Source organism: Sorex araneus, chromosome 3 (assembly GCF_027595985.1).
Source record: "Sorex araneus isolate mSorAra2 chromosome 3, mSorAra2.pri, whole genome shotgun sequence".
In the NCBI taxonomy this organism is placed as follows: domain Eukaryota; kingdom Metazoa; phylum Chordata; class Mammalia; order Eulipotyphla; family Soricidae; genus Sorex; species Sorex araneus.
In genome coordinates, this window is record NC_073304.1 from 44,990,697 (window position 1) to 45,134,875 (window position 144,179).

The 144,179-nt window shown below is 44.2% G+C and overlaps 2 protein-coding genes and 2 non-coding genes across 8 annotated transcripts in view; 1 reads left to right on the top strand and 3 right to left on the bottom strand.

The window, feature by feature from the left end:
* Window positions 1-20,962: 20,962 nt before the first annotated feature.
* LOC129403811 (U6 spliceosomal RNA) lies at window positions 20,963-21,069 on the bottom strand. Its single transcript, XR_008629471.1, has one exon. It is a non-coding gene; the product is annotated as a U6 spliceosomal RNA (small nuclear RNA).
* A 6,040-nt stretch (window positions 21,070-27,109) lies between these two features.
* GCH1 (GTP cyclohydrolase 1) lies at window positions 27,110-71,773 on the top strand. Its single transcript, XM_012934903.2, has 6 exons — window positions 27,110-27,564; window positions 55,595-55,704; window positions 59,666-59,721; window positions 66,995-67,026; window positions 68,426-68,510; window positions 69,637-71,773. The coding sequence occupies exons 1-6, from the start codon at window positions 27,225-27,227 to the stop codon at window positions 69,761-69,763; spliced, it is 750 nt and encodes a 249-aa protein (XP_012790357.2). The 5' UTR covers window positions 27,110-27,224; the 3' UTR covers window positions 69,764-71,773.
* LOC129404008 (small nucleolar RNA SNORA44) lies at window positions 50,640-50,825 on the bottom strand. Its single transcript, XR_008629619.1, has one exon. It is a non-coding gene; the product is annotated as a small nucleolar RNA SNORA44 (small nucleolar RNA).
* Window positions 71,774-125,243: 53,470 nt separating the features above from the next.
* SAMD4A (sterile alpha motif domain containing 4A) overlaps window positions 125,244-144,179 on the bottom strand; it is a 234,160-nt gene continuing 215,224 nt past the window's right edge. For all 5 annotated transcript variants that reach the window (XM_055133759.1, XM_004601757.2, XM_055133760.1 and 2 more), the window contains 4 exons: window positions 141,769-141,970; window positions 140,488-140,614; window positions 133,628-133,711; window positions 125,244-129,503 (listed from right to left, as the gene is read on the bottom strand). In XM_055133759.1, the coding sequence (XP_054989734.1) occupies window positions 129,475-129,503; window positions 133,628-133,711; window positions 140,488-140,614; window positions 141,769-141,970 (442 nt within the window). In that variant the 3' untranslated portion in view covers window positions 125,244-129,474. The remainder of the gene's footprint in view (window positions 129,504-133,627; window positions 133,712-140,487; window positions 140,615-141,768; window positions 141,971-144,179) is intronic.

The following is a 144,179-nucleotide window of genomic DNA, read 5'->3' on the forward strand; positions in this document are numbered from 1 at the left end:
AAATTTAAATTCAAAATAAACTAAAGCAAGAAACTTCTTGGTGGACCCAGAAAATGGTTGCCCCTGACTTTAGATACTGTTCATGTCTAAAGCCCACAGTGTAGTGTATAAAAGAACGTTCCATAAAACTCTGAGTCACTGTTCAAGAGAATAGTAAGATAATACCACCTGGGATAGCAGATTTGCAAAAGTCTTGAAGAGCTCTCTGGGTGTTTGAGACTTGAGAATCATTTCCCTCAGCAGAGCACTGTCCAACAGAAATAGTGTGTGTCATGCATGCAAGCCACCTACACAACCTCAAATTTTCCAGTCATCACATTGACAAAGAAATGGGTGACATTAGGTATCTATAATGTGTTTTCAGCCCAATATATTCAAATATGATTGATACCGCATGAACTTAATATAAGATTATTAATGAAATGTATTGTTTTAAGTTTCTTTTATAAGAGCTCCCCCTAATAGAGCTGGGGGGAGGAGGACTGGAACAACACCCTGTCATGGTTGGGAGTCACCAGGGTGATACCCAACAGTGCTGGGGGTCCCAGATGATGCCAGAGATCAAACTCAGGACCCCTCGTACGCCAGCTATAGGGCTCTAGCATTTGATTCATCATCCTGGCCCCTATGTTATGAATTTTTAATAGGAAGGTTTTGAAACTTGTTCTGCATTTTGTACTTTGAGCATTTACATCTTTTCAGATTAACCCTGTTTTAGTGCTTTAGGCTCTCATGCAGCCATATATATAGTGGTGGTCACCACTATACTGTGCAGGCCTGAGGGCAGTGGGGGATTCTTCCACTTGAGCTTCCAGATGCCACAATGGTTGTTGCCCAAAACTTTTTCCTCAAGTACCTGAAAAAGATTTCAGGGATTGGGGGACTGGAGCAATAGCACAGCAGGTAGAGTGTTTGCCTTGCAGGCGGCCGACCCGAATTCAATTCCCAACATCCCATATGGTCCCCTGAACACTGTTGGGAGTAATTCCCGAGTGCAGAGTCAGGAGTAACCCCTGTGTATTGCTGGGGGTGACCCAAATAGAAAAAAAAAAAGATTTCAGGGATGTGGAGGTGGTTCAAAGCACAAACTTATTATGCCAGAACTGTGGGTTCGATTCCCCAAGACTGCACAGTAACCTGACCACCTCCAAGCACCAAGCAAGGAGTGGGCCCTAGAATTGGAAGGTGTGGCCAAACAATACAAAATTTTTTTAAAAGTCTGTGCATCACTTTTCTTTCCCTTGCATCAGACATACATTGGTAATTTGATAACTACATGTTTCACTCGATTGTAAAAATGCAAAGGACATATTTGCAGTATAGTTTGAACATTAACTTTAAAACAAAAAAGTAGCAACAGCATTCTTAGTCCATGAAATGTAAATATATAGCTCTTTATTACCTATTGCCTCAGTTGGATAAATGATGGAATAAACTCTTCCTTTTCTTCACTTTTCTTCAATTTATATTTGCATTTCTCTTTCCTCTACAGAATTTTATCCAACATTCTCATCTGAAAGCCAACTATTGATCATTTGTGTGCAAATTTTAAAATATTTTCTGTGGATTCGGGAGCTAGCTCAAAGGGATGGAGTGTGTGCCTTGCATGTGAAAGTCCCGAGTTCAGTCCCAGAATTATTGAGTTCCCTAATCTCTCACGGTTATAGCCCTGGTGGCCTCCAGCTCAGATGTGTCTGAGCAGCACTGCTTTGCTGGACCTGGGCTTTGAACCATCTGGCCTGCACAGCAGGGTCTCATATCGCCGGAAGTGTTTCCAGGGTCCACTGAACCCTGCATAGGAGGCCCCCAAATTTTCAAAAATAAAAGAATAGTAAAAAAATTATTTCCTGTGACCATAAAATCTGAACTTAGTCTGGATCCAATTATCTTTTTAATATTAGTAATATCTAATGCTTCACAACAAAAAAATTATGGAATCTGATGCGTTATAACAGCAATTTTATTGGATCTCCATTTCTTTATTGGAGAGGGTTGGGTCACACCTAAAGGTGGTCAGGGGATTCTCCTGTCTTTATGCTCAGAGGTTAACGCTGGTGACGCTGGGCTTGAGGGGGACCATATGGGCTTCCAGGGATCCCTAGTCCCTAGTTTTCAATCCCACTGTTTCTTTTTTATTTATTTATGTCTTTAGGTTTGGGGGCCACATTTAGGAGTGTTCAGGGTTTACTCTAATCTCTGCATTCATGGTCACTCTGGTTTGTTTGGGAGTGGGGGGGCATACAAAGTGCTAGGGACCAAATCCAGGTTGTTGGCTGCATGCAAGGGAAGTGCCCTGCCTGCTGTACTATCTCTCCAGCCCCCTTCTTATTTCTTAAATGAAAGAATGTCTGTACTCTCTTTGTTAGTTCCTGCAACCGTAGAACTGATCTGCATTGTATTTTGATATAACATATAATCAAATAATTTCACAAATTTTCTTACAGGGGTTATTAGCTGACAAGTGATTAGGCCCACCTTCATTTTTTATGAAAGCAAATGAGTCTTTTGACTTGGGAAAGTCACTAGAATTACTCACTTTCCCACTCCCCATTCCCCATCAACACACACACACACACACACACACACACACACACACACTAACAGATGTCCCTTTTATAGTCATTCTGAACTGTCCCTTACAGGGGCCCTGGAACAGTATTAAAGAGATTCAAGACTCCCAAGGCAGTTCTGTGCCTTAGGGAAATACGAACAGGGCAGCTGTGAAGGTTGGTGTGGCGTGGGGAGTGGTAGGGGGTGGGCAGTGGGAGACAGGGCTCAGATGATTTGTGACAAAAATTCTAAAGGACATTGATGAGAAGGAATTCAGGACACATTCCACTAGAATGTTGCTTGATGTGGGCAACAGGATGGAGACATATGAGTGGAGTGTCAAGGTGGAAAGCTGAATGGTAGTTGTTAACCCCATTCTCCTGAGGTCAGAAGGGCGCTCCTCTGACCCTTTCTCCTGTACCTGGAAGGAGACTATCTTCATCATTCTTTTACATGGAGGGACTGGTATGCAAGGTTCATCCACTTGATGCTCCAGGCAAAAAACTGACCATCTGCCAGTAAGAACCAACTTCTTCATCTGTAAAATGGGAACAACCATTCTTACCTCTCCAGAGTCCCTTACCTATGAATCACCTGTAGTTGTGCATCTAAACGACAGTTAATGTTGATCTGTTTGTTCCTGCTTATAGCAGAGATCAGATCCTGTCTTTTCCCTTGGGTCTGGGCTAAGCCCAGTGAATCATATTTGGAAAAAAATTTTTTTGCAGTAAGGCACAGTTTTGTCCTTTATAGTCACTTTTTAAATAGTCAATGTTGTCATTTAATTTTGACACACCGGAGGGATTCAATTTGGGAAACTTGGATTTGGGGTATGTGTAAAAGGTTGGCTGTGAGTCAACGGTGCATATTTCAGGTCTTTCCTACCTTATATAATTGACTCCTCCAATTGCTCCACCTGGGAAGATGTGTTGTCAATCAATAACAATTCCACACCTAAACCAAGGGAAAGTGGGGACAATGAATGAAAATGAAACGTTCTTTTTAAATATCCTTCCCTGTGGGTTGCAAGGAACTGGGCCACTAAGCAGGATTTAATTTAATGAACAGGACTTTGCTTGTCCCAGCTTTCCAATGGAAAATTTTGATTTTTTGTTAGTGGAAACTCAATTTTCATTTAAAATGGACTGATGCAGACCAAAATGATGGCTGTATCAAAGATTAGAAAGAAAGATTGCAGGCCTCTTTAATAGGTTATAGTCCCATATAGTTCCCCTACAGGGGACAAACATATATGAGAACCAAAATAGCTGATATACATATACGTACACAGATACAATCGGACATGGTCTTTCACACCTTCCAGTTACTCCCCTTTCTGAGCTTAATAATAAGCATTTCTCATTTTTGCATGTGAGCTGTATTGCCACAATTGGGCATATTGAAGAAGCACAAATTATTGAAACTTTTATTTTATTGGAGGGGTGATGGTGGTTAGGGGTCACACCTGGTAGTGCTCAGGGCTTATTCTTGGGAGGCTCAGGGGACCATATGGGGTGCTAGGAATTGCCCCTGGGTCGATCATGTGCAAGGCAAGTGCCCTACATGCTATATTATCACTCTAGTTCCCAAATTACTGGAACCTTTAGAAGTGAGTTTTGTTCTTACTGATTTCTCAGTTATACATCTCTCAACAAGATCTAGCATCTAGAATGAGCAGCACATAACGTATATCATGCATATAGCACCTAAAAATCTCCTAGACAGAGAGATGCCCTTAAATGTTTTCTTTCATTTGCATCATATCAAAATATCCATATACATAGAAAAGTACCTGACACATATGTGTAATCACCAAATGACTAGGACTAGCTCTCTCACCACCTGCATTCAGTGGTCTCAGGTCACTTACCCACCCAGGACGGCCGATGCCAAGGGTGGACAAAGGAGGAAACAAGGGCCAAGCTGGTTAGTGATCAGTTACCATTTATTCCGTTCTCCCCACGCAGTCTCACTAAACTCCCCATTCCAGTCTCCTCCTATCTCCCTTGCTCTGACTCGCCACCTTGGTCTCTCCCTAATCCCTCCCAACCTCCCAGCATTGGGGGTATCAACTACACCTCTGTCCTGTAGCACAACCAACATATCAAAGCTCTTCCTGATCACCTGCAGCCAGGAGATCAGCTCAAGGACAAAATATCACCTAGGGGTTTTTCTCCTTTCCTTAATCCAATAACTATTTAAACACTCATCTTAATTTTACTTCTTAGTAATATTAGTCATTTTGTATGGACACAGTAAGAGGTACAATAAACTTATAGCATGGCTCTCCTGGGGGCATCTTACTATAGATCTCAGACTACAGTGCTCAGGCCAGATTAATCTTTCCTAACCCTAGCAGGGTCCTAATCTAGTTGTTACTTTTCGGATCATGACAGAATTTGTCCATGACCATGCACTTAACTTATAGTTAAGTATTATGGCTCTTTGGTCTGGCCCATTTCGATGTCAGGGTAGCTCACAGTTTGCCCTGGGTCCATCCAGTTCCAGGCAACAGAGGCTTGTTTCAAGAAAATGGATGCCTAGGAATGAATATTATTTAGAGTCAATTGACTTCTCAAGTTACAAAAGCATAGCATTAACTGTCTTCCTGTGTATATACAAAAAGGACATTGCTCTGAATTAACTATGTAAAGGACACAAAGAGAAGACAGAAGCAATATTTACAGGTTTTACAGAGTCTGTTTAGGAAATAAAGGTGATTGGGGAAGCAGAGTACAAAGAAAAAGTTTACAAATAATCACAGAGGAATGGGAGTGCCTCGGGAGTACTGTGAATGAGTGTAACCCAGTAAACTTAAGCTCCCTGTGGCAAAGCAGAAAGGACAGACCAATGTTATCCCACACACATAAACTCAAAGTTAATGGGTTCTTATCTCAAAGTGCACCCCGTTTGATCCTCTCCACATGCCAGAAGCCTGCACTGTGCCCTCTAGTCAAGACCCTTCGTGAACCCCATGATAGCTAGTGTTCCAGTCTTTAAATTGCAGAGGGGCCCTCCCTAATCCTGAAACTTATGACAATGCTATGATACAAACTATGCTTTTAAAAAGTCACTTTTGCAACTCTGCAGGGCAGATATTGTTAGCCCCTTTGCTAGAGGATGGAAATGAGGTGTAGAGAGGTTATTTTACATGCAGAACTTTTCTTTTTCTCTTGAGTTTTGGGACCACACATGGCAATGCTCAGGACTTAACCTCTGGCTCTACTCTCAGGGATCACTCCTGACAGTGCTTGGGGGACCATATGGATTGAGCCTGGGTAGCTAGTGTGCAAGGCAGGTGCCTTAATTGTTGCACTATCATTCAGAGCCCTAGATGCAGAGCTGCTGCTTCTTTTTTTAAATTTAATTTGTATAAAGTTGTTCACAATAATTGATTGCATTCAATATTCCAACAACAATCCTACCACCGTTATACCTTCCCACCACCATATTTTGAATTATTCCACACTGATTCCCCAAGCCTGCCCCCAAACAGAACATAATCATATGTTTGTATTGCTTGTTATACAAATATACAATCCACTAAGAATGATCCAAAAAAGTTTCCTTAGAGGAAAGTGTTTGAAGATTCTTGTATCACCCTGGAGCCATTAAGCCCTTGTATAGAGTACGATTTAAATTTTTTTTGGGGGGGGGTCAGACCTGGCGATGCACAGGGGTTACTACTGGCTCTGCACTCAGGAATTATTCCTGGAGGTGCTCAGGGGACCATATGGGATCCTGGGATTCGAACCCGGGTTGGCCGCGTGGAAGGTAAATGCCCTACCCACTGTGCTATCACTCCCTATGGTTTAAAATTTAAGCTAGAATTAAATTTTTAACTGGATAGTGACTTTGGGATCTGGAGGCATCTCTGGTGTGTTACTCTCTTCCTTTTCTGAGTTTACTTGTGAATCTGTGGATCATGGTCATTAATGAGCTTAAATGGTTCCAGAGGCAGTTTGTGGGCATGACTGCCAGGCACAGGGAGATGGGGGGAGGTCATCCATTCCTGACTCCATGCAAGCTTGGAGATTTCGGTTACAAGTCCCCTATACCTGTGTTTTTCAGCAGATTCCTTCATGGATGAGGCTTGTCTCAGCCTGTGGAGATAGCCGGGAGACTTGCAGTGATTGAGTTCGGAAGGTTTTGGCTGTCGAGGCTCTTTTGGTGTGGGTGGTGGGATTCACCCGCCTGTCTCTGGGGTGCCCTTGATGAGACAGCCTAACATGGGGTCCAGTGGCGTCTCTGCAATGTGTTGCTCTCTTCCTCTTCTGAGGTTTATTTGCGAGTCTGTGCAGACTTCTAATGAGTGATTAGGCAGGGTTCCATGCAGGCCTGTGAAAATGACGAGGACAATGGCAAGCATGCAGAAGCCCCCTCCTTGAGCCTTGGCTCCAGATGGGTAACCCAGCATTGCTGGAAGCAAACCCTACAATAACAATAACAGTAACAGACATCAAAAACTCTGTGTAGATGTCAATAAGACCTCCCCCCTCTCCCAGGTAATGCTCATTCAGGTGAGCTGGGCTGAGGCCTGGAAGGAGAGAGAAACTAAGTCTCATAAAACATGGACAGGACATAAAACATAAAACAGGACTAGCTCAGAGAGAACTCCTTCCTTGCAGTTTTGTGACCTCAAGTTTGAGCCCCTGCATTGCCCCCATGTCCCACATGGGAGCAAGGTGACTCTGCCACTGTGCGATACCCAGAACCACAACTGACTCTGGCCCCTGGGGAGCATCACAACCAAGTATGTGTGACCCCCAGTCATGACTACTCCCCAACAACCACCATTACCAATTGGAAGGGAAGAGGGGACAGGAATACAGGTGCTGAGGAAGTGAGCAAATAGAACAAACCTTGAAAGAAAGAAGAAAAGGTTAGAGGGGCCAGAGCAATAGTACTGCAGGTAAGGCACTTGCATTGCATGTGGCTGATATGTTCAATCCACAGCTTCCCATATGGTCCCCTAGGTCTACCAGTAGTGACTCCTGAGTGAAGAGACAGGAGTAACCCCTGAGCATCACCAGGTGTGGCTCTGCCCCCCTCAACACACACACACAATAAAAGGTAAGAGAGGAACAAATATCAGGGGACATGGGGAGCCCTCTTAGGGGTAAAGTAGAATATGGCCAAAGATTGTGGTAGTATTTAACTTTCAGTTATCTATAATGATATCTATTTTTGGAGGGGGCATACCTGGAGATGCTCAGCGGTTACCCTTGATTCTGCACTCAGGAATTACTACTGGTGGTGCGTGGGGGACCAAATGGAATGCTGGAAATTGAACCTGGGTCAGCCTTGTACAAGGCAAGTGCCCTATCCGCTGTATTCTCTCTCTAGCCTCTGTAGGTATATTTTGTTCTATGTCTGAATCCTTACTCTGCCAGGTGAAGGGTGTATGGTTGCTGATTCAATAATTTCTATCACTGTGATTTTGACTCATTACATCATCTGTTGTATTAGGTTTAACTTCATTTAACTCAAACCCCTAAATAGCAATGATATAAAACATAAAAGATTTATTTCCTCTCTTGAAAAAGTATGGAGGTAGTTAAGTTTTTTTTATTTGCTCCATAATTTCCAGGAGCCAGACTCCTGCTGTCTTTCTGAGCTGCCATCATTAGTGTCCATATTCTCAGAGTTGCATAATGGTTTAGAATGGCTGCAGGTGTGCCCGTCTCTACTCTGAATTCCCCAGGACACACCCAGCCAGTGTTGAGGGATCGAACCTGGGACCCCAACATGGAAAGCATGCACTCCAGCTTTGAGCCATCTCCCTGGATCTGGTTCAGTTTCTTTAGCCAGGACTATTCCAGTGTGCTCCTGGGTGGGAGAGAAATTTAGATGAAAAAATTTCACAAAAAGATAGTAAATCATAAATAATGCTGGTAGTCCTAGTTTGTTTTCTTTGAAAAATTTATTGTTTTTTTTAAATTTAGGGCCTACCCCCAATGGTGTTCAAGGCTTATTCCTGGCTCTGCACTCAGGGATCACTCCTGTTGGACTTGGGTGAGCCCAGGGGATGCCACAGATAGAACCTGGGCCAGCCACATGCAAGGCAAGCGCCCTACCCACAGTACTATTGCTCTGGTTTCATGAAAGACATTTTAAAAGTCTACCTGGGGTTGGGACCGAGGTGTTCTTTGTGATTCTGAGCTTTCATTGCTAAAACTTGGAAAATTCCAGGTGAACCAGGTTCATGTGTATAGGATAACTGTTAGGGTTCATGGTCAATCCTTTAGGCAATTGTAAAAGGAGGACTGAGCCTAAAGCAAGGTGAAGCATATTGAATAAAGGATAGGCAACAGGTAGGACCTCATGCTAGGCGAGAAGTGGGCAGTTGTCCCTGTTGGGGTGTTGGGTGAGGGTTCTGGTAGTGTTAGTTATTCTAGGGAACACAGGGATTGGCTCCGTTTCGCTAGTGGCCCTTGCATGGGCAGCCATGCTGTGCTGTCTTCTGGCACAGGAAATTGATGGCAGAGTGAAAAGTTCTTCTGCCCCACCCCACCCTTGCACTTTGTTTATTTTGAGCAGCCACTTCCTCATCTGTCCCTGCCCTTTCCCTACTTTCACCTGGATGGTTGTCACCTTAGCACTGTAGCACTGTCATCCTGTCTTGTCCCATTGTTCATTAATTTGCTAGAGTGGGCACCAGTAACATCTCCATTGTGAGACTTGTTACTGTTTTTGGCATATCGAATATGCCACGGGTAGCTTGCCAGGCTCTGCCATGTGGGCAGGATACTCTCTGTAGCTTGCCAGGCTCTCCGAGAGGGACGAAGGAATTGAACACCCTACCCACTGTGCTATTGCGCCAGTCCAAGCTGAAAAAAGCAACATCCAGGTAGCTTCTCTAATAGCGGTAATAGAACCCTTGTTGGCTTCAGAAGGAATCTGGAGGCTTTGAGACCAGAAAGCAGAAGGAAGGGATATGATTCTAGGGAGTGTCCGAGTCACTTCAATTCAAATATGGCTATCCTTCTCCCCTTTCGTTCTGAATTAGGAAGGATGTAAGTCAGGTATATCAGTCAGGGAGCGATACATGATACAACCGACATTTTCATTTGTGTGTGGGGAGGGAAGGCGGCAGGGGTCGGGTGGGGGGGGGGAGATTGGCCCATACTCGGTGGTGCTCAGAGTCTACTCTTGGATGGGCTTGGGGGGATTTGTGCTGCTGGGGTCAAACCAGAGTTGTCTGCATGCAAGGAAAGTAACTCCATGCTACTCCTCTTGCCTCAATTTCCATTTCTTGTTTAGCGGTCATACCCAGCAGTGCTCAGGACTTACTCTTGGCTTTGCACTCAGAGATAACTCCTGGTGGGCTCAGGGTACTATATGGGATGCCGGGGGTTGGATCAATCTGGGTTGGTTGCATACAAGGCAAGTACTTTTTCTCTCTGAGATCCCGCCCTGCCCCCTTGCCCTGCCCCATCCTGTCTCCCCTCACTGTTTTCATTTCCTTAGGTCTGGCTCTGAGTATAAACTATATGCCCCAGTTGTATTCATCAGAATGTAGTCTCTGCTATCAGTAACGAAGGTGTAAAATACTAGCAACTCTAAAAACTGAGATGATTTTTCTCTCAGTGGAAGACCAGACTGACACGGTGACTCTACCCAGGTCCATGGGGCCAGATAAATAGTCCAGGGGTTAATAAGGCACTTGCCTTGGTGTGATTATGGCTGACCCTGGTGTGATTCCCCAGCATCACAGATGTTCTCCCAGCACTGCCAAGAGTGATCTCTGATCACAGAGCCAGGAATAAGCCCTGAGCACTTCTGGGCATGGTCCCCAAGTGAAACCAAACCAAACAAAAAAACATAATCCAGATGTAATACCATCTCTGTTCCCGTGATCATTGGGCAGTCTGTTCCCACGCCAGGTTCAGGGATGTGAGATGCAGCTGGAAAGTTGCACACAGCTTGCATGCATATATCCCTAATCAGGACTCAGTGACCTCGTCACTGTGAGGGTGGCTGGAAGGTGTCATTATTCAAGGTGGCCAAATGTCCAGCTAAATATTAGGACTCTAATTGCTTTAGAAGAAAGGGAGAATGGGAATAGGAGAATTTGGAATTCTCTGCAGCAATAGTCAATTTAGTAACCAGCAAATGTCACTTACAGAAGACATAAATCACATGACCAGTGTATTACATATTACATGCAATATATAACACATGTAATTTTGAATGCCTATTATATATGTAGTACCTTTCATTATACATTATATAATTTTACTATTAAAGTTATAATTTTATTTTTTAAAAAGCATCAAACATAAACTTTTTCATTCCCATAATGAGCTGACCTCCATGATACTATGAGCCATGAATCCAGAAATTATGTCCTTACAGGTTAAGAGCGATAGCACAGCGGGCAGGGCATTTGCCTTGCATGCAGCTGACCCAGGTTTGATTCCTCTGCCCCTCTCGGAGAGCCCGGCAAGCTACCAAGAGTATCTTGCCCGCATGGCAGAGCCTGGCAAGCTATTCATGGCATATTCGAGATGCCCAAAACAATAACAAGTCTTACAATGGAGACATTACTGGTGCCTGTTCGAGCAAATCAATTAGCAAGGAGATGACAGTGATACAGTGATACAGGTTAAGAAGAAATATATGGGGGCTGGAGAAATAGTACAGGGGTAAAGGCCTTGCTTTACATATATCTGACTCAGGTTCAATCTCCAGCACTGTACATAGTCTCATGAGCCTCTCCATAAGTGATCCCTGAATGCAGAGTCAGAAGCAAACTCTGAGCATTGCCAGGTGTGGCCTAAGAACTAAAAAAAGAAGGAGGAGAAGGAGGAGATAAATATATATACCCAGCACAATAAAAAAATATTTTGAAACCTATCTAGTACTATAAATTAAATATATATGGCAGTAGCTGTCACAGAAGTCCAAAGGTCCTGGTAAGCATGATGATGATGATGATGATGATGATGATGATGAATGAATAAACATTTGCTAAAGCAACAGTACAGCGTGGGAGTGAAGAGTTAGAGACATTTGGATTAGTTGGTTTAGTCATTCGCTGATTCTGTTTCTGTGATTTTGGACAAGTCACCTAATCTATATGTGCTTTCTTTACTTACAGTTATTACAATAGTAGCTTGCCACCTAATTAAAATTATAATTCTAAATTATAGCATTGTGACCAGGGTTAAATCAGCTAGGTCAGTTCCCTTTCAGTTGTGTCTAGTGTGTGGAGTACATTAAAAAGGGTTAGCTATCACTTGCTCTTACAGTTTTGTTTAGGGCTTTCAGAAATTATTTAATCAATCTAGAAATTGTTTACTTTCCTTGATAATACATTGGCAAATAGCTATTAATAAAATTGACAAAGAAGAATTCCGAGAATTACGTGAAAAGAAATGTCAGTAGGTAAAAAAAAAAAAATATGGGATGATTTGGCTGATGTGTGCAACACAATACATGGTGCTGATAAGTAGAGCAAAACAAAAAGACTCAGCAGGGCACATTGGTAATAGAACACTAAGGGTACCTGAGGAAAAGAGGGTTGTGATGGGAAATAAGGTTCAGAGGAGGAATTAATTTTTTAAGAATAAAAACAAAATGAATATTAAAAGCATGGTGCTGGGTACCAGGGAGACAGCTTCCTGGAGTCAAGGTACATGCCACACATAGCCCTGGTGGGCCCCAGCACTGGAGGGCCCAAGCATTGAGCCATCTGTCTGGGTTGACTGAGTATTTCTAAGCCTGGGCCCCAGCCCTCCCCCCAAACCCTAGCCAGAACTGTTTTGAAAGCATTGCCCCTCCCCCCCCAAAAAACAGGGTGCTTTTGACATACATTCTGAAATAAGACATAAAGGGGATAATAAAATTTTTCCATTTAGTTATTCAACAAAGCTCTTACTAAAGTTCCCATATTTCAGCATATTCAAGCATTTGGAACTATTATTCTCCTGAGCATTAAATCAAATTAATTCTATAATGTAAAAGACAAAGGAAACAAAAAATATAAAGGATTTCTTTCTCCTTCCCCTTTCTTTCTTGTTCTCTTCCTCCTTTTTTTTTTCTTGTTTATTTTTTATGGGTGCTGGGATCCAGAGCAGGACCTTCCTTATGCACGAGAAACTTGTGGCCTATCATTGAACTGCATCCTGGTCAAGAATTCTTTGGCTTATGTTTTGGGACATATCTGGCTGTGTTCAGGACTTAATTTTGGCTCTGTGCTCAGGGGCTCAGGGGACCATACGAGGTGCTAGGAATTGAATCAAGATCTGCCATGCCAGGCAAGTGCCTTACCTTTGTACCCAAGAAACTCAGGACCAAGAGTCCTTTACTAGAGCTGGTCAAATATGACTCAGTGATACTCTCAGAGGACTTCAGTGTCTTCCAATCTTTCTGTTCTGTCATTGCCAGTACGTGTCTGAGGCTTCCTGAGCACAACATGGGCCCCAGCCCTCCCCGCTTATAGATGACTCATCTGATCATAGACTGCCCTCTGTGCTCTTGGTAAGAGAAGGAATGTAAGTATGTCTTAATTGATAAATGATAAAAATCAAACCAAGTACATTTAAAGATCTGGTTGGCTTTATTAAATGATTCATAGGTCAGGGAACATTTCACGTAACAAGTAAAAAGTTGCTCCAAGGAGCTATACAAAATAGAAGGTTTTTATTAGGCAGGAAGAAGGCAAATTAAGGGCAAGGGAATTATTTTAGCCTTATCTCCATGCTGTTTATAGGAAATGAAAAAAAACTGTGATATTGTTTCATTTTCTTCTATGCAAGAGAACAGTCTGGTGTTGACCAGAAGATTCCACAGTGACCAATTAAGACTATTTCTGGGGAGGATTGAAACCAAAGTCAGGCTGGGATTTTCTTTTTTTTTCTTCTTTTTATATAAGATAATAATAATTAGTACCATGAATATTGTGGACCAGGAATGGTAATATTTGGCACATGTTATAACCCAAGAATTAAAAAAATATTGGTATGCATGCTATGCAATTATTACATTTTTAAATTAAAATAAATTTTATATCTCCTATGTCTTATCAATGTCCACTGGCTTTGCTTATTATGTTTTGCCTATTCATCAATTTTATAGCATTATACTACACACATAGTCAAATCATATGATACTTCTATATTTCCCCTCTGACCTACTTTACTTTGTATAATTCCTTGAGTTCCTTCTATTTTACCATGAATGGCAAAATTTGATCTTTGAAAAAAACTTTTTGTAGGGACTGGAGTGATAGCACAGCGAGTAGGGCGTTTGCCTTGCACAATGCCAACCAGAGTTTGATTCCCAGCATCCCATATGGTCTCCCGAGCAATTACCAGGGATAATTCCTGAGTGCAGAGCCAGGAGTGACCCCTGTGCATCGCTGGGTGTGACCCAACAAGCAAAATAATAATAAATAATAAATATTTTTTGTAGCTTAGTAGTATTTTATTATGTAAAAATGAACCAGATTTTTATTATCAAGCATCTCTCTATCAGTAGGCAGTGTGGTTGCTTACATTATTTATTTAGGATTTTTTTTCCTTTTTGCCTTTTTTTCTCCATGCTCAGCAGTACTCAGGGCTTACTCCTAGTTCTGTCCTCAGGGATCACTCTTGGTGGAGTTCGTGGACTATCATTGGTGCTGGTCAGTTATGGGCAAGGCAAGAACCTTACCTGCTCTCTGGCCTCTGCCTGCATTTTTGAACTGTTATAAGTACCACTAAAATAAATACTGGAATGGACATCTCTTTTTGTGTTGATATTTTAGTATTAACACAAAAAAAAATTATCTTTAGATTGACCTCAAAAAATGGGATTGCTGAATTCTATGATAACTCTATTATTCACTTCTTAAAGAAATGACAGTGTTTTCCAAAATGGTTGCACAATTCACATTCCTGTAGGTTAGGTATTAAGTGATAGACTTAGTTCAAATAACTCCATTTTGACCTGTTGATTCTTTTTTTTTTAATTAATTTATTTTTTAATTAGTGAGTCACAGTGAGGGTACAGATACAGATTCACACATTTTCATGCTTGTTTTTCCCTCATGCAATGTTTAAGAGCCCATCCCTCCACCAGTGTCCATTCTCCGCCACCCATGAACCCAATATCCCTCCCACACTCCCCAGTCCCATCCCCCCACCCCATCCCGCCTCTGTAGCGGGGCATTCCAATTTGGTATCTCTCTTTCCTTTTGGGTGTTGTGATTCCAAATAAGGGCATTGAGTGGTCATCCTGTTCAGTTTCTAGTCTACTTTCAGCATGCATCTCCCTTCCCGCGCAGGATCTCCAATCACATATTACTTGGTGTTCCCCTCTCTATCTGGGATGACTTTCCCCCAGCGTGTGAGGCCAGCTTTCAAGCTATGGAGCCAGACCTGTTGATTCTTTTTAACACAGTTGAGTACCTATGAGGCCTTTTTCAGAAGGGTCACTTAGCAACTTATGGCACAGTGGGCAGAACTGTTTTGTGGCTGAAGGCTACTTGCGGAATATGTTGTTAGCTAGGTCAAGGCACATTGATCTCTGAACTAAATTGGAGATTATTTTTTTGGACTTGTTTTGTTTTGTGTTTTTGGTTTGGGGGTCACATTTGGCAGTGCTCAGGATTTGGTCCTGCCAGTACGCTCAGGGCTCATTTCTGGTGGGGCTTGGTGGACCACATGGGATACTGGTAATTGAACCTGGGTAGGCTGCATTCAAGGCAAGCACCCTACTTGTAGTACTATTACAATAAAAAATATGAGGGAGAGATCAAATATTGTGTGGGTATCTAACAGTGAGTGTTAGAAACCATCCAAATTATGGTTTCATCTTGCCATATGGCACCTCGCTGATGAGAAATCATGTCTGGCCTCTGAGATACTAGCCTGAAAAGGACTGGTCACAGTCATTAAAATATCAGGTCATTACAGATTTAAAAGTATCTTCTGACACGTCTTCCAGTAGTAAAGATATTTTCAATTTATAGGATTCTTCCTCCGGTTATTTAACGTTAGTGGGATTTTAAAATGTATTAAAATTGCTTCAGATCCATCCCTGCCATGAATGATGCTAGGAATATTTGCCAGAAGCCAAACATTTGAACAGCTTTAACCAGGGCATCAGAAAACTACAATTACATTCAGGAAAGAACTGCTCGATGTGTGACATTAAGATGCAGTTCCCCGGGCAACTGAGCAACTGAGAGGGAGATACTTTCAGGAACAACAGAGCTTCAATGAATTGCTAAGATCTCACACAATTTACAACACCTTTTATTTATTTCTCATTGACAGCTAAATTATCACTTGAAAGCATCTGCTGACTAGAAAACAAATTCTCCACTGTGAATAGACCAGACATCTTCCAGAAATAGCTAACACAGTAATAGATAGAGGTGGTTGGGAAGAAAGCTTGAACAATGGGAAAATGTGTGGCTGGAGTGGACAGTCTCTCCATTAGACATGGCCTTATCGGAGATGGGCTCAGTGAGGGTTTGTGTTGCTCACTGTCCAGATCATCTTTCTCTTAGATGACACGGGTAACCTCCATGTGCTCCTTATCTACGAGCCTGACGACCTTTCTGGTTGAATCATACTATTTCAGAATGCCTCATTGGGAACTCAGTGTTTCTTTATTTTTCATGTTTTTGTTTTGTTTTGTTTTGTTTCAGGGCCACACCTGGTGGTGCTCAGGACTTACTCCTGGCTCTGTGCTCAAGGATCACTCCTAGTGGGCCTCAGGGGGTGGAGGGGAGACCATTTGGTGTGCTGGGGATTTAACCCAGGTGGGCTGCAGGGAAAGTAAGTTCCCTACAGCCTGCATATGGACATTTAATTGTTAACACCACTTAGTAAAATTATCTGAACTCTTAATTCTGTCCTTCCACACTCAGGGTTGGCACTAAATAGATTTTTTTTAATTCCAAATTCAGTATTTCCAATATAACTTTACATTGAATAATACAATCTCTTGCTCAAAACTTTAAATAGGGTTCTAGAAAAGTAGTACAGGGATTAAGACATGCAAGGAAACCTGGTTTTTTCCTTGGTACCACATATGATCTCCCCAGCACTGCCAGGAGTGACCCCTGAGCATGTGCCAGGGATAAGGCCTGAGCACTACCTGGTGTGGCCCCAAAAGCAAAGACCAAAAACTTAAAATAAATTGTATTCTTATGAACTCACATTTCAGAGGTATTTTGTTACTTATACTTCTAATTAATTTTTAGTTATGATAAGAGATGATATTTTAACTTTCTCTGGTCTATACTTAGACTCCCTTAAATAAACCAACATTTATATATTCATTTTCTAGGAGAATTTTTATTATTCAATTTTTTTGGTATTACAATCATATTTTCTATTAAAACAGCAACATTTATTGCTTATTTATAATGATTCTAGTCTATGCTAAACTCTCTACATATACTATCATAACTTCACAGCAAACTTAGGAGGAAGGTCCTATTAATATAGGACAATGGCTAATGTAAATGTAATACACTACTGAGTTAGGGAAGTAATCATAATTGAAATGTTTACCAATACCATTCTGGTACTCCCTTAAACAAATCTCTTTGTGCTTATACAAGTATTAGTAACTATTCGTTGTTGCCGTTGGATCATACCTAGTTGTGTTCAGGGCTTAATCCTGGCTCTGTGCTCAAGAATCACTCCTAGTGGACCTCAGAGTAACATATTTGGTGTCAGGGATTGAATCTGGGTGGGCCAAGTACAAGGCAAGTGCCTTATTCCCTGTCTTATTATCTTACTAGCCCAGAACTAGTAACCATTGTACCTTGTACTTTAACATGTAGACATTGGTCATGGTCCCCACTCTTTCTGTCTTGGATCAGGTATTTCTTGTAAGCCCAAATACAATGTCTGGAAACTTAATATGTTCTGCCAAAGGAGTTAATGTGTTACAGATGCTGGACACCTCAGAAGGTGAGAACAACAGGGCCCAAGACCAGCTGGAGCCAAGTTAACTCAAGATGGACACCAAATGAAAGATGGATGACTTCCAACTTCATTCTATGCTCATTGTAATACATCTACAAGATAAAATCATACCTACCAGTGCCATGAGTTTACAATTGTGATGGTAACACCAGCAAATGGCCAAATATGATTAGAGTTGGATGACACCTTGACTTCAGGAAATCAATAGTCCCCAAACCTACCTCTTTTCTGAAACCCCAAGCATATTCTATCTCTTAACTTACTCCTTTTCTATATCTGCAGAAACTAAAAATCTATATAGAAATAGCAGAGTTTTTTTTTTTTCAAAGTATGCCTGCACTCTGACTTTCTGAGTGCATCTTCTCACTTTTAGGAAATTGCTTGTCTTATTTAGAAATGATGCTATATTTATGTAATTTTTTTTTTTTGCTTTTTGGGTCACACCTGGCGATGCACAAGGGTTACTCCTGGCTCTGCACTCAGGAATCATCCCTGGCAGTGCTCAGAGGACCATATGGGATGCTGGGAATTGAACCCGGGTCGGCCACGTGCAAGGCAAACGCCCTACCTGCTGTACTATTGCTCCAGGCCCTATGCAATTATTTTTCTTCTTTTTCTTTCTTTCTTTCTTTTTTTTTTTCTTTTTGGGTAACACCTGGCTATGCATATGTGTTACTCCTGGCTGTGCACTCAGGAATTACTCCTGGCAATGCTCAGGGGACCATATGGGATGCTGGGAATCGAACCTGCGTTGGCCACGTGCAAGACAAACACCCTACCCGCTGTACTATTGCTCCAGCCCCAGTAATTATTTTTCTTTGGGGATGGTGAGATGGTGGTGGTGGTGGGGTATATCTGTATCTGTACTTTAATTAAAGACTTTCCTAATTTTATTTCTCTGACTTGTTCTTAAATTCTTCTTGGAAATCAGGAGCTCGTTTCTATAGCAAGGCTCACTGCTTTAGCCCTGACTATATATTTCCTACAACACTATTATAAAAGTAGAAACCTGTTTAGAGTCAAATGGACTCCATCTTGCTTCTAAGCGGCTGTGTTAGACTTCCAGGTAAAAATTAAATAGCTTAAATCAGAAACAGACTTCACTACATAGCCTGCTGTCAGTGGGTAATGGACAAACGTGCTGAACCAATCTCTGTGTTTCACCACAAATGGCCTAACCGCAGACTTTCTCCTTGTCTGATTCTTTAAAACATACCTATGTTTTAACCCTGATGGACCATCTCAGCATTACCCTGGTCACAAAACTAAAATCACTATTTCTCCTGAATAAGCATCTTTTGTATTGTTAGAACTTGATTATTTCTGGGTCATAGTGTATATTTTACAGATATAAAAACTAAAGCTTAAAGAAGTTAGGACACTTGGATCCAGGAAATAGTGCAAATAGATTAGAGTACTAGAGGAGGTCTGCCAGTGAGGTATTTATCTGGCAGGGTGAGGTATCTGGGTTTGATCCTACATCTACTACCTCCACTACCCAGCCACTGCCAAGCTCCAGGCCGCATTCCGAATACTCAGGCCAAACCTCACGCATGAGTGAAGCCCCACAGAACCAGGTAAAGCAGAACTTTGCAACCTTGGACTCCAGGCTCCTCTGTCTGCCTCCTCCAATCTCCAGCGCTCCAGGGATCAGACCCAGACGCCTCACCCTACCGGAACCAGATAAATACCTCACTGGCAGACCTCCACTACCTCCACTACCCAGCCATCTCCACGCTCCAGGCTGTTTTCCAGACCACGCGGACACTTAATACCCATTTTCCATAATTTTCGCATCATATTTGATGGGGTTCAAATATTGTGTGAACCATGGGAACACTTGTAAGGGCTATTGAAGGCTGCCGTAAAAGCCTCCATCCCTCTTGGAGAGCCTGGCAAGCTACCGAGAGTATTCTGACTGCATGGCAGAGCCTGGCAAGCTACCCGTGGTGTATTCGATATGCCAAAAACAGTAACAATAAGGGTCCTCATCCGCCTGACACCAAGGCATCAAAAATCAGATGGGCCGGACACGTAATTTGATTCAGAGATGACTGCTGGACTAGAGCTGTTATCCACTGGATTCCACAGGATGTCAAAAGACCTCGTGACCGAGCAGATATCATTGGGCTACACTAGCACGTGACAGGGACGAATGGAGACGTTACTGATGCCCGCTCGAGCAAATTGAAGATCAACAGGATGACAAGTGATACAAGGGATACAAAATTAGAGTGCTTGTTTTGCTTTTAGGAGCACTGGGTTTGATTTTGGCACTGTATGATTTTCCCAAACAATGTTGGAAATGACCCCAGAGCATTGAACTAAGCCAGGAGTAGAACATCCAGGTATGGACAAAACACCAAAAGGAAAAATGAGGGGGGAAATAATGGAAAACCTTTGCAATTTTTTGTGCCTGAGTTTTTTACCTCTAAATTCACATGTGATTAAAGATCTAGTACAGAATGTGGGAAATAACCTCCAGGGGTTAGTGACATGGATGAAGTTAGAGGGAACGAATGAAATGGTGCTCATTGCCACTTACAGTGGGCAAGCTAATGGTCCTGCACAGGACAGTATCCTAAGGAAGAGGGGAGCAAAGGCCTCACTCCTGCCCTCCATCGTCAAGCAGGTTGAAGAAGGCTTCACATTTATGTGCTTTATAGACTTTGCACACCTTAGGGGAAACCAACTTGCTTGGCTTTTTAAATAGTTAATCAAGAAACATTTGTTCTTCTGACCATTTGTTCTTCTGACCATACTTATTGTGTTTGAAAGATCTTGTAGCATATTCAAAGAAACATGGCTAAAATAACTTTCCCAGAATTCAGGCATTTGTCTTATTTTCAACTCTAGGCACTAGGACCAGCTTTCAGTTGGAGCTGCACATGATGTATTCTGGACTTCACTGGGATTTATCATGGAGCCTGTCCTATATAAATAGAATGGAGAATGAGACCTACCTAGAGTTGACTTGGAATGATAACTTTAGTACCATGAAGGAGCATTCAAATATGAATTCCTAGGTTTTTACTAAGCTGGTTTAAAACTTGGTCAAGTGGAAGCTTACCAGAAGTACTATTTGTAATAGAAACTTATTTATTTTATTTGAATTTAATAGAAGTTAAAGCATATGATGCAAATATGAAGGACATTGTTTTGAAAAATATGTATTGGGGCCAGAGTGAAACTACAGTGGGTAGGACACTTTGTCTTTCACAAGGCCAACTGTGTTCCATCCTTTGAATTCCATATAATTCCCTGAGCAGTGCCAAGAGTGCCCAAAAACAAAATAAAACAAAATAAAAGATAAGAAATAAAGAAAGAAATATCTGTATTATGATTCTTCAGAGAAATAGGAAATACATATATGTATATATACACATATATATTTTTTATTTTTTTATTTTATTGAATCACTGTGAGATAGTTACAAGCTTTCATGTTTGGGTTACATTCTCACAATGATCAAACACCCAAAAAATATGGAACGCTTCACGAATTTGCATGTCATCCTTGCTCAGGGGCCATGCTAATCTTCTCTGTATCATTCCAATTTTAGTATATGTGCTGCTATAGTGAGCACACACATACTTATATATTAACTAGTAGAAAACACACAGAGATATATATGAGAAATTTATAGGAATTGGACCACATGATTATGAAGGCCAAGAAGAACCCCAATCCATTATCTTTAGCTGGAAGAGCATATGAGCAAATGGTAGAATTCATTGTGTGCCCATAAAGAGCAAATGGTAGAATTCATTGTGTGTCCAGAGGCTTGAGAGCAAGGGTGGAGGCTGGAACAGTGAGTACCACTCCTGACTGAACTGGAAGGGCAGTAGGACCAGGAACACTGATGTTTGATGTTGGGGGCAGAGGATGGATGTCTCCACTCAAGCAAAGGGAGGGAATTGACTGTTCTTCACTTCCTTTGTTCTACTCAAGCTGTCAACAGACTGGATGACTCCTATGCAGATTGGGGAGAGAAATCTTCTGTACCCAGTTTGCCAATTCAAACGCCAGTCTAATTGTTTCCCTCAGAAACAGCGTCACTAATTATTTGCATCTTTTAGTCCAGTCATGTTGACACATAAAATTAACCAGCACAATAAGTAGTTGTTTCTTCCACCATCAGCAATAGTTCTTTAACAATTCTTCTAACATTAAAAAGAAAAATCTTAAAGTCCATGAAGAGGGCTTGTTTTCTTTAATACCCAGTTTTACTTTAAGAAATAATATTAGGGACATAGAGATAGTACAGAGATAAGGCATTTACCTTGAATAAAGCAGACTCTGGTCCCTCCCCAGTATCACATATGATCCCTTAAGTAACACCAGGCGTGATCCCTGAGCACCAGCAGGTGTGGCCCAAAATAACAACAATAATATTGTCTCACTTTGTGAAGACTCAAGATTGTGTCCATCTTTCTCCAATGCACATTTTATATTGCCCATCTTTTTATTATTGAGTTATTTTATATATTTTTCTTATATCTATTCTTTATATGTTCTTGATACTTGCCGGGCTTTCTGAGAGGGGCAGAGGAATCGAACTTGGGTCAGCCTCGTGAAGGCAAATGCCCTACCCTCTGTGCCCCTTTCTCCAACCCCTTTCTCCCATTCTTTATGTTGAATTTTATCTTTTTTCATTGTGACTTTTGAGTAAAAGCCATTTTTAATTTTGTTTAACTCTAGGTTATCTTTATTTTCCTTTTTGTTATCTCTCCTTTTGCTATTATTAGAAGTCTAATTGGACTGAAGAGAAAGTGCAGCAGGTAAAGCTCTTGTCTTATATACAATAATCCTAGTTTGAATCCCTACCACTGGATATGGTTCAAGGAAGATCCAGGAAGAGAAAATTAATTGCAAAATACAATGTCAAAAAGATTTATGCCTATGTTTTCTAAAGTTTTATAATTTGTTTTTATATTTAAGTTTTTGCTTTTTTGAGTTACTACTTGTGTATGGTGTGAGATGTGTGAGATAGATGTTCTACATAGCTATATAATTGTCCTGGTGGCATTTGTTAAAGAGACTTCTTAAAACTACTTAATTATTTTGGTATACTTGTAGAAAAGGATTTGGACATAAATATAAGTATTTATTTTTTGTAAAGATATATGATTGTATCAAATCTTCGATGTATTCTCTTTCATATGTTGAGTTCTCTTCCTCAGGAACTACAGTGATCATGCTATGCTACATCATAGTATCACTGTCACTGTCATCCCACTGCTCATTGATTTGCTCAAGCAGGCACCAGTAACGTCTCCATTGTGAGACTTGTTTTGTTACTGTTTTTGGAATATCGAATACACCATGGGTAGCTTGCCAGGCTCCGCTGTGTGGGTGAGATACTCTCAGTAGCTTGCCAGGCTCTCCGAAAGAAATGGAGGAATTGAACCCAGGTCGGCAGCATGCAAGGCAAATGCCCTATCCACTGTGCTATCACTCCAGCCCATGCTACATCATCCCTGTCTTTTATTCTGTATTCATTTTCTTTCTTCTTATCAGTGCTTTAATTTTTCAACCTGGAATTTAAGACATTCTGACCTGCTCCATGAGCTTTTCTTTCTGGTTGGAATCTTTGTCTTCCACATGCTCTGTTATTATTATTATTATTTTCCCACTGTTTAATTTTCTCTTGGCTGTTGTATGTTTGCACAGTTGCCATGCTGTTTACCCATCTTCTGTGAATGTCTAGTTTGACTGAGCATGACCCTTGTCTTTATCATTACAGCAAAAGCCCACAGATTTTGCTATGTTGGCTACAGTTTACAGTGTAAGTGGTCTGTGCTATAGTCCTTCCTCTGTGAGATTATCTGAAGGCTGGGACAGTGTTTACCTCGGCTCCGTCTATTCTCCACTAATGTTCTCCTTTTAAGCGCCTACCAGTTCATTTGAGATGGTATTAAAGATCTTCAATGAGACAGGTGACATATACTCTTTACTTGTCATAAGGTTTGGAAAAATCTCAACTTAGTGTGGTACCAGGCGTGTTGTTCTTTTCTATCCAGAGTTTTCCAACTCTGTGCTGAAAGTCTTCTATTTTTCTCTCTGAATCATTACCTTTCTTTTTAGTCAGAAGAGATTCAGTTTGCTTTTCCCTACCTTGGAGGAATTTGGAGACACCTCAGGATTTCTTTGACTCTATGTACCTAGTTCTGGAAGTTAGCAGTGAAATAAACACGCCACTCCTTATAGACCTTTCCATTTTGAAGTTGGAATTTCAAATATGGAGTCTTCCTCAAGTGCACTTTTAAATTTTGCTTTGTTTTGGGGTCACATTGGAGGTTCTGGAGGTCCTGGGACAGGGGAAGCTCTTCCTTGCAAGGTGCTTCTGTGCCATGGGAGAGTGGGGAATCCAGCCAGGGCTCTCATATGTACCACATGCTCTCTAGCCCTTAGAGCAATCTCTCTGGCCCAGAAACTTGTTTGTGTTTTTTTTTTTCATTAAGCATTGCTAAATGCTTATTATAAGTTTACCTGTTAGCATTGACAAGTACTATGCAATGTGCAATGTACATTTTTGTAGCCCTGGGGTAATCAATCTTTGATTCTGTATATCTTACTCTACTGTCTATGTTCTGCTACTGGTCAAGCAATGAGTTAAAAAAAAATTCATGGGTTTCTTTGCTATAAAGCAACTCTCAGGTTGAGTTCAAGGTGAAAATTGAATGGATCTCTTCATGGATTAAAGATAAAGATGTCATTGAAATTTCTGGCTATTAGGGCCCATAATTTTACTGTTGAGCCATTTTATGCTAATAAATAATGTGGATAATATTCTTCTTTGAATTTCTTTCTTTCTTTCTATGTCAGTTTCTGCTTAAAACCACCCCTGCCAAACTGCCTTTATTTCACTGTTAAACTGTTTCTAGATTTTGGCCATTTAAATATCTCCCCCCTCCCTGGCCTTGTGTTGGTCATTTTACCACTTCTTTGTATTACCTTTAGACGGTTCCCTTAAAAATATAGAATAAAACAGACGCCTTGACAGGCAATTGGCAATAATAGTGCTGATGCCCCATTGGTAGAGAATGTTGCTTTTTAGGGTAAAATTTCATGACAAATTGTCCTTGTAGATAGAATATAGTCAATAGCTAATTAGTGAAATCAAGTAATAGTTGATTAGTTAATATTTGCAAATGTTTTTAAAAGAAAGTAAAGGATTGCCACACACAATCTTTTTTAAAATTAAAAAAAATCTTTTTGAAGAGTCACGATTTACAAAGTTACACAATCTTATTGAAATCCCTCCATTAAAAATGTCTTTTGGGGGACCACACTCAGTCATGCTCAGGGGCTACTGCTGGTTCTGCCCTTAGGTATTACTCCTGGAGGGCTTGGGAGACTGTATGTGGTGTCTGGATGGGTCACATGCATGAGAAGCACTCTACTCATTATATTATATCTCCATTCCCTTATTTATCTGGCTTTTGGGTCACACCTGGTGGTGCTCAGGGATCATTCATAGCAGTTCTCAGGGGACTATGTGCAGTGCCTCGGATGGAAGCAGAGTTCACCATACCACAAGTTAAATACTGAAACCCCTTCGGTCCTCGCTCTCCTGCCCCTCCTGAGACTTTTAATACCAATTTCATATATCAGAAAATCAACACCAGTAACTCAGGAGGTGCAAATCACAAGATGCTAATTTGTATGTGTTTTAAAACTTACCTTTGGCATTATGAAACAATTTCTCAAGCGAGGATAACGTTCACTTTAAAAAAAATTTATTAGTAAATCATGGTGAGGTACAGTTCATAAGTACAAACTTATGAACTTTCATGTTTGTATTTGGTTTACATCCCTCCACCAGTGCCCATTCTCCTCCACCGATGTTCCCAGTGTCCCTCCCACTACCCCAACCCCCACCATCCCACCCTGCCTCTGTGGCAGGGCATTCCCTTTTGTTCTCTCTCCCTTTGGGTGTTGTAGTTTGCAGTAGAGGTATTGAATGGCCATAGTGTTTGGTCTATAGTCTATTTTTGGTACTCGGTTTTTAACCCGAGTGGGTTCCAACATCCTCTACTAGGTGTTCCCTTCTCTGTCTCTGCTGCCTTTTCCCCTAACATGTGAGGCCAATTTCCAAGCTGTGGGGCAGACCTCCTTGTTCTTATCTCTACTACTCTTGGGTGTTAGTGTCCCATTCTGCTACTTTATATTCCACATATGAGTACGATCTTTCTATGTCTGTCTCTTTCTTTCTTTCTGACTCATTGAAAACATTCACATTTTAAATTCAAAAGACAACAGACAAAACAGAGGTCATTTTTTAAGAATCCATTGAATAACATTTCACAATTTGTACACACAACTGAGAAAAGGAGTTTACTTAGCGCGTCACTCCAAAACCTGGAGCTCCAAATCTCCAGGGTTGTGTTGCCACAAAAACGCAAATGCAAATGAGACTCAAATGAAACTCTCAGTCTTTTTTTTTAAATTTGCAAATCAATTTCTCCTGGGTCAAAGGTCTGGTCATCACAAAACATTGCCCTCCTACACCAGGGGGCCTCATTATAGTCACTCCCTCTGGGGGCAGCCAGAAGATTCTGGCAAGTGGCATATATATATATGCATATATGTGTGTATATATGTGTATATATAACATATATGTATACACACATATAACACACACACACACACCTTTCAGAGAAACCGGCAAGCTACCCAAAGTATCTCTTCCTGCACGGCAGAGCCTGGCAAGCTACCTGAGGCGCATTCTATATGCCAAAAACAGGAACGATAGGTCTCATTCCCCCGACCCTGAAAGAGCCTCCAATCACTGGGAAAGATGAGTAAGGAGAAGCTGCTAAAATCTCAGGGCTGGGAGGAATATAGACATTACTGGTGCCCGCTCGAGTAAATTGAGGAATAACGGGATGACAGTGATACCGTGACAGTGATGTGTCTATGTGTCTATTATATGTAAAGGTAGATTTATTTATTATTTATGATTTTCGGCCACATTTCGAGGTGCTCAGAAGCTACTCCTGGCTCTGTATTCATTGGACATTCCTGACGGTGCTTGGGGACCATTGCCAGGGCCCGATTGAACAAGGTGGGTCGCATGCAAGTCAAGCACCTTAACTTCCGTACATCTCTTCGACCTCGTTGCACATATTTTTAACCAACGAACCTCAAGAATTTCAGCTCCTACGATTCTCTACCTTCTAAAGCATAAAACTGGTTTCTTTGTCTACAGTTTTAGGCCGGTCGGGCCCCCGAACCCCGCCCCACGTGTCTGCGAGAACACCCAGAAAATCTCCTGGGACGAGTGGTCCCCGCCTTGCTCTAAGAGACGGTACCGCCCAGGTGCCCAAACTGTGCCTCGCAGCCCCGAGTTTCCAGCCCCTTTCAGATTCGATTCTCCGGGCCACGGTCTAGCTACCTCTGCAAGTCTGGGAGCTTCTTCTCACCAGAGGTCCCTGCCGAGCCCGGCCGCGCCCCCCTCCCGGGCACCGCCCCCTATCCAATGAGCGGCAGAGGGCTGGGAGAGGGGGCGGGGAAAAATCCGTGACGCACGGACGTTCCGGCCAATGGGGACGCTCCGCGGCGCCGGCCGAGCTGCCAGCCCATAAATAAGAGGCGCTGCCGCGCTTGGTAAATCCCGACAGTCCGTGTCTGGGACCCGTTTGCCTACCTTCCGCAGGTGACTCTCCGCTGCCAGCGAAGTTGAGTTGCAGCTCCTGCAGCACCCCTGGGTCCATACTGAGCGGCAGCGGCGGGTGCATGGAGAAGGGCCCGGTGTCGGCTCCGGCCAAGCCGCGGAGCTCCAGGTGCAGCAATGGGGTTCTCGAGGCAGAGTCCCCGCGACCCGGGTCCAGCCTGCCGTCCGACACATCGCCGCGGCCGGAGACCAAGGGCCAGCAGCCGACCGAGGGCTGGGTGAGCGAGAAGCCCCGGGGCAAGGAGGTAGGCGAGCTGAACCTCCCCAACCTGGCCGCCGCCTACTCGTCCATCCTGCGCTCGCTGGGCGAGGACCCCCAGCGGCAGGGGCTGATCAAGACGCCTTGGAGAGCGGCCACGGCCATGCAGTTCTTCACCAAGGGCTACCACGAGACCATCGCAGGTCAGGGCGCGGGGCCCGACGCGGGGGAGGTGGTTGCGGGAAGCTCGGGGCCGCTCCGGGAAGTTTCCCGAGTTGCCTCACCCTGGGTGGTGAGAGATGGGAGTAGTCGCCTTGCGAACCGCCTCGGGATCTCAGCCCGGGGCCCTGCTGCACAGTCCAAGCAGGGGCCCCCGCGCTCCAGTGCATTTCTGATCCGGACACCTGCTGAAGCCGTCCTCGCGGGAGTCCTCCCGGTCCTTTGTACACAGCCTTCTCTTTGAGCCTGGAATTGGCGGACACTGGTCTGGGAGCTCTTCCTCCCCCGCCCGCCTCCTTCCCACTCTGCCCCCCTCCTCCCAGGGTCAAGCGGTGTCTGTCCAAGGTAAGGCTCCTGGACGTTTGTGCAGTGAGGGCTTCAAGTCGAGTAAGACTTCTTGATAAGACTCTTATTTTGATCGGTCGGGGTTGACGTCTCGGCCTTGAGTGTTTGGGGAGCCCAAGATGCTCCTTCGCCACGGGGACTCGCACTCCCGCTAACTTCCTCAGGGATCTGTGCCTTGGGGGGCAGGGGCAAGGAGGGACATTGTAATTACCTTTTTTTCTGTCTTAGGTGCACTCCATCCAGTTCAGGTCTTTTTCGGAGTCTGACACCTGTGAGGGGCACAGACTTTTCCGGAGTCTGGGGTGTGAGATTTCTTGGGTTTCTTTGCTGCTCAAGTCTTCTTCTGTGTCTCTCCTTTACCCACTAGACCCCAATGCAAAAGGGCCCAAGAGACACCTGCCTGGATCCCCACCTCCTAGCCAGCTGACCCTGTGCAGCACCCCATTATCCTGTCCCCCACCCCAGGTGGATCAGGATTCCAACTAGGATACAGGAAAGCAGTGGGTGGGGCATCAAGGAGGGCAGAGGGCTCAGGACATTACTGCAAATTTTCTTGGTGAATGATTTGGTCTTTCTTTGAAAGAGGAAAGAGAAAGAGCAACAAAAGTCTTTGGTGTCAGCTCCTGGACCCCAATCTTCCCATCGCATCTGTGCTTCCCTGATGCAAATAGCTGCTAAAAAATCTAACAACTTCTGGGGCTGGAGCAATAGCACAGCGGATAGGGTGTTTGCCTTTCACACTGGCTGGCCCGGTTCGATTCCCCCAGCACGGCCAGGAGTAATTCCTGAGTACATGAGCACTGCCAGGAGTAATTCCTGAGTGCATGATCCAGGAGTAACCCCTGAGCATCGCCGGATGTGACCCAAAAAGCAAAAGCAAGAAAAAAAAATCTAACAACTTCCCCTTCAGTCCTGGGGTTATTTTTGCCCTGTTTTCCACACCCAAAAGGAAGGGTGGGAAATCAAAGAGTGAGAGGGTGGGGCCCAAGAAAGGAAATGATAGTGCCGCCCAAAGCCAAGAAGGGCTTTAGTTCTGTGTCCAAGTTCATTGTCTACCCCTTCATGGCAAAAGTTTGGAACCTCAAAAAGCAGTTTCTAAATGCACAAAAGGAAGGAGAAACTTTCTGCTTTGGCTAGTGTTCTGTCACTCGATGACATTCCACAATGTAATGAAGAAACATTTTCCCAGGACCCTGCTGGACACAGAAAGTGGTCCCCAGTCTCTGGCCAGCCTTGGGAATCCTGCCTTACAGCATTCACAGAAGGGAGAGATTTCTGAGCCCAAGACAGGTAGCTGAATGACTTTAAGGGGCTCACAAGGTTTATTTAAGGAATGAGTATCACTGTATCACTGTTGTCCCATTGTTCATGGATTTGCTCAAGTGGGCACCAGTAATGTCTCCATTGTGAGACTTGTTACTGTTTTTGGGCATATCGAATACGCCATGGGTAGCTTGCAAGCTCTGCCATGCGGGTGGGATACCCTCAGTAGCTTGCTGGGCTCTCTGAGAGGGACAGAGGAATCGAACCCGGGTCGGCTTCGTGCAAGGCAAATGCCCCACCCACTGTGCTATCGCTACAGCCCTTAAGGAATGAGTAGCAGAAGTTTATCTCATGAAACATAAAATCAGTGACCTTAGAAACCTGATCTATCTAGTCAACACCTAAAGACAAAAAGCAGATTAGTGATTTCCAGGGCCTGGAAAAGAGGATGGAATGGGCAGTGACTATTTCAAAAGTATAGGGTCTCTCTTTGGGGTGATAAAAGTGTTCTGAATATAAATTCCACTACAGAATTGTGAATGAATTAAGCCTCAACAATTTTACACATCTGAGTGAAACAGAAAGGTGAATGGATGTGTTCTAGCACAATAAAACAGTCTATGGATCAATTAAGGATAATTTTTTATTGATCTGGAATCCTGCTCTGGAGATCTGCTCCAAAACCATAGGAGGCTTTCCGTCCCCTCTCCCTTCTTTTTACCTCTCTTTAATTAAACCTCTTCTGAATTCAAAGGAAGAATTATTATATCAGAACATGTTAATTTTTTATTTTGGTTTTGGTACTCTGAAGATATTTCTAGCTCTGTGCCCGAGGGACCATGGGATTGAACCCCACTTTCCTGCTTGCAAAGCAGGGAGCCACTGAGCACTCTCTGTTCCCCATTTAAGAAGTATTCATTGCTGCCCATTGAATACTTTAAGAAAATTTTTATTTTTTTAATTGAGTCACTGTGAGATATATAGTTACAAAGCTGTTCATGGTCATTGAATATTTTTGTATGTTATAAAGACTGCTTTATATAGGGGTGGTTTTGATCAATGCTCAAGGTTTGAGATCAAAGTTTTGAGATAAATACCATACTTTTTATTACCATGACAAGGACAGTGAAACAGAAAGGGTGACTGCTTATAAATGATGGAGCTACCGTTTGAATTCAGCCTTGAAATAGAACTCTTCACCACTTCCTTGCAAGCTATTTAGATTATTCAGTATATCTTATCTACTTTTGTCTGAAAGTGAATTGTGACCCAGTGTGTTGGGTCATTAGTGTAAAAAAGTGGAGTAGATATTACCTAAGTGAAGATTCGTCTATAGCATATTTTAATGGTAGATGCTTTGAAGGACATGTAACACCTTGAACAATAAGAATAAAGACTCCATAAAATACTTCATTCTACTCTATAAAACTGTTCTTTTTTGGGGGAGTGGAGGGGACCACATTTAAGGTCCTCAGGGGCTAGTCCTGGTTCCCTGCTCCAAGTGACCCCCTGAAATACTCAGAATATGTGATGCTGGGATTCAAACCAGAATTTTAGCTAATGCAACAGCATGCAAGGCAAGTGCCTTGTGTTTTCTACCATCTTTCCAGCCCCTAGAAACTATTCTGGCTATGTTTCCATTTATTGTAAATTATATTTGTCATTAAATAAAAAAGCTTTATAGCATATATAGGCATTAGACTTTTTAATATTCTTTCTGAAGATGGAAAGTATATTTCTTCATAAGGGGGTTGTAAGTAGTCAAAAGACTGGAAGCCTCAAGACCTTAATATGGATTTCCAAGAGGTATATAGCTAAAGAGAAGACTGAGTGGAGAGGATGGTGAGATCATACTGAACTGAAAGGAGTGAAGCTGAAATGGCGGTGATTCAGGCCTTGGACCAGTCTGGGTAGAGAGAAAGGATACCTTAGATCTCTAGACTATGAAGAAGGGAATAATAAAGAGAAAACAATCCTGCATAACACCCAATTAGTTTCATTTCTTTGGAGAGTGCTTAGGTAGTCATTGACTCACTTTCTTTTCTGGATAGAAACAAACATTTCCTTGAAATGATTGCTTTCTATATATTTTTAAACAAGATGTCTAATATATTTTATATACCTCTGAATATTAATTCTGGTTAGTAGTGTTGAGTACTACAAATTTTAAAACATGTTGATATTTTACAGTGCCGAGCTTTTATTATTATTGTTATTTTTCCAGTGGATGCTACATTCTGGCTTTCTGTGGAACTTGCTGCTTCTTCCTACATGGCAGTTTCTCTCAGTGACCTTTGCCTGCTGCACCTTTCCCCTGCTTTCCAGAACCTACTCTGCCATGGGTGCATCTGTGGTTGGTGGCCTAGGGGAGTGTCAGGGTTGTGTAAGTTTTCTGGTTACAGTTCACTGCGGCTGCAGCTTGTGGCCTGGGAGGGCGGGTGCAAGGGACGCTATCACCTCTCCCAGGAACTGGCTGTCCTTTTAATCTAGCATCACAGAGTGATTCTTGGACCAGCTCATCTTTATCTGTTGCTGTCCCATTTCGGTTCAGCCACTTCCTAGTTCTCTTACAAATTCCAGGTTTTATCATCATAAAGTCTCCTAGTTATCTAAGGGGATTTTCCTATATTTCCACAAGTCTTTTTCTCAGCTCCACATGATTGATTCCTTGAGTCTCTACATCTTCTTCTCCCTGTGTTTGACTCTTTCTGTTCCCTGTGCTTGAAGGTGTAAATGGGAAGTTTTATCAGATCGCCATCTTCCAAAGGTTGAAGGCATAGAACTTGTCCCATCCTTTGTATTCTTATGAGTTTGTGGGACTGCATGAGTCTTGATTCTTCTGTCACATTTGTAACAGGCTTTAGTTTGTTTTCAGGGTGGTCATGAGAAGGAAATCTGGGAACCTGGGTAGTGTGTTTCTTTTATTGAATTGAGGTCACGTTGGTGGCCAGTGTCATCAGTTTCAGGTGTGGTAAGTCAACATCTGTACATGCATCGTGTTTACTACTAAAAGCTCAGTTTTGGGTGGTGGCATCTTGGCTGTCTTCCTACCAGGGTCAAGGAGTCATGTGTGTCTGCCTTAGTAACCATTTTCGCTGAAAGATATCTGCTCTCTAAAGATAATGCAAGGCAATCAGGCACCTTATGTATAAAATGGCGTAGTCCTAGCCACTTTATACATGAAATGTGCTAGCATTCATAAAGAGCTTCTTTTTCTTTCTCTCTGATTTACAGGATCAGACTGTGATGGCGAAGCAAGAGTTGTAATAATTTTAGAGTTGTGAAGGGGAACAAAAATAATCAAATTATCACGTGTCTCACATGTGCAAGGCCCTAAGTTTAATCCCCAATATTGCAAAATAAACAGTTAAATTAATTATTGCCCATGTTGGTGGGGTGAATGGTGTTTTTATATCTAATGTTTTGGGGTTTTTTTTGCTTTTTGGGTCACACCTGGCAATGCACAGGGGTTACTCCTGGCTCATGCACTCAGGAATTACTCCTGGTGATGTTCGGGGGACCATATGGGATGCTGGGAATAGAACCCGGGTCAGCCGTGTGCAAGGCAAACACTCTACTGGCTCCAGCCCCTTATATTTTAAAGTATATTATTAAAAAGTTAATCTGTGTGTAAATGGATATGCATGATAACCTTTCAGTATCTGCATTTGAAACCATTGTGCCCAATAGGGGACAGAGAGAGAGAGAGAGAGAGAGAGAGAGAGAGAGAGAGAGAGAGAGAGACAGAGAGACAGACAGACAGACAGACAGACAGACAGACAGACAGACAGACAGAGAGACAGAGAGAGACAGAGAGACAGAGACAGAGACAGAGTCAGAGAGACAGAGACAGAGAGACAGAGAGAGAAACAGAGACAGAGAGAGACAGAGACAGAGAGACAGAAAGAAGAAAAGTACCTCTCAGGGGCTGGAGTGATAGTACAGTGTGTAAGGCATTTTCCTTGCATGAGGCCAACCCGGGTTCCATTCCCAGCATTCCATATGGTCCCCTGAGCACCTCCAGGAGTAATTCCTGAGTACAAAGCCAGGACTAACCCCTGTGCATCTCTGGGTATGACCCCTCAAAAAAAGTCAAAAGAAGAGAAAAGTACGTGCCATAGGGATAGAGGTGGGGGTGGGTGGGAGGGAAACTGAGGACATTGGTGGTGGGAAATGTACAATGGTGAAGGGATAAGTATTGGAACATTATATGGCTGAAATCCAATCATGGACAAACTTGTAAATTTGTATCTCATTGTGATTCAATTAAAATAAATAAATTTTTAAAAGTTAATATCAGCATTGAGAAGTGTTATTTCAGATATTTGTACTTAGTCAAACATTGACTCAATCATTTCTGTTATATTTTGTTAATAAATACTTAATGTATGACTTAATTTTGTTTGTGGCCAGTAGAGTACTATGAATAAAGAAGAAAAAGTAACAAGTCTAAATATTATGTAACTGGAATTTGGGAATGTTCAAAATAGATTAAAGCTATTAGTAAGTTATTCAGAATAGAAGAGAAAAGCTGGTTCCAACAGTTTCTTTTAAAAATATTACCTATAAACAACGTTTTTTGTGGCATTGGAGGAAAAGTTATTACATGTAGCTTTGGACTGCCAAACAGAATAATCATATCAGTACTTGTATTATTTACATTGGAATGCTGTAGCAAAGTGCCACATACCAGGCTGTTTAAGCAACTGCAACACAGAAACCAACTGACAGCATTAGAGGCAGTCTGAAATCAAGGTGTTAGCAGAACACACTACCTCTAAAAGTTGAGGGGGTCAGAGTAGGGGGTGTCTTTCATTGCATATTTGGAAGAGTCTGTGGTAACTGTCAATCATTAGTGCTCCTTAACTTGCAATTCTTGTCTCTGCCTCTGCCAATTTCCAAATTTCAAGGATGCCCATCACACAGGACTAAGAGTTCACTTTATACCAGCATGCATCATTTTAACTTAGCTAATTATATATGCAATACTTTAATTTCCAAAAAGGTCACTTTTGAGGTACTAGAGATTTGGACTTCAACATATCTTTATGGGGAGGGAGCATAATTCAACCAAGTCCTGTGCTAAACATTTTTATACTGAGACTTACTGGGAACTTTACAATTTCATTGAACAATTTCATCGAATTCCAGGCACTATACAGAATCCCAGGAATACTGGATAAGCGCTAGGTATGGCTTTTGCCCTTCTGAAGTCTGGTGTACAAAACATATTCATCAGAATCATAGGGACACGTGTGATTACAGATTGAGATATGTCATGATAAAAATGACACAGCTCAGCAAAAACAGCAAAGGAACTTGATTTATGCTGAGAGCTGTCATTTGTGCATGATTGAGCTGATACCTGAATGATAGCAAACCTTTGTGATCACTTACTGTACGCTATCCCAAATCCTTTGCATATTTCATTCTGTTTAACCCTGACAGTAGCCTTGTGGGCTACAAAATGTTATTTCTGTTTTGTCAAAAAAGGAAATTTAAGCACAAAAAGTATCTGCTCAAGATTCCATCTTGAAAGTAGTGATGCTGGGAGCATGATAGAGAATGAAAACCATCTTAGTATTTGATATTTTATTAATTTACCTCCAACTATTTCTGTGATTTACTTGAATCCCCTCTTTTTCCCTTTTCTCTGCTGTTTACTTTTCAACTGTAGGAACATTTCTTCCCCAGGCATTTTTTTTCACTAAATATTTCTCCACTGGACTGGAGGGATAGCACAGTGGGTAGGGCGTTTGCCTTGCACGTGTTGACCTGGGTTTGATTCTTCCATCACTCTCGGAGAGTCCAGCAAGCTACCGAGAGTATCCCGCCCACACAGCAGAGCCTGGCAAGCTACTCATGGCATATTAGATATGCCAAAACAGTTACAACATGTCTCACAATGGAGAAGTTACTGGTGCCCGCTCAAGCAAGTTGAAGAATAACGGGACATGGTGCTACAGTGCTAAATATTTCTCCAATATTTGGTAACATAAGACTGCAGTTATGAAATTTACCAGGAGAGGGCAACTATCTTAACCATCAATGAATCTTACATTGTAAACAAATCTTAACTGCAGTTTATGCAGATGAATATATTCCTCATAATTCTGCATTCATTATTGAGCTGATGGCAAGTTACATGGGAAATAATTGGTATCAGATTAAAGAATATGCAAGCTGAGGTAGTTTGTTAGAGGCAAGGCAGAGAGGACAGGCATTCTCTAGAATTTTTTTCTCTTAAGGTCTTCACAGCTGCTTCTCAAATCCATGGTAAAAAAAAAAGGAACAGTCTTTACTCATCATTGAAATCTAGTAAAATATTTAGCACTTGTTCAATGTCTTTTGTTGTTTGTTTGTTTGGTTTGGGAAACACACCTACAATGCTCAGGGGTTACTCCTGACTCTGCATCTGTCACTCAGCCTGTACAATTGACATTTTGACAATTGACAATTCCTGCGCTCAGGAATTACTTCTGGTGGTGCTCTGGGGGACCATACAGGATACTGGGGATCAAACCTGGGTCAGGCGCATGTAAAACAAATGTCCTACCCGATGTCCTATCATTCTGGTTTCTGTTGTTTTGGTTTTAGTGTTTTATTTTCTTTCTTTTTATTTTTTTTTTGACGAGGGGTTGCAGGGGAGCACACCCATCTGTGCACAGGGCTTACTCCTGGCTCTGCAGACAGGGATCATTCCTGGTGGCATTAGAAGATTCATGTGTGGTGCCAGGGATAGAACTGAGGTTAGCTGTGTGCCAGGAAAGCGCCTCACCTGCTATAACTACCACTCTGGGCCTTGTCTTAAAGACAAGGACCATTTCTTAATTCTCTTTTCTAGCACAGTGCTATGTGTATAGGTGCTCAATAAATGTTTCTCAGAGGAGAAAAGGTCCCACCTATTGAATCTGCTTAACTCTTCTAGATCAGGGTCATCTTTTAAAGATCTTGGTATCCTTAGTAAAGTCGAGAAACTTACCCGTTTAAAGAAATGGCTTCTTCATTATCCGCTGGCATAGAGTACCCAGGGTTTGAACCACAGAAACTGTGACACATCAAAAACTCTGACACATCAAAATTCTCATGAGGAAGAGTCGTTAGAAAAGTCTCCAGAGTTGCAATATATATATATATTTTTTGCTTTTTGGGTCACACTCGGCGATGCACAGGGTTCACTCCTGGCTCTGCACTCAGGAATTACCCCTGGCGGTGCTCAGGGGACCATATGGGATGCTGGGAATCGAACCTGGGTCGGCCGCGTGCAAGGCAAATGCCCTACCCACTGTGCTATCACTCCAGCTCCCAGAGTTGCAATAAATTTTTAAACTATTGTAGAAATTTCTAAATGCATACAAAGTTAGAGTAGTTTAATGAGGATTTCTGCATCTGTTACTCAGCCTCAACAATTGACAGAAATAGAGTCTGTGCTGCTTCTCCCCCTCGTCCCCCAGCTCGTGTTACTTCTCCCACTGAATTATTTTAGAACATTAGAACAAACCCCAGATCTGTTATTTCATTGATAAATACTTAGTGCTATTTCTAAAATATAATAACTTGAGAAGAATTTGCCACGCTTGAAACTAACAGTATCCTTAGTATCAACTAAGCTGTTTGACATTACTCTGGTTTTCTCACTTGTGTCTATGACTGACTTGTTTGCTCGAGTATCCAGATAAAAGTCTATACTCAAAGTCCTTAAGAGCTTTTCAATTTGTTATACTCTGCTCTTTCTTTTTATCCTAACAATTGGTTAAAGGTAGAACATCATTTATTGTATAAAATTACCCATAAAATCTAGATGTGGCATGTTTTTTCTCTCATGACATTTTTAAAGTTCCTTCAGCTTCTTTATTACTTAAATACTAGTAATTAAAAACTTTATGACTGCTACCACTCCCCCCCTTAAAAAAATCCACACTCTTAAATATTTTTCAGGAATATTTCATATAGGTAATGACATGTGCTGCTATGAAGCATGGCTTAATGTGTTTTTGTGATGTTAAGAATCACCAGCCATAGCTGTTACCTTCTTTATAATGTTACCCATTATAAAGCTCCTTGCAGACTTTTGCCTTCTTGTTTCAGTAGTTATTGATGGTTGCTAAAAACCAGAATTTACTAAAAGTTGCAAAATAATGATATTTAGTTGTTTGATTCCTTCCGAATTTATTGGCTGGAATTATAAACATGGTATCAAAGAACGCTAAGTTCTCTTTGCAGCTTTTTTTTTTCTTTTTTTTGGGTCACACCCGGCGATGCACAGGGGTTACTCCTGGCTCTGCACTCAGGAATCACCCCTGGCGGTGCTCAGGGGACCGTATGCGATGCTGGGATTTGAACCCAGGTCGGCCGCGTGCAAGGCAAATGCCCTACCCGCTATGCTATCACTCCAGCCCCTCTCTTTGCAGCTTTTCCAAAACTTTATAAGCATTTAATACAAAGATTAAAATACACACAGTCATTAGTTTCTTTAATGCATTCCTATAATTCTGTAGTGAAGATCTACCTATATGATGTGATAATCTAGAGGCCATAAAAACATTTGACTTTATAAGCACTGCAAATTTATGTGTCCCTTAAACCCGGTGAGTTGAATGAAAGACTGGGAAGAAATTTTAAAAATTTTTTAAATTTAATTTTATTTTTATAAAGTTGTTCGTGTTGATTTATTACATTCAATATTCCAACACCAATCCCACCACCATTACACCTTCCCATGGCCGTTATTTCCAATTTTGGGAAGAAATTTTTTAAATTCATAGACAACAGTCCAATCATACTGATATAAAAATAGATGCTAAAAATTGTTAGACAAAGGCCAACACATACTTGAAAAATTGGCAAGTCAGGTACACAGCTAATGGGGAAGGAAATACAGGTGTTAATTAAATACATGGAAAGGGGCCTGACCTCCCTCTCAATAGGACAAATGTACACAGACCATGCCAAGACACATTTTTCCTTATTAGACTGGCAAAAGTCCAGAAATACTGATACTGCATTACATCATTAAAGATATGAGGAAAACAAATGTCACTGTTGAGGGTGTAATTATTCTTTTTTTAAAAATTTTATTGAATCACAGTGAGATAGTTACAAGATTGTGTTACAATCACACAATGATCAAACACCCATATAGAATATTATCTGGCAGTATATGCCACAAACAAATGTACATTTCCACTTACAAATCTTGCCTCTGGGAATTTTGATTAGATACTATGCTATGAGTGCTAAGGTGGTTTTGGGTTGTTGTTATTTTTTGTTCTGGGACACAGTCAGCAATGCTTAGTGATTATTCCTGTCTCTGCACTCAGGAATTATTTTTGGCAGTGCTCAGGGGACTGATGTGGTACCGGGTATTGAAACTGGGTTGGGCGTGTTTAAGACAAGTACCCTACCCACTATACTATCTCTCTAGTCCCAAGAGTGCTGAGGTTTGATTTAAGATGAATAATATTGGTAGTTTCAGTACTGCATACAGAAACCAAATTGAGTGATTTTGTTGTTTTAGTCTCTTCTGCATTTGCAATTTAAAAGATTTTTATTTACTCATCAGTGGCTTATAATATAGTGAACTTCAAGAATTTTGCTTTACAGCTTCATATGTGTGTTAATGTCACCATTTCCACCATCAGAAAGACCCCTGTCATTCCTCTGAATCCCTTTCTTTTCTCTCAGCTTACCACCAGTTTCATCATTGTCTGCATTTCCCCCTTCTCTTACATTACTATCTTCCTCGAGAGATAGTAAGCATTTTCAATTAATGCTTAGTTAGTCTTAAAGATCACTATGTCTCATTTCCACACTGGAGGCGGAGACCAAGGTAGAATACCCATATGATACTCGGTCCTTGGTGGTATTGAACCTTCCTTCCCTATGCTCTTCCTCTCAATTTTCCCTTTTGGATTTCAGTTGCTCACCATGAACCTCTCTTCCCATTGCCTCTCCCTTTCCCCCCATTTTACCAGCATCTGTTGCCTTGCTGGAGACAATGGACTAACCAGCAAGCCAAGTTTAGGTGAGAAAATCTGTTCTAAGTTTTGGGTTCATTCTTATTTTGGCTTCAATTGGTCCAAATGTGAAGTGCTTGTTGTGAGGCCTGAAATATTTTATTACTTTTGATCTGTCCTAAGTAAGAATTGAAACCCAGCTCAATGGGTGCTGTTGACAAATGTCCCAAAGAGTTTTTCACTATAAGAGCCTAAGTGTAGTTACATTCATTGTCTGGTTTGTGTACTCACAGTATGCTGTGCAGGGGGGCGATGAAGATGCTGCTGGGGTTGACAAAGAGGCTCTTAACTTGTGATGACTTTGCCGAACTCCTATGATAGTGTGTAACTTCTAAACTTTTCGCACTGAGACCCCTTTCTGCCCGAATAATTCTTATGTGTCCCAGGGTACATAAGTATATGAAATAGAAATACACATCAAATATTTACTGATCACTTGTATCACTTGATGCGTTGATCTTCGATTTGCTCGAGTGGGCGTCAGTAACGTCTCCATTTGTCCCTGTCACGTGCCACTGCAGCCCAATGATATCTGCTCACTCCAGGAACAGGAAGAGCCTCAAATTGTTCATTCAGGGATTTGACGAAGAAATCTGACTATCTAGTTGGTGGGTGGCCACAAGGTTTTCTGACGTCCCATGGAATCCAGTTCGTAACAGCTCTAGTCCAGCGGTCATCTCTGAATAGCATTACATGACCGGCCCATCTAATTTTTGGTGCCTTGGCAAACGAGACAGCGTCCCTGATTTTTGACCGTCTATGGAGGTCAGAACTCCGGATTCCTTTTCTCACTTGAGTGAGACATGATACTCCTAGCATAGCTCTTTTGATTCCTCTTTGGGATATCCGAATAGCGTTCTCATCCTGTTTGAGTAGGGCCCAGGTCTCTGAGGCATATGTTAGTGCAGGAAGAACGGTGGAATCGAAAAGATGTGCCCGGAGTCGGAGGTTCTTCATTCTCTTAACCACTTCTTTGACACTCTTGAAGGCATTCGACTGATAGTAAATAATAATCCCTCTCGGAGAGCCTGGCAAGCTACCGAGAGCATCCTGTCCACACGGCAAAGCCTGGCAAGCTACCCGTGGCATATTTGATATGCCAAAAACAGTAACAAGTCTCACAATGGAGACATTAGTAGTGCCTGCTCAAGCAAATTGATGAACAATGAGAAGACAGGGCTACAGACAGTAAATAATAAAGAAATTTCTTTTAAAAGATGTTTTTATTTCTTTCTCTATGCCACAGATAAATGAGATTATCCTGTGTTTGTCTTTCTTCTTCCAGTTTACCTTACTCAACATAGTATCTTTCAGTTCCAACTAGGCTGCAGAAAATTATTTCATCATTCCCTGCAGCTTCATAGTATTCCATTGAGTATATGTACCACATCTTCATAACCCACTCATCTGTCATTGGATACCTAGGTTGATTCCATATCTTAGCTGTTGTACTGAGTGTAGCATTGAATAATGGGATTAGTATTGGAATTGTGGTATGCCTAAGACTCAACTATCAATAAGATTAGAAATCACAGTTCTTTAATTGAATAAAAAAAATTTCTCCCTGAATAAATTTTTTTCTTTTTTTGCTTTTTGGGTCTCACCCAGCGATATTTAGGAGTTACTCCTGGCTCTGAATTCAGGAGTTACTCCTGGTGGTGCTTGGGGGACCATATGGGATGCTGGGAATCAAACCGGGGTTGACTGCATGCAAGGCAAACACCCTACTTGCTGTGCCATTGCTCCAGCCCCTAAATAAAAAAATTTTAAGAGGAAGTTATATTGCTTATAAGAAGTAAAGGAAATGGTTAGAAAAAACATTAAAAATAAAACAAAATATTTTTAAAAATTTATATTTTAATTAAATCACAGTGAGATTCACAGTTACAAATTTATTTATGATTGGGTTCTAGTCGTATAATATTCCAATGCTTGTCCCTTTACCGGTGTACATTTCCCACCACCAATGTTCCCAATTTCCCTCCCGCCCACCCCACCCCTACCTCTATAACAGGCACTTTTCTTCTCTGTCTCTGTGTCTCCTTAAAACAATATGTTTTGAAGCTATTAATTTGGAGGCCACAGTTTAAGAAGCTAGACTGTAGATAATGCCTCTCTAAACAGCTACCCCCTTCAATATAAAAGTGCTTGCTGATAAGTTCTTGGTTGTCTTGAGTCCCAACCCCGAGTGCACTGCCTCCCTCCCACTTCCCTCCTCCCAGCACAGTGGAGGAGGGAAGGAGGGCAAACAAGGGTCTGCAGAAGCAACTCCGTGAGCCAACCAGCTTGGAGATGTACCTACCTGCCCATCAGAAATAACTTGATTTTCAGGCCCAAGTGGTGAACTGTAAGCCTCAGCTGGCCTTGCCTTCTGGATTTTTTTCAGGGGGAGCTCATGCTTCTGCCATGTTCTTAATATATGTCTCTTTCTCATCCCCATCCCTTGCTGGCGGCTTTTGATTTTGTTTTTAAGGGCAGGGTGCTTTGCACATAAAGAGGTTTGTTTCTAAGAGAAAGTAAGAGGCAGGCCTTTCAGTTTCCTATTTAGCATTTTAGATGTTCTGTTTGTCAGAAGCCTGAAAGCCATTTTGTATTTCTTGAACTGCTTTAATGTGACAGAGGGAAGATGCCTTCAGGTACAATAGGAAGGACAGCTAGTCTGTGCTAATCATAGCAGTTTAGCAGTTCTGACAAGTTGCTGAACTGTTCTAGATCTGTCTACCGGGAGAGGCAGTTGGACCAGGAGATCTGCCTAGAATCTAATGGTCTCACCTAGATTTCTGTGCAGGAGAGGGACTTGCTGTTATTGATCACTTGGCCTTGGTTACTCTGCTGCCTCCCAGAAGCTGACAGGTGAGGTCTGAGACAGGACCTCCAGCTTCATTCCATGCTCTGGGCACTGCTTTCCATGGAAACGTTCAAGGCACGCAGATTGTTACTATGACAACAGGTCTTTCCTCTCTCCTTGTGTCGCAGAATTTTGAAAAGGGCTTTCATTTGTATGTTCTTTAGGGTCTCTGGCTTTCTAACCTATAGTCCCTTTGATTAGACAAAGTCTTTATTTAAAGGCTCTGCCTGGAGGAGTATTGTAGACACTCCTACCAAAAGAATAACCAGTGGCTATTCAAACTGGCACTTGAAGCCTTACTCTGTTCATAAGACTTCGTAGCAGCAATAAGAAGGGGCTGGATGCATATTACCATCCTGAGTAAAAATAACTAATAAGTCTTTCATATTGTTTAATTCCAAATCTATATCCCGATTTCACCCAGTTGACCGCAGTAGCTTTTTCTTCTGAATTGTTCGAAGTGGTACCCCGTCTTCACCCTTTCATTTGTTTTTTCACCCCACTCCTATCTTTACCTCTCCCTCATCTATAGAATTCCTGGGAGAGATTAGTCTGATTATTTTCTTGTTTTCATTAACTTGTTTCTCCATCCCTCCTTCTAGGATTCCTGGAAACTGGAAGCTAGGTCTTAAGACCTGGTTAAATTCAAGGAAAAGATTTTTAGCAGAACTGCAGTTTTTTTCTTCATGTGACAGCTGTCAGGAGACAGAACGCTTGGATGTTGGGGAGATTTAAAGTTGTTTTAAGTCTGCTGTAAAAGCGATGTTTCACTGTTTTCCTGGGAGATATATATAGTTCTACAGAGAAGTTCTTTTTCTTTTTCTTTGTTTCTTTCGTTCTTTCTTTCTTTTTTTTTTAAAGAAGCCTTTTTTGATTAGTTTGAAGGTTAAGGGGATTCTCCTTCCCTTTGAAGCTGTTCCAGTTTGATTTCAAAAAGTAAAGTTCAAAGTAGCATGAAATTACTAAACCTTCCCTCATATCTACCAAATAAATAATTGGTGAAACAGTATTTTGCCCCCGATGAGTGCCTTTTAGTCACCCCTGCTACGGTGTCATCCTCTGAACTGCAGGACTGGCACTTAGCTCCATCCTTTCCTCTCCCGAAACCCCCATATTTATGACAAATTTTGTTGTCTTCTGCAAAATCAGGTCTGTATCCCTCATTTCCTTTGAGGTCATTGACTGGGAATTTGTCACCTCCTGGATGACTTGTCACCCCTGATTCAAGTTGCCTGCCCGTGGACAGCACCCCGAAAGTCCAGGGGTGCTAGGCCTGCGTCAGACTTCTGGACACTGGTGCTCAGGGCTCCTGTCTGGGAGTCAGAGAACAGGGGTCAAAATCCAGCTCTTATATTAAACTGTTATTTAAGTATGCACTTACTGTTGCCAAATACAGTATCTATTTTCTTAACTATAATAGAGCTGAGAATGGCCTGACTAATGCAGAATGTGGCAGGGCTTAAAAGAGGTCAGGAACTGAACATAAAAGTTAATTAGAACCATGCTTAGAACTAGAAGGGCATCTGGTTTCTGTCCAGTACCTAGACCCACTCAAGCAGTCCCCTCCCCTTCGGGGGTTTCCCACCTGCTATTCCATCTCACATGGTACCTCTCTTCTCACTCTCTAGAAAACATTCCTTCATTCCTCTTCTCCATCATTAAGAGCTGGGATAGATCTTGTTGTTTCCAGTTTTTGAGTCACACCTCGGGATGCTCAGGGCTTATTCCTGACTCTGAGCTCAAAAGATCACTCCTGGCTGGGTTCTTATGACCATATGGGGTGCTGAGGATCAAACCAGGGTCGGCCACGTGCAAGGCAAACACCTACCCACCATACTACTGCTCTGACCTCAGGACAGATATTTGGGCGGAGCCTTCCCCAGTGGTGCTCAGGAGGCCACGGGGTCCCTCCTGGTGATTCAAAGCATGTGCCTTAACCCCTGTACTATCTGTCTGGATCCCTGGATTAAATCAGGGGACATTTATCTTTAATGTCAGGCCTTATTCTTTTTACCCAGGTCATAATGTTTCTTTTATGAACATATTTTTCTGTGTAGTTAAGCTGCTAGCTATTTTCCAAATATATTTGTATATAAACTTTTTAAATTTCCTCGTATCTTAAGTTTCTTGAACTCATGCTTTGATATATTTATATCCAACCCAGTAACTGTCACTGTCACTGTCACTATCATCCCGTTGCTCATCAATTTGTTCTAGTGGGCACCAGTAACGTCTCTATTGTGAGCCTTATTTGTTACCGTTTTTGGCATATCCAATACGCCATACATAGCTTGCCAGGCTCTGCTGTGCGGCACAATACTCTTGGTAGCTTGCCAGGGCTCTCCGAGAGGGGCAGAGGAACCGAACATGGGTTGGCTGCGTGAAAGGTGAAGGTCCTACCGCTGTGCTATTGCTCCAGCCCACCCAGGAACTAGTGCCAGAAAAATTGAAAACTGATAAAAACTTGAAATCCATGCTTTTGCAGTGTTTTATTTTTCTAAGACAGGTCTAAGACAGGGTTTCTCTCTTTCCTTCCCTCCCTCCATCCCTCCCTCCCTCTCCCCCTCCATCCCTCCCTCTCTCTCCCCCTCCATCCCTCCCTCCCTCCTTCCTTCTGATTTCGTGATTATGTAAGAGTTTATAGTGGGAAATTACATTGTTTAGTGTTCAGCCTTGCTAAAGAGCAAAATAGATTCCATAGTGGATCTATTCAATTCTCTTCGAATAGATCTGCATTCAATCCTCATGCTCGCTCACCTCTCAAACAGAACTATGCTCTCAGTCCAACCAATCATGAGAAACTTGAGTTTCTAAGACAACTCTGGGTTCACTCCCACATTTTAGAATTAGACTTACTGGTGAGGAAGGGGTGGGGTGAGTGTTGGGAAGCTGGATTTTCTGAAACTTTCTGTGACTGACTTCCATGTATTTGGAAGTTAGTTCTAAAAGATAATCCTGTATCCCTTTATCATTTATCATGGTGGCCTGCCAACTCTGATAAATGTTGATTGGCCTGCAAATCCTGCTGGTACTTACTTGGACATGATTATAGATGGTTCCATAGTATACATCTCCAGGAAATCTAATGGCATACGTGAACATAGGATGATGAGGGATGAGCCTGTTAAAGGCTTCTGAAGTAAATGGATTGTTCATCAGATTGCTGTGTTCTTTCTTTAGAACTGTGAACCAGACCTTGTTACCACCATCTGTTTTATAAATTTTTTTTTCAGTTTAACTGCTGGATTGTGAAAGATACACAAATTTATCCACTTAAAAAGCTAAATTTGGCAAGTACGTATCATTAGCTATATACCCACTGCGTATTTCCTTGGATAGCTCATAAGGCTCTAATTTTGGTCTACACAGATTTTTCAGAGGGATAAACTGAGACCACAATGAGAAGTTGTTAGCTTGGATAAGTTTGAGAGTTAATAATGCATTTATATAATAAAAAGTTTTCATTTCATCCCAGAATACATTGAAATAATTTGAAACAGGTGCTTGTCTGCTTCTCATTGCAGTAAGCTGCTGGCCACTACCATGTACCTCTCAAAAGCTGACCAGCAGGGATATGAGGGTGGTGTATATTGTAATTTGGCATACTGTAAGTTGTCATTAATTTCCAGAAACCCCATTGGGAAAAACAAGAACCCAGGAGCCATGTTCAGCCTCTCCAAAACTCTTGTCTTACCTGTGGAGAACTCAAAACCCAGGGGATATTCTACACAGGGAACTTAGAAGAATTGGATTTCTGGTCCCTTTTAATTTTTCTCTTTGTCTGTTCCAAACCCTGTGCCTCGTGTGTGTGTGTGTGTGTGTGTGTGTGTGTGTGTGTGTCCCTAAGAGCCAATCAAATAATTGTAATTGTTTCCAGGTGGAGAGAACCAATGTGCTTTCATTTTCTTCCAGTATTTCATTATCTTATAAACTGCAATGAATTAATACTGTTGTGATCAAGAAAAACAAAACTAACATTGTTGTGATCAACAAAAAAATTAAATACTAAAGATACTAGAGATAATTTTATATGGAAAAGCTCGTCTTTTTTTTTTTTTTTTTTTTTTTTTGCTTTTTGGGTCACACCCAGCGATGCTCAGGGGTTACTCCTGGCTTTGATGCTCAGGGGTTACTCCTGGCTTTGCACTCAGGAATTACTCCTGGCGGTGCTTGGGAGACCATATGGGATGCCGGGGATCGTACCCGGGTCGGCCGCGTGCAAGGCAAACGCCCTACCCACTGTGCTATCAGGGAAAGCTCGTCTTAATCAATAAAAGTAGTAGTGTTACAACAAGACTGATTGAGAGTCATGGAACTTCTCAGTTGTACTGCATTGCTGAATGAAAACAGAGCAACACTTTTTTTTAAAGGCAGTTACTACATTTATTTCAGTAGCCATGGATATAATTGACCTATAATTTTATAATTTTAAGGGGTATAGGAAGTTGATTTGATATGCATACATTGTAGTATGATTACTGTCTTAATATTAGGCAGTGTTAGTTGTAATCACAAAACAATACATTAACTTCTAGGACATACTTATCTTCTAGGGGCCAGAGAGATAGTCCAGGGAAAAAGCACTTGCCTTGAATGCAGTGGACCTCTGTTCCATCCTGGGCACTGAGATATAAATGGTTCCCTGAACATTGCCAGGAATGATCCTTGAGCCAAGAGTAAACCACGAGCATTGCCAGGTGTTACCCCAAAACCAGACGAACAGACATACTTACCTTCTAACTGGAAGTTTCTGTTCTTTTACAAACATCTCATCTTTCCCTGGCTTTTCCTTCTCTCCTTACCTCAGCCCATGACCATTCAACATGTTTTTACCAGTCTGGCTCATTTGTTTATTTAAGCTTGATTTTTTTACATTACACATGGAAGTGAGATCATATGATGTTTGTTTTTCTCTGGCTGACTTATTTCTCTTAACATAGTACCCTCAAAGTCCATCCACGTTGTCTAAGCTTTACTTTATTCAATGTTTTATCGTTTAAAAGCAACATGGGAATTGATGTCTGCCAAGAAAGATAGCAATCAAAAATTCTAAAAAAGCCAAACTTTTCCTTTTTTTGCAATGCATGACCTCTTTCCTGCAGACAGACCCACAGTTTATGAAATCAATTTCTGGAGTGGATCAAAGCGTGCAACAACTCTGCCTCCAGCAGATGGTGCAAATCATTGTCCAAAGTCATCTTACTTTCCTCCATTTTGTCAGTCTGTGGAATTTGGGTTCCTGCGTATTTTGGCCAGGGTTTTTTTTTTTTTTACAAATATTAGGTCTACTTGCTAAGTGCAAAAAGCTGTGTGTTGTAAGGCTTACCAAGAGATGCAGTGTCCCAAGGGAGATGAAAGCAGAGGTTGACTTCCCTTTGGATGAATTTTATCACTGCTCTTACTCAGAAGATGCAAGAGGTAGAGAGAGAAAAGTTTCCCTGGGACTGTCAGGGTGGAAGCTTTTATTTGAGTTAGAGAGTGTGGAGGAGGTTTCTGCAGGAGCTGCAGCATTGCATGAAGTAGTCTGGCCTGTGTGATCCTCTTCCTGACCCAGATCAAGGTAACATTGAATTTTTAATTGAATTGAATTTTTTCAGGAAAAGAAGACAATGTCATTAAGTCTATCAACTTCTCAAGTTTAAAAAAATACCCTTTTTGGGTTTTGTTTTGGGGTGACAGGGGGAGGCTGGGAAATGGTCTAGAGCACATGCTCTGCATAGGGAGGCTCTGAGTTCCGTCCTGGCATGGACACCAGCTGGTCTCTGGAGCTCAGCAGAGTGACCCCAAGCACCAGACACTGTGAGGAAACTCCAAACCCATAAGCGACAATACTTACCCCAAGATTGGAAAAAATGAGTCCACATAAGAGAACCCCTGGGTGTAGCCAAATAACCAACAAATGAAATAGAATAAATCATCTTTTGTTAATAAATGTCTCAAATGTCACTGTCATCCTGTTGTTCATCAATTTGCTCGAGCGGGCACCAGTAATGTCTCCATGTGAGACTTGTTGCTGTTTTTGGCATATTGAATATGCCACAGGGAGCTTTCCAGGCTCTGTCATGCGGGCAGTAGCTTGCTAGGCTCTACTAGAGGAGTGGAGAAATAGAACCAGGGTCAGCTGCGGGCAAGGCAAACGCCCTACCTGCTGTGCTATTGCTCCAGCCCTTCTCAAATGTACACGGAAAAAAATATAGAACTAACTTAACCAATGTTCATGCACTTTTAACATATTTTAATAACTTCTAACAAACATCCACCTTCATCTTAAACACTTACAGGTTTTTTAAAATAGATACATTTTCAGTTATCTTTTTCTGATTCTGTTACACATGAAAGTACAAAAATAGGCATTTGAATAATAATCAAATTCAGAAAGTGGTTAAATCCTTCATGTATTATTTGAATGTTTATTTTTATGCTTTCATTTTATATGTACTCCCCCAAGCAGCAAGAAATTATGTTTGTACTTCCTTTAAATGGATCATACTCTATATATTTGCTACTACTTCTGTCCCTTACTTTTTCCATTGGACATTGTCTCTCAGGTTCACTCTCTTTTATTGCTGGTTTGTATCTTATGGAATGGCTCTTACAAAACTATGCAATTATTCTTCCAAAACATATTTAAATTCCCAATATTTGCAATTACCAATAATACTGCAATGAGAATTCTATGTTCCCTTGGCTACGTGAGTTTCTGTGCAGTCCCTTCTTTAACATCTATTTTAAGAAAGTAAATCACAGGGTAAAGACTGACATATTAATTGGGTAAAAAGGAAGATCTATGTTTAACTCCAGTCTGTGCATGGCAAATAGATTTCCGTGTGGAAATTCCAAAGCCTTAAGCTACAACACTTGCCCCCAGGATGAGAAGAAATGAACCCAAATAAGGTCTGAACAGGAGGTACAGTGACTTAAGAGTGCCATACTCGTAGAGATAGCACTGATGGTAGGAGTTTGGGCCAAGATTTCTCCACAAACCAGGTTGGACTCATCTTTTTTAGTACATGGAATTCATTTAATTCCAACAAAGAACAAAAAGACTTACTTGGTCTTTCAGGTAGGTGTTGTTCTCTGTGTCTTGTTCTTTCTTAATACTGAATTAGTACATCTGCCTTGTTCTCTCTTTCCTGCTCCCTGATGGACACATGTTGACTGTTTTTCCTCAATGTTTTCATGCTGTTCTCCTAGAAGTGGCATCAGTGTGAAACTCTGGCTTCCTCAGAGATCTCAGTGTTCCTGTTGATCCCCAAACATGTAAATAGTGCTAATTCCTATGAGTACTCATTCAAAAGGAACTTCATTAGATGAAGATTTACTTTTATGGGAATCTCTTCCAGGAATTTAATATTTTCTTCTCCTTTAACCGATACAGAAAGGGGTCTATACTTATCCTTAAAATTATGAAATTTGATTAGGAGCTTTGGAAAGGTATGAAGGTTCCGTATCATGCACAAAACATGTTATCCTTCCAAACTATCTGAAAGTGTGGTTCCTGGGCCAGGAGCACTAGCATCTGACAAGAATTTGTTACAGATACAAAGTTTCAGAATCAGAGAGATAACCAAGTGGTAGAGAATGTACATAGCGTGTCGGAGGCCCTGAGTTCCGTTCCTGACTCCACATAACCCCAATTCCAGATCCCCAAACCCCACTGTAAGTGACCCCTATTAAAACGTAAGAAATGAAAATTCTTATGCCACATAGATATACTTCAACAAGAAGTTTTGCAGATGGGGTTTGTTGATTTTTAAGTGTTAGTCACTTTACAGTTTTATAATTCTATTACTAATAGGGTTTTATGAATGCAGAATTCCAACAGCCACCCTCACCCTAACGCCTATCCCTGACCGGTGTTCATTTACCTTTATCATTGTCTCAGTGTCCCTCTCTCCTTTCCTCCTCTCTCTCCTCCCTCCCCCCATGCCCCCTACAACACACTGCCATAGTAAGCTCAGTTCTGTAGACCAGTTCTTAGATTCTGTTGCTTTTGGTCTTTTGTGAGTACCCAATTATTTTTCTGTATATCCCACACATGAGAAATCATTCTGTATCTGCCCTTTCCTCTGGTTGATTCCATTTAGCCTGATACCCTCCAATTCCATCCATGTAGTGGCAAATTGCATGATTTCATTTTTCTTTTTCTTCTTTCTTTTCATTTTTACTTTCAATGCTTTATTTGGTTACAGTAAAGTCAGGTACTAACATCAACAATCCCCCAAAGTGCAGAAGCTCATTTTGCTTGTAACTAGTTGTTTTTGAAAATGGAAGTTATTACCCCCAAAGCTACTGATTCCGGATATATCCTGTTGCTTTTTAGCTTGTCTTGTCATTTTCACACCTAGTAGCATAGATTCTTGATTAGTGGGAGCTTTACTGATGTAAAATCTTAAAAAGCACAACTCAACGCTCGTGACAATTGCCATACTCAGATTTAGAATCAGATATTGCCAGAGAACCTGATGGCAACCTACAGGAAAAATGGTAAGAAGTTAATAAAACAGTTGATCCAATATACCTATCTACATGGAACATGATGCTAAAACTAAACTTAAGGTTGAAGATTTCAGGCCCAGGACCTGAAGTTTATAGAAAAGTCAAATAACAGCCTTTGTTAGAAATACAGAGATGTATTTAGGACACATTTTTGTTAGAATAGTTTTGGTGACCTGCACTGTCAAAGTCTCTCCAGAAAGTCTTTCCAGGTTCCTCTTGCATGCAGTTGGAGATGCCATGGCCACGATTAGCCATAGACTTTGGAAACATGCCAGTAAATTATATGGTTTCATTTGTTTAAAATAAGTAGTATTTGTATGTATATATATATATATCATATAGTTTATCCAGTCATCTGTCCTTAGACATTTGGGTTGATACCAGATTTTGCTTATCACGAATAGTACTGCAATAAACATAGGAGTACAGATGTCTTTTCTAGCCTGCCTCATGAGCTGGGGGAGAAGGCAGCTGGAATAGAGAAGGGATCACTAAGTCAATGATGGTTGGAGGAATCATTCAGGACGAGAGATGTGTGCTGAAAGTACATAAAGGACCAAATGTGATAGCCTCTTAGTATCTATATTGCAAACCATAATGCCCCAAAGTAGAGAGAGAGTAGGGGGGAGGGTTAGGATGTAGAGTGATACTGTGGACATTGGTGATGAAAAATATGCCTGGTGGAGGGGTGGGTATTTGATCATTGTATGACTGAAACATGAAAGCTTTCAAAACATGAATGCTTTCAAATATGAAAGCATTGTTACTGTATCTTATGGTGATTCCATTAAAAAATATGTCTTTTCTGGTAAGAGTTTTTGAGCCCTTGGAGTAGAGGCCCAGAAGTGGAATTGATTAGTTTATTTTACAAGGTTGTGAAAAGCATGAGAACCCCTTCTGCAAAGGGTCCTGATGGAATGACTGGGGGTTATACTGAGCCTGCCTTCCTGTGCTTCCTGGAATTGCTAAATGCTTGAAGGGTGGCAGTTCTTGGTATTTTTTGGGTGTCAGTACTAAATTGTTAGTGGCCAAGAGAGGTATTTGTTAGAATGGATCAGGTAGGTGAGTGTTACTGACAAAACTTTCGCTTGGGAAGGCTGCTTTGGTTCCCTTTGTTTGCTTATGACCAACAGTAGGAAATAGAAAGCTGTAAATCTGCGTTTCCAGGGTTACCTTCTAGCTGCTGATAACGGGCAGGAAATTAAAACAATCTGTGATAGTGTTTTGTTCTTATTAGCCACAGATGGTAGTGTTCAGATAGTATGGCGCAAAACATAAATAAATATAGCAGGGAAACTTCATTATTGAAGAAAAATGATTTGGTATGGTCAAGTTTACAGTCCTGATTCACAAGAATGAAAAGGAATATAGGCAGCATTAGTATTCAGTTGCCATACAGAGCATTAAACAGCACCTGGACACTGATCTTTTCTTTTTTCTCTTGTTCTTGAGTATGAAAAACATTTACATGATTTTAAAATAAAAACTATGTGAAAAGTTGTATTTAAACATGTCTCTGCCACCCAATATTCATTCTTTTCTGTATGCTTAATCCATTATAGGTAATCATTTTATTAGCTTTTTAATATATTCTATAAAAAGTGTTTCTTATTTAAGATAAACATAGGTATATATGTATGTTCGTATGTCCACTTCTTTTACACAAAAGGATGCATACTATAAGTAAGCCCTATTAAAATAGAACTTAAATTCAATAGCATTCACTAACTTTACATATGCAATTGAATTTTCTTTTTGCTCTTGGGATGCGCCCAGTGTTGTTAAAAGGACTATGTAGTGTGGGGAATCAAACCCAGGGTTTCCAGTGCAAAGCATGTACTCCAGGCCTTTGAACCCCCTGGCCTCTGTACAATTAAGTTTTGGCATATGCATTCAGTTGTAAGATCAACAGTACAACAAAATATCAACCATTTCCATTATTCCCCCCAAAAAGTGTCTTCCTATCCTTTTACAGTCAGTCTTCTCACCCACTTCTCTGATCCCCAGTAAATTGTTTGCTTTCTATATCTATATTTGCATTTCCTACAATCTTATGTGTATGTACATATGTGTGGGAATGTATATGCATGACTTCTCTAACTTAGTTTTTTTTGTACAGTCAACCATGTTTGTTAGTTATATTTGTAGTTCCATTTTATTTCTGAGTAGAGTTCCATTTGTTCCAGTTGACTGAAACAGTCCTGTTGATTTTTTTACGTTTTATTTCTGAATAATTTACTTACAAAATAATTACAAAGAGTATATATGTATACATATATAAACGTGTATATATAGCTTCCATATATCCTTCCATCAGCTTCCTCTAGTATTAATATTTCATATTTCTGTGGTACAATGATTGGTACTTAAGAAATTAAAACTGGTATAAAATGATTAAACTATATATTCTTTGTACTTTAACTTTCCCATTGTCATTAGTTGAATTTTTCCATTAGATACCTCTCTGTGATAGCTTCTCAGCCTGCTTTTATAAATTTTTATAAATGTATATAAATATATTACACACAAACATATGTATTAAATAATAATTGTTTTGATATTTTATAGAATGGCTCTCAATTTGATTATTAGACTTATTAGACTGCAGTTATAAATTCTTGGTAATACACAGAGTCTATGTGCTTTTATAATCATATTTTATCAGGAGCTACATGAAATAAATCTTATTGCCATAACATATGCCTGAGGTAAAGTGGACTTTGATTATTAGATTAAGATAGTGTTTTTCAGGTTCTTCCCAGCAAAGTTACTGCTTTTACTTTTCTGTAGACTGAAGCAAATTCTTTTCTTTAAAATTCTAATGTTCTGGGCTGGAGCGATAGCACAGCAGGTAGGGCATTTGCCTTGCATGCAGCCAACCAAAGTTCGATTCCCAGCATCCCTTATGGTCCCCTGAGCACCGCCAGGGGTAATTCCTGAGTGCATGAGCCAGGAGTAACTCCTGTGCATCGCTGGGTGTGACTCATAAAACAAACAAACAAACAAAAAGTAAAATTCTAGTGTTCTTCAGTGTGTGGGGGAAACAGTAAGTGGGGGACAGATAATTCATCATTTCCCCCAGTCTGAATGGAAATGATATAAATAACAGCCACAGCTACTTGCTCTGTTTGCATAATTGCAGCCATTAGTGAATTTATTGTCCCACTTAATTCTCCGTATATCCTATGAAGTAGGAACTATATTCATGCCTATTTTCCAGTAGATAAGACTGAGACAGAGTGTCTTATGCCAAGTCCAGCAGCTAGTAACTGATGGAATCAGGTGCTAACTTAGTCTAGCCCAAGGGCCAGGTTTTATTTTCACATATACCTTTTGATTGTTATCAGAGCTTACAATGAGACGCTCTCATTCTTTCCCAAAGATGACTAACAGACACTTCCTATAGTTGAGATACTTCCTGTAGGAGAGAGAGAAAATAGGTCTCGCTCTTTACTCTAAGATATAATATTTTTTTGTTTTGACTTTTGGGAAATTTTTTAATGTGAGCAAAGAGTTTAGAAACTGTGCATAAGATGATATAAAAAATATTACATTCAAATCTTGGCAAAATCCAGGAGCATCAAAAGATTATTTTTGGATAATTTCTTTTAAAATTTTGACTGGATTAGTGCAGACTTTGGGGAAAGGGCATTAACTTAAAGATTGGCATTGAGCCTCCTCTTCCCCCTACCCACCCCCACCCCCACTCTAACGCCTACAGATTTCATCAGTGACTCCTAATAGGGGCGATATGTTTACAGGTGTGTGTCTCAGCCCCACATATTCGAATTTGTTATCCACATTAATGAGTTTTCTATTACAGTCAAATCTGTCTTTTAATAGCCTGACTCTGAAGATGGTAACTATGGTTTAATGATGACTCAGTCTCTGTGAGTTCCTACTCCAGTAGCAGTGGAGCCACTGAAGGTCAGGCAAATGGGATGGGCATTTAAACATTGGCCCTGTGACTCACTTGGCAGCCTGCCCTGCTAAGGGGAAGAAGCTGTGGGCGGCTGTGAGATGCGCTGCATCTCATTCCTTCCTTGACTCATATTGCGAAGACTGCATTTGCCCAAATCCTTGAAACCACACAACTCAGTGCCTGGATTGTATCTAATCTGCCAACTTGTCCAGATATCAGAACCATTTTGAAAAACTAAAGCCTTTTGAATTTTTTTTCAAAATCCTATGTTCCAGAATCCACAAGCTAGACAAGAAGCTTCATTCTGGACAGGCATATGCTTAAAAACTGTAGAATGAAGTTTATTGAGAAAGGAGAAAGGCAACTGTTTAGAAAAAGTCTGGTGCTTGCATACAGTGACTGAAAAATTTTATGAGTAGAAAACTGGGGGATCACGTTTATAGTGTCTGGGATTGGCCTCTGAAGTGAGAAGATTTAAGATTATTAATATTTTTCTGGGCTAGATTTTCTATACACCAATATATAGAAATAATAAATAAATAAAAATATAAGAATTTGGAAGTGGATCTTTTTTTACCCACCAGAAATTGTTATTCTTTGTTTTAGCATATAATTTTTCTCTTTTCCTCTCACATAAATAATTTACAGTCCTGCTTATTTTGTTTGTTTGTGTTTTGGTCACACCCAGTAATGCTCAGGGGTTACTCCTGGTTCTGCATACAGGATAGGAAATTACTCTTGGTGTTTGGGGGATCATAGGGATACTGAGGATTGAACCAGGTAAGCTGCATGATAGGCCAACACCCTACCAGCCTGTGCTATTGTTACAGCCCCCCAATCCTGCATTCTCTATATAATAACTATATCAAAAGGATTTTCCCATTATTAACCCCTGGCCATGTGCAAGGCAACCACTTTACCGATATACTATCTCTCCAGTTCCCCCAAATCACTAATTTGATGGGAGAAAAATAATTAATTTAAATCTTTGCATTTCCTTAATATCTTAGTCAGGGTTAATGTTTTTCTGCTGTCAGTTTTTACTTCCCCCTAAAAGGTATTGGCTTTTCTACTCTTCCTATAATATTGGATCCATTACTAAATCAGGTCTCTGATTTCAGATGTTCTAAATGATGCCATATTTGATGAAGATCATGATGAGATGGTGATTGTGAAGGATATAGACATGTTTTCCATGTGTGAACATCACCTGGTTCCATTCATTGGAAAGGTAAGGTTCTCTAACATCTTTTTAAAAAAGCCCAATGAAAAATTCAAAATTGGGATAATTATATTTAAAGTAGTCTCCCGTTAATATTCAATAGCCCAGATGTTTATAATTGTGCACATTTACTCTTAATCAATCTGACTAATATGAAAGCTCAACATTAACAAACAAAACCAAAGTAGTAGAATGCCTTCAGAACAAGCATAACTAAAAATAACTTAGTTAAAACCACATAGTTTTTAAAAATTCGTTGTAATTTTTTTTCCTTTTTGGGTCACACCCAGCGATGCACAGGTATTACTCCTGGTTCTACACTCAGGAATTACTCCTGGCGGTGCTCAGGGGACCATATGGGATGATGGGATTCGAACCCAGGTCGGCCGCATTCAAGGCAAACGCTCTACCCACTGTGCTATCACTCCAGCCCTGTTGTAATTTTTTTTAATTACAAAAATTTCTTTGATTTTTGGACCACACCCGTGGTACTCAGGGTTTACTCCTGCTCTGTACTCAGGAATCACTCCTGGTGGACTTATGGGACCATATGGAGTGCTAAGGATAGAACTCCAGTTGGCCATGTGCAAGGCAAGCACCCTCCCTGCTATACTAGCACTCTGGCCCCCCACATAGTTTTTCTAATTAGTTGCTGGAGGTTTCAAAAGCCTTTGCCCTGAGGATGGAGAAATAGTACAGCAAGAAAGGTGCTTGCCTTGTATGCTCCTGACCCAGATTTGATCCCTGGCATCCATACGGTCCCCAGAGCACAGGTAGGAGTAATTCATGAGTAGAGCTAGGAGTAACCCCTGAGTATTGCTTGGTATGACCCAAAATCCAAAAAATAAAGAAACCAAAACCAACCTTTGCCTTGCCCTATATTTTAACTTAAGACTTAGCTTCTTATACTGCTTAACTTCTTAAGATAAAAAAATATATAAATTATCTGCTGGTAGATAAAGTTTAAGAAGTCCTGGTCTAAAATATGCTATAGTATGACATGAGAAGTAATGATAGCAGAATTTCTTGTGACAAAGGTTATATTATTAGTTGATGTAACTTGCTTTCAGGCCATTCTATTTTAAGAAAAGTGAGTCTGATAAAATATAGATATCTAGTTTTTTTTAATAATTAAACATCTTTGAGAACATAAGGATTTAGGACCAAGAGGTATTCTGTTTTCTTCCTATCTCAATAAATCATAATTTTATTTTTTATTAGGTGTCACTCCCAGAGATGTTTGGCAGACCTTGTGCTGTTGGGGGGGTCAAGTATAGTAGCTATACATCCTAGGCCTGGACTTTAGCATTTGAGCTATGTCCCTAGTCCAAAATTTTATTTTGACTTTTGTTTTTGTGTTTTGGGCTACACCTGGTGGTACTCAGGGGTTACTCCTGGGTCTGTGCTCAGGAATTATACCTAGTGGGGCTCGGGGAACCATATGGGATACCAGGGATCAGACCTGGGTCAGCCACATGTAAGGCATGCACCCTACCCTCTATGCTATTGGCCTGGCACTTATTTTGACTTCTTATTAATAATTATCAACCATCTGACCTATAAGAAATGGTATGATAATTACCTGCATACTCATCACCTAAATTTCCTAAGTGTTAGCATTTATTTCACATTTTGGTCTATATTTTATTACTTTATTACAGGAAATAATAAAGTAATGAAATTCTTTATTATGAATGGATTTTTCTTACCTACTCATAAATGAATAACGGGTATGTTAGTATTCTAGAGCTTCCCTTAAGTCCTCTCCTAATCCCTAACTCATCTCTTCTTTTCACAGGTAACCAGTATCTAGATTTCTAACATATAGATTAGTATGTTTGTTTTTCCACTACATAACAGTAGAAAGAATCTACAGCATGGCTTTTATGTCTGGCTTCTTTTGTTTCACGTTATGAGTCATTATGTTACTGCTGTTGTAGTTTGTTTATTTTCATTGCTGGTTATTATGACGTCACAAAATACCACTATTTTTTGTTTTTATTAGTGGATATTTGTGTTCTCTTGCTCGATCCCTGCCCTATGACAACCTCCCTGCCATCACCACCACCCCTGCCCCTGCCACCCTTTCTTCTTTTTTTTTAAAAGTGAATGAGAGAGAGAGAGAATAAGAGAGAGAGTGTGTGTATTTATTTATTTATTTATTTATTTTGCTTTTTGGGTCACACCTGGCCATGCATATGGGTTACTCCTGGCTGTGCACTCAGGAATCACCCTGGTGGTGCTCAGGGGGCCATATGGGATGGCTGGGAATCAAACCCGGGTCAGCCACATGCAAGGCAAATGCCCTACCCTCTGTGCTATCGCTCTAGCCCCCCCTTTCTTCTTTTATAAACAATACTGATTTTAGTATTCATTTGGTGTACATGCACAATATTTATGTTAGAAATATACCTTATAGCAGAATTGCAACATTATAGTGTGTGCCCATTTTCAATTTATTTAATACTGGCCTTTTGTTTTCTAAAGTGATTGTGCTACTTTGTACTACACTGTACACTTTCATAAAATCTTTAAGTTTGTATCAGTAATTCATATATCGTCATCTGAGTTCTTGTTTACACACTTGTTATAACTTGATACTTGTGCTACTGTGTGTATAGTGGTACCTCTTTTTAAAACTTTTCAGGAGTTCAGAAATTTTCAAATACATCTAAGATTAGGAAGACTAATGTAACATTCATGTTCCTATCAGCCACTTTTAACAACTATCAGCCCAGGATCAGTCTTGTTATGTATAGTTATTTTTTTTCTTTTGGGGTCACACCCAGCGATGCTCAGGAATTACTCCTGGCATTGCTTAGGGGACCATATGGGATGCCGGGGATTGAACCCAGATTGGCCGTGTGCAAGGTAAAGCTCTACCCACTGTGCTATCGCTCTGGCCCTATGGATAGTTCTTGATGAGACTATTTAAAAGAAAATCCTAGATATCATACATATTTAACATATAATTAATACACATATACATATTTTTCACTTCTTTCAGCATGTCTCTGAAAGATAAGGATTTTATTTAATTTTAAATTACTTTATTTTTATAAAGTTGTTCACAATAATTTATTACATTCAACATTCCAACACCAATCCAACCACCATTATACCTTCACACCACCATATTTTGAGTTTTTCCATGTCCCCCACCAAAGCCAGCCCCCAAAATAATTTATTTTGTATTGCTTGTTATGAATAATCTGTTAAAAATGATCCAAAAAAGTTTCTTTAGTGAAAAGTGTGTGAAGATTGTTGTATGTCACCCTGGAGTCATTAAGCCCTTAAGCCCTTGTACAAGAGATTACTAACATGTTGTTATAAGTTGAGAACTTTGTGTGCATATATATGTATATATGTATGTATATGTATGTGTGTGTATATATATACATATATACACACACACACACACATTTTAATCAAGATTATTTGAGTTCTACTATACACCCCATCAAATGTGGTATGCTGCTCTTGGTACAAGATAAGAATTTTAAAGTATACATGCTCTATAAATAGTATCTGGGCATGTAAAGTATACATGCCCAGATACTATTTACCTAAAAAGTTAGCAATCCTTGAACAGATTAAGAGACATTAGATCTAGATAATTAATTTCATTATTTTGTTTGTTTATTTGATTTTAAACTATACCTGGCAACGTTCAAGGCTTACTCCTGTCTCTGCAATTAAGGATCACTCCTTGTAGGTTTTGGGAACCATCTGGGTGACAGGAATCAAACCTTGGTCAGCCAAATATAAGGCAAGCACCTTATCCACTGGTCTATCTCTTTGGCCCCAAGAGTATAATTATTTTGGTTTTGTTTTATTTTGGGGCCACAACTAGCTATCCGCAGGGCTTCCTTCTGACTCTGCACGCAGGGATCATTCCTGAAAGGGTTTGGGGAACCATATAGGGTGCTGCCTTTTCGCCTGGCTCATGGTATCTGTCTCTTCTCTGAAGGTCCATATTGGCTATCTTCCTAACAAGCAAGTCCTTGGCCTCAGCAAACTTGCCAGGTAAGCAACAACTTGTAACCAGTGAGGAGGAAAGCAGTCTATCAGATTTGCCTCTCCACCATGAAAATTCTAACATGCTTCCTCTCTGCACGATAATTGCAAGTCGCATTGCAACTTTTGATCTCTCATACTACATGTCTCCCTGAGCATAGAATCAGTCAGCCTGATTTGCTGAGAAGTATTGGGGGTAGTCTGTGGCCTCCCTGAGCACTGCTTGGGAAGATTCCCCTGCCCTTTATAGCCACAAAGACGAATAGACTTAGAGGGTCTAAAATACAAGTGTCCTCATCTCCCATTACCTACCTCTGCCCCTACTTCTTACTCTTTTTTCATAAGTAAGTTCTGAGGTTTTACCTTAGACCTTTCTTCCTACAGACATCACTGAGGAAAAGCATCTGGGGTGCATTTAGCCCATCCCTGACCTACAAGGATGACTTAATGAACAAGGGAAGGATAAGAGAGGAAACTTCCTGGGTAGGAGTCTCAGGGCATTGCAGTTTACATTATTTTTTCTTTTTGGGTGGTTACTCCTGGCTTTGCACTCAGGAATCACTACTGGCGGTGCTCAAGGTGGACCATATGGGATGCTGGGAATCGAACCTGGGCCGGCCGCGTGCAAGGCAAACGCCCTACCCACTATGCTATCACTCCAGCCCCTGCAGTTTACAGATTTTTAATCAAACCTCTGGAATGCCGGCTCTCAGCCTGCTTTCCTTTTGTTACATGGTAATTCTGAGCATCTTTCTAGGGTCCTGCAGGGCCAGTCAGTTAATTTCTGATTTGTCTCTGCACACACAAGGCTGTGCCTTTCTTCACTCTCTGATCTCAAGTCTAAGATGATGTTTGCTCAGTCACTCCTTTCTGCTCCAGTGTCCTTTTCTGTTCTGTGTTCTCTGGGTTCATACATCTGAAAAATCCCTTTATTCCTTTACTCCCAGTTAATTTGATTTTTACAAAGGAGGTAATGTAGGTATAGGCATCTGTGTTTCACTTACCACAGCTTAAGGATCAGAGTTCTTCATTGATGACTAAGGCTCTGACAAGACCTTAGTTACCAACATTTTGTTGCTCTTAAATGTTTTTGGTAATTACATTTTTTTCTTTCCATAAAATCCTTGAGTGTTGGGTGAGGGAGAAATATTGGGACGTGTGTGTGTGTGTTGAATGTTAATGACAAAGTTTAAAAAAAATAGATAATGAACATACAGTTCAAGGTCCCTTCTCCAACCTTAATTTGGATCCATGGATTGAGGTTCTAACATATCAAAATGGGAAGAAGTGAGTCTTTGTGACCCAGTCTGTAGACTAGCTTGATTAATCTTTGGCATGGTCCTTACTTCTTCTTCACTGGTGAGTTGGACTCATGCAGTTCTGAAATCATGGTTCACACCTTTTTTAGTTATGTGTTAGAATCTGTACAAACCACCCCCAGTAACCTGACAGCTGCTCCCTAGAGCTATTCTTTTTTTTTTTCTTTTTGGGTCACATCCGGCGATGCACAGGGGTTACTCCTGGCTCTGCACTCAGAAATTACTCCTGGCAGTGCTCAGGGGACCATATGGGATGCTGGGAATCGAACCTGGGTTGGCGGGGGGGGGGGGGCGTGGGGGGGGCACGTGCAAGGCAAATGCCCTACCCGCTGTGCTATTGTTCCAGCCTCCTGTTCAGCAATTTGACTATAGGAGAGGTGGTGATACTAGGAAAGGATGTTATTATGTTTATGATACACTTGTTTCACTGCAACAAGGCTTGTGTGTGTGTGTGTGTATGTGTGAGTGTGTGTGTGTGTGCTCTCTCCCTCTTTCTTCATTTCATATCCATCAAATTTAATTCTTATTGTATTTTAAAACAAAATATTTTAGACATTGTGTATAGGGTTTTATACATGCATAAAACATTCCAACATCATATCTTCTACCAGAGTGTCCCTTCCCTTCTACCATTGTCTCACTGTCAAACACCCCTATCCCTACCCTGCCACTCCTCCTGTCTCACACTAATGGTAAGCTCAGTACTGTAGATCAGTTCTCAGATTCATTGCCTTTGCTCATTTGTTATTCCCGTACTGTTTTTATTTTTTTGTATATTCCATATGTGAGAGATACATAACTTTCCATACACATAACTTTCTGAATCTGTCCATCTCTTTCTGACTACCTTCACTCAGCATGATACCTTCCAGATCCATCCACATAGCAGAAAACTGCATGATTTCATCTTTTCTTATAGCTGAGTATTATTCCATTGTGTACATATGTACTATTTTTTTTTAAATCCAGTTATGTGGGGGCTGGAGCAATAGCACAGCGGGTAGGGTGTTTGCCTTGCACACGGCCGACCCGGGTTTGATTCCCAGCATCCCAGATGGTCCCTCGAGCACTGCCAGGAGTAATTCCTGAGTGCACAACTAGGAGTAAGCTCTGTGCATCACTGGGTGTGATGCAAAAAATAAACAAATAAAAAATCCAGTTGTCTGTTCTCGGACACTTGGTTTCTTTCCAGATTTTGGCTATCGTGAATAGTGCTACAGTAAACATAGGAGTGCAAATGTCATTTTGGATTAGAGTTTTAATCCTTTGGTATAGATGCTTAGACTGTAATTGCTGGATCATATGGAAGCCTAATTCTTAGTTTTTTGAGAAGTGTCCATATTATTTTCTGTTTTCCAAAAAGGCTGAACACAGTCAACATTCCCACCAGCAGTGGATGAAGGTCTCTTTTCCCCATATCTTCGCCAACACTGGTTATATCTGTTCTCTATGATGTGTACCTATCTCTCTCTTTTTTTGTGGGATAGGGAATACCTGGCGTTTATTGAGGGATCAATCCAGGCTGGGTTCTGTGCTTGTATATCACTCATAGCGGCACTCAGGGACCATTTGCAGTGCTGTGGGGATCAAACTCAGGTTGGCTGCCCCACCCACTGTGTTATCTCTCTGGCCCTGCCAGTCTCACTCTTAAATGCAAATATGGAAGCATCTTGCTTTAGTGATCTCTACTCAATGCCAAGGGGTGGCTGAGGTAAAATATTGGTGGCAATGGGACAATTAATGCTGTCATCTCTCTTAGTAACCCCTCCCCAGTAACCTACTTCCAAATAATAAAAAAGTCAATAAAAGTATCTTTACTAAAGTTGGTTACTGTTTTTGTAGTCTTTGGTTTAAGTAAAGTTATTGCACTTTACAATATGCAAATCCATTTCCCTGGTTCCCTCCCTTCGTCCCCTCTTTTCTAGCTAGGTTGTCAGATCTTTGCCTTTCCTAGCTATCTAGAACTTCTATCCATATGTTCAAGGTGTGTCAGTATGTTAAAAATAGTGAGTAGTTTTAATGTTATTTTTAAAGAATCTTGACAGATCACTGTAGATCTTGCTTTTAATGCAAGCAGCCTTTCCTTGAAGAGTCTGCTGGCTGTGTTGGATTACACTTTATGGACATAGATTCTAGACTGATTCTGTAAGGTCTTTGGGATAAATGATGACTTGGGGGGAGAGAGAAAATTACTTGGTTATTTACTATTGAGGGAAAAATATTCCCAAATAATTAAGCTTTTATAAAACTATACGGAGGAGTTCATTATTAGCATGGGGAGTGTCACATAAATTTTTAAAAAATTAAGAAAAAGAAGAAACACTAAATCAAAGAACCAAATATGCTATTTTTAGATATTTGGGGAGAAATTGTGTAAATGATTTAATAAATGGAAAAAAATTAAATTTTTTCTTAAAAACTGAAGAATATTTAGGGCATGAAGAGTAATAAGGCTAAATATCTTAGCAAATCTTCACCGCTCATTTTAATCTTGTACATGAGGTTTATTATGTGCTTGCTTTTAAAAGAATGACCTTTCAGAGCCAGAGAAGTCAAATATCAAAGAGTTAAGCCTTAAGTAACAAGAAAATGCCAGGAGTGAGTTGATCAGGTTTAACTGTGGTAGAAAGCTAGAGTAAACTTAGTTTCCACAGGAATTCCTTTTGTTGCTGAAAATCTTTTGAACATATATAGGGTTTTCTGGCCTTAGCCTAATTAAGTGAACATAATTAAATCTTGAACTGGGAAGTAGAGGGCCTTGAGGTAGATATGGTCAATTTATTTGTTGGTTAATTTATTTATTGAACCCCCTAATGTGAAAGGGCACAGGGCTGGGGCTGCTGGAAAGATGCAGGACCCCAGAAGGTGACAGTGTGTGCAGCCGTTGCCCCAGAAATGCCTTGTTTGGAGTTCTGAATTCAGAAGACCTGGCAGCTATGGCCTGGAAGGGTGAACAGAGCTGCAAGTATGGGGCTGAGCAGAATTTTAATGATGTTCCTCTAGGTATGGGTAATGCATAAACCCTTGAGTAATAGGCGGGGAGCACAGCGTATTCTGCTGCTGGGGAGTGGACTGATTGAAGGAAATCCCTGAGTTGAAAATCTTATATTCTAGATTGCTGTAAAGTATAATTGGCCGAGAGGATAAATACTGTATGATAGATAGGCTAAGAATGATAGGTTATCTAACCCAAAATATATTTTTAAAATATTAATTTTTATAAATAATTTTTAAGGACTGGAAAGAGAAGGGAACGCATCAAGAATTAGAAAACTTAGATATTTTTTAACCATTAGATCCAGTCAAGTTTATCGACATTCTTCCAGACTTCCAAGTAACCACTAATTCCTGTATTATAGAAATGAATCAAGAGTATGGAAAAGTCTGAGAAAATATATAATTAATTTGATGACAATATACCAATGATAACAAAGCATAATAAAACTTGCATTAAAAATTATAGACTGAGGGGCCGGAATCATGTATAGTGAGAAGGGCATTTGCCTTGCATGTGTCCGATGCTGATTCTATTCCCAACATCTCACATAATTCCCAGAGCACGGCCAGGAGTAATTCCTGAGTGCAGAGCCAGGAGTAACCCCTGAGCATCACCAGGTGTAACCCCCAAAGTCAAAACTAAATTGTAGACTAATTTCACTCATCAATCTATTTGTAAGAATTTTGAGTATCAAAAAGCCCAATCTCCATAAGCTAATGTATTTTCATCATGTCTCAGTAAGGTTTGCTCTAATAATACAAAAGGGGTTAGATCAAAACCCTTTTTGGGAACCACCGAGCTAGAAAAATTGTACAGGGGATAAGGCATTTGCCTTCGTGCAGCTGACCTCAATTTGATTCCCACTATTGTCAATTGCCTTATAAGCACTTCCAGTAGTACAAAAAGAATTTTGTTTTTGTTTTGTTGGTTTTTTTAAAGAACTACAGATTCCAGGACTATAGACTGTAATGATATTCTTTTTGTCATAATAGCCAAAGATATAACATGTATAAAAATTTCACACACTGGGGAAGTAGAAGTTAGCAAAGGAGCCAAAATTAGGTTTCTGGCCTCTCCACCCTACGCAACTTACCCATAAACTTTATTTTCAGAAGTTCCAGAAAAACACTCATGGACATATATTCATTGGGGCTAGTTTTACAGTACCTGTGAGATTCCACCTAGATAAACCAAGCCAGTAATTTAACTTAAAATGTTTAATCCAGGGCTGGAGCAATAGCACAGCGGGTAGAGCGTTTGCCTAGCACGCAGCCAACCCAGGTTCAATTCCCAGTATCCCATATGGTTCCCTGAGCACTGCCAGGAGTGATTCCTGACTGCAGAGCCAGGAATAATCTCTGAGCATTGCTGGGTGTGACCCAAAAAGCCAAAAAAATTTTTTTTTAAGTTTAATCCAGAGAGATAGTACAACTGATAGGGTACCTGCCTTGCATGTGGACAACCTGAGCTCAATCCCCAGCACCAGAAATGGTTCTCCAAGCACCAGAAGAAATGACCACTGAGTGCCAAGCATAAGCCCTAAGCACCACTAGGCGTGGACCAAAATAACAAGACAAAACAAAATATCACCAGGGTGGTGACTTCTCAGCTATTCACAGAAAGAAATACTTGTTCCGTGATGTGTTTTTATTCAGTTTTCAGAGAATTACCACAAATAAAATTTCAAGGAGTTCACCAAAAGTAAAATAAAAGCTGCCACAGTGAGAATTCAACTGAAACAAATGATTAAGCAGACAGAGTTCTCAGGAAAATATTATATAAGCTCACATTAAACAGACTAGGCACAGCTGCAAATAATAAATGACCTGCAAGAAAATCTGACAAAATTCCAAAGAACACAGTATAGAGTGACAAGCAAAATTTAAGAATTTAGGAGGCATGGAAACGAAGGTCTAATTGGCTCTGCATTTAAATTCTGGCAATAACTGAGGCCGTAGGATGAGTGTAATGTAGAGAACCTAATAACTGAAAACATTTCTAGAATACATGCTGAGTATCAGTGCCACCTTTTCTCTGGTTTTGTTCACAACGGAAAATCTAATTCTATATTATCTCAATATTGAAAGGCGACTGGGAACACAGAGAAGCCGAGAGGGACGCCTGCCTAGAGGTTGAGTGGTAAATGGGTTGGCATCTCTGTCACTGACTTTATTTCCTGTGACAGGTTACGTGTTCAGGAGCAAGTTGCCAGACGGTCTGGGCTGCATGTGTTGGGAAAGCCCCCACTTGCCTCAGAGGCACTGGGAGCCTGACCACACACTCAGATTCGTGATTACAAGGACAGGTTTTAAAATTGTTTTTTAAAACATGATTACACCTGCATGGGTTATTCATGAATCCCTCTTTAGATTTCACAACTAGAGTGATAGATATTGGAAAAGGAAATATTCAACCCTTGACAAGAGGGTGTTTTAAGAGGAGGTCAGGGGGCTTTTAATTGGAGGGCAGGATTAATCAGCCTGAGTGCTTTCATAGATCTATTTGAGAGCTCCAAAGCCAAGACTCCTGTTTCTTTCTAATCTGATTTTCCTAAAGGCTTAGTTGGTGCAATAGTTGAAGATGGTCTGCTATTAATTAAGAAAGTCTTTTATTTTTAACTTCAATTAAACTCTGATTAAGCAATATAATTAATGAGAACACTTGATGTTCTAATTTTGATTAGCCTCAACTTGATGACTTTGGAACTTTAAAAGCCCTGATTCTGTTTTTCTGAAGTGAACTTTGTGCTGTAGTTCTCTTTGGAGACATGAGACCCTGCCATATGTGGGAGTTGGTGGACTTCTCATTTCCCTGTAGTTCTCGGATCTTCCTACTTTCTTCCTTAAGCATTAATGTCTTGCCCATTTTCTATAATTGCTTTAATAAATTGTTTTTAGTCTTAGGAGGAAGACTTACTAAGGTCACTTCAATTTATGATGAACTAAAACAATTCTTTCTTTCCTAGGATTGTAGAAATCTACAGTAGAAGACTACAAGGTAAATTTCAAACTGCTTACGTAAAACATCTTTTCTTTAAAGAAAAAAATTTTAATTCTTATTTCAGGGTAAAGCGTAAGATTGGAGTAAAATAGAGAATTTTTTTAATGTCAAGCCTTCAGAAAGATATTTTCTTTTGTATTTGCATGTTGTTTCACATTTTTTTAATGTATATACTAGCAGTTTAAAATCAATTAAGTTTATATTAACAATAAAAGGACTATCACTTTAAAAAAGAAAAGCTCAAGAAATTTTTCCTATATCCTTGTCACTGCATCCTTCCCTTGGTCAGTTAGCCTCTGCATGTCCGCATGTATGGCTGTGCTGGGCCTTGAGTTAATCAGTCCATTCTCAGATGGGCATTAGGGCTTTGTTATCTTTCAAATAGACGCAAAACTACAGTGAATACTCTTTTCCTGGATCAAACTCAGGGCCTCACACCTGCAAAGCAAGTAGTCTACCACTGAGCTACACCACTGGCCCTGGGAGTGAATGTGCTTGAATTTATGTTTTGGGGCCACACCCAGTGCTGCTCGGCAATTACTCCTGGCTCTGTGCTCAGGGTTCACTCCTGGTTCACAGTGGGCTTGGAGACCATTGTGGGATGCTAGGGATTGAATCTGATTCAGCTTCATGCAAGGCAAGTACCCTTGCTCCAGCCCCTGGGCTTGAATTAATTTTCTTTTGTTTTTTGAATAACCAACATGTGCTGGAAACATTTTTATTTTAGTTTTTTTGTCTTTTTGGGTCACACCTAGTGATGCTCAGGAGTTACTCCTGGCTCTGCGCTCAGGAATTACTTCTGCCATTGTTTGGGGAACCATATGGAATTCTGGAGATTGAACCCAGGTTGGCCATGTGCAAGGCAAACGCCCTACCCACTGGACTATCACTCCGACCCCTTGAATTCATTCTGAGTTGTTCATGCAGCATGGCTGTGGCATTATTTTAATATGTCATAGATTTTCACATGGCTAGAAGTTCAGTACAATCATTTGTACTGAATTACTGTTGCTTTTTTGTTAATCCTGTGTGAACTGTTATTTTGTTCTACTCAACCTCCATAGAAGTGTTCATCACCAATAGTCTTACGGAACGCCTGGGAGCTGGTTGCCAGCTGCTTGTGGTGCTGGAGGGTGATGCAGGTTCATCAAGTACCCTGCCCAGAAGGGACTTGAACAAGGGCTGCCTATGGCTTGACAGAGCAACTGTTTTTGTCTTTGTTGTTTTTTTTTTTTTTAAAAAAAAAAAAACAACACCAAAAAAAGGCTGGTGTATCTTGGTTCTGAAGCCTCACAGAAGCCCAGTTTTTAAAATTTCAAATATCTGAGAGACAGTTAAAAGTCCCATCTGTCCATGTGTGCCTGCCGCTGAAACTCACTTCTTGTCACATTTGCAGTTCAGGAGCGGCTCACGAAACAAATCGCCTTAGCAATCACAGAAGCCTTGCGGCCTGCTGGCGTCGGTGTTGTGGTTGAAGCTACGTAAGTCCCTGCCTGCTTTTAATGATGTCATAGGGTGGTATGAATGTGATCCTGAGTACGATTGACTTCTCTTCACAGAAGATGGCACACAATTAGCCCTCTCACTTTGGCATCTCTGAGTCTGAAGCCCTCTGCCCTTTAGAAATGGGGTGGAGGGGTGCAGAAGGTTGGTTGTAGAGGGGGCATTTCTTGGCAGAGCATGTAGTGGTGTAGAGAGTCTGTTTAGGATCAGCAAATGATGCAATTAGTAGCATTATATGTCTTAATTTCTTCTGTGACTGTTGCTCTAAGTAGAAAGAATTTCATGGTTGTTTGAAGTAAAGATCTGTTACATTTGAAAAACAGAGCTGAATAATGCCCAAAAGTAGAGAGAGAGTTTGGGGAATACTGTCTGCCATAGAGGCAGGGGGAGGGTGGGAAAGGGATACCCGGGATATTGGTGGTGGGAAATGTGCACTGGTAGAGGGATGGGTGTCTGATCATTGTGAGATTGTAACCCAGACATGAAAGCTTGTAACTATCTCATGGTGATTCAGTAAAATTAAATTTAATAAAAAAAGAAAAGAAAAACAGAGCTGAGCTCTGAGGACTCTTGTTGAAGTTCAACTGAATGATGAGACTCTCATACATCCTGTGGGAAGGGTTCTCATCCACGCTTCCCAACTCCCTTAGGAGACTGAGAGTCATCCTGGTCACTGCGCCAGGGCTCTGCCTGGGGAGAGGAGCGGACTTCAGTGTCACTGAGTACCTAAACAATCTAGTGCTTGCTGTCTTCAGCCTAAAGCTGGAGCGAGTGAGAATTCAGGATAGCTATATATTCAGAAGTTAGGGATTTCTGGAGACCCTTCTATATTGCCACCCATGTGATGGTGACAACCAGCACAAAAATTCCATCTTTCCCCCTCCTAGTGGGTGTATGAAACTTAACCACCTGTGTGGATTACAGCTATGAGACTAAGAAACACAAAGGATGTTATTCAAGTATGTTCATCAAAGAAATGATATTTGGATACCTTGGCGACTAGGAACTCAGTTTTGATCAGATTTGGGCCAGCTTTTATGTGTTAAGACCAAATCAGTAATTGTCTGCTCTCTTTCAATCAACCTTTGTTGTCTTATTTTGCAGACACATGTGCATGGTAATGCGAGGGGTACAGAAAATGAACAGCAAAACTGTGACGAGCACCATGCTGGGTGTGTTCCGGGAAGATCCAAAGACTCGAGAGGAGTTTTTGACTCTCATTAGGCGCTAACTCCAGCGTATGACTGGGATGTTCCAGATCTTGTCGCCAGTAGTGTTGTTTGGTCTTACTTGTTTGTATGTTCTATTTTTTAGTTGTTACACACGTGAACATTATTCCTTGCCACTGATTGTGTTTACTAATTATTTATACCAAGTCAAATAAAATAATTAATTAAAGGTGCACCCTCTACTTTCTTCTTGCCACCTTTTAGTGGCAACATTCAAGTAAATTTCTGAAAGTGTAAGTTATATGCACAAAACCACTGTCACTCAGATAACCCGAAAGATTAAGGGAAAAGATATCATCAATTTTGTTTGAATAATATAGTCATCTGATTCATAGGAGTGTTGGGAACCAGCCAATACACTGGTTCTTTCCTACCCCCCACCCCCAAAATGGTATAGTATGTAAAGTAATGTATTTGTGGTGTATAGCATTGCGCTGCCAATTCAAAGTCCAGTTGCTCCACTTTCAATCATGCTTATTAAACCACCTGTGACTCTTTGTTGTTGTTGTTTTATTTATATTTTAACAATCCAGTTTAATGTTAGTCACTGAGAAAAGGTGGTAGAATATGTTTTGTATTTCACTGTGAGTTAAAAAAAAAGGCACACTTCTACCTTTTATTCTTTAAAAAATTCAAGTACAGGGAATTAGTTTCTGGAGTTGTTTACGACTATATTCTCATGTCAACATACAGGGATTTAAACACTTAACTCTCTGTGCCTTGATGAGAATATGACATCATTTAGGTCATAGTACCTTTGCCTTTTTAATAAAGCCATTATTTTGTAAGTCTTAGTATCAACACTGAAAATAACTCGCCCTCACATTTTTACCTTTAGCAATTTCTAGGGAGTTTACTTTGTGCGTTCCTTATAGATGGCCTCAAATATTTATTTTTTTTAACTTATTAAATATTTTTCTAATTTCCAGAAATGTTTGCAAGCGTCTCCCCCACTTTCAGGTCTGCAGAACCCCCCACAATCGTGAAAGAATGCAGGATGAACAACCTGTACCCTGCAATGTGAGCTATGTCCAATGTCAAGTGAAAGTTAATGTTTGCTGGAATAGTGAGAGTGCACAGTGATTTTCTGGAATTACTGGAAAATACTAGAATATTCTACTGATTTATTTTGTGGCCCAAAGGGTCCTTGTCTTCAGTCTAACTGTTCAAGTAGTTGAAGTCATTTAGCCCAAGAAGCTGTTGCCTTACCAATGGTTATCTTAAAATTTCCTCCAGTGGTGTAGTGTGGCCAAGTTGCACCAAACCAACCACCAACAAAAACCAACAACCTCACTTCCCCACAAAATAACATGAACACAATGATGTCATGGAAAAGTCTCTTTCATCGATGTTGTACTCTTCACGTTTGTGCTATTACTGTAAGAAAAGTTAGCTACAGTGCTTGCTTTAAATTCTGCAGTCCTGTCTCTGCTTCTTTGATGCTGCTTGGCTTATAAGGGCAAGATGGTCAGGGTGATTTAAAAAAGAATCTCCTCTACTTTTGTTTTTTATATTCTTCAATATTTGGAGTTTCTAAAGTACTTTGTGATTGACTTTGACTTCCTTTTAAAATCTATCCTGATATAAGCATGATCCTGCTTAATATCTGGACATTTAGAAGTAGAATGAAGTACTTGACTCATGCTTGGTGTTTAAAAGTAAAAACAGGTATGACTCAGAGGACCAAAGAAATTGTTAGATATAAATTCATCTTTCTGAGGTTGATTGTATTCCTTTTTAATGACTCTTTGTTCTGACATTCCCTAGAAGTGTACTCATAAAGGTTTTATGTGTCAATAGGCTATTTTCTTCTTGGTGAATGTGAAGTAATTCCCTTTTCTGTTCTCTGGTCCATAAAACTTCAAAATTACCTTCTCATATCCATGGCCTTGAGTCCCTTTGGGGGATTTTTAAGACTTTAATGAATTTAAATACACTGTTCATTAAGTTGTTTGAATTTAATGTATGTGTGTATATTCCTGCAGTTGATTCTATTTAAATTATTAAAGTGTTAAAACTTTGTTCTTGTGAAAGTAGTATTTTTTTAACTATCAGTGAAGATATATAAATAAATCTAATTATTCTGTTTTAGCGAAGATACTGATATCCATCACTAGATTTTCTCTTAGTCAACAAACTATTAGAGGAGTAAGCCTAGGGGCCTTACAAGTTAGCCCCGGGTTGTTGATTTTTCTTCATATTTGATTTGGGTATTATTGTCACCCTCCTGTCAGGATAGGAATAGGAAGATCTGGGGCAATAATTAGAAGTCTGGTTTAATTATTTTGGGTGGTTGCGTGTGTTGGTCCAGGTGTCATTCCCAGTAATGATTGGCCTGGCTGTGAAGGCCTGAAGGTTCAGTGCTCTGGTCTAGCAGTGCAATGCTGCTCAGGTTTGGAGGTGCCAGGGCAAACCAGTGCCAAATTGGAATGGTCCTCATGTCCTGTTGGCCTAAGCTAAATGTAGGAAGTTGCAGCCTTCTGGGTTGGGCTGGGAACGTGTGCTGCTGGGGCTGAGAAGGGAGGTCCCCCACTCTCTCTTCTACAGAACAGCTACTTTGGACAGAAATTCTACATAGTACAGACTGCAACAAACAAACTTTAAAATGTGCCTGTCAAAGTAGCAGACTGGGGGCAAAGGAGGAAACTTGGGAACACAGGTGAAGGAAAGTTGACATGGGTGATAGGGTTGGTCCTTGAACATATAGGTATAAAACTCAACTATGAAAAACTATATAAATCATGGTTCTAAAACAAAATAAATTCCACACAGTTGCAAAGATTTTGCTTCCTCCTTTCTGTCCTTGCCTGGTGCTTTCATGGCAACCTTCTGATTCTCTCTTTGGGTGGTCTCTACCCACTTTCTGTTCCACTGAGGCAGAGATCTCTCTCTCATCTTCTGGCTGTCAGTATGTACAGGTGCTGGGGCACTGGAATGGTTGCATACTTCTTAAAGAACCCCAGTGACTGTCAAGGATTAGAGTGACTAATCACTCTAATTTAGGAATGCTGTCTGAAAATTATGTAAATAATTTTAATGTTTATTAAAATTTATATATTGTTAAACCATATTTTAATATATCATTAAAGTTAATATAAATTATATAATATAATTTTATTTACTTCTGGATCTGCATTCTGCATTCAGGGATAATTCCTGGCAATGTTCAGGGAACCATATGGGTACCAGGGATAGAACCTCGATCAGCCACCTGCCACGTGCAAGGCAAGTGCCCTAACCACTATATTATCTGTCTAACCCCCAAAATAAAATATTCTTCAAGCCAAAACTCATAAGTGGCAGATAAAAAACAAAAAATAAAATGTTGAGCTGCTAAACTAAATCCAAGTTGTTGCTCCCAAAGGTAACCACTAAACAGTGCTAGCCTTCCTTGTTTTGTCACTTGGTGAAAGAACAGTGGCAGACACCAAAGATTTCAGAGAAGATTGTCCATCTACACAGGATATCTGTACTCATCAGGGTGGTTCAGGGTCCTTCTGCTGATGTCAAAGAGGAGCGGGATCAACAGGTGAGTTCAAATGAAGTATAAATACCTGACAACCCCAACACTCCCAGAGGTGCTTTCTCTATATTTATTTTTATCTTTATTTTGAAAACCAAAAAGAATATATAAAACAATAGACAGTACAAGCCATGTGTGCTCATCACCCAGCCTCAGTTTCTTTCAACTCATGGCTATCTTAATTCTTTTACATCTTCCATCTCGGTTGGATTATTTCAAAGCCAATGTCAGATTAGACATAATTTTATCCATAATATTAGGGGGGTTATTTTTAGGGGGCCATACTTGGCAGTGTTCTGGAGTTTCAGGGGTTATTATTGGCTCTGCACTCAGGAATATGCTCCTGATGGTACTCAGGGGACCGTATGGGATGTCAGGGATCAACCTGGGTCAGCTGTATGCAAGGCAAGTGCCCTACCTGCTGTACTATCACTCTGACCCCATCCATAAATATTTTAGACTATACTATAAAGCTTTAGTAGCCAACACAGGATAGTAGTAGAATCAAAAAGAACACCAATAAATAGCACAGAATTGAGAACCCAGAGTTAGATCTTTACACATACAGACAATTAATTTATGATAAAGGAGCCATTAGTGTAGAAAAAATGTCTCTTCAATTAATGGTATGGGGGTGAAGGGAGGTGTTGTGGAGATATAGCACATATCTTCCAAGAAACTGACTTGGGTTTATCCTCAGCATTCTGTATGATTCCCTGAGTCTTTCAAAAGTGATTACTGTGCTCATGACCTAGAATCAGCCCTGAGCACAGCCCTGAGTGGCCCCCAACCCAAAAATAAATAAATAAATGAAAATAAATAATATGGGAAAACTGTATTGTGGCATGCAAAGGGATGAAACTGGTTCACTAATTCACATTTGGTCCAAAAGTTAACTCAGAATATTTTTTTAATGTGTGGATGTCACACTGAAACAACAAGGTACGGTGAAGAAAACATAGGCAAAACACTTCTTGATATTGGCTTCACTGATAAATTCAGGGATTTAATTCCAACAGCTAAGAAAGCAAAAACAAAAATAAACAGATGGGAATTACATAAAACTAAGAAGCTTCTGCACAAAAAGAAACTTATTAAAATGAAAAGAAAGGGTTGGGAATGTATCTTAAGTGATAGAGTATATGTCTAAGTTCAGTTATTAACACATCATTCCCTATACCACCATCCCAGGACTACAGACATAGCCCCCATTAGGAGAAAAAAGTAAAAAAGATTTATATCCAGTGGGAGAAAATATATACAAACCATACTTCTCACAAAGGACTCTTGTCCAGGATCTATGAGGAACTCATAAAACTCAACAAGAACCCCATTAAAAGACCAATGGAACAGAGTTGAATATCCTGTCACAGACCCCCAAATATATGGCCACTTAATCTTTGATAAAGGAGCAAGAAATGTGAGGTGGGACAAGGAAAGCCTCTTCAACAAGTGGTGCTGGGAAAACTGGGTAGCTACCTGCAAAAAAAATGAACTATGACCTCTGTCTAATGCCTGTCACAAAAGTCAGATCAAAGTGGAATAAAGACCTCAACATCAGGCATGAATCTATAAGATACACAGAGGAAAAAGTAAGCAGAACTCTCCATAACATTGAAGCTAAAAGCATCTTTAAGGATGAAACAGCACTGACCATACAAGTGGAAGCAAACATAAACAAATGGGACTACATCAAACTAAGAAGTTTCTGCACTTCAAAAGAATCAGTGACCAAAATACAGAAAGATCCCACAGAATGGGAAAGAATATTTATCCAATACCCATCTAATAAGGGATTAATAGCCAGGATATACAAGACACTAGTAGAATAATATAAGAAAACAAACCTCCAATCCCATCAAAAAAATGGGAAGAAGAAATGAACAGAAGCTTCCTCAAAAAAGAAATACAAATGGTCAAAAGGCTGACACCCAAGGACAGTAGATACAAGGGCCAGGAGGGTTGCCCCATAGCTGGAAGACTGCTTCATGAGTGGAGGGGAGAAGGCAGATGGAATAGAGAAGGGATCACTAAGAAAATGATGGCTGGAGCAATCAGTCTGGATGGGAGGTGCATGCTGAAAGTAGATAATGGACCAAACATGATGACCTCTCAGTGTCTGTGTTGCAAGCCATAATGCCCAGAAGTAGAGAGAGAATATGGGGAATATTGTCTGCCATGGAGGCAGGAGGAGGGTGGGAAAGGGGGGGTACACCGGGGATATTGGTGGTGGGGAATGTGCACTGGTGGAGGGATGGGTGTTTGATTATTGTGTTATTGTAACCCAAACATGAAAGCTTGTAACTATATCACAATGATTCAATAAAATTTATTTTTAAAAAGTGGGGAGAATATACACTTTTCCAATGAGGGAATACAGATGTCCAACAGACACATAAAAATATACTCATTATCTCTAATTATATATATATATACTGTCATCCAGTATATATATTATATACTAATTATATATATATACTGTCATCCAGTATATATTCACTATATATATATATATATATATACTGTCATCCAGTTGCTTATTGATTTGTTCCAGCGGGCACCAGTAACTTCTCTCATTGAGAGACTTATTGTTACTGCTTTTGACATATCCAATATGCACGGGTAGCTTGCCAGGCTCTGCCTTGCAGGTGCGATACTCTCGGTAGCTTGCCGGGCTCTCTGAGAGGGGCGGATGAATCAAACTCGGGTCAGCTGCATGAAAGGCGAATGTCCAACCGCTGTGCTATCGCTCCAGCCCCTCTAATTATTAGGAAAATTAAAACAATAAGACATCACCAGTGAAAGGTGATGCCAGAAATAGCAAGTATTTGTGGGGATGTGGAGAAAAAGGAAACTATTCACTATTGGTGGGAACATAAACTGGTTTGGCCTTTATATAAACAGATGGATATTTCTTAAAATATTGAAAATAGATTTGCCATATGACTTAGCAGTTCTTCTAGGTATCTATCCAGAGAATATAAAAACACTAATCTGAACACATTGTGCATACTGTTTAATGAAGCCCTATGTACACTAGCTAAATTATGAAAATAGCCCTATACTCTGCATTAAAAACAAGTGCCTAACAACAGATGATTTGATAAAGAAAATGTTGTACACTTCCACAATGGAGTATTATTTGGATATAAGAAAAGATGAAATCTTACTTTTGCAATAACATGGATGAAACTGGAGGGTGTTGTGCTAAGCAAAAAAGAAGAAAAAGACAAATATTAGATGATCTCATTCATATGTGGGATATAAAGAAATAAATCAAGGGAATAGATAAAGCCAAATGAAACAAACCCTTGAACTCTGTCCTCAGACTGAGGTCATCATGGGGTGGGGGCAGGTAGTTGCCAGGTATTTTGGAGTAAGGAAAGGAGCCCAGTGAAAGGGGCTAGGGTATATTTGTATTTTAGAAGTGGTGCAATGAGGTGTAAAGTGTACTTAAGACACTTAGATATCTTGTGAAGAGACTATTCTTTTTCCATTGCATAGAAGTGGCATCTTTGTCAAAAAACATTGAATCACTGATCATGTACTTGTGGGTTTGTTCTTAGGCTTCAGGTTCAGTTTCATTGGTCCATGTCTATTTTAATAATTTCACTACACTGTTTTTAATTACTGTAGCTTTGTAATATATTTTGAAATTAGGAAGTGTGAGGACCCCAGCTTTGTTTTTCTTAATACTTGGACTATTTGTTTTCCCTTTGGTTTCCACATGAACTTTAGTTGTTGGGTTGTTTTTCCCCCTCTATTTCTGAAACATGTCATTGGGATTCCAATAAGGATTGATTTAAATATGTAGATCATTTGGGGCCATATGAACATTTAAGCTGATATTAAGTTTTCCCATCAATAAATCCAGGCTAGCTTTCCATTTATTTGCATTGTTTCTGGTTTCTTTCATCAATGTCTCATAATTTTCAGTGCATAAATATTTTACCTACCAAGTTAAGTTAGTTCCTAAAGATTTTATTCTTTTGAAACGTTTAGGGGGTGTGTGTGTGTGTCTGTGTCTGTGTCTGTGTGTGTGTCTGTGTCTGTGTGTGTATGTGGTGGTAGTGGTGGTGGTGGTGGTGGTGGTATGAGTTGTTGGTGCCATGTCTGGCAGTGCCCAGGGTCTACTTTGTGTTCAAGAGACCTTCTGTAGGGGGTCAAAGATTTAAGATTCAAACCTAGAACTTCAAACCTAGATTGTGACTGTTACAGCTACATGCAAGGCCAGCACTTTACTTCCTGTATTTTCTCTTTAGCCCATAAAGGTAGTTTGTTCATTATAAAAAGCAAACAACTACAACTACAACAACAACAAAAAACAGGTATCAGAGTGATAGTTCAGCAGGTAGGGTGCTTGCCTTACACACAGCTGATCTATGTTTGATCCCTGGCACCCATATGGTCCCCCAAGCTCACCAGAAGTGATTCCTGAGTGTAGAGTCGTGAGTAACCCTTGCTCATTGCTGGGTGTGAGTCAAAACACACTCACATACGCACAAACACACAACACACACAACCCCAGAAGTTTTAGCTTACAATAAAATTGGGTGGACGTGTATACAGAAGTCTCCACTTTGCATATCCTCTCCACTATCAACATCTTCCACTCAAGTGGAACCTGGATATATTACTATTACCTAAAGTCCCTAGTTTGCTTTAGGCTTCACTCCTGATGTTGAATTGGTTTGTACAAATGTATATTGACATGTATTCACCATTGTATTGTCATACAGAATGTTTCACTGCCATAAAAACCTCTGTGTCCACCTATGTTATTAATTTTTAATGCTATTATAAATGTAATCATGTTCTTGATTTTTCTTCTTAGATTGTTCATTGATTGATATGCTTTTTAAGTCTCTTTAAATTCACAGACTGACCTCCTGCTCCTTCTCTCCCATCTTTTCCTTACAATTTATTTGGTCAAATAAATTGGAGAAACCCCATGTTTACTCCAAGAAATGTCAATTGCAGGAATGTCTGTGTGGCTGTTCAAAGGAAGCAGGCTTCAGCGCAGCAGAATGAAAAAAAGAACTATTCTCTATTCCATTTATACTTGGCAGCCCGGCTGAACCTGTCTCTGTTTGTCCTTTCACTTGGTTTCGGTTTTTAGTTTTGTACCCTCCCAGGTGGGCTGGAGCAATAGCACAGCAGGTAGGGCGTTTGCCATGCACGTGGCTGACCCGGGTTCGATTCCTCCTGCCCTCTTGGAGAGCCTGGCAAGCTACCGGGAGTACCTCGCCCGCACAGCAGAGCCTAGCAAGCTACCTGTGGCATGTTCGATATGCCAAAAACAGTAACAATTCTCACAATGGAGACATTACTGGTGCCCGCTCTAGCAAATTGATGAGCAACGGGATGACAGTGACAGTGACTCTCCCAGGTATGGGGCAGAGTTTGTTCCCCCCAACCCCCCCACCCCCTCCCCACTCCACCCTTGTTTGGGCCGAGATCAGAGAGAGGGTCTGCCTATTCTGGATTGGCTTCCATTTGTAAAAATCTGCCACATTTCTTGCCTTCAACTTGGTGTATGTCCTTGTCCACTAAGGTTTTGGTGAAACACGAAGGTTTTAATGGGTTGAAAATAGTGATTCCCACTTTGAGGGCCTTTCACTGGGCAATTCCAAACTTTGGATAATAGGAGTGACTGGAAATCTGGCTTCTTCAGTGACATTTCCATGCCCCTGGGAATTATATTGCTGACTCTGGCTATCCGCAGTGAGGAGGGAAGAGGTGCCGGAGGTGCTTCGTGTAAGAAATGTCCTTTATTCTCACCCTAAGGGGGAGCTATGGCTTCCAGGATTCACCGAATGTGCATTGCACAGCCTGACAGTCTTTCTGTGTTCTTATATTTCTACATTCTCCTGTTTAGTTTTGAGCAATGTGCCCTCAGCTCTGACCTTTGGAGACTCCTCTAATCGCTGGAACTGACTGTGAGGCCAGGGGCATGGTTTGACTGTTGGTCACTAGATGGGCTGTATCAAGGGAAGTAGCCTCTGTGGAGAAACACGTGGAGAGGCCTGGAAATGTCCTTGGTGGAGAATTACCTTAAGACTGTAAGTTTGTGGGGGCTGGAGCGATAGCACAGCGGGTAGGGCGTTTGCCTTGCACGCGGCCAACCCGGGTTCGAATCCCAGCATCCCATATGGTCCCCTGAGCACTGCCAGGAGTAATTCCTGAGTGTAGAGCCAGGAGTAACCCCTGCACATCGCTGGGTGTGACCCAAAAAGCAAAAAAAAAAAAAAAAAGACTGTAAGTTTGTTTCTCTTGAAGAATAAATGAATTTCTTTTTTTTTCTTTTTGGGTCACACCTGGTGATGCATAGGGGTTACTCCTGGCTCTGCACTCAGGAATTACCCCGGTGGTGCTCAGGGGACCATATGGGATGCTGGGAATCGAACCCAGGTTGGTCGTGTGCAAGGCAAACGTCCTACCTGCTGTGCTATTGCTCCAGCCCCGAACAAATGAATTTCTGCTCCCTCCATTTTCTGGATATTTCCATATTTTAAATATGCTGGATAAGTGAAATACATGTTTTTCTTTTTCGTAGGGTTTTTAACACACTTGTAATGATACTCATTGTAACAGCCATGTTCTTTCTGACTAGGATGTTTCTATATTGAGCTTTTATTTTTTCCTTGTGGGACTTTTGTCCAATACTGAGGAATAAACTGAATAGAAAACAGAAATGCTAATACATGAAAATTAGTTTAATAGGGTGAGGGTGGGGGATAGAAGAGGCAACCTGAGAACACTGGTGAAGGGAAGTTGACACAGGTGGGGGAATCAGTGATGGAATATTGTGTGTCAAAAACTCAACTATGACTAACCATGTAACTCATGGTGCTTTAATAAAATAAAACTAGGGGGGAAATCAATTTTAAATGACTAGTAAGAACTTATGAGGGTTATCTGCAGAGTTGCTTTAACAATGAACAACTAATCTCAAAACAAAAGTTCTCATTTTCCTTTCTGGGTATTCCTGGAAGTTGACTCACATGGGAATAAGGAATGTGAACTTGAAGCCCTATCCAAATCTTTTCTAGCCTTCTCTCCCTTAGAAATTGTCAAGATCACCTCACAATGATGGTTGGGATGAAAATGACTTCTTAAGTTAATGCTTGTACATTTTGTTACCAACATTTTCCTAAAATTTACTGTTTTAAACTAATTATAAATAAAATGTGTCTTGAGTGTTTATAATATAGAGGTCAACAATGAACTTGTTTTACCTTTTTAACTAGAATACTATTGAGGTGCCCGCTCGAGCAAATTGATGAACAACGGGACTACAGTGCTACAATACTACAGTGCTACTATTGAAAAGGTTTCAACCAGTGCTGGTGAGGATGTGGTGAAAAAGAACCCCTTATTCACTGTTGGTGGAAATGTAAACATGTTTACCTTCTATGAGAAGTGGTCTGGAAACTTTCTCAAAAAACTGATCGAAGAGGGCCATTTGAATAGTACGGGAAAGATAGTACGGGATTAAGGCACTTGCTTCACATGCAGCTGCAGCTGCGAAAATTGTTCAAAGGCTGATACCACATATGGAGCCCTGAGCACCGCCAGATGTGACTCCTGAGCACAGACAGGTGTGGTAGTCCCCCAAAATTTGAGAACAGAAGTATCATGTGATCCAGTGACACTACTTAGCTCCTAGTCTAAGAACACAAATACACTAATTTGAAAAGATATAGATAGACATATGTTCATTGTGGCACTATTTACAGTAACCATGATCTGGAAACAACCCAAATGTACAGCAACAGATGAGTGGATAAAGAAAGAAACTGTGACACACACACACACACACACATATATATGTATATATATGTGTATATATATACACACACATTTGAAAGCATGTATTTTCTTTTTTTTTAATTTTGTCTATTCTTTTTTTAAAAAAAATAGTTTATTTTAATTGAATCACCATGAGATACAATTACAAGCTTTCATGTTTGAGTTACAATCATACAATGATCAAACACCCATCCCTCTGCCGGTGCACATTCCCCACCACCAATATCCCTAGTATACTCCCCTTTCCCACCCTCCACCTGCCTCCTACCCCCATACCCTCCCTCTACTTTTGGGCATTATGGTTTGCAATACAGATACTGAAAGGTTATCATGTTTGGTCCTTTATATACTTTCAGCACACCATCTCCCATCCCAAACGATCCCTCCAACCATCATTGTCTTAGTGATCCCTTCTCTATTTCAGCTTCTTTCTCCCACAGCTCATTAGACAGGCTTCCAAGTAAGGGGCAATATTCCTGGCTCTTGTGTCTACTGTCCTTGGGTGTAAGTCTCATATTATATTATTTTACATCCAACAGATGAGTGCAGTCTTTCTATGTCTGTCCCTCTCTTTCTGACTACTCACTTCACTTAGCATGATACTCTCCATGCTAATCCACTTATAAGCAATTTCATGACTTCATCTCTCCTAACATAATAATACTGCATAGAATTCCACTGCGCAGATGTACCAGAGTTTCTTTAGCCAGTCATCTGTTCTCCGTCCCTTGGGTTGTTTCCAGATTTTGGCTATTGTGAACAGTGCTGAATGAACATACAGGCGCAGATGTCATTTATACTGTGTTTTTTGCACCCTCAGGATATATTCCCAGAAATTGTATTGCGGGGTCATGTGGAAGCTCAATTTCTAATTTTTTTGAAGCAATGTCCATTTTGTTTTTCCAGAAAGACTGGGCCAGTCGGCATTCCCACCAACAGTGAGAGAGTGTCCTTTTCTCCCGCATACACACCAGCACTGGTTGCTTTTGTTCTTTTGAATGTGTGCCAGTCTCTGTGGTGTGAGATGATATCTCATCGTTGTTTTGATTTGCAACTCTCTGATGATTATCAATGTGAAGCATTTTTTCATGTGCCTTTTGGCCACTTGCATTTCTTTTTTGAGAAAGCTTCTGTTCATTTCTTCTCCCCCATTTTTTGGATGGAATTGGAGGTTTTTATCTTGTACAAGAAATACAAGACTTTCTCCTCGTGTCTTGTATATCCTGGCTATTAATCACTTATCAGATGAGTATTGGGTAAATATTCTTTCCCATTCAGTGGGTTCTCTCTGGTCCCTGTTTGTTTGGGTTCTCTCTGGTGCCTGTTTGTTTGAGGTACAGAAGCTTCTTAGTTTAATATCGTCCCATTTGTTTATGTTTGTTTCCACTTGCTTGGTCAGTGCTGTTTCATCCTTAAAGATGCTTTTAGCTTCAGTGTCATGGAGGGTTCTGCCTACATGTGAGTGTGGCATGTTCCTCAATGTACCTTATGGATTCATATCTGATATTGAGTTCTTTAATCCACTTTGATCTGACTTTTGTGCCAGGCATTAGACAGAGGTCAGAGTTCATTTTTCTGCAGGTAGCTATCCAGGAAATCTTGCGTTTTCAACAACTTGTATAGAACCTTTTTAAAAAGAAAAGCACTGTCTTTTTTTTTTTTGCTTTTTTTCTTTTTGGGTCACACCCAGCAATGCACAGGGGTCGCTCCTGGCTCTGTACTCAGGAATTACCCCTGGCGGTGCTCAGGGGACCATATGGGATGCTGGAAATTGAACCCAGGTCAGCCACATGCAAGACACACGCCCTACCCACTGTGCTATCACTACAGCCCCAAGCACTGTCTTAATTTAATTAAATTTTACTTTATTTTGTTTTATTTTCCCTCTCGGAGAGCCTGGCAAGCTATTGAGAGTATCTTGCCTGCACGGCAGAGCCTGGCAAGCTACCCGTGGTGTATTCGATATTCCAAAAACAGTAACAGCAAGTCTCACAATGGAGATGTTACTGGTGCCTGCTCCATCAAATTGATGAGCAATGGGATGACAGTGACAGTGGCAGTGTTTTATTTGGGGGGCTTGTCCCAAGCAGTGCTTAGGAAACCTAGGGACTGCTGTGGGAATACTCAGCCAGTGAATCTGGAGGTTCAATGGCTGAGCCATTGGTAATGAGGTGCTGCTACCTAAGGGGTGTAGGGGTGGGGTGGCTCAGGGACACCCTGGTGATTCTTAAAGGGCCATGAATTACTAGGAATTTAAACCAGGGCCTCCTGCATGCAAGAAATGTGTTTCGGCCACCTGAGCTATCCCCCAGACTCTTAGAGGGGGTCATGTGCAGTGAAATAAGTCAGGAGGAGAAAGGCAAATACTGGATAATCTCAGCCATAGGTGGTCTATAAAAAAAAAAGAACAAGGTAACAGACAATGGGCAATGAAAGTATGTTCTTAGACTCTGATGACAGGATTGAGGTTTCCAAGCTGAGGAAGGGATATAGGAAGGAGTGAAGTGGGGGAATAAGGGCGCCAAGGAGAAAGGCCAGAGGGACAGTGATGGAGAGATATTGGCACTTTGGTGGTGTGTGTGGTATAGTAACATTGTAACCCCTAAACATCAGTACAGACACTGCTGCAAATCATGTTAGCTCAAATATAGTAATTTAAAAAATCAAGGTGAAACCCTGAGTCCAGAGAAACAATAATCTATGACTTCCTTTAGCTTGGGGGCATGAAATTTTTTCAGCTTAAATGTCTATTTTTTATGTGTGTGCTTGTGTGTGTGTATGTGTTTATGTGTGCATATGTCTGTGTGTCTATGTATGTCAGTGTCTATGTGTGTCTATACATGTGTATATTCTCATCTATGTGTATATGTTTCTGTATGTATATGTGTATATATATGTGTACACCCAATATCAAATCTGGAGGGTTGTAAGGTATTAATTTTTTATGGTTTGTATTAAACTTCAACTGAAAAAAGTTTGTATAAATATATTTTTTTCCAGTGGTGTTATTCCTAAAAACTTTTCTAATTTATCATTGAGCTGGTTGGGGCTCAGGGAGGATGAGATGACTTGGCACCACTGGCTCTGGGTTAAAGTGCCAAGGCCCCTATCTTGACTGTCCACTTGTTGATCTGTGTTAACCAATGGGTACAGGGCATTTGATCAACTCTGGCTCACCATTACAGCTGGTTAATCTTTCCCAGGTCCTCTGTAAACTCTGAACCCACCCCTTTTGGATTAGAATCAAATTTTTGACCGTGTGTGCAATCAGCTTTGCTCTTTGAACCCCAAAATGCTGTGAAAGTAACTTTAAGATATGAGTGTCAGTTTGCCACCTGGAGTCCCATAGCTCACAGACTTAAGGATTCACATTGCTTCCAACAATTTGCTCATGAAGCTGATAGTACATGTACTCAGCACAGCATCCAAACAGCACGAAAGAATAGGAGAAGAACTTGCTTTCTTCTCTTCCCAGTGAGCCAAGCAAGTGCTAGTAACAGCGATATTTTTTGGTAACATGTTACTTTTTAGTGAAAAAAACAAACAAACAAACAAAAAAAACCCCAAAGATCTCTCTGCTCATCTTGGCTGTGTGCTTCCTGATGGTGACTATTTAACTCTAACGTGGTGAGTGGTTTCTATAATAACGATCAGAATGCTAGCTCCATTATAATTATTTCAGGTGGTGATAATTTTGTTTTGTTTTCTGAGGCCCACCAATGCTCAATGATCAGCACTCTAACAGATGTACTATCTCTCCAGCCCCTTGAGTGCTCTTTTAAAGTCACTTTTAGACACTTTTATTGAAAAATTTATAGCAAGAACATTTGCCGAAAAAAAAAGTTTCAGTTTTACAAGAACTTTGGCCACCTTAGGAAAAGAAAAGTATATCTTTCTAGTTGAGAGTCTAGACCAAAATCTCTTTTTAAATACTAGTTTTCTTTCATTTTTTTGAATAGGTGATTAATTCATTTGCATGAAATTAGAAATAAAAAAAAATACCTATCATACAGTGTAAGTCTTGATCAGTCCCAGCCACCCATGCCTCTCTACAATGTGTTTTCACTGCCTTTTCTCAAAACATGTAAGGAATATCCAAGAAATTTCCCATACACACTCAAAATTAGGTATATGTATTTGTGGCTAGACCTATAGTCCAGCAGGCAGGGCACTTGCCTTGCACACAGACAACCCGGATTTGATCCCCAGCATTTCGTATGGTCCCCTAAGCACTGCCAGGAGTAATTCCTGAGTAAGTTAAGTCCCCTAAGCAGAGCCAGGAGTAAACCTGAGGTGTGTTCTACCCCCTAATTAGTCATATATATTATATGCCATATATATGTGTACACCCAATATCAAAACTACTTGCTTACTTAAATTGGAATCTTGAACATATATACTCATCAGAATCTCTTGGAGAACTTTGATAATGTTCTCCAACACCTTTACCCTATAATGACCTATTAAGAATTTGTAATCGTATTTTGAAAAACTAGTTGTTCTTAGTTATTCTGAATTTTCTTGTTTATCCCCGCAACTGAGAGCCACTAGCTGACATTACAACCATTTAGACCCATGGAACCCATTGGGTCCCTGGTCCCAAGTTCAGATGACTGGAGAAGACAGCCATGTGGATCAATCTGTAAGGGTAATTTCCACACCCCCTAGGAAAAGCAACTATGGTCACTAAAGGTAAGTTGTCCCTTACAAGGCTCTGTCTCTAGACAATATAATCAGTGTTGCAATTACTTTTGTATACCTGCCTTAGTTTTCTGGTCTGAATTTTCCAAACTCCCCTGCCCTTAACTTTTACAGTTGCTTACCATAAAAAACTTACAAAATATAGTATAAAGGAGAGTAGTTATCCACAATTGCACAGCACTCACAGATAGCTGCTATTGACATTTGTTTTATTTTCTATTTAAATTGTGCAAGTAACATACACGTGTTTCTGAAGTATTTAAAACAAATATATATGTTATATAATTTCATCTGTATCAATATTCTGATAAAAATAATTAACTGCACGGTAAAGGCTAAGGAAGGACACACACACACACACACACACACACACACAGAGTATCTACCCAATAAAAATCTGCTTATTTATTGTCAATCTCATTAAGTATTGAGCTTTTCCAAGATTTCTCAAATTTTATTTTAGAGAACATTATACTTTGATATATGTTGAGTCTTTGTCCTCTTCTACTCCAAAACAGTCTATAATAGTGTATTATAAAATGCAGAGAACTTATATATTGGTGTGACCTCTTAATATTTTTTATTGTTATTATTTTTTATTGTGAGGACTGTTCTATTTTATTTACTTTGGGGGCAGGTCAGGGGAATGTGTTTGACCTGACAGTGCTCAGGGGCATTCCTCGCTCTGCTCAGGAATGCCCCCTGGTGGTGCTCAGGGCATCATATGTGGTGCAGGAGAAGGAAGCTGGGTGAGTTCTGGGCAAGGCTAATCCTTGTACTCTCTTTCCAGCCCTCGCTACACTTTTAATCTTACTTATTATGCTTTTCACATTCCGAATCTCTTACTTTATTATTTAAAGCTTCCATTTATACCTTCCATTTATTGGTTTTAGTTCTGTGCTCATCGATTTGTTTTTTTGAGTTTTGTTCTATCTTTTAGATGAACTTTTCTGAGTCCCCTATAATCTGAGTTTTCCACCTCCTACCTACCTTTTTGAGATTCTTTGTTATAGCGATTTTCAAATCTCTGACAAGAAGAGAAGCCTTCTGCATTTCGGAGGTAGAGTTCTGGAGAGTTGTACTGTCTTTATGATATCATATTCCCTTGAGGTTTTAGGTTGCCATGTGTTATATTAATTTTACTTTTCTAGCAGGTGGTGTTATGTTTGATTAGGTTTTACTTAATTTTTTTAAAAGCCTTTGCTGGTTTCCTTGGGTACTGAGGCTTGTATCGGTTATTACTGGGTCAGTAGGGAGAAGGGGCATACAGGTGTCCAATTGTTGCTGAGAATGTGCTGGAAGAGAAGTTGTTTTACATTTTTTGCACATTTCTCTACTCTGGGGCCTCAGATCTGCAGCTGGACAGTCTGTCTACTGCCTGTGCACAGCATGTCAACAACCAGCCAAAGAGAAAACGTGGCCCAGACAATTTCTCTGCTGTCCCCTTGCTTGTTCAGGTTGTGTCACACACTCTCTGGTCCCCATTGGGCTTCCTCTGGCCAAGGGTATATAACTCCATACTGCTTCTGCTCTGTCCTGCCCAGGGTTGCTGACTAGGCCAGCTGAGCTGCCCCGTGTGCTCTTTCCAGCATGCAGCTCCAGGTGTCTTTCTCCAGAGAAGGGTGATCTCCTCAGGGGCCTCTTTGCTGCCATCTTTGTTAGTCTCTGAGGTGCAGGGGGGTACCTTAGGACTTTCTCAGTGCCCAGTTCACTTTGGTTAATTATCGCCATCTTCACTCCTTAAGTAGCTAACATTACTATTTTTTTTGTTGCTGTTATTGGTGGTTTTTAAATTTTTGTTTTGTTTTGTTTGGGGGCCACACCCAGTGGTGCTCAGAGCTTATTTCTGGCTTTGTGATCAAGGCTCACTTCTGATGGGCTTAGGAGACCATATAGGATGCTGGGAATCAAACCCAGGTGGGTTGCTTGCAAGACGAGTACCCTACCTGCTGCACTATCGCTCCAGCCCCATAATTTAAAAATATTTTATTTTATTTATTTTTGCCTTGGCAACCATACCCAGTGGAGCTCAGGGCTTACTGCTGGTTCAGTGCCCAAGGAATCACTCCTGCTGGGCCTCAGAGAGATCATATATATGGTGCTGGGGACTGAACCTAGGTCAGCCACATGCAAGGCAAGTGCTCAACCTTCTGTACTACTTCTCAGGCCCCAGTGCTGGTTTTTAAAATAGGGACCACTCTTGACTATTTGGCATGGTCTTCTACATACAAGCATGTGCTCTGCCACTTGAACTATGTCTCTGGCCCATAGTTAATTTTTTTTTAATTGGGCCACACCTGACAGTGCTCATAGCTTATTTCTGGTTTTACGTTCAGGGATCACTCCTGGCAGGGTTTTGGAGACCAGATGTGGTGCCGGGTATCCAACCCAAGTCAGCTGCATCCTACCTGCTATACTTCTCTCCAGACCCATAGTTAATGTTTTTTTCTTTTTATAATGTAGAAGCACTGCTATTTATTCAGCTATTGATTAAGCTGATTGAATTGGACATCCACATTACTTTTTTGGGTGATGTAAGCTTTGGTATATGTATCTGAAAGTATGTATATATGCATATATATGTATATATATTTTCCCCTATGATTTGTTGCCTACTATCTGAACTCCATCAATTGTGGTGTGGTAATTATGGAGGATGGGTCACTGTCACTGTCACTGTCATCCTGTTGCTCATCGATTTGCTTAAGCGGGCACCAGTAACGTCTTCATCATGAGACTTGTTGTTACTGTTTTTGGCATATCGAATACGCCACGGGTAGCTTGCCAGGCTCTGCCATGCGGGCGGGATACACTCGGTAGCTTACCGGACTCTCCAAGAGGGGCAGAGGAATCGAACCTGTGTCTCTTGCGTGCAAGGCAAAAGCCCTACCTGCTGCTCTATTGCTCCACTTAATTTACAAAGCAAATCTAACATATAGCAAAACCATCATACAAAATGATAACCATGACCTTAACATTAAAACAATACACTCAGATACACTCAGTATTTCTCAGAATTCCCCAGTTTTACTTATAGATCTCTCCGTGTGTGTGTGTGTGTGTGTGTGTGTGTGAGTGTGTGTTTCTGAGCTTTTAATACAATTTTGATATTTCAGTTGGTTAGCATATTAGTATATCTAGGGTTATAGTCAAGAGATTGAACCATTTCAAGCCCAAAGGTTCCACCATATTGCCTTACTATGACCACATGCTGTACTTTGTACATTTTAAATTTTTTTTCTGCAGTGCAGGGAATTGAATCTAGGTCCTCACATGCAAGTCAAGGCACTGTACTACCGAGCCACATTCCTGATTTCCTCTTCACGTTTTAGAAAGACTCTTGTAGGCAGTAGAGTGGGTAAGGGAATGCCTTTCATACGGTGCCAGTTTGATGCCTGGCACCGTATATAGTCCCCCACATACTGCCAGGAATACTGAACACAGAGCCCTGAGCACAGTGCAGTGTGGCCCCTAAGCTAAAATAGATGGAAAGGTTTTTGATAATATTCCAAATTGCTTCCTGGCAAGGTAATACCAGGATGTTACCTAATAAATTTGAGGTAAAACTCAGTTTCTGTGAGTTAAAATGCAATGTATTAAATTAAGTGGACACTATTTTCCCTGTTCTGTTTTTACATCAGTCTTTTAGTATATTTATTTTCAAATTGGACCTCAAAGAGGATTGCTAATAGTCTCCTAAAGGATATGAGATGGATGTTTCTTCCATTTTTATGGTTGTCCAATATTTGAAAACATTATTTTCAGCAAAAATCAAATCACTGAGGCTATGTAGTAAGTATACAGACTTGTAGCTCCGAACAATTCAGGTACTAACTGTAGAAACAGTACTCATGGGGTTAAGGCAATAATTCTTTGCTTAATGGAATTTTCTGGCTCAGGTTGACCAGAGAACTTGCTAACATTATTTCTAAAAAGACTTTTGATCAGTAAGGGATACTTACCTCTTCTCAGTATAGCTTAATAAAAATAAATTAATTTTTTTCAATTTAAGAGGACATCTTCAGGCCGAAGTAGTTTTCTTCTCCAAGAAATGAGCAAGTTCTCTTTGTTGCAGATCTGAGCATTCTGTTCCTCAGAGCTTGCTTGTGTCATGTCATACTGAGTCCTTTCGTGGGGTCAGAATTCTTATTGGAATGTAGCATGGATCTCCCTTTTATTCTAAGCCATCATTTCTGCTAAAAGCAGAGCATTACTGAATTGGGGTTGAGGAGGTTATAAACAGTTTAGGTAAAATTGGAACAGGGAGGATGTACACAGCAGAGTAGGAGGCAGAGTGATAGATGACAGTGATAGCATCTGACAAATATAGCATGAGGAGGTACATGAACAAGAAGCCATTCATCCCCCAATTAACCTGGGAAAGTTAACACACTGGGCTTAGAATATGCCCTTACTTAATGCTGCATAGTCATATGCATTTTATTTATTTACTTTCTTTTGCTTGGGAGTCACACCAGACAGTGCTCAGGGGCTAATGTTTAGTGGTAACCTTCAGAAAGAATTTATTTCTTAAATTTTTAATGAATTTTTAAGAATTAAATCACTGTAAGTTACAAAGTTACAGAGATACTCATGACTGAGTTTTAGGCATTCCAACACCAATCCCTTCTCCACTGTCCCCTACCCTCCACTAATGAACCCAATATCCCTTCTACCCTCCTTGGCCTGCTCATATGCATTTTAGATGTAGAAACTATATTATGTTTAAGTGAATAAGATAAGATTCTGAAAATTATATATATGTGTAAGTGTGTGTGTGTGTGTGTGTGCACACATATACTTGCCATTTAAAAATAATAGAAAACATATCTTTTGGCCAACAATTCTACTCTGAAGAATTTATCATATACATGTATTTGCATGCATGCACATGACATATCCTTGAGTATATACTATTCATCATCACATGGATTATAAGTTTTAAAGCTCTTGTTCATAAATCAGCTATAACCTAAAAAACAGATATATCGTATGAGGTTTGGTCACAATTTTTAGAATGCTTCCACTCAGAAGTAGATTAGATTCAGATGGATCCACTGTCCACTTTTATCTCTTGGGCTCACACTGAACAAAGCTCAGAGGTTAGACAGGATATTTGCTTGGCTCTTGCAGAGAAAATCTTTCAAGGCATTCATTAGCATCTCTATTCTAAGAATAGTACTTGGGCCAGGAGATCTGATGTTCTTCTCTCTTGCTTTTAGAGGTTGGGGTTAGGAGATTTAGGAGGATTTGCTCTTTGGTTAAATATTCTGTAAGCAAAGTAAAAGAGGCATGGGGCACCTTTTCTCCTTTTCTTCTATTTTCCCTCAGGAGGAGAAGCAAAGAGTCCCATATTTTCTAATACAGAAGCCACATGAGCTAATACAACTTGGAAGAAAGGTCAGACCTAAGTTCCTGTAACTGAACAGGCTGTTTATTTTTAAAGTGACATCTGTATTTCATAAACTGTTTTATAGATGTGTAATTGCTCTCATAATTGACAATGTACTGGGTTTGGAGAAGCTTATTATTGGAGATATAGAACTTCTGATATAATTGGGACACACAGTTTCCTTTCTAACACTGAAAAGGATGGAGCCAAAATGAGAGGAAATAAGTTAGAATATTACCATAAATAATATTTATCTTGTGAAAGATATTTATGTAGACATCACAAAGATATTGATTGTTACCGAGTTTAAACGGTGTGAGATATTCTCTATCTTGGGACAGAGATACATGAGTTTGATTCTCATCTTTGTGACACAGTTCAGATAGCATCAATATAGATTAATGGAAAAAAGAATCAAGCAAGTTTTTAGTGAAATAACCATAAGAAGGAGCAGTCAAATAACTTATAAGGAGTTCCTTAGTGGGGGAGAGGAAGTACCATTTGTTTGATTCATAAGTCTTCTGTCACTATTTGAAAGTTACACACCTATACTATTAAAAATACACATTGGACAGGAACTGAGTGTTGAAAGTAGATAAAGGGATATACCTGATAACCTTTCAGTATCTATATTGCAAAGAATAATGCCCAAAAGGAGAGAGAGATAGAGAGAGAGCGGGAGAGAGAGAGAGAAGAAAAATACCTGTCATACAGATGGGGGGAGGTGTGGAGGGAGGAAAATTAAGGACATTGGTGGTGGGAAGTGTACACTGGGGAAGGGATGAGTGTTGGAACATTATTTGACTAAAGCCCAATCATGAATAACATTGTAACTGTGTATCTCACTGTGATTCAATTAAAAGAATAACTTTTTAAAAAATACATTTATAATTTAATCTATGTATATGGAACCAAGAGAATAAAGATAAGTAGAAGATAAGTAGAGAATTCATAAAGATTATAAGATGAGCACTGGTGAACATTATATAACTGAAACCCAATCATGAACAACCTTGTAATTGTGTATCGCATTGTGATTTAATAAAAAATTTAAAACAATTAAAATATCTATGAATAAACTTTAAAAGCAAGTTATAAAAATTATTAGAAAATTTCTGAGTGTTATACCTAAAGTGATGTTTTAGTAAGAAAGGATAAAGCAAAGTATGTGAATTCTTGAATGAATGAAAGGAATCTGCACTCTATTAGCCTGGAATTTTACACCTTTATCTCTGGGTGATTTACGCATTTTCTGGTTGTCCTAGATCAGGGGCTGGCAAGCTTTTCCTTCAAAGGACCTGGTAGTACATGGGTTTTGGCTTTGTAGGTTATTTGGTTTCTGCTATAACTACTCGACTTTGCCATTGACAAGGGAAAGCCTCTAACTGGGATGTGAACGAGTAAGGCTGGATTCGCACAGGGCTTTATGGACACTGACACTTGACTTCCATGTAATCTTTACGTATCACTGATCATTCCTTTGATTTTTGTTTTCAATCTGCAAAAAGGGTAAAACCATTCTTAGCATCTTTATAAATGCAGATAGTGGGCAAGCTCAGGGCAGGGGACCTATAACTAGCAGGCCCTTGGCTCGCTCTAAATTGAACAGATCCATGTTTCCTCCCAGAGGCAGAGCAAAGAGTTGTAGCCTTCCGGGCTCTAAGGAGGAATTCCCAGGGAGCAGGCACGCACTAGGCCCCAGCTTCCCCAGTACGGAAATGAGGTCCTAGAGGGCCTTCCCCCTCGCTTCGCATTTATTTTTACTGTCTAGCTATAGAAACCTCCTTGTGAACGAAGCAATATTTCAGTGAGTATGTCACTGTTGAGAATCTCATTCCAAAAATACAAATAAAGCAGGTGATCTTCAAGGGAGAGATATAAGTTCTTTGGTTCAGGAGTGCTGATCAGGCCACCAGGCTCCAGAGGTGGTTGAGGGGGGCTCGGCATAAAGGACATTAAATGTGTTGTGAATGTGATTCTGCTTCAGCTCCCAGCAGAATAGACACAGACAGCAGCCCCGGAAGTGAGGTTGTGCTTGTGCTGAGAAGATGGTCCTGAGGTGACCCTGTCACCCCCTTTTATGTCCTAGTCGTTGCTATTAGGCCAACCCAGATCAGGCCTCTGTTCTGTTTCACTGTGCTGCAAGTTGCAGTGCAAAGATGAGTCACCCTGTTTCATCTTTATGCCTGGTAAGAGATTGGATGAAGAACTCAAGAGGAGGGGGTGGGGGATGGGAAGAAGTAGAGAAAGAGGGTTGATGAAGTCAGATCACAGATGATTCTAACTTTCTCTTCCCATAGAACTGACCTGATCTGCAGCAGGTGGGGAAAGAATTTCAAGCTGGGAAGTATGGGCTGTGATCAGGGCTGAAAGAAGGACAGTTCTGGGGGCTGTTCCACCAAGTCAAGGGAGATGGTGGTATCCAACCTCCGTAGAGGCAGTGGGATCTGAGGAGAGGGACAGCAGGGAGGCGGGTGGGTGGGATAGGGGTGGGGTTGAGCCCGCAGGGCTTGTCTGTGAAGCAGGGCGCAGCCCCAGTGAGGCGGGGTTGGGTGCCTGGGAATTGCAGCTGTACAGATTCATGGAATGATCGCAGTAAGAGAAATGGGCATTTGGGGGTCTTGGAAGGAGGGTCAGGTGGGCAAGTTCACCGAGTTCCCTGTGGGATACTGTTGTGCAGAGACTTAGTAACGAGGCTGGGGCATGGGTCCAGGTGGAAGCAGGAAGGTGAGAGCCAATGATGGGCCAGTAACTGCTCCAGCTGTGCCTGGCGTCACTGCCAGCCCAGGAGACAGCACAGAAAAATTTTCCAAAGAGCACTGAATGATCAATCTCCCAAAAAGGCTCAGAGAGGTTTCCCTCTGCGTGCCCAGAGTGTCATTTCCAGCAAGTGTCATCTTGACAGTAGGGAGTAAGTTCAGCTAATCTTGCCATACGAGTTTGGGGGACAAACTGCTCACCCCTTGCATGCCGAAAGTAGATAATGGACCAAACATGATGACCTCTCAGTGTCTGTGTTGCAAGTCATAATGTCCAAAAGTAGAGAGAGAGTATGGGGAATATTGTCTGCCAGGGAGGCAGGAGGAGGGTGGAAAAAGGGGGGTATACCCGGGATATCGGTGGTGGGGAATGTGCACTGGTGGAGGGATGGGTGTTTGATCATTGTGAGATTGTAACCCAAACATGAAAGCTTGTAACTATCTCACAGCGATTCAATAAAATTAAAAATAAATTTAAAAAAAACAACAAAACCCTGCTCACCCCAAAAGAGAACAGAATCTTGAATGCACAACTTCTAGGAAATCCTCAACCAATAATGGAAATGCATGCAATAAGCAGTCATGGTCCAGATGTTTTCAGAGATTCTGTCGGCTGAAGGGGGTTTCTGGACTTGAGCTCATGGCAGATCAATCATCTGGAAAAGAATCATTATGCTTGTGCTTTCCTCTGTTCTCTGGTTCATAGTTCCAGGAATTAGACCTGGCTGTCAGGGACTCGCTACCCGGAATCCAAACCTGTGCCCTTTTCGGATGGAGGTTCTTTCCCCTTTCCCTTGCGTTGGTGCTGTTGCACAGTGAGGGGCTCGGCTGTGATGCCGGCACATCACATTTTGGTGCTTACTGGGGTGGGGATGGGAGGTGGGGTGTCACATCTTAGGCTGTGATGCCTACAGGAAGTCACTGGGCCAAGGAGCCCAGACAACAGAGCTGCCAGGATAGTGCTCTGTGCATGAGGGGGCTGAGCCACGGCTTCACACCTGCAGGGTTCCAGCTACTGGGTCATCTCTGGACCCCTCTGAGATGGTGCTTTGGAAGTTTTTGGCACACCATGAATGTTCAGTAAGTGCTTCGTGATCGTCAGTCCCACCCCTGACAGCCTAAAGTGGAGCTGTCAAACTTCAGGAAGTTCAGGCCTCTGCTGACCATGTCCATCCTGCTCATGCCAAGCCCTGCCCAGTTCTGCCTACACCCTGCTCCCCTGCCCCCATTCCTGCAGAGGCAAGGGCGCACCTTCCATGGGGGAACTGGGTAAAGGGAAGCTGCCTTACAGGTTTGGCCAGCAGGTGTGGGGCTGAGACTGCTCCCCTGCCTTGACCATGACCTGACCCTCTGCAGAGAGGAGCCAGGATGACAGGACCCATGTGCCCCAAGTGCTGCCCCTTTAAACCCAGCTACAGAACTGCAAGGATGAGAGTGCTCAGGTGGGGAAAGATGCTGAAGACAGGGCAAGGGTGGAGACATGTGCCATACCTGTGACCAATTCTGGATTGATCCCCAGCACCACATGGTCTTCTGAGTGAGAGGCTCCCACCCCATTACTGGAATGGCCTTTGTGTCCTCAGTACCCCAGGGGCCTGCTGGCCTTATCAGGAGGGGTATGAAGGAGCAAGTCTCAGTTTACCCTTGCCAGCTGCTGTGAACAGTCCCACTTTTGGATGGCCCATCTACATGTTTTGACTCCTTGCAAATTCCTGGGCTTTTTCTGATAAATAGGGAATTAACAATTGTTCATCATAAAATTCTCCCCAGAGCTTAGACTAACAGGGAGACTAAGATAATGAACAATACCTGAGGCAGATGGACAGAAGGATTCAAACCAGCCCCACCACCCCATAGATTCCTGCATTCCCTGTAACACAAAGATCTGGGTCTCGGGCCAGAGCGATAGCACAGTGGGTAGAGTGTTTGCCTTGCACACTGCTGACCTGGGTTCTATCCCCGGCATCCTATATGGTCCCCCAAGCACTGCTAGGAGTAATTCCTGAGTGCAGAGCCGGGAGTAACTCCTGAGCATTGCCGGGTGTGACCCAAAAAGCAGAAAGGAAAAAAAAAAAGATCTGGGTCTCCTATAAAAATTAGCTTTTTTTTTTTAACAGTATGATATTAATACCCAATGCCAGGGAAAACAGGCCAGGAGATCTGGTGTGTTGGTAAATGGTATGGGAGATGGAGGGTAGTTAAAATAGAGGAGAATCCATTATGACAATGCTAGTTGGTAATGATCACTCTTGACAAAAAAGAACTGAGTGTTGAAAGCAGGTAAAGGGATATACCTTTCTGCATCGGCATTGCAAACCATAATGTCTAAAATGAGAGAAAGAAAGAGAAAGAGAGTGAGAAAAGACAGGTGCCTGCCATAGAAGCAGGCGGGGGAGGAGGTGTCTTAAAGGCGTGAAAGGAAAACTAGGGACACTGGTGCTGGGAAATTGCACTGGTGGAGGGATGGGTGTTGGAGCATTGTACGACTGAAACGCAATCCTGGGCAATTTTGTAATGCTCTATCTTACGGTGATTCCATAAAAAAAAATTGACTTTTTTTCTCCATAAAAGAGCCAGAGTTAACTTAGTCCTATACTAAGTTCCTCCTCCCATGGGGAGTTATTTTTCCTGTCTCTTTCCAATAAACTTTTCCATTTTCCAACTCTGAGTCTGAGCATCTTTATTATTTAATATTTTCAAGGGTCAAAATATTGAAGAACCTAGGAATTGTGAACAGAGACCTGCTGCTCCGGCATCATCTGCATCAGAGCTTCCAGGTCTCCTGAGCACCACTTGGGGATCACCCCCACCAAAGAAAAGGGGTGTTGAGAGAGCAAAGCTCTGTGAAATACATAGGCTCAGTCGAGTAGAGAAACCTTTGTCCTGAGCTGGGTCCTGCTGCAAATGACAAATGGTCCAGACACCCCCTGCTCCATGGTTTAAACCAGGGGCACAGCTCTCCCACCCATCTAGTTGCCTTCCCTGAGTGTGAGCGCCAGTCCCCTCCCAGACAAGTCTGGTTTGCTTCTGGGCTTTGTTTCCTTCTGAACCTTCTTAATTAGGGGTCATGGCAGGACCCAGAGCCAGACATTACCTGTGGTTAATCAAGTCAGACACTAGAAAACTGGGTGTGTGCAGGTCCTGTGCAAGGCTGACCCAGAGCCCCCAAAGTTTACAGAAGATGTAGTGGGGGCAACTGCTCAGAATTGGGTCAGCTCTGCCCAGACTTTGAGAGGACCCAGACAGGGTGCCAGTCTGTGTGAAAGAGACAGAAAAAAGCACCACAATTTCTGTCCCAAGACACAGACTTTTCCAAATAAACACAAACACAACAAAGCTAATGTGGAACTGTACAGAATTCAGAAAATGAGCTGAGGGCTTTTATTCATTCTTGCTACTAAGGCTCTAAATGTTTCTCCCATTTATAAAACCCACCACGTCTTACGGAGACTAATTACAGAAGGCATTGCTATCTCGTGGCTGAGCTGCTTCTCCAAGCCTGGTGAGTAGAAGAGCAGAGCTGTGGGGCTCCCAGTCCTTGGCAGACAAGAATCAATTAACCCAGCGTCTTTGGTAGCTGCACTACCAGGAGGGTGTGGTGGAGAGGGTGGGGGGCTGAAGCTTGTAGGGAATCCCCCAACCCCGAGGTGTGCTACTGAGGAGATGGAGAGAAGAGGCAGGCTCGGTACCCTGAGAATGGACTGTCTGTAGTTGGGGCCCATTGTGCTACTGTTTCTGTTTTCTTTCAGTAAATAGCTCAAGAATATCTAGTATAGAGGCCAAAGAGATAGTACAGTGGGTAATGCCTTGCATGTGGCTGACTCTAATTTGATTCTCAGCACCACATAGAAACTCCTGAGTTGCACTAGGGGTGATACCCAAGCACAGAGCCAGGAATAAGCCCTGAACAGTGCCTTGTGTGGTCTTTCACTCCCCACAAGCAAGCAAGCAAGCAACCAACCAACCAACCAACCAAGAATATCCTGTATAACTCAGGGACAATTATGGACAACATAGAGCAAGAAGAGAGTGCCGAATCCTAACCACTAGACCACCAGGGAGATTCAATAAAAGTAAGTATATTCTCTGCTTGCAGTTTAGAGTACATTCTGGGAAAGGGGGTGCCCCTCCCTCCCTCCCTGCCCCCACAAAGACAGACAGCAGGTAGGAGTGATAAAAGAGCAGTGGAGAGGGAGAGAATATGATGGGGAGGGGACTGTATTTCTATTTGCTTTTCATCCCCCTTCTTCTCCCACTACCCCTCATTATTGCTATGACAGGATTTTACACACACACACACACACACACACACACACACACACACACACACACGCTGCCCTTTGGTATTTGCACAGTTAGCGGTGGTATTTATTGGGTTATTACTCTTAGTTTAGATGCACAAATTATGGTTGTAGTACTCACTGATGGGAAGTCTTCATTATGCTTGCACATGTGCCAGTCAGGGTTATAATTCCTGGCCATGGTATGGTTATACTTTTTTTGTAGCAGTGCTCTTGGGTTGCACACCTTAGTTGTGGTGCAATTGCAATCACTTGCAGTACCAGGAATCACTGACAACAGAAACTCCAGGATCAAATGGTGGAACTGGCAGAATTATGCTTTGCACATGTGGTGGGCTCCAGAAATTGAATTTGCGGGGACTAGAGCAATAATATAGAGGTAGAGTGTTTGCCTTGAACGCGACCGACCCTGGTTAGATTCCTAGCATCCCATATGGTCCCCTGACCACCTCCAGGAGTAATTCCTGAGTGAAGAGCCAGGAGTAACCACTGTGCATCGTCAGGTGTGACCCAAAAAGCAAAAAGGAAAAAAAGGAAATTGAATTTTTGTTCAAGCCACGTTCCAAGCTCTGCTTTCTGGCTCTAGGAGACTGCCATTTAGGATAGATGGTCCAGGATGATCTATTTAGGTGATAACTGAACAGAGTAAGAAGAGGGACCCCGAACCAGAGGATAACTGGGGGGAGATTCTCAGTGGGAGCACACATGCCAGGGCCTGTGGTGGGACCGTATTGAGTGCATCCAAGTTGGAGCAAGGGAGAGGCCATGTGTCTGCAGTGCAGGAGCAGGGGAGGGAGTAGACACATGGGGGCGTGTCTGAAAGGCTTGTGGTTCTGGAGGACATTGGCATTCCCCAAGTGAGGAGAGTCTGGGCAGGTTGAGGATGCAACCTGGGGTTTACAGGAGCAGAGGCTGCTTTGGTGGGGATGGACAAAAGGAAAAAGCTGGGTAGTACAGATGACTTATGGCATTTGGGTAAGAGATGGCAGCTTGGACTCAGTACTTAGGGTGGAGAAGTGTAGATCCAATGGAGGCATTTTAGAGTAGAGTTGAAGAATCAGGTGAGGTGTGAGAGGAGAGAAAGAGGCAAGAGTGTCATCAAGACTGGTGACCTGAGCTACTAGTTGCTGCTAGCTCTGAGGCTATAGGCAGGATTCAGCTGTAGGAACCAAACTCAAAAGTCATTAGACCAATGATTCAGCAGCCAAGAGTGTTTGTTGGGAATATGCCAACATGTTTTATTCTTTTTAAATGGTTTTGGCATTAGGGCCACACCTGGCAGTGTTCGGGGAACCGTGTGGTGCCAGGGACAGAACCGGAGCTCCCATATGTGGCACATGCACTGCTTAGGTTCTCCAACTCAAGTTAACACCACATCCCTGCTTGCTTAAATTCTTACAATATGCATGGGATTTCAAATCTCAATGTCCCGATTCTTGTGGAAGATCTGACAATGCACTGACCCTGAGCAGCAGCTAAGAGCCCTGAGCACCCCCCACCCCCATTTTCTGCTTGCCTGCCCCTTCTCTGCCTGATATCTGTACTCGAAAATGGAATAAACAGAGATCCTCACCTAGGACAATAAGCAGATCATTCATAGAAAGCACCTAGAATCAAACCTACCAAATATTCAAAAGTACAAGACGGTTTCATTGTTATTATTATTTAATCTGTATGTCTGGTTTTGCCAGGTTTTGAATCAGCTACTCTTGCAATGAGAGCTTCAGAAAGCTGCAAGATGACACTAACCCGGGGTTGAGAGGTGAGTGACGTGTCTTTTAATAAACTATGGCACCAAACCAGAAAACAAGAGGGAAGGAAGCACAGCTCCTAGACACTTAGAAAATCAGGCCCGCCCGAGTGCTATCAGCCTCAAAGATCAGGGTTCATTTCTCTCCTTCCGCAGAGCTCAGCACAGTGGCCGGATCACCCAGTGACTCATCTAATAGCCCCGTGAGTTTGCCCAGCTTGCAGCATCACAAATTACATTTGCAGCCTCCTTATCAGGCAAGCTAGGAAATTAAACCTAAACGGCTATGGTGTTGCTAAGTAATATGGCTGCGTACACAGACACCCGAGGCTGAGACCATCACAGTCCCATTAAAACATCATTTCCCACTGTGGCTAATAAGGTTTGAAACCTTCAAAAGAAACCTGCTGTTCTTTTTTAAGGTCACAAAGTGGGTTAACTTGGTTATAGGCAAGGGACCGAATTTCCCTTCCTAAATGCTAAGGGCAAGCTCATGTGTGTGCGTGTGTAAGTGTGCACGTGTGCCTGTGTTCTAGGGTGGATGCCCACAGTCTCATGGCTGCTGGAGAGGAGGAAGTGAGGAGACGGCACTTTGCCTGTCCAGCCTGTCTTGCCCCGGCACCTGGGGCAAGGTCAACTCTACCTGCGGGTACCGCAGCTGACCCTCAGGAGGTGTTTGCTAAATGCCTGTGGGATGCTGCTTAGGAATATGGGGTCTAGTGGACAGGAGAACTCTTGAAGATTTCTCTCAGGACAATTTCTAGGTTTTTGGGTTTTTTTTGTAATCTTGTTTGTTTGTTTGTCTGGGCCACACCCAGTGGTGCTCAGGGCCTATTCCCAGCTCTGCGCTCAGGGATCACTCCTGGTGGTGGCGTGGGACCAGATGTGTTGCTAGAGATTTGAACCCTGCTCAGCTACATATAAGGCAAGTGTCTTAACTCCTGTACTATTTCTCCAGTCTCCAGAGTGTCTTTCAAGCTGTTTTGAGTCACAGGGTGGGAGGGAGGGTTCCCAGGGATTTTATTGCAGACAGAACTGGTACCGGAAGTGAGTCTTCTTTTTCCTTTTTTTTTTCCCAGTCAAGCCACGTGAGTTTGAGTTGAGGGCTGGTTCCCTGAGAACCCGCTGAGTTTATAGTTCAAGGACACAGAGTGGGAGGCCTGGAGCTACGTGGTCCCTTCATTTACACAGATCCAGCATATGGATCCTCAGGATAAGGTCTGTGCTCACAGACTCTGTGTGTGTGTGTGTGTGTGTGTAGGGGTGTAGGGGGATATCAGGATCTTGTGCTTCCCCACTCCAGCTCCCTTCTCTATGAAGAACTCCCTCCAATGCTCTGAGGGGGGCTCCTGCAACAGGTTGGAGAGTAAAATTGCTCCTTCTAGTTAGTAAACATTTTCAAGCAACTTCTCTCCAATGCTGAATCACTTACCTGGAGCCAGTGAGAAGTTGGGGGCACACCGCACTTTGGGTTGGTGAGGAAGAGTGGGCTGTGTCTGAGTGAGGGAGTCTGTGCTGGCCAGGCCTGGGGCGAGGCCTGAGGTCCATGCCCTGATATATTCTTGCTGATCTGGCTTTGGATCATCCAAGCAGCCAGCCCCTGTTCACTTGGAGGGAGAATGGGGAGAATCCCCTTTTGTGTTGCCCTGGAGGTTGAGACAGGGCTATGAGCGGAGGGGACAGAGGCTCTGACAGGGGTAACTCCAAACCAGAATTGCCTTCGGTTGCCTTGTTTGCACATTCCCGGCTTTCTTCAGGCTTGGCCCATTTCCCTGAGAATGGTGGTGCTCCTTTAGAACCACGCTCATCACTGGCATCCCCACACCTGGCCCTGGGACTGACTGTGTCCCTCACCCCCATATAGCACTTTCACACCTCACACTGGGTAACACTTGACTCAGCAGTGGCCAGATTTCTGGCCATATTTTAAACAGTTGGTCGGGCTGTGTACTGATATTCAGTAGTTACACCATCAGCCCATCCTATTTCATAGTATTCTGCAAACATTGGCATCTCAGTGATTATAGTGGGCTTCTCGTGAGACTCAAGATTCCGGGGGCCTAGAACTTGGTTTTCATAAACTAAATTTTTTGCAGAGTGTTTTGATGACAAAGAAATCATGACAAATCATAAGTTAAATCAAGAGCTGTGTGACTCAGAGCAGGAGCTACAGGACTGGAGTTCAGTAGCTGGCCTTTGCATACTGCCAGCACCAGCTTGATCCCCGGGACCATGAGCCTCCTCCCCAACCCCAGCACCTTTGGGAGTGACCCCTGAGTATAAAGCCAGGAGTAACTCCTCAGCGAGCACTAATGGGTGTGGCCCCCAAACCCAGTCCCTGCCCCTCTCAAAAATGAATAAACAAACAAACAAACAAATAAATAAGGTTGCATGATTTCTCTCTTCTCGCCTGCTGTTTCCATGGGAAATGCCGGCTGCATTCAAACAGCGCCCTCTGGAGGACCCTGGTTTGCTGAGTTGAATCAAATGTTTTCACCAATGGCTCCTTCTAAACTCCAGTGGGCGAGCTGGTTCCAAGCTGAATGTCCCCACAGCTCTGCTGAGCCACATCACAATTGTGGATGTGCACAGCGACCAGTTTCCTGGGCGTTAGAGACCGCTGGGATGGGGCTTTTCCAAGGAGAAGGGAGGTAGCTGCTTTCACACATGAGGGACACAGGACAGGACACAGGACACAGGACAGCCAGCTACAGTGCATGCTGAGCCTCAGGGTCTCAAAACAGGTGAGGCCTCAGCTTAGGGCGTGTGCGCATGGGGCACCATTTGGTTCTTGGGGCACTCTCTCCTCCCTCTAAAAACCCACACTCAGAGTCCTTCTATCCAAACACCCTAAATCACAGATGTTGGAATGAAGGCTAGAGATGGCAAAGCTCCCTTAACAGTGAGAGCCTTTAAGGACGGTCAGATCATCACCACATGCTTAGAGAGAAAAATGTTGAAGATACAGAACAGATCTATGAGGCAGATAAAAATTACTCACCACCCACTACCAGCCATACTTAACACAGTCACCAATAATTTCTCAGAACATTTATCTTAGAATTTCACTCACACATTTATGTACGTGCATCTGTATACACACCTAAATTTCTGTATGTATATTTTCTAAAAGCGGGGTAATACTATTCTGTAAACTATTTTTCCCCATTAACATTGTATCATAAACATTTCCCCAAGTCATGAGTTTATTTTGCACCATTTTGATTGCCTGTCATTTATGATAGGGATGCATTTTGATATCCTAATATGAGTGACTTTAGGGGACCTCCCCAACAGTTCTTGAGGCCCCATTTGGTGCACCTATGGTGATATTTGGCTTGGCAGTTCAGGCCTGATGGTTTACTGTTTGATGTTACTCAGATCTGGTGGTGCTGGTGGCCATTAGGGACACTCCAACAGTGGGAGGGGAAGGACCACCATGTGATACTAGGGATCAAGTTTAGGGTCTTTTGCAAGGCTTGTGCTCAAAGAGGTTTTGAGTTATCTTTGAGCTATCTCCTCCTAGGACCCTATTAAGTGAATTTGTTATATGTATGCATGTAATCATATATGTATTTGCCAACAAATCACTGCTGTAACCTCTGTCTTGGAGATTTCCTCTTCATGTCCAAGTTTTGTTCCTTTTTGTGAGACTCTGTACTTCTGAATTTTGCTCTTGAAAGGTTGTATATATATATGTATACATATATATTTTTACCAGCTGTGTACAGATGCCATTTATGCAGTTTAGAAGGCATTTGCCAGTTGAATCGATGGAAACCGAGCATCTCCTTGTTCATTTGAGTGTCAGGACTATGTGAGGTTACACATTTTCCTGGCGGTTAATTGGCTGGTGGGAGGGAGTCTTGTGTTCTCCTGCTTCCAAATGATGGGGTTTAAGTGTCATTAGTTATCACTTAGGAAGATGGAATTGGGGCGCACTGCCAGGGAGCTGAGGGCAGTTAGAATAGCTGCTTTTAGCCTTCAGGGCCTGAAACCAATCTTCCTAAATGTCTGTTTTCAATCTTCCCAGAATGGGCCTGCTAATTTGAAGGTTCCTAGCTCCCCCAGGCCTCCTGCAAAGCAGAAGTGGGGGAGGGGGCATAGGAGGGAGGTCTAGAGGTGTGGGGTGGCTTCTGGACACAGATGTGCCTGCCTCACTCACAGGCGGAGTCTTTCTACTGCCCATCATTCCCCGTCTTTCTTTCTTTCCTTCCTGCAGGTTATCGTGCATTGAAAGTCTTTCATTGAATTTTGTGGATTGTTCCTTGAAATGATGCGGAACAAGAGCCTAGGGTGTCCATCTTGATACTGTGAGCCTGGGGCTGGTAGATGATCTGGCACTGAGGGAGTTGCGCACAGCAGGTCTGGTCACCAGGCTGTGTTATTTCTAGACCATAGATCTACATGGCAAGGGGAGAAGAGAGGTGGCAACAGAGATGTTGGGTCTGGGAGATGGTCCTTAGAGGCACGGGGTCACCTCTGAATCACAGCTGTCACCTGGGAGGTGCGGTGCACTGGGAAGTGCAACCATACTGAGGCGACATGACTCAGCTTTGAGGACAAGTGGATGCTCCAGCTCTTTTCACTGTAGTTTTTCACAAAAATGATGACATTGGCGCAACTCGTTCCAGTGAGATGGTCAGGGATGGAGGGGTTTTTAGGAGGCAACATCTTGAGGTGCTTGGTCAATTTCATAACTGATTCATGAGGAAAAATGCAGAAGGGCAAAGCCCAGAGACAGAGAGTTCAGAGGATGCGTTGGCTGCCTCCCAGCTGACACAGGTAGGTGCTGCAAGGTGCTTGGTGAAGGCCAGGCCAGGCCTTTCCATCATCACAAACTAGCAGGCATTCCCAGAAGAGCAGCCCAAGTGTGAGAGAAATGGATGCATGGCCTGGCACCTGGGAAAGAGAGAGGAAGCTTTATCATCCTCAGGCTCTGTTAGAGCCACAGATAAACTCAGCAAGTCCACACACATCAGTGCATTTCTCAAAGGTGCCGGAAATGGAAAGGATTTGAAGTGACATCTTTCATTTTGAGTTTGACTCAGAAGTAACTTGGTCAGAGCCAGTTGTAGCCAATGGTGCAAGAGGTTGGGTGCAAGGTAAAGACTTTCCGCTGCCAACAGAGCAGGCGTGCCATGGGTGAGTTCTGAAGTACTGAGGGTCAGAGGCAGAGTGTAGTATTCCATTGTGTGGATGTACCGTAATTTCATATTCAGCCACGAGGAAAGTTTGGTGATGCATGGATGGACATGGACAGTATTATACTGAGTGAAATGAGTCAAAAGGGAGAGGGACAGACATAGAAGGACTGCTTTTGCGGGATATTAAAAAAAAAAAAAAACATAGCATGAGACTATGACAGTAGAAACAAGGGCCAGGAGGACAAGTCCATGGTTCAAAGCTTGCCACAAATATGTGGGGGGGGGGGCGGGGAGGGGATTGCAGTGCAGTAGGACAGAGAAGGGACCACTATGATAATGATAGTTGGAAATGACCACTCTGGACATAAACTGAGTGCTGAAAGGAGGTAAAGGGTCATACATGATAACTTTTCAGTACCTATTATTGCAAACCATATTGCCTAGAAGGAGAGAGAGAGAGACAGAGAGAGAGAAACAGAGAGAGAGAGAGAGAGAGGAGAAAGAGGTGGTGGTGGGGGTGGGGTGGGGGGGAGTTTCTGCCATAGAGGCAGGCAGGTGGGCGGGCATAGGAGTTGGAACCCCGTCCTAAAGAGGGCGCTGTGGGGTTAGAGGAAAACCATGGACACTAGTGAAAGATGGGTGTTGGAATATTATGTGGCTGAAACCCAATCATGTAAACTTTGTAACTGTATATCTCATGGTGATTCAATTTTTTTAAAAAAGAATGAATAGCAGAGTGTTATGACAATGATTCATGTCAACTCTCCTTGGATTGAAGAGACTTGAGGTCTTTTGGTATCGAGTACAGAGGAGAGGAGGATCTGGAAGGGGTTGGTAATACCCACAGCTGGCTGCTGTCAACAGGAGAACTGTCTGAGAAGAATCTAGAGCCATATTATGAATTTTATGGCTGCCAGCATTTATTATGAATCATAGCAGAACGGCTTTTTTATTTTTTATTGCGCTTTCCTGTAAATCTCACATGATCTTTATACTATAAAATAGTTCCCATTGGGTTTATTGAATTATAATTCTTCAGTCAGTATTTGAACAATTGTTCTAGTCACTTTGTTCCAATTGTTCCAGCCTCCAGGGGGAGGTGTTTTAGAACAGGTGCCTGGAGAATGTTTTACAAGCAGTAGAGCCCATGGAGAAGGAGCCTTGGTCCTAAAGGGGCTGCCGAGGGGCTGAAAGATGGCAGTGTGGAGATCCCAGGGTCAGGTCATAGTAGATGTCCCCGGAGACATCAAGGCATTGTCTTCTATCCCAGAATCTGAGCAACAAGAGTAGGACCTCCCCCATTCCATGCCCTCTGCCTCCCCATTGTCTTTGCAGTGTGTTTTTTGACAGGTTATTTAAGCTCTCCAGCCCTTAATTCTCATTCGTAAAATGAGATGATAATTATAGTATCCATTCAGCAGTTGAGTGAAGAAGAACTGAGTTAATACCTTAAAAAAAAAAAGCACTTGAAGAACATGGAGTCAGCACTCGTTGCTGTTCTGCTGGTATGGCTTCAGTGATGATGACAGTAGGGGTCATGGCCACGAATCCTGAGCTTTAAGGATGGAGGTATCCCAGAATGGTTAGACAGTTTCCTTGTTTCTCAGCAAGTTCCTAACGAGCCCCCACTTTACCCCCTTGTGGGTCTCAGCCCATAGACCCAGTGCAGCACGGCAAGGGAAGGCTAATGTTCTCTTTACTGCTGGATGAGGCTAGATGGGAAAATAACCAGGCCTGGGAGTTTCTAAGCTTGAGAATTTCATGAATCTATTCAAGTCACTTTGAATGCAGCAGTCTTCTGACAGGGGACCTCGAGAGCGCTAGCACCAGTGTACTCTGACACAGCCCTGCCACTTACCAGCCGTGTGGCCTTTGACTTAACCCCTCTGAGCTTTAGTTTTCTCGTTTGTAAAATGGGAATAATACTATTGTTACTAGTATTGTGGAGTTCTTGGCAGGTATCTGTAGAGTTCTTGGCAGGCTGAGTTCTTGGATCCTGTTGAGGGCCCAGAAAAACAAAAAGCCTATTATTATCTTTATTTTAAATATTTATAATGCTCAGCTCCTTCACAGCATATAGCTCCTTGAACAGTTTGTTTACAGCTTATCCTGAGACAGTGCACTCCCTCACCTGGAAGGATGGTAACCTCCAACCCAGACTGGCCCAGAGCCAGAAACCAGGGGGCTGCAGACAGTGGTAAGAAGCAGGGGAGTCCCTCCAGATGGTGGAGGGCTGGCCCAAGGTCATCCTGCCACAGCCACTGGCCAAGCTTCCCAGCTTCTGTTTGGTGATGAGGACTTGGTAGGACTTTTGTGATGAGCAGATTCAAATCCTTCTCCACTGACTCCTGCTACTGGACCAGTAGGAGCCATAAGACCAGAAGGAGAATCTTATGGGTCACAGTGCTGGGGACAGCTGGGGGTCCTAGGGTGACTGTATGGATGAGCTTTTTCAGAAACTACCAACTGGTTTTCAGCCTGGTGGTGCCGCTTTAGATCCTTGGCAATGTCCCGTTGTACAGTTCCCCAGTCACATAGTCTAGTCCTCCCATGGATGAAATTAGGGGCTACTCAAGCACTAAAAAGTATAGATATAGGTGTGGAGAAGAGAGGCAGTGCAGGGGTTGAGGTGTTTGCCTTTTATGCCATAGACCCCTGTTCAACCCCTTCACCAATTATGAGCACAGGCAGAAGCGATCTCTGAGAACAGAGCCAGGAGTAAGCCCGGAGCACCACCAGCTGTGTCCCATCCCCAAATATTTTAGCGACAGAGACCGGAGACACAGTATAGGAGTGAAGGCATTACTGGTCTGGGTTTATTCCTGGCCCTGCATATGGACTCCAGAGCACCAATAGGAGGGATCCCCAAGCACAGAGATGTGAGTGGCCCCCAGCACCTCTAGGTATGTCCCCCAACTCTACACCCCAAGGTATACGTCTAATAAGCAGACCCTTACAAAATAAGGGAAATCCCAGTCAGAAATGCAGTCAGGAATGTGACGCATCTGACCAAGGTCTGTGGAAGAGCGTGTGTCTGGCACTGAGACCTCCCGGCCCAGCCGTGGTGTCCTGAGAGCAGCCCTGCAAGGCCCCAGCGGGGTCGGCTCCATGAGGTGGCTCCTTCCCTTGAGTTTCAGTCCTGCTGAGGCAGGATTTTAGGCAAACCTGGGCTCACATTTCTGTGTAGAAGCTGCCACCCTGCTGAGGCCAGGAGCTTGCAGGCTAGAGAGACCTTTCAGCAAATGCAGGCTACCTGGCCCTGTCCAGGTTACCTGCTCCTGTCTGGCCTGCCCCTGTCCAGGTTACCTGCTCCTGTCCGGCCTGCCTGCCCCTGACCAGCCGGCTCATCCAAGGCCAACAGCAACAGCTACAGGGCTCCAGAAACCCGGAACGAAGAGACAAATAGGAAACGTGCTCAGAGCAGATTTTAATAAAGATGGAGCAGGCTCCATGATTACACCCGGCCCTCTTCTTATTGTGATCTTGACAGTGATGCAGGCAAGGTGGGAAAAGGGCTGAGCCGAGGCGACTCATTTTCCCAGAGCCACAGCTGTGGGGAGCCGGCCGGGGTGGGGGCAGGGGGTAAGGACTGATGTGGGTGCCTTCTCAGGGGTAACCAGGCCTTGAAGCGCAGCTGCTCCTGGCGGGATGTGTGCTGAGGTTCTCTGTAGATGCAGCGACCAGGCCTTCCTGTGCTCGAGCCCGGGGCAGGCCCCGACAGCCTCTACCATCTCTCTGGGCACCTGCCCACACCTCTGATTCCTTTTCCCTCATGGAACCTTTGAGCCATATATATGCAAGCAGCTAGAATAGCCCCCTGAATCCCTCGGTACCCACAGCCCAGAGTCCACTGCCAAGAAAGTTTCACTTCTTTACTGCTTTCATCCCCCCACTAGGATTCTTGTCAAAGCCAGGAGCCCCTCTAATTCCATCCATAGATAAGATGGTTGAGTGATAAGGGCCTGTTCATTTATTTTTATTTTTATTTTATTTTATTTTATTTTGCTTTTTAGGTCACACCCAGCGATGCTCAGGGGTTACTCCTGACTCTGCACTCAGGAATTACTCCTGGCGGTGCTTGGGGGACCATATGGGATGCCGGGGATCAAACCCGGGTCGGCCGCGTGCAAGGCGAACGCCCTACCGCTGTGCTATCGCTCCGGCCCTCATTTTTTTTTTAAACATTGTCCAAGCTGCCACCACCACCCCCTTCTCCCAACTTCGTTCCAATCTAATGTACCAAATGGTTTCCCAGCACAGCTGGGAGTAACCCTGAGCACAGAACTGGGAGTAACCCCTAAGTAACCACTTGGTGTGGGCTCTAAACAAGCAAAAGATAACCACGATCTCACTTTCTCACATCGGTATCTGTAAGGTTTTTTTGAGGGGGAGAAGAGTGGGGTGGCAGTTTGGGCCAGATCTAACAGTGTTCAGTGCACCTATCTTTCTTTGTGCTGAAAGATACTCCTGGAAGATTAGGGGGACCGTGTGGGATGCCAGGAATCGAATCTGAGTTAGCGGCATGCAAGGCAAGCGCCCTTCCTGCTGTAATATTTCTCCAGCCCTCTGAGTGGTAATTGGGAGGCCCCTTGGTCACCTCTTTCATCTGACTGAAAAGTCATGGTTCCTGGTGGCAGCAGCCACACAGACCCTCCGAAGAAGACAGTGTGGGCCAAAAGTATTTTTTCAATGGAAGTAGCATTGCATCGTAACATGATACATTTCGGTTGTGTGTCATTATAGTCCGGCAGTTGCTATCCTGCAGTTTGGGGATGGGAAGACATTGTGACCCCCTTGGTTGTGCTCGGGGACTACTCCTGGTTCCGCTCAGAGCTTGACAGTCACTGCTGGAGGCGTACCTGGGGACACGAGGGTGCCGTGCAGTTCCAAGGCTCCAATTCAGAGCTGCTGCCTGCAGAGCGTGTGCCCTGGCCCATGGGGCCTCCCCCCAGAGCCTACACTGCCATTTTCAGAGGAAGCTGGTAGGCAGGGCTCTGAGAAGCCCACGAGAGAACACAGCACTAATTATATCTCAAGGGTCCCTTTGTCTGCAGCCTAGGGATTTTTTATTTACTTATTTATTTATTTGGGGGGGAGGGGTTTGAGCCACACCTGGCAGTGCTCAGGCTTATTCCTGGCTCTGTGCTCAAGGATCACTCCCGATGGAGTTCAGGGGACAACATAAGATGCCAGCGATCCAGCCCAGGTTGGCTGTGTGTAAGGCAAGCGCCTAACTCCTGTGTTCTCTCTCCATTCTTCTATTTATTTATTTGAAGGGAATTTTGTGTCTGTACCTGAAGCAGAGGGGAAAGCACCTGGTGGGTTTCTGAGGGAATCTCTCTGGGGCTCGCCCTGAATCTTGTCTGAGCTCCTTCTCTGAGGTGATTGCCTGGGTCTGAACATTAGGTCAGAAAATGACAGTTGGAAATGGATAAGAGCTGCATGCTGAAAGTAAGGTAAAGGAACAAACAAGGTAACTTCTCAGTATCTGTATTGAAAACCATAATGCCCGAGAGAGAAAGAGAGAGGGGGCAGAGGAAGAGAGACAGAGAGAGGGAGAAAGAGAGAGAGAGATAAAGAGAGGGGGAAGGGAAGGAGGGAGAGAGAGAAATGACTGCCATAGAGATAGGCTGAGGAGTGGGGGGTGGGCAAGAGGGATACTGGGCACATTGGTGGTGGGAAATGTACACTGGCAGAGGGATGGGTGCTGGAACATTGTATGACTAAAATTCAGCCATGAACAGCTTTGAAACTGTGTATCTCACAGTGATTCAATACACAAACAAACAGAAACAACCCAGGGAGCTGGATCTGCGGCTCTGTGGCTCAGATGGGCTGGGCCTGGGAGGAGAAGCCCCTCATCAGGCCATGCGGGGCGGCTGGCGGGAGATGCTCATGCTGACCCCATATGAGACAGCAGCCTTCCTCAAGTTGCCTCCCTTTCTTCCACATGCTGAGAGGTGTCCATTGGGCTTCCCTGATGTCCAGTATCCTTAAAGCTGTTGGACAGCGTGCACCCTGGTGAGAGGTCCCACTTGTACCCCAGGGAATGCCTGCAGCAGGCATGGACTCCCGGGCTGACCAGTTGCTGTCAGCTCTGCCCTCATGCCCAGGCCTCTCAGAAGTGACTTGCTGGCCTGTGCTGTCCAGGTCCCCCCAACCCCCGAATCCAACGGGGTCTGAAAGGAAGGAGGGAACTTTACTGGGGAAGGCGGCTCCAGCGTCTCTCCTTGCAGGTGACGGTCACTCAGAAGTTGTGCACTTGGGAGGGGGCTTGCCAGCAGGATCTAATGTTGACCAAGGATTGACTGTGTGCAGAGCTTTGGCCAAAGGAGGGCCTGGGAGCTGTGGAGGCCTGAGAACAGAGACTCCTTATAGGCGCCTGGGGGTGGGAGGGCTGTTCAAAGCATCTCTCCTACTGGTCTTCTGATCCTGAAGCTTTGCTTACTGGATGGCTGAACATCCTGCCCTCAGAGCCAGGGAGACACGCCTCAGCCACACATCTGGCTTTTCTGAGGCCCTTCAGGAGAGCCGAGGGGCCTGCTGCAGGCATTCCCTGGGGTACAAGTGGGACCTCTCACCAGGGTGCACGCTGTCCAACAGCTTTAAGGATACTGGACATAAGGGAAGCCCAATGGACACCTCTCAGCATGTGGAAGAAAGGGAGGCAACTTGAGGAAGGCTGCTGTCTCATATGGGGTCAGCATGAGCATCTCCCCCCAGCCGCCCCGCATGGCCTGATGAGGGGCTTCTCCTCCCAGGCCCAGCCCATCTGAGCCACAGAGCCGCAGATCCAGCTCCCTGGGTTGTTTCTGTTTGTTTGTGTATTGAATCACTGTGAGATACACAGTTTCAAAGCTGTTCATGGCTGAATTTTAGTCATACAATGTTCCAGCACCCATCCCTCTGCCAGTGTACATTTCCCACCACCAATGTCCCCAGTATCCCTCTTGCCCACCCCCCACTCCTCAGCCTATCTCTATGGCAGTCATTTCTCTCTCTCCCTCCCTCCCTTCCCCCTCTCTTTATCTCTCTCTCTCCCTCCCTCTCTCTGAGGGGGGTCTGCTTCCTGCCCGCTGGACCCAAGTCACAACTTTGGGAGCTTGTGCAGAAGCTTGTGCACATTGCTAGAAAGTGACCTTGGCATTGGAAACACGATGGGTGGGCCACATCATTCCCCACCAGCGAGGGTGGTGCATGGGTAGGATCCAGTGGGTGAAACCCCAAGAGAGGGAATTTTGGTGGCATCTGAGCCCGCCCATCAGCAGGGCCCACGTGAGGGTCTGGCGACAGAAGAGATTGTTCAACAGGAAGCAACTGTGCAGTGACTGCTTCAGAATGAGCTTCGGTGATACCACATGGAGAAGGCAGGGCTTGAGGACAGCGTGTCACATGCTTCCCTTTGTGGTTTTTCCAAAAGACTCCTTTCACCCGGGCCGTGGATACCCACAAATTGCAAGAAACTAAAATCCAAGGTTGTTCCTGGGGCAGTAACTTGGAGGTGAGGTAGTGAAAGGGAGGTGTGCTTTCGCTGCGAATTTTGTAAAATCTGAGCTGTATTTATTTAAAATCCAATTGAACCCTGCATTTGGGGGACAGTGTGTCATTGACCTGGAGCAAGTCACTGGTTTTATGCCCATCTGTAAAATCAGGGACGATTGAAGTCATGATGCAGTGATAAGGATTCAAACTCAGATATGAGGTTGTCCTGGGCATCCCATAGACAATATAGGGACCGGTGAGGGGAGGGACCATGATTTTGTAGGGTTCTGATGAGGTTGTTGCAGTCAGAGCCGGGCAGGGAGGTCCATTCATGGAAGCTAGAAGAGACAGTGATTTTATTTTTTTTTTTATTTATTTTTTTATTTTTTTTTAATTAGAGAATCACCGTGAGGGTACAGTTACAGATTTATACACTTTTGTGCTTATACTTCCCTCATACAAAGTTTGGGAACCCATCCCTTCACCAGTGCCCATTCTCCACCACCCGTAAACCCAGTGTCCCTCCCACCCTCCCCAATCCCATCTCCCCCCCACCTCACCCTGCCACTGTGGCAAGGCATTCCCTTCTGTTCTCTCTCTCTAATTAGCTGTTGTGGTTTGCAATAAAGGTGTTGAGTGGCCGCTGTGCTCAGTCTCTAGCCCTCATTCAGCCCGCAACTCCCTTCCCCCACATGGCCTTCGACTACAATGTAGTTGGTGATCGCTTCTCTGAGTTGACCTTTCCCCGGAACGTGAGGCCAGCCTCGAAGCCATGGAGTCAACCTCCTGGTACTTATTTCTACAGTTCTTGGGTGTTAGAGACAGTGATTTTAGAGACGTGAGCTCCCTGAGAGCAGGGGCGGCCTCTGTCACATCCTCATCTGTCACAAGCTGCTTTCTTCCCACTGCACGTCAGCAGCTTGTCTGACTGCGCGGCTGCGCTCTTGTTTAGAGCTGTTCTAGAGCCAATGTACAAGCTGCTGAGACCATGCTGGCCCACCAGAGGGCGCTAGCAGCTGCTTGCCATCCCTCATGACTGGAACCTCTTAAGCTGCCTGAAAGTGACAGGATGTACAGTGCTTAAAGTGACCTTTCCTTCCATGCTATGGCCACGGAATATATCGCTTATTGGTTTCTATCTGAAAAGGTCTGAAAGGACAGGTGGGTTTGTAGTAACTAAAGCGGCTGCAGGATCTGGCATACAGTCAGTGGGGTGGAATGTGCCTGCGTGAACATGCATGGGCTTGTACATGTTTATGTGTATGCATTCATGCACACGAGCTTTAAGGTATGGGGTATACATGTGAATCTATAGAATGTGTGCATGTCATGTGTGGGCAAATGTGGTGTATGTGCATGCATGTCTGAATCAGGCAATGTCTGTCTGGAGGGTGAGAGATATTCCATGTCTTGGGGTCTCCAGACTTCAGATGGTCTTTCTGTAGGATCGATCGCCATCCCCTGCTTGTGGATGCACCTAATAGACTGTGGCCAGGGTACTTTGCCCCCATGTCCACCCACACCCCCTGGACACAGATGGACACACTGAGGTGACTTTCTCTCAGCAGCCCTCAGTGTAGTATCAAAGGCCGCCTGACTCTGGACTCTCATTTAGATGAAGTCTCTGAGCCTTTGGAAACAATGGGGTGGCCCCAAGGGTGGCGGTGGTGGTGAGTTGGGAAATGATCCATCTGTCAGCAAAGGTTGTGTGTGTGTGCTTTAGGCAGGGAAGAGCTTTGGGGATGCTCCCTAAGTCCTGACTTGGTAGCTCGCCCCTCCGGCCACTGGCTGAGGAAACATGTACCTAGGATTTAGAAGGACTGAAAATATCAGCTATCAACACACCAAAGGCATGCCTGGCACATGGCACTGTGCATGGGTCTTTCCTTTCTCTTGGACAGTGTTGGGGACCCAGGAGCCGCTCACCGGGGTGTCAGGGCCTGATGGGAGGGCCCAGGCCCTGTTGGCTGTGCTGCCTGAGCTGTGTGTGTGTGTGGGGGGGGGGGTTGGGGCCCTTGGGAACACAGGGGTCAGTGGCAGCTGTTCCCACTGGCCTTGCTGCCGGCTGCAGGACTATTTTTTGTGGGAGTGAGGAGATTCACACTTGGCAGTACTTACAGGATGGATACTCCTCACTCTGCTGGGGGCTCAGGAATGGCTCCTGGCCTGGTGTCTGTGTGTGTGTGTGGGGGGGGGGGGTTGGAGAGGAGGTGGGTATGAGGAACCAAATGCAAAACTTGCATTCAGTTATTTGCATTCCTTTCACTCAAACTGAAATTTCTTATTTGGGGGAAGCTATTCCCAAGCAGTGCTCAGGGAGCCTGGGGCTACTTCCCCCAGTGCTGGACCAGCTGGATCTGGCTGTTGAATATCGGGATGTGAGGGGCTGGACTCTCCAGGGCTTTACTCAGGGGACGCACGTGATGTTGGGGACCGCACATGAGCCCCTGGTCCCTGGGCTTACTCCCCGGCCCACAAGCTGAAACTGAACCCCACACGCCCCATGGCTGTGGGTGGGAGACTGTGGTAGGCGCTTCTCTGGATCCTGTTCATTCCCTTTTGGTTTTATTCTTTGAGTCAGTCCCTCAAACGGTCAGGTGAACAGGCTTCCTGCTGGATCGCCTCAGAAGCCAACCTTTGAATGGGAGACTAAGTCAGAACAGCCTCAAACGTGCCCGAAGGGCAGAAGTGCCACTCATCAAAGCTCCATTCACAGCACTGAGCCCTGGAGCATCCTTTGCAGCCTTTGAGCCTGGAGCCACAGCGGCAGGTCGCATTGTGGCAGGCTGGCAACGGGGGAGCTCCGGGTGGAAGAAGCTCAATTCTGGATGCGCTAAGGGAGGAGGAAGGATTGAGGAGCTCTGGGTGGTGGGGTGTGAGCACCTGGGTCTCTGCAGTGAGCCCTGGCAAGTGGTCAGTGCCACGACTCTGTGTCCACTCTGGCACTTCAGGTTCCTCAGAAATCCCAGGAAAGGGGGCCAGTTGATATTTGTTATGGTAGCAGTTGGCCCCAAAGGCAACTGGGGCTGCCAGGTGACAGGCGAGAACTGCAGTTTCCAGCAACCCCGAGTGTCACAGGTGAAGGCAGGCATCGCTGTGACCGATGGGGTGTGTGAGCAGAAGGCACCTGTGTGGTCTCTTCCTCAAGACCACATGCTGCTTTTCATCTGAGCCAGCAATTGCCCATCTGGTGGCAGTTGTGTCGCAGCCTGGGTTCCAGAGTAAATCAGAAGGCACAGAGAACCGAGAGGGACACACAGATGGGGCAGGGAAGTCTGTGATAAACCACTGGTCGCTGTGTTGAGCAATCACTCTGCTAAGAGTTTACTCAACCTGAGACCCAGAGTCCCAGAGCCTGGTGGGCACGCAGGGCATCTGCAGGATGGAGGCTTTGCGGGCAGGTGCCCAAGCCCATCATGGGAGAAATGGTGGCTGTGGTTCTGAGCCACTCACTCTGCCTGGCTCCCTGGCTCCCGTAGGCGGGGGTCCTAAAAGACCGAGGGGGGTCAGTGCTTGGTCTTTGTTCTCAAATGGTTGATCAAAACGGGTTTCTTTACCTCTATGGAAGCTGCAGAAGTGTATGACTCCATAGATACTGTTCGAGAAGAAGAGCAGGAGCCCTTTGTGCTCAGAAAACACATTAGAATTGCCTGGAGCTTGTGACTGCTGTTCCCTGACTGTGCCTGGGTCACCCAAGCAAGTCTCTGGGGTGGGATCTGCAGCCATGGTAAAGCTCATCCTCCCCCACTGTGGCTGCAGTTAGCACATGTCCTGAGATGGCCATTTTGCAGGATTCCCCTGTCCACGTGGAGCCTTGCATCTCTGCTGGCCAAGGAGGTTGGACACAGAAGTCCCACAAATACACCACAGACTCCTTGGTGCAAAGCACCTATGGGCTCTCTGAGGCCAGACAGCCACGGGCTATACCAAGAACAAGAAGAGGGAGACAGACCTGGAACTGAACCCCCGGACACCCCCTACTCTGCAACTGTTCATGGGCCTGACGCCTCCGAGACTCCATTTCCCTGCCTGCAAAGCTGGGGTCACCTGACGCTCATTTCACTGACTCAGTGGAAGAGTCTCTGCAGAACTATCAGCTATTCATCATCTCTCCCTGATGACTTGTTTTGAACGAGGACGCAAGTGCAGTTTTGTAACTTTCAGGCTGGCCTCTTTCTGTGGTGAACCAGACCCAAGGCTGAAGTCTGGGAAGTGTGCTGGACCCTTGATTCCCTGCTCACCCTCATGTCTGGGTCATCATTATTCACAATACCTCAGCCCCATCTCCAGGGCTGGGGGTCTGCCCCGTACTCTCTTCTGATACCTTCTCCATCCCAAGGACCAGTCACACATGCTTTGGCCCCTGTGGTTCCCACAACTTCATGTTTCTTCTCCTCTAACCCATTTCCCCAGAAGTAGCCAGAGTGATCTTTCTAAAATAGAAATCTCCTTACGGGATATTAAAGCAAAATTTCAAGTTGTAATCATTAAAACAGTGGGGGTGCTGATGCATGAATAGGCATGCAAAGAAAAATAGAAGTCCAGAAATAGACCTAAAGATAGAGGAAGATGGTATGTTACAAAAGTGGCATTTCAAACTGGTGGAGAAAAGATAGATGAGCCAATAAATAACCTGGGCACAACTGGGTGGCCATTTTTGCATAGAAATAAAATTAAATCCATACCTCATACCTTACACAAAGATGGGTTCAAAGACATGAATGTGAAAAAGTGAACTCATCCAAGTCCTAGAGGAAAACATAGTCTCCCTCAAAGTGCATATTAAAAACAGGATTCAAAATCCAGAGGACATCAAAGAAGAAATCAAGAAAGTCATGCTAAAAACTTTCTGTGGCAAAAATAAAGCAAAAAAATTCTTCAGAGATCAGCAGCAATCAAAAGACTAAGAAAAGTATTTTTAACTTGTCTCAGATGGAAGATTAACTTCCCCAATATACCGAGAACTTTTGTAAATTGATAAAAAAAAAAGAACAGTAACAATAACTTTATGCCAAAATAGGCAAATATAGGGACAGAGAGTTCAAAGAAAAATGCTAAAGACTATTAGGTATATAAAAATATGTGTGTGTGGGCTGGAGACATAGTATAGTGGGTGGTGCACTTGCCTTGCATGGGGCTGAACTGGGTTCAATCCCCAGCACCCTATATGGTCCCCTGAGCCCACCCGGAGTGATCCCTGAACGCAGAGCCAGGAGTAAGCCCTGATGCAGCAGGGTGTGGCTCCCAAAGAAAAATAAAATAAAAGTGTGTATGTGTATGTGTATCTGTGTGTACATGTATGTGTGTATATGTGTGTATGTGTGTGAATGTGTGTATATGTGTGAATGTGTGTATATGTGTGTGCGCGCATGTGTGTATGTGTGTGTATGTGTGTATATGTGTGTGTATATATGTGTGTGTGGATACAGCTCAGTGGGCTGAATACATGCTTCTCATGCAGGAGACCCAGCTCGACCCCCAGCACCACATGGTCCCCTTTGGGATTGCCATGAGTAACTTCCGAGCACTACTGGGTATGGTCCCAAAACAAAATCAAAAAATGCTCATTGTCACTCAAAATGAGCAAAGCAAATGAAAAGGACACACATGATTTTTTACTGTTGAACTGGAAAAAATATCGAAATGTTGCTGAGAGTACAGGAAATAAGCACCAATATCCTCTCCCTCTGCAAGAGTCAGATGATGGAAGGTGCCGTGGACAAAATGCTAAATAGGATTTGTTATGGCTGGGATTATTTGTTGACTCTAGGACTCAGTTATTTCACCAATCCCCAATCTGTGTTTTGTAGGTTTGGTGATATCTACAGTCATTAAGTAAAGATTACCCTGCATGACACAGGTGGGCTTCATCCAATTGAAGAATTAAAAACTCAGGTTTCTGGGGGAAGGAGCAATTCTGTCTCGTGGCTGAACCCTCACCTTCTGCCTGAGTTTCCAGCCTGCTGGCCTGTCTGCAAATTTCAGGCTTGCAAGTCCCACAGTCTCTTACATTCATCAAACTCCCTCTCCTAGAATCTGTATCCTTGTATCCTTGGAGAAGCCTGACAGAACAGTCTTTCATCCTGCAATCCCACATTCCCCAAGGGAAAAGCTTGGGGCCGGGAGGTGACTCAGTGGTCAAGCACAGGGCCTTGTGCGTGTGAGGCCCTGGCTTCCACCCCAAAAATCCTGGGAGTGGCCACCACAATGATGAAGACGCCTATGAAAAAGTTACAGGAATTTACAGAGACGAGTCCCCCATAGCGATGGGTTTCCAAAATCAGATTCCCAAGAAGGAAGGAAAGTAGCGGCACAACTTGCGTTGCATAGCATGTAGGGTGTGTGTGTGTGTGTGCATGTGTTGGTTTATGACACTTCCAGTAGAGATAGCAGAGTCCCTCCTGCCCCAGACACCCCCAAGCCAGATGCTGCCTGCACCAGCCTCAGGCCAGACCTTTCCTCCATTCCCTGTCCTTTCTGTGCCTCAGCCTCCGTGCCCTCACTTTCTTATACTCTCTGCCCCCATTCTGGATACTCTGAGGCTCTCCGAGAGGTTGCTCTGGCCCGAAAGGCCTCACTGATACACACACACACACACACACACACACACACACACACACACACACACACACACACACACACGCTTCACTTTTTTTTTTTTTGACATGCCAGACGGTGCTCAGGAATCACTCCTGGCTCTGCACTCAGATATCATTCCTGGTGGTGCATGGGGGGACCATATGGGATGTTGGGGATCGAACCCAGGTTGGCCGTGTGCAAGGCAAGCACCCATACCTCCTGTACTATCACTCTGGCCCTTGACTAGCTGGTATTTGATTTCCAGATGCCGGCCAGGTTCCTCAGGAAGCACAGTGTAGAGCTCTGCCTGCCAGGCCTCAGGGGGCCGTAGTGGAGGCTGACAGTATTCCTCCTCCCCCTGCTCACTTTGCCCCCTGAACTCCTACAACCCCAGCTGAGAGCCTGATAAACTCCTTTCTGCAGCTTGCAGGATGCCTCCATCTCCTGAGATGGACAAAGGGAAGACTCATCAGCACCCCGCTTTCCCTGACAAATGCACAAGAAATTTGGAGCTTGTGTCCTGCAGGGACCATCCCATCTCTTGACATGTCACTGTCTAACATCTGGGCCTTGAGATGCTTGATATGAGCCAGCTAGGAGATAAAGCCACTGGATTCTTGGTTTCTGAGGTCTTGCCCTCCGGCTGGCCACAGAGGGAGGGAAATGATGTCACGTGTGTGCGCTTCATTGTTCTCATTCTCTTCAGGCTGTCCTTCACATTCCAAATTATGGATGAATAACAGGTTCATAGATTAATGCCAGAGGCACTCCTTGGTGGCCAGGGCCAGGCACCCCATAACAAGTATTTTTGATGAACAGATAGGCACCACAGATAACAAAAGAGAAGGTCCCATTATTATTTATTTATGTATTGGCTTTGGGCCACACCTGGCGAAGCTTAAGACTTTTTATTATTTATTTTGATTTTTAGATCACACCCTTCGATGCACAGGGGTTACTCCTGGCTCTGCACTCAGGAATTACCCCTGGTGGTGCTCAGGGGACTGTATAGGATGCTGGGAATCAAACCTGGGTTAGCTGCGTGCAAGGCAAATGCTCTACCCGTTGTGCTGTTTCTCCAGTCTTAAGGCCTGTACTGAATCAGGTAATCACTTTTGGTGGTGCCCAGGATTGAACCAGAGTTGGCCACATGCAGAGCAAGCACCTTTTTCCTCACGGACTCTCTCTCTGGTCCAGGATGGATTTTGTTTTGTTTTGTTTTGTTTTGGGATCATACCCAGGGATGCATGGGGCTTACCCCTGGCTCTGTGCTCAGGGATCACTCCAGGCAGGCTTAGTGAACCATATGTGGCATTGGGGATTAAACCCTGGTCAGCTGTGTGCAAAGCAAATGCCCTACCGACCGTACTATAACTCTAGCTCTGGACCAAGGTGAATTTTATTTTATCTTATTTTATTTTTGAAGGATTTAAAGTTCATCTGACTTCACTTCAGAGAAGTCAGCTTTTTGTTTTTGTTTTTTTGAAAGGGAAATCTGGAGCCATCTCTTGTTGGTGCAAACAGGGACACTAGTGCCAACTAAGGTCCCCTCTGGGGGTGTATACAGGGGTTCCTCTGCCACCCTGGATCCCAGTGGTTCCATGCGACCATTTTGCTAAGCAAAACTCTAGCTTTGTTTCTCCTGGATTGGATTTAGAAAAATAAGGCCTCCCCAAGCTGTGGCGCGCTATTTTAGAACATACTCTCTGAGTCAAACGTAAACACAAAGCTGTCTCTTCATAAAGTAGGAGCTTTATGAGGGTGCCAGAATGTTGCTCTGTCGGCTTTCAAAAGTGAAGTAGAAACTACTTTGGAGAGAAAAACATTCCGAGAAGGAAAGTCTCCAACATCTAGCGCCCAGGTTGACATCACAGAGAAGCCTGTGTCGGTGTCCAAGAGTCGCCAGGGCCCGGCTTGGTGTGGGGGTGGGGCCCCCGGGACCACGCATGGAACGTGTTTCCCGGTGGCACATTCCTTCCCCCCAGTAGAACCCACATTAGTAACTGGCAAGTTTGCAGTGTCTCCTGTTCCCGTTTAACCCCATCTTCTCCCTTCTATGCCTGGGCCCCAAATATCTAGAGAGGTGCCCCACGCAGAGGAGCCATCCCTGTCATAAGCCGATGAACCGGAAGCTGGGGTTTGGGGATTGAACTAGGGCTGGGCAGAAGCCAACAGTGCCTCAGTGTGTCTGTGAATCGCGGGGCTCCGGCCCTAGCAGGACCATTTCCAAAAGCTGCCTCAGGTCAGTGCAAAAATGCTCCCCTTTCAACAAGGCTCCTTTCTCAAGTGTTTCGTTTTCAGCTTACAAAAATGACTAGTGTTACCAGGAGGTTGGCTCCATAGCTTGGAAGCTGGCCTCACACGCTGGGGGAAAGTCAGCCAGATAGAGAGGGGAACACCAAGTAATATGTGATTGGAGATCCTGCGCGGGAAGGGAGATGCACGCTGAAAGTAGACTAGAGACTGAACAGGATGACCACTCAATACCCCTATTGCAAACCACAACACCCAAAAGGAAAGAGATATCTCAAATTGGAATGCCCCGCCACAGAGGCGGGGTGGGGTGGGGGGATGGGATTGGGGGGATGGGAGGGATACTGGGTTCATTGGTGGTGGAGAATGGCCACTGGTGGAGGGATGGGCTCTCAAACATTGTATGAGGGATTAACAAGAACAAAAATGTGTGAATCTGTAACTGTACCCTCACTGTGACTCACTAATTAAAAAATAAATTAAAAAAATTAGAAATGTAAAAAGAAAAAATGACTAGTGTTACACCACACATAGAGTGGGAAGCTCGCCAACCCCCTGTGATTCCACACTATTATAAATCAACCATGGCAGTGACAACAAAGAGAGTGAACAAAGTACACTGGTCATTCTTGGGCTGATTTCTAGAGCTTCCCCAGGCCTGGTGTCGGAGACTTTTACATTGATGGAGGGGAGATGCTGATAGCCAAGGTCCAGGCATCTCATCCTGAGGGTAATTGCCCAATCCGGTTTGGGAGGCTGACTCGAGAGCTTAGGGAACCAGGTTCCTTGATAGCAACTTGGGAGAATAATTTTATGTCTTGAATCGATAGTGACTCACAAAAGTGGTTTTGTACAATTGAGACTTGGACATTGCCAGTTTGACCTGCATTAGTCTTCCTATTTGGGGTGTGGTGGGGACTCCCAAGTGGGGCTCAGGTGGTCCAAGGACCCCAGTGGGAATTCTCAGCCAGCTGGGCTGAGGGTTCAGCTGTGGATATGATGCTTCTCGGGCCATCCCAGCAGTGCTGTGGGCCTTGGTTACTTTTTTTACCTTACCCAATGGTGCTCAGGTGCTCTGGCCGTGCTGGGGCAGGGGGCGGAAGGGGAAGGGGCATGCAGTGTCAAGGGTCAAACTCAGGGCGTGTGCATGTAAAACATGAACTCCAGTTCTTTGAGCTATCTACTCAGCCCCCCCCAGCCCCGACCTGCCAAATAGTTGTTCCTCCTCACCTGCAGGGTATGCATTCAGTTTCAACAACCCACAGGAGCCTGCTAGCTGAATCTGGATGTGTGGAACTCACCAGTATAGGCACTGCCTATCAGGGACTGAGCACTTGGGAGGCTTTCTTTAAGCCTAGAGGCACAGTCCTGAAACAAATCCTCCACAGAAGCTAAGGGATGATACCAAGCTTTGTGTGTGCATGGGGGTGGGGGTGGGTGGGGTAAAAGGTTATATAAGAACAGGGTTAGCAACCCAAAACCATGTATTTGTCAAGTTGACCATTTTACTTAACAGTGTATCCTGTGATTGGAAATGAAGCCGTTGCTATAAGGCAGAATTCATGGACAGTTTGAGCAGCCACTGATGAGGAAGCAGATGGCAGAGCACACCGTTCTTTGAGCCAGTGGTTTCTGAGCATTGTGCCATGTGGCTAGCAACAAGCAGGGCTGATAGCAGAGACTGGTGTCATGCATTGTGCTGAGAAAGGAAAGAGGGCCAAGCTATGGTCTGCTACATGGGCTGCCAGATAGGCAAGGCCCTCCTTGCCACGTCTCCCTAGGTAGATGTTTCTTTAATGGACAGGATTTCTACCAACCCCCTTCCCTCAACCGCTGGGGATAGTGTGGGCTTATCAGGAGTCAAAGATAATCAGTAGATGGTTACTGCATAAGGTACTGAATCAAGTGCCTTAAGTCATGTGTGCGACTCTGGATTCTTTTGGTATGCCAGCTTGGGACTTATTGGCACGAAGTATCTCATTCTGACTCCCTGGCTCAAACCTGCTGCAGCCTCTTCCGAGCAAGGATACTCCACAGGTGTCAATAATCCTTCCTATATAAATTAAATAAAATCTCTATCAAGAGGGGACTGCTAGGAAGCATTCTCATACTTTTACTCCATGAGTTTTCTCTCCAGGACCTGAGCATTCTATTGAAAGGTCTCTGGAAAGTTGTTTTGCTGACCCTGATTCAATCTCTAACACCATGTGTACCCCCACCCCTACCCACCACCTAAGCACAAGGCCAAGAATAACCCCTTAACCCCACCCTGTGTGCGCCCTAGCCCAATATCACCCTTGCACTTCCCCTCATTTCACACATCTCAAAAGCAAAGCCTGGTTTTTCCCTCCCTGTACATTTCTGCCCACTCCCCGCTTTTATGATTCTGAGTTGCATTCTGAGATAATACTGAATTATCTGAAAACCTACATTTTCATGCAGGTTTATCTTTAGGAAGTATTTTAGCTCACATCTCAGCTTACAAGGCACTTTTCTATGTTTCCAGTGACCAGTGTGTTGTTTGCATGTCCTTGCTCAGCTTGAACCTGATGAAAAGGGAGTCGCTGTGTGGCCGTTGTCACAAGGGCAAGTTAGTTGCGGTTGCCACAGAGAAATTTTGGATCAATAGGCTCTGATGACAACCTCTATCACCTGTATCACCGGTCATCCCATTGATCATTGATTTGCTCGAGTAGGCTCCAGTATCGTCCCTGTCATGTGCTTTTTCCTTTTTTGCTTTTTGGGTCACACCTGTCGATACACTAGGGTTATTCCTGGTTCTGCACTCAGGAATCCCTCCTGGCGGTGCTCAAGGGACCATATGGGATGCTGGGAATCGAACTTGGGTTGGCCGCATGCAAGGCTAACGCCCTACACACTGTGCTATCACTCCAGCCCGTTGTGTGCTTTTACCAGCCTCTCCTTACTCGTTCTTCCCAACGCTGCCATATTGGGGGCTCTTTCAGGGTCAAGGGAATGAGGCCCATTATTGTTACTGCTTTTATCATATCAAATATGCCATGGGTAGCTTGCCAGGCTCTGCCATGCAGGCAGGATACCCTCGGTAGCTTGCTGGGCTCTCCGAGAGGGACGGAGGCTTTTGAGGCAGCCTCTAATTGCCCTACAGGTGCTCCCAGTCTACTGAATGCAAGCTTTTGGTCGACTGGCATGTTGTAACGACCTTCACGCTGACAAACACGCACCTGCCTGAGTCTCTGGGCAGCACCTGTTGGTTCACTCTTTGCCGGTTGGCACTGTTGCCACCCGCTGCCATGATGAGGCGGTGAAGCCTGATTAGTCTCTCCAGCTGTCTTGCTTAATGGACATTAGTATTCATGTAGATGTAATCTCATACTGGAAGGGGAAGTATTAGGATGAGAGTCAAGTCTATATAGTTGAAGCTCCAAATCCCAAGAAGACTTGTGCTCCTTTCGTAGCAGTTGGAGAATGAAACATGATTTAGAAGACTGAAGGTGGAGAACAAGCTGTGCATAATTTCATCTGGGTGACCAGAGTTTATGTTCAGAAACAAGCCCCTAAGTCAGGCGACAGACTTATAGGCTACTCTGGGCACAGACCAAAGTACACACACTTCCCCACCATTCTACCTTTTAAAAACAAAACAAAAACACAGCTCCTGGCTGAAAACAAAGTTTGTGTAGAATGATCAGGTGGAAACAGTTTACAGGGATGTTATGCTTCTTCCTCTCAGGCTCATTTTTGAGATTCAGCTTTTATTTTCTAATGGTCACATTGACAAAAAGAAAGACACTCACACACACACCAGTGTTACAAAACCTTGTATTAATCATTTCCCTTCACTTTCAATATAGTTGATATGAAATATAGCCATGATTCTTAGTTACATGGGAGGAAATGAGTAATAAATACATTGTAGCAAGTTTAAACCACAAGGGCGTTTCACTGGTAACAACATTTGAAAACTGTACACTTGCAAAGAACAGCATCTTCAAACATTAGTATATCTGTATATCAGTAAAGCTTTTACATGTAACAAACATGCTATTTCCATATATGACAAATTTAAAAAATATGCATTGCTTGGCAACATGAACTAGGCAAAAATAGTTCTTTGTTCACTAACTTTATACAGGAAAACAGGACGGAAGGCATGCATGTACAATAGGGATGCCTGCATGGGGCATGCAACAAAAGAACGCTTTTTAAAAGGCAGCTTACATTAAGCATAAATACACGAGGGTTATATATTAATAAGGGAGGAAGTCTTCTGTTTGACATTATTAACATTCCTGTTTTCTTCCTATTCCTCCCAGAGGAATACACATTCACCTTTAAGTAAAGATAAAGGAATTACAAAAAATAAAAATAAAAACTCACTTTGCAAACATCTCTGATGATGTGGAAAAAAAAAACCATTAGTGTTATCATAGCCCCATGTGTGAATTCTCCTTCCCCAGGGCCCTGTTGTAACAGGCACAAATAAAGAGCCTTGATCAGGCTGCATCCCAGCACCCAGGCTGGAGATACCTGGGCAGTATCTCCCTGGGGCTAATGAGACTTGGGCCTCCACTGCCTTCCCACTCGGTCCTTCTGGTTGCATGCCTATGCTTTCAGCTCAGCTCAGCAAGCCGGCCCAGGCTCCTGGAGAGAGATGAATTCTAACCGGGGAACACACATTTCCCAACAGTGCACCGGTAGTAGCTACAAGAGGTGCAGAAGAGCAAAAGCCCCAGAGAAGGCTCCCATTCTGTAAAAAGGCAGCCCAGGACACCTCAAAAGAAAAAAAAATCTCGTTTTCCTCAGTGTCTCTTTGAACGAATGGGACCCAGCTGTAGCTCCTAGAGTACCCACAAAGGGACCTTCCCAATGCTCAGGCTCTGAGAGCTTGGTGCAAACAGCGCCCTCTGCAGGCAAACCCAGCAGCGTCTATATTTTGCTTGCTAGCCCTAGCTGAAAAAGTGAAACTTAAAAAGCACGTGGAAAACAAACAAAAAAAAACAGCAGCAATGTTTCATTTCTGGTATACAGTTCATGTATGTCTTCCTACTGTTTCTTAAAAGAAACCACTATGAATAAAAAGCACCAATAAAACATCATACACCGTAATATCATTAAACAGGGCTGTCCCTGGGACAGTGCAGAGGGCCACACACACTGTTTAAATCAGGATGAGGGACATGGAGTGAAAGAGATTTTATTCTGAGGTGTTCGATGTTTACTATATTTACTTAAAATAAAACAGTTGCATTTTGGGGTCAATGGGTGGATACAAAAAAGGCACTGACGCTTTATTTCTAAATATCCAACTTCATAGCCTTAAGCATGCAACTGTTTGATTCTTTTATAAATAAAACTATTTTTGCATTAGGATTTTAAAATTGAGCTGTATACCTGCAGTCAACACAGGACTCAAAAGAAGGTGGGGACAGGCTCCTAAAACTTATCAGAACACACTCAACTTAAAAATTTTAAAACACTAACAGCAAAACACAACCGAGTAGATAAATCTATACAGTCAATGAAAAATAAGCTTTTCCTTTAAAAAAAATTATGTTGTTATTAATAACAGACTTTATCATGGTTACCAGCCATAGCGAGTTAATAAGTAACATATCCAAAATAATATCTATAATAATCAGATAACCACTGTTTCTATATTCAGAAGGAATAAATAGAAATTCAGATTTGGAAATACTTTATGGTTTTCCTTTTAAAGGATTCGTGCTAATGTGATTGTGTTCACAATCTGTTTTCTGAGAAACCCAAGTCTTTATGGATATATGCATTTTGCAGATCTAAACACTCTCCCATTTCTTCATAAACTGCTTAACACCACTGTTTATTTCTCCTTATCAACTTTCCCAGCATCCAATAAAAATCACCTCCCCAAACCCTCTGGTCTTACTGTAGCCTTCAGCCCTTTCACCTAGACTTCCTGCCTTACATGTGATGGTCACCTCGACACGTTCCCCAAGTTAATACTGAGTTTGTTTAGAAAAGGGGTGTGGAGGATGAATGCTAATGGCACTTGGTTGGAAAAAACAACTAAAAATTGTGGCCTCCTTTCTACACATGGATTTGCATTTTTGAATGTTAGTCACCCAAGACACGGTCCCTCTTTTTTTCTGCACAGTTCAAATATCCTTCATTCGCTGAAAGTTCTGTGGTTAAGAAGTTCCTACCTTGTTAGTAACAGGACTTCAACAGCCTTATGCTGGGTGTCCATTTAAAGTTTTAAAAGAAAAGCAAAGTTATGTGAATTTCATTTGAGGCCTTTAAAATCTGGATTACTTTCTCTAACTTTCTTAAATAACCATAAGCAAGTGCTGTGATTTTCATGGTCTGATGTCGCCAACACTGACTCTGAATTCACCAAGAGAAAAAAAAAAGGAAAAGGCACCAGAATCCATTGAACAAGCAGAACTTACACCCCCACCCTCACATCTTGCCTCTCGGCCCACATTCATACCATTGTTGACACAACTCAATTTTCCAGTGCTGAGCACAACTCCTCTTTGATTTCTTCCAGCACTCTCCATTGCATCGAATACTCAAACAGTCCCTCTCGCCCAGAAGAAACAGAGCCATTACTTGGTGGGTCGCCTAGGAAATCTCTCACCATGAGCTGAGTGGTTTTACCTCTCTTCCGTGTGGTCAGATAAATCACAACAAAATCCCTGACGGATGCCCTGTACAGAACCACCGCCAGGTGGAATTCCCGCATGGCGTCGTCATCGTCGTCGTCGTCGTCTGTTGCTGCTGCCGCCCTGGACACTCTCTGCCACTGACTGACCCACCAGTCATAGCAGGAGGCGGCCCCCACTCTCCTCTTCCTCTGTGGTGAGTCTGGGACCATGGTGGTGAGGAGCAGCCTGCAGGGCTCCTTGTCTGGGCCTTTAAGGCCTCCTGCGGGGCAAGCCATTGTCCCAGTCCTTGCCGCTCCTCCTCCTCCTCCCTGACACCTGTACCCACCTGTGTGCAGCTAGGCCAGGAGCAGGGGCTGAGCCTCCGTGGTGGCTGGGGAGGGGCATCGGCCACTGGGTGAGCAGCAAATCCAGCACAGCAAAGGGTGCAGGATGCGAGTGGGGTCTCGAGGTGGGGGGAACCTGGGAGCAAACCTGGAACGGATCACACGGTCCCTGCTGCCTGCGCTCAGGCCCGTTCCTGCCACATCCCCCTTGCACCCCCCCTTCCACCTCCACTTCACCCCTCCCTGCTGGGGTGGAGCGGGCAGCCCCGGGCTCCTCCAGAGAAGAGAAGCTGCTTAGCGGCCTCCTTCCTGCCACCCTGTGGCTCTTTTTCAACACAGAGGGAGAGAGCACAAGGCCCCCTGCTCATAAATCCTTCCAGAAATCCAAGACACATCGTATACCCTTCTCAAACTTAGTATGTAAACAATACACAAAGCAAAGTTTATCCGAAGTTCTGCTGGAGGGATTATTCTCCCTTCTCGCTGCCCCCCCACCCCCCACCCCTCATGCCACCCTCTCTCAGGCTGGATTGCAAAGCTGGACAGCACACAGGGGCCTGGGGAAGTGGGGCGGGGCTGGAGGAGGCTCAGGAGGTGTCTTGCTTTGGTTGCTGGCAGCCTTGCCTTCCTCTGGGGCCTGGCAGCAAAGGCAGAGAGCTCCCAAGGCTGCACTCTCTCTCTCTCTCTCTCTTTCTCTCTCTTCTGGGGGCATCTCTCTCATCTCTTTCACCAAAGGGCTCTCTGCCCCCGACTTTCCATCCATTCTCCCCACCCCACACCTCGTCCCCTGGTCTGAGAGGGTTCCTCTCCTCTGTCCGCCCTCCCCGCCCCCACCCCAAAGCTAGCCCAGGATAGAAACAAAGAACAAAAATAACCAATCCCAGGTCTACTGATATGTTTACAAGGACGACCTACGCTCTCACAAAATCAAAATGGGAGAGGGACCGGGGGAAGGCTGCAGAGCATCCCGGAGAGAGAGAGAGAGGGCGGCCGCGCAGATGGCTGACACTGGGCCCGCAGCGGTCGGTTCACGGCCAGCGCGGCCACTCTCGTCTTCAGCTTCTAGATTGTGGAGGTCCGGTCAACCCCGTCTGGCAGAGAAAGAAGCAACACAGTGGGGACAGGTGAGGCGACTGTCCCCCTCATGCCCACCCTCCTCTCTGCGCCAGCAGTCACGCTGAGGCTCCCAGGCTCTTCGGGCAGAGAGTGGGCAAACTCCTTCCTTCCTTCCTCTCTCATTCGCACCTGCCCTGACATCTGGGCAACAGCTTTTCTTACACCTGACAGCGCTCAGGACTGACTCCTGGCTCTGCACTCAGGGCTCAGAGGACCATGTGGGATGCCGGGGATTGAACCGGGCTGGGCCATGTGCCCGGCAAGTGCCCTACCCACTGGACCATCTCTCCGGCTCCAACATCCTGGATTTATTTTTCCCAAGAGCCTGACTGAACCTAAGAGCCCAAGTGACAATAGGCAACTCGCCACACAGTGCGAGCACACCCACACCCCCAGTATCGACAGTGTGCCCACCATACAGCCCCCTCAGTGTCACCAGGCACAGCAGAACATGGAAGGGGAGCGAGAGTGGTGGCACGGGAACAGAGACACTCATGTGGACACGGGCAGGAGGAGAAAGGAGCCGGAGGGGCCAAGGAGAGGGTGGCACGATGCAGGTTGCTGGTCACTGAGGTGTGCACTGAGGCAACTGGGTTAGGAAGGAGGATGGGAAACAGAGAGGTGACCAGAGATGGGACAGGGAATGTAGGTAGAAACTGCATGAGGGATGCGGGTGGACAGTCCAGCTCACATCGTCTCTGCAAACATCACAGGGCTGTGACTGGCCTGTGTTCCATAGAACGGCCACAAGGAGGCTTCCTGGGCCACCAAGATCCAAGAATCTGACCGGGGGTGGAAGCATCCGAGTTAGATGTGGTGCACACTCAGAACAGGGAGGTCTGGGGCTGGGGAGAGAGCCGAGGCCACTGTGGAGGACTGGTGGAGCAGGGACTCACAAGGCCGAGGTGAGGTCAGGAAGAAGGCTGAGAGGAGAGGGAGCTGGCGGCCATCTGGCCCTGTTGCCATCACCTGCTTATTATGGCAGGTCTGAAGAGGCATGTCCCAACCAGAGCATCAAGGTCATGGTGGGCTCTGAACAGGAGCGTGGGCGCTGGTGAGGAGCCAAGGAGAAGCAGCCTGAGAGGCCACATCGGGTCAGAGAATGTGAGGCTGGTGGCAGGCCCGTCACTGACAGGGTCCCCACTCGAGCTGTGAGAAGCAGTGAGTAGAGTCTGGCTTAGCTGTCACTGGAGGGGAACAATGGTGCCCAGAGACCATGACGAGGTGAAGAGGGAGAGTCATGGATGCCTAACACCAGTGGGCAAATCCCAAGTCAAGCCTGGTCGGCATGAGCCGGTGCCCCAGTCGGCGCACCTAGATGGGCAATGGCACATGGGCAATACCAACCCCTACAGGGGCACTCAAATGGTCCAGCAGTGTGGTAGAAGCCTAGGGGTACGTCTGGGAGTGCTAGAGTAGTATTGGGGGATGCTTTCTGTTTGTTCTCTTAAGGAGGGAAGTTTTTTTGGTGGTGTGTGGCATGGGGCCTGAATGATTTCTTTTCTGCAAAAGGGGCCGCAGACCAGAGAAGTTTGGGTGTCTCTGGCTGGACTTTGTAGGCACAAACTCATCCCCAGGGAGAAGAAGTGAGGGGAACGGCAGAGCACGAGGGGAAGCGGGCACCCTGGCAGAGCAGAGAAACCGGCACGTGCCTCTGCGTGACCCACTCACTCACTCTGGACTCCCTCTCGAGGCGGAGCCGGGCTGTGGTGGCTGTGGACTCCCGGCCCACACCGAAGAAGGCAGGTGGGGCCAGGCTTGTGGGAAGTGCCCCCAGCCAGGAGCAAACCAAGCAGAACCAGCTGAAAACAGACTCACAAACCAAGAGGGCAGAGGCTAATTAAGCACCCCACCCCCACCCCAGTTCCTTCCTGGGTTTCACTGCAGGGTCCTGGGGGAAAGGAAGGCAAGAAAACCTGGAGAGGGAAGATCAAAGAGGCTTAGGCTGGTACCAGGAAAGGAGAAGATGGAAAAGTCAGCACAGAAGGAAGAGTCCTAGGCCTGAGGACCAGGGAGAGATAACGATGCCTTCGGGGCAGTCTTGCGACCCTTCTCCCAGTCTACAGAGATGGAGCAGAGGAATCTTTTTCACTCTGTGTCCCCCTCTCGCCCTCTTGGCCCTGCTTGTCTGCTCATTGGCATTCTGGCCCCACCCTAGCCCCAGAGAGGTTGGTTGGCCCCAAATACCCTGAGGCGGGGGGGGGGGTGTTGAGGGAGAAGGAGGGGGGGCAACCCTGTGGTGTCTCCAGGGCTCCCAAGAACCGGAGGGCATTCTCTGAGGCAGAAAATGGCCTGCGTGTCTTCCCACCAGAGAGAATTACTGAGGGAAAACCGGGCCATAAAAAGGCTTAGGAGATTAACAAGATGAAAACATTAGTGAAACATCCCATCAGTTCAGAAAGGGTTTCTGTAAAAATAGAACAGGCTAAAGTAAAAGAAGTCTGTTTGTTGAAAACCTCCCTTTAATAAAGAGCATTTGGCATTCTGACTACTGATGATGTCGTTGGTGCTTAACCATTGGTGAGATTTCTCCTGAGGTCTGTAAGCCCTGGGACAGGACCAGGTCTCCTCTCCGACCCCCAGAGCAGCTGAGGACTGGGGACTCATCCTTATGAACCTGTCTCATTGGGTCCCCAGGAATGTCCCTGGCACCACCATTTTTTTATTTTTTAAAAACTGGGAAATAAGCCACATCATACAAATTTGGCCCCTTGAAAGTGTCAGTGGATTTTTTTCCCCAAAGGAAGATTCAGAGCAGTACAACCATCAACAGAATTCAAAGAAAACCCCAAAGCTGCTTCCTGCCTGCACACTTGTCTATGTTGCACAATTCACATATGTGGCCCAGCTCAGCCCGGGGCCTTTGGGGCCTGGCCTCTTGGCCTCACAAGGCTCAGCCACAATGGCAGGGGTGCACTCATGGGTTTCGCTACACCTGTGCCTCCACCCGCCTTCCATCCTTGGGGGTGTCAGCACAGACACCCAATCTCCCCAGTCAGCACGAGTGGGGGACACAGGCGGTACCCCCCTTTCAGAAGCACAAGGGACTGACTTGGGGTGCTGATGCTTCTGGGATCTGAGTGATGAAGGAGAGAGTTATGCTAGCAAATGGGGTTCCTGGAAGCCCCAGGAGTCACAGGAAGCACCGAGCCCCCTACTCTGGCCAGAAATCCCCCAATCCCCCAACTTCCCTTCTGATACTGAGCCGAGGCCACTCCAGGCTGTGGGGTACAGCACGGTGGGGCTCCCCTCAACTCCTGGCAGAGCTTTGATGTCTCCTGCCAGGTTTCGGGATAAATGTGCTTGAGGAGAAAGTCTTAAGTGCTCCCGTGCCAGAGGACAAAGGTCTCTGGAGAAGGAGCTGAGGGCAGCCCTGACCCTCCAGTGCTGAGTGTGGGCATCTCCTGGGTGGGGGACAGTCTGGCCTGGACAGGGCTGTGGGGCTGGTCACAGCTGGGGCCTGGAGCTTCCAGAGGTTGCAGGAAGTGTGGAGGGGGGGCTCCCACCTCTGGCTACTAAACTTCCTGCCCAGAGGCGCCCTTTAGTCACTGGTGAGTCGGGCTCCAGACAGCAGGGGAGACGCCCCAGCCACCTCGGGGAGCCTCTCGGGGGCTGCAGCCCCAGGCGCCGTCAATGAACCACGGCCCTGTTCCGCTGCAAAGTACACCCCAGTCCTCCTGGGGCTCCCGGAAGCCGTTTGGAACAGGGAGAGGGAAAAACAAGCAAGGAATTTTGTTTCGAAACTTCTAATTTTAGAGCAAATTGGAATATGCTTGGACCAGGCTGAGCGTGCCAGTGCCGAGAAGACAGAATCCAGGGCTGGGCCGAGGGCATGGGGCAGACTGTGGGGGCGAGTGGCTGTGCTCCTGACTCCCCGGGGCCCGGGACTGGGCCGACCGTCCAGTGTGTGGGGCAGAGAGGGGACAGCTGCCGAGGAGAGGGGCTCAGCTCAGGCCCACGGACAGGACACTGGCTCCTGGGTAAGGCGAGAGCAGGCTGCAAGGCCACATGACCCGCTGCCAAGCCTCCAGCGTCCCTCCCACTCTCCTTGACGGCTGGACCCTCCCGGGGGGTGTAGAGGCTTGCGGCGGGGACTCACCTCCCAGGGCGTGCTCTGTCATGCTGAGGCACAGCGACTCCAGCCTGTTGTTGATGTCCGGTTCGGTCACAGGAAGCTGGAACTCTGCAGGATAAAAGGGAGGTCTATGGGTGACAGGGACTGTGAAAATAAGGGCAGAGCCGAGGCACAGCGTGACCTAGTCCCCACCCTCTCCCCACCAAAGCCAAGGTCAGACACAAGCTCTATACCTGTGAACACCAGCATTTGGGTGGAAACACAGCTAAAAAGTCATCAATCGTTAGACTCCCACTTAGTACATTCCAGAGGCTTCCATCCAAACATGGCCAACTTCAGGGCTGGCCACGAAGGCCACGCACTCTGTGGCCACCTGTGGCCAGCTCTCTGTGCCCCTGTGGCCCCCTCGTTCCCTCTACCATGGGCCCTACATGCTGCCAGGACATGGGGCCCCGCATGCCACTGCCATTCTCTCTCCTGGCCCTAGTGTCACTATCTCTTGAGAAGGGGCATTGCTGCTGGAATGGAAACTGAGCCCCCTGCCCCAGTGCCAAGGCTGTACCTGCCCACCCTGGCCATCACCAGCCTCTGTATCTGTGCCCCTGATGTTTGCCCCCAAAACCAGGCCAAACCCATGTCTACCTCCCCCAGTGGGGCTCAGAAAGGAGCTGCAACCTGGACTGCTGAAGGCTTCGGGCCATGGCAGTGAACCTGAGCTGCCTCCAGAGTGGGGGCAGGGGGGCATACAGCTCAGGCTCAGCCTCCAAGCTCTGGGGAGCGCCAAGATATGTATCTGAGGGAAGCAGTAGCGGTTCCACTGTTCAGGATGCACTGTGTGTCCTCAACCCCAAGGTCCCTCTATATCCGAGCCCTCCCCTCTGCCCCCAAGATGGTGGGCGTTGGGAGTGTCCCTGCTGTCCCACTGGGTGCTGTGATCCCTGTCAGTATCTCCCTGTCCCTGGACCCAGGGACAGTCCCTGCATGAGCTGCTTGGAGAAGTCTTGCAATGTGGCTTTCCTATTTCTTGTACCTGTCCGTAAAACCCATGGTGGGAAGGGTAGCCCAAAGGAGCTGGAGCATGTACTTGGGACCCTGATTTTGACCCCCTCCAGTACCCCCTGAGCTCTGTCGGGTGTGGCTGTATGACCTCTAGCATTGCTGAGTCAGAGCACAGAACTATCAGGCCTGCAAAGCCCAGTCGAGTGTGGCCTGGAGCACTTGCTGGGCCCCTGAGCATGGCTGGGGAGGGGGATCCTGTAACCCCACACACACAAAAAAATCTCCCCCAAACCAAAGAAACATCCATGCATGGCCTCGTGTACTGTTCATACACATTCACTGAGGATGATGAAGATGAGCAAGAAGGAGCAGAAAACAGCTAAGAATTGTGGCAGCCTTCTGGGGTAGGGGTGGGGAGACAGAGGGAGGTAGGAGGAGAATACAAGTCACCAGGGCCTGTGTCCTGATGTCAGGGACGTTTCACGACGGCCACAGCCTGCCTGTGAGACCAGGAAGCTGCCCTCTTCCTTGGGATGCAGAAGCAGAAGAGGATCCTGAGGCGCAAATTTTAAGCCATTCCCTGGGTCCTTCCTATCTCCACCAGAGGGCACTGGGGGCCTGGCAGGAACATGACTGGAGGAGGCAGGAGGTTTGGCACAGGAAGCTGACACCCTTGGCTAAGCAGGAGGACCTGTGATTCAGGGAAAGGTGTCACGTAAAATACTCACAAGGAAGACTGGCAACGTGAAGTAATATGAAAGCACTAGGGAGCAGGTAGGTCTCTCCCTGACACAAGTCCCCGCGCCAGGGAATCTGAAGGCCGTCTGATGCCTGATGCCGGCCGCTTTCAGGGACGCAACCTACCCCGCCCCGCTCCCCCCACTGGCTGCTCTTGAGTGGGGTCGGGGCAAGGAAACCATCGAGAGGGAAGAGTATTTTAGTATTTCCATCCATTCATGTGAAAATCATATGCATGCAAAAATTAGCAGCCTTTAGGGTGTGAAATCTATAAAATAGAAACACAATTTTATATATAGCCAGTTAGCAAATATGAAAAAAAAAACCTCAACCCTCAGCAATTATAGCCCTCCATATGCTCATTGTGAAATTTAGTTTACTCTCTAGCACTCCCCTTTAAACAAACACTGTGGAGAGATTTGGATAAATAAAGATGCTCGACATTTGGAGAGAAGCGTTTCAGCTGCAGGATTTCTTGCCAACATGCAGCAAAATGCCATTTCCAAGGCTGGGATTGTGTGTTCCAAAAGGGGGGTGGGGGGCGGGGAACTGAGCAATGTGGGGACTCTGTGCACCACCGTCTCCAAACCTTGACAACTGCTCTTTTGGATTGAACGTTGGCACGCTTGCGTTTCCTCCTCCTGCTCTGCCCTCGGAGACACCCGGAAGTCGGGACCCCCACTACTCCCAGAACCGCTCTGAGATATTCTGAAGTCTTGGGAGAAGTCCATATGTTCACACTCCAGAATTCCCTAATGGTGTGACTTTTTAATTGTGTATTTGATAAAAACAGATCCATGGCAGCTCCCCCTACACACAAGGCAGAGAGAAACCAACCGGGCACATGCCGGCTTCCCTCTCAGCCCACCCCCAACCCTGCGGGCCCACCTCAACCACCAGGCTTCTCCCTGCTGGGGCTTCCTCACAGCCCTCAATGTAGGGTCCTGGTATTTAGAGAGGGTGCCCAGTTCTAGGATGGGCTGGGTTCAGGCTGATTTGGGACTCCTGACACATATATTTTTTTTTCAGCAGCCCTATAAGGACGGAACACAGCGTCTTGTCAGCATCAAGAAAGTTCTGGAAGGAAGCAACTGCCTATCCCAAATAAGGTACTTGTCCACGCGGTGAGGGGCAGTGGGGAGGTGTACGATTCGGGTGGCAGAAAGCGACTCTCACTTCTGGGTCCCTCATGTGTGTGATACCTAAGAAGCCTCTTTTGGTCGCAACTCTGAGGCAACAGCTTTGAAATTTCAGTCTGAGCAAAAAAGACCTTTACTGTCCCACTTGGCCAAACACAGGAATTGGTCGTGGAGGCTTCTCTGTGGGATCCCAGAAAGGCTTTGAGGCTCAAACAGTGAGAAGTGGGGCCACTGGGAGGAAAACAGAGGCGGGGACAGGTTGAGAGAAAAGGGGCTGAGGAGACAACTCGTGCCTCCAAGCTGTAAGCAGAGCCGTGAGGAAGAAAGGGCGCCCGCAGCAGGATGGGGGCCTGGCAGGCAGGGGAGGGAGGATGATGGTGGCCGGGATGGCACCATGAGCAGCTCCTGAGTCTGCTGTGGGAAAACAGCTTTTCTCTGAGGGCTCTGGCTCTTCCTAAACCCACACGAAGTCAGTGCTCTGAAATCCTCAGGCACCCACACGTCCACCAAGAGTGGCGAGGAGTAGACAGGCTGTGACCACGGCACACCTGCTTGCTTTGAGCCTGTGTGTGTGGATTCCTCTCAGAAGAGAAGGGCTAAGACTCAGCTGAGGAGATCCACCTCTCAGCCCACCCGTTTCCAGCTGTCAGGCCTGAGCACAGCTGCTGGCTGGGCTCATTAGGAGGCAGGGAGTGAGAGTTTATGGAGGAGCAGGACTTGGGTCTGCCCTGGGCATGGCCTCCTGCCCACTCTTTCGAGGTCCCTTCTCCAGAAGGGTTGTGGGACTCACTCCCCTGGTAAGGAAAGACTGGATGCTGCAGTCACCAGGCTATTCCCCTGGGCATGCAGCAACCGATGCAGAAGTTTTTGTAGGGGCCATCACCAGGAAGGTTTGGGAGGAGGTGTCCTACCCTACATTTTGCACCAGGGATCATGCCAGGGCCTCTCCTGTGTAGGCTGGGCATGTGCCCTATCATGGAGTTGCTGGGGTGGGGCCCAGGGGAAGTTGGCTGTGTGAACAGAGATGTCCCCCCAGGAAATGTCCTCTCTCACCCTGAGTTGCCCAGTCCCCAGGGCTGTGTGCAGCCAGCCAGCTTCCAGCTCCCAGGTCCACTGGCCCTTCTTGCTGGGCTCTCTTGGGGGGACACAGTTCGCTGTGGTCTCCCAAGTGGAAGCAGTGCTCAGAAATCCCAAGGCTGGATCTTGGGGTACTTGCTTCTAAGATTAGGTATCACCTGCAAGTGGCTTCCAAGCCAGTTTTCCAGTTAGGTAGATGTTCTACCCGCCTCTCTCTGAAGGCACGAAAAACATTATTAAATATTTGGGGGGCCTCCCAAGCTGAGGGAAGCCTGGGGGCCATTCCCAATGATACTTAGCCAACCAGGCTGATGGCTCAATGCTAGGGTTGAGCTCGAACTGGGGGCTTGCTGCTGCACGCAAGTTATGCACCCCTGCACCTCTCTGAGGACATCTCTGTGGTTGGGAGAAACCAGGATGTGGACTGTCACACCGTTTTGGAGGGTTTACATGGGGGCACTCCCAGGCCCAGGGCGGGCCCAGCTTGATGGGTAGAAGGAAAAGTCCTTACAGTGGCTTGGGCTCTGGAAGCGGATGGGAATGCACTCAGAGTGCCAGACAAAGGCTGAAGAGGAGCTCCCCGGAGCCCACCACAGAAACTCCCTGCAGTGGTCATGCCTGTCCACTCACATCTGGGCTGTGCTCTCAGTAACCTGGCCAGGAGCCAGCCTGCAGGAGCCAAGTGTGTTGGGCAGGACTCAGGAGGGGCTGCTGCCCAGGCACTGCCTCTACCTCCCAATAACTGTCCACTTGTTTCATTGGCAAAGAGTAAGTAGCATGGCCCCATTCCTTGGCCTTTAATAGAAACCTTAGCGTAGACTTGTTGCAAGTGGATTGCAATTGAGTGAGGTTGATTAAAACACAAAACTCAAGGCGGGCTGCAGGATGCAGAGTTGATCAAGAGACTTGCAAGTAGTCTCCAGGATGATGGAAAAGAAGCCCAAAGACTCAGCTGCCCCTGGGCCTGGCTGGGGAAGGGGAGGCAACAGTTGCCTTTGGCTCACAGATCCTTGGGTCTTGCTTCATGCCTCATGCCTGAACATCAACTGACCCTTCAGCACTGCTCCCAGCATGTGCCTGGGACAGATGGAGAGATCCGGAGCAACAGACACAAATGAGGCTCCCTCGACAGGTGTGATTTTCCCAGAGATGACCAGGAGCAGGAGGAGATGGTGCAGGGAGCACAATGTATGGAGGACTTAGAAGACAACCACAGAGATGCAAATCAAAACAACAATGAGATATCATCTCACACCACAGAGACTGGAACACATCCAAAAGGAAAAGAGCAATTGGTACTGACATGGATGTAGAGAGAAAGGGACTCTCTTTCATTGCTGGTGGGAATGATGACTGGTCCAGTCTTTTTGGAAAATAATATGGACATTCCTCAAAAACTAGAAATTGAGCTTCTATTTGATCCAGCAATACCACTTCTGGGAATATAACCTGTGGGCCCAAAAGCACACAGTAGAAACACCATCTGCATTCCTGTGTTCATTGCAGCACTATTCACCATAGCCAGAATCTGAAAACAACCTGGGTGCCTGAGAATGGATGAATGGACAAAGAAACTATAGCATCTACACAGTGGAATGCCACACAGCTTTTAGGAAAGATGAAGTCATGAAATTTGCCTATAAATGGATGGACATGGAGAGTATCATGCTAGATACTCTCATAGAAAGCTAACATCTAACCTCTCTACTATCTCAGAACCCTCCAGATTCTCCACTGAGAGCAGTGAGTTCTGGCTGCCCTGGTTGGATTTCAGTTACACCGTGGGCAAAACTCTGCCACTCTGACTTCAGCTCAGCCATGGCTGTAGGACTCCCGTGGCCCTTGATGAACACCGCTGTTCTCACCCTGTCAGGACTCTGCTCTCCTCTTCCTACTCTTCCCCCTTGGTTCACCTCTAGATCTACAAGACTTTTTTACACACACACACACACACACACACACACACACACACACGCCACAGTGACATTTTTCCTCTTTAAAGGGACAGAAATTCAGACATGGAGCAAAAGATGTGCCCTGCTAAAGAGCACATTTCCCTGTAGCTTCGACACAGGCCCGAGGTGCCTGCCCAGGTGGGTGCACTCTTGCTTGTGGGACTTTGTATCACGCATGTAGCCGTCACTGTCTGTCCGCGCTGTCTGGGTCTAGAGGGTTAGGGAGAGAGCTCCAAAGATGGCAGCACATGCACATGATTTGTTTGCGGTGCTCTGGCTTTGAGTCCAGACAACACAGGGTCTCCCTGGGCAATGATGGAAGAGAATGCTGGTGTACTGAGCTGGGAGTAATCTCCCAACACTGCTGGAAATGGACTAATGTGTGTGTGTGTGTGTGTGTGTGTGTGTGTGTGTGTGTGTGTCGGGGGGAAGGTGGCATTGAGCATTTGTTAGCTGTGCTTAATTCCAGCTGCTCTGATTGACGAGGCTTGCTGCAGGATACTGAGTTGAAGTGACTGGGTCATCTCTAACCAGGAGGCTTGGTCCATCAGTCCCCGACTCCAGCGGCAGGTCTCTTAGCTCCAAACCAGCGAGTTTCCCACTTCTGTCTCTTTCTCTACACACGTCCCCTCCCCTCTGACACCTATACACAGAGAACCCTTCCCCTTCTACCTCTGAAAGCCTTCTAGGGAGTTTCCATCCATCAAAACATAAGACCGGTATCCCCCCAAGCCCAGTCAGACTGCATTCACCCTGGGGCTCCATGACTGCCCCCCCCTCCCCGCCCCCGCCAACCAACAGCTATTCACGCCGGCAAGACCCAGCTTCGAGAAGGAAACGTTTTGAGCAAGAAGCAGTGCGAGGGTGTGGGGTGGTGATCCACTGCCAGCTCCCTGGCGGGGTTCTCCAGGGCCACTGTGCTGGCTCCTGGCCACCTCTGCGGGGCAAGAGGATGCGCGAGAGGCGGCCGCCCTACCTGGCTGCTGGAACATCAGCATGTTCTGTGGAGACGTGTGCACAGGCAGCGAGCGGGTCCTCTGCACGGAGCTGTGGGTGCGGCTGGGCATGCTGTTACTGCCCCCGGGGTTGGCAAACCAGAGATTCTAGGGAGAGACAAGAAAGTCAGTACTCGGGTGAGGGGAGTGAAGCAGCGCCCCGGGGCAGGATCTGGGAGGAGCAGGTCCCAGAGATGCCCTGGGTCACTTCTCCACCAGGACAAGGGGCGTGGGGGGGAGGGGCTGTGGCTCCGTTCACTGGGTTCCCCATCCCCCCACCCCCCCATCAGAGCCCTCACCTGTGTCTGGCTCCCCTCTCCCTCCTTCACGCCAAGATTCTCTGTAGCCCTTTTGTCGCCTTTGTTTTTCCTCTCACTTTTCTAGGAAATGGGGAAGTTCTATAAACGTTTGCCACGGAGAGCACAAACTATTTCAGGGCTCTCATTAGACTTTGTTTCCGAGTCTTACAATTTACTACAAAGCGAGGAGAGAAAAAAGGAACTTCCCAGCTGGCAATGAGCTGGCACAACTCAGCTGGTGTGTCTGTGACGGGGCGGGTGTCCTCGCCATGACTTTTGGCTGCAGTAATGGCCAGGAAAGTGGAGGTGCGGCGGGGGGGTTGTCCCAACACCCTCTGTTCCCCACCCCAGCTGAGCACTGAATCCCACCCCTCTCATCTGGAACAAGTTTCCTGTTTGAGGTGCCTGTAGTATCCCGGCTTCTGTAATGACAACTCAGAGCCTAAGACCCACGGTGTCCCCTGAGCCCCAGATGCACCCTGCAGGGGCCCTTTCAGAGATGGGGCACACGGATGGGCAAGCGAGGGGACAGGGCTCCAGATGGGAGGAGGTCACTTAAGGCACGAGGGGGCAATTCAGGGCAGTTGCACCCCGACCGAGTCTGGCTGAAAGTTCTCAGCCCCTCTGGACTCCCTCCGGGATTCTTCCACACCCACACTAACCCCAGCAGCTGTTTACTGTAGGGGAGACAATGCTGGAGATATGCAGGCTTCTCTACACCCCAAAGATGGGGGCTGCTAAGGTCTTGGGGGGGCCTCAAAAGTCAGATACATGACAAAGGTTTTGTATTTCTTTCTTAAGGGCCCCAAGTTCAAATGCTCTGCAGGGGGTGGCTTTGCCTCCGGAGAGATCATGAAATTATGTGTGTTTGTGTGTGTGTGGGGGTTGCCCTGAGGCCTGGCCCCAGGTTCCTCGGACCCCTTGAGCCCAGCTGGCTCACCCTCCTCCTGGCACAGAACCAACCTGTCTGCCTTGCTTCATGATGGTGGGGTTGGCCGCCGTGTTGCGCTGTGCGGAGCTGACAAACCCGCTGGTGCCCAAGAGGCCCAGGCGGGCGGAAGGGACATTCCGGGCTGGGATCTGGTACTGGCGTGGGTTCCGTCTGCCCATGCCGCCGCCCACAGAGCCAGCCGTCGGCAGCGAGTTGGACTGCCCAAAGCCGCGACTGTGGGAGTGAGCAGACGAGACAGAGGCCATCAGGCTCCAGCCCTTCGCAGCCCCAAGCTACCTCCTTGGGAGGCGCCCCCCCCCCCCCCAGCCCCCTGCGCTTCTGGCAGCCAGGAGTGGGGACGGGCTCTAGTGACAATGACCACTGACAGTGGGCATCACCATCCTGGGACTTGAGTGCTGACTTACTCCTCATCACCACCCCAGGAAGGAGGTGTCCCCTGGACCCCCTTCCCTAGCTGGAGAGGGTAGAACAGAAAGCTGAGCTGATGCTGCCACCCTGCCTGTAAGCGTCCTCTGCAGCCTTCTCAATTCGATGTCCCATGGCCCTGGGAAAGGCCACAGGGCAAGGCTGCAGCCCTCCACAGTCTGCCCGGCCAGTTTGGAGAGAAGGGTCTGGGAGGGGATGAAAAGCACAGGGCAAAACAGAACGGTGGCCGAGCTGGTCACTCCTGCATGACCCCGGCCTGACTGGGCTCCTGGCTGTGTTGGTACGGGCAGCATGACGGAGCCCAAGGCTCTCCAAGTGGCTGCCCTGGCCGCACTTCAGGCCCCTCTGGGAGGAGAGAGGAGACCAGGGAGGAGGAGGGTTGCAGGCCTGAACTGGACTCCTCAGCTCCTGCTCCCCACCCCCATGGATCTTCCTTGCTCCCCACCCCCGTGCATCCCTAGGGAAGAAATCACGCAGAAAGGTGGGGGGTGGGTGGGTGCTGCCTTTCGACGCTCTGCTCCCCGAGGCGGGTGACCTCAGCACTGAGGAACTCTCCTGTCCGCGTGCCTCCGTCCTGGGAGGGCGCAGGGCAGCCAGCAGGGTTTCAGGAACCAGCACATTCTTTCCAAGAAGAGTCAGCTTGAGTCATTCGCTGCTTCAGTCGAATTGCTTTACCTCCAACGGCCACCAGATGGAAGAGACTCGCTGCCGCAGCCACCGGGAGACTCCCGAGGCTGATGCAGGGCTGACATGGTGGACCCGGTGAGGATGGCTGGGGTGGGGGCAAGGGATGCCACCGAGAGTCATTTCCAAAGTGTGTGGGAAGGAGGCGCCCCTGGCTGACAGCAAGGCTGACTGCACGGGATTCTCTGATCCCCAGAATTCCTCTGCTGGCAAGACAGAGAGGGGGCCAGGAAGAGAATTCCAGAAGGAGTGGCACCGATTTGGAGGCTGGTGGTACTCCAGGCTTTTGATACCAAGTGTTCCAGTTCCGGTCAGAGGCATGTCTTCAAGTGGCGAAACAGCATTGGTGTCTCCACCCGGGACACTGTCCTTTGCTGCCCCTTCCCTTTTCCTTCTGGTTAAGGGTCAACATTTAACCAAGGGGAACCCCAGGCCTGGAGGGGCAGAATTCACTTCAGGTGACGAGAGAGCCCTTTGGCGGGCTCTAAAGGATGGGCCAGCCACGTGCAGCAAGTGGCCTCTCTCTGGTCTGTCTTCTGTGTAAACCGTGGAAACTCCTTCTGTCCTCTGGCTTCGGGAGCTGGGATTTTGGCCACCTGGCCGATGATTCAGTATTCTCCTCAGACTTTTCCTTATTTAGTGCTGAGGGCTTTTTTGCTCAATTTCCTTTTTGGTTGGATTTTTTAAAAGTTATTTCATATGCAAAATACAGTAGTCTGTGACGGATGCTAAAATAGTCGTTGCTCCCAGGAAGGAAAGATTATGTGCTCAAAGCAATGGAGTATGGCCACTGGGTTCTGGAGCGTCCCACTGGACAAACGAGAGCTCTGGGGACTCCGAAAGTCAAGGCTCACGGAGCTGAGCTGTATGTGGCCAGGAGAGCCTGGAATATCAGGGAATAGAGTAAATGCTTGGCGGGGGGGAGAGAGCACTAACTAGTTCATCTTTCTTCAGACACTGATGCCCTACTGTGCACTGATTATTGCACACTTGTGGAGGGTGGATGCGGCTGACAGCCAGAGCAAATGCTGACATTCCTTACAATCACCTCACTGGATGAAATAATTAATGGGAACAAAGTGACACAATTAGAGTTTCTCATCTGTCATTCTCCGTATCTTCCTCTGCCTTCCTAAATCTAGCCAACTGAAATCATTACGTTGAAATGCTTGAAAAGACTGATAAAATGACATTAATAAGGACCAATTAATTTGGGATTTGCAATAATTCAAGCAGGGGCTGGGCCACAGTTACCTTTGTATCTTCGGAGAAACAGATCTTCAAAGCAAATTAATAGCATAAAGAGATCCCA

What these genes read in the sequence shown, in the direction of transcription:
- GCH1 (XM_012934903.2), top strand. Translation starts at nt 27,225, where the DNA reads ATGGAGAAGGGCCCGGTGTCGGCTCCGGCCAAGCCGCGGAGCTCCAGG. An exon ending in CTACCACGAGACCATCGCAG is followed by an intron (nt 27,565 to 55,594) that starts GTCAGGGCGCGG and finishes CTCTGATTTCAG; the next exon opens with ATGTTCTAAATGATGCCATA. An exon ending in GGTGTTGTGGTTGAAGCTAC is followed by an intron (nt 68,511 to 69,636) that starts GTAAGTCCCTGC and finishes CTTATTTTGCAG; the next exon opens with ACACATGTGCATGGTAATGC.